At 38.9% G+C, this 144179-nt stretch overlaps 8 protein-coding genes and 1 pseudogene across 17 annotated transcripts in view; 5 read left to right on the top strand and 4 right to left on the bottom strand.

The window, feature by feature from the left end:
- Positions 1 to 9877: 9877 nt before the first annotated feature.
- On the top strand, positions 9878 to 16989 carry LOC121787411 (wings apart-like protein 2). 2 transcript variants are annotated; one of them, XM_042186122.1, is made up of 13 exons: positions 9878 to 11168; positions 12006 to 12105; positions 12201 to 12549; positions 13053 to 13165; positions 13649 to 13777; positions 13931 to 14024; positions 14222 to 14338; positions 14420 to 14805; positions 14966 to 15243; positions 15420 to 15570; positions 15954 to 16051; positions 16134 to 16215; positions 16688 to 16989. In XM_042186122.1, exons 1-13 carry the CDS (start codon positions 10045 to 10047, stop codon positions 16769 to 16771), a joined length of 3105 nt encoding a protein of 1034 aa, XP_042042056.1. In that variant the 5' UTR covers positions 9878 to 10044; the 3' UTR covers positions 16772 to 16989. The 2 variants fall into 2 exon arrangements, with proteins under 2 accessions (XP_042042056.1, XP_042042055.1); XM_042186121.1 differs by having other exon boundaries at positions 14222 to 14805.
- Positions 16990 to 43829: 26840 nt separating this feature from the next.
- On the top strand, positions 43830 to 51947 carry LOC121786660 (brefeldin A-inhibited guanine nucleotide-exchange protein 2-like). Its single transcript, XM_042185294.1, has 9 exons — positions 43830 to 44866; positions 46164 to 46487; positions 46674 to 47021; positions 47104 to 47377; positions 48816 to 49315; positions 49444 to 49765; positions 49899 to 50259; positions 50375 to 51030; positions 51119 to 51947. Exons 1-9 carry the CDS (start codon positions 43830 to 43832, stop codon positions 51716 to 51718), a joined length of 4422 nt encoding a protein of 1473 aa, XP_042041228.1. The 3' UTR covers positions 51719 to 51947.
- Positions 51948 to 52792: 845 nt separating this feature from the next.
- On the top strand, positions 52793 to 55026 carry LOC121786545 (actin-related protein 2/3 complex subunit 5A). The gene is made up of 4 exons (XM_042185186.1): positions 52793 to 52953; positions 53023 to 53095; positions 53186 to 53286; positions 54787 to 55026. The coding sequence occupies exons 1-4, from the start codon at positions 52865 to 52867 to the stop codon at positions 54920 to 54922; spliced, it is 399 nt and encodes a 132-aa protein (XP_042041120.1). The 5' UTR covers positions 52793 to 52864; the 3' UTR covers positions 54923 to 55026.
- Positions 55027 to 55322: 296 nt separating this feature from the next.
- Positions 55323 to 56423, bottom strand: LOC121786544. Its single transcript, XM_042185185.1, has 3 exons — positions 56172 to 56423; positions 55883 to 56082; positions 55323 to 55808 (listed from the first exon to the last, which is right to left on the bottom strand). Exons 1-3 carry the CDS (start codon positions 56259 to 56261, stop codon positions 55559 to 55561), a joined length of 540 nt encoding a protein of 179 aa, XP_042041119.1. The 5' UTR covers positions 56262 to 56423; the 3' UTR covers positions 55323 to 55558.
- Positions 56424 to 57539: 1116 nt separating this feature from the next.
- LOC121786659 lies at positions 57540 to 63503 on the bottom strand (annotated as a pseudogene).
- A 5011-nt stretch (positions 63504 to 68514) lies between these two features.
- Positions 68515 to 77272, bottom strand: LOC121787109 (helicase-like transcription factor CHR28). 9 transcript variants are annotated; one of them, XM_042185729.1, is made up of 11 exons: positions 76714 to 77272; positions 76176 to 76218; positions 74703 to 75910; positions 72805 to 72876; positions 72263 to 72340; positions 71292 to 72177; positions 70515 to 70645; positions 70203 to 70424; positions 69338 to 69940; positions 69042 to 69251; positions 68515 to 68952 (listed from the first exon to the last, which is right to left on the bottom strand). In XM_042185729.1, exons 1-11 carry the CDS (start codon positions 76828 to 76830, stop codon positions 68845 to 68847), a joined length of 3678 nt encoding a protein of 1225 aa, XP_042041663.1. In that variant the 5' UTR covers positions 76831 to 77272; the 3' UTR covers positions 68515 to 68844. The 9 variants fall into 9 exon arrangements, with proteins under 9 accessions (XP_042041663.1, XP_042041664.1, XP_042041666.1 ...); XM_042185730.1 differs by having other exon boundaries at positions 76738 to 77272; XM_042185732.1 differs by having other exon boundaries at positions 76172 to 76218; positions 76738 to 77271.
- Positions 77273 to 83758: 6486 nt separating this feature from the next.
- Positions 83759 to 86396, top strand: LOC121788058 (protein GID8 homolog). The gene is made up of 6 exons (XM_042186917.1): positions 83759 to 83907; positions 84437 to 84596; positions 84699 to 84805; positions 84954 to 85085; positions 85200 to 85356; positions 86111 to 86396. The coding sequence occupies exons 1-6, from the start codon at positions 83857 to 83859 to the stop codon at positions 86230 to 86232; spliced, it is 729 nt and encodes a 242-aa protein (XP_042042851.1). The 5' UTR covers positions 83759 to 83856; the 3' UTR covers positions 86233 to 86396.
- Positions 86397 to 112742: 26346 nt separating this feature from the next.
- LOC121787106 (CASP-like protein 1C1) lies at positions 112743 to 113660 on the bottom strand. Its single transcript, XM_042185723.1, has 3 exons — positions 113506 to 113660; positions 113331 to 113433; positions 112743 to 112973 (listed from the first exon to the last, which is right to left on the bottom strand). Exons 1-3 carry the CDS (start codon positions 113658 to 113660, stop codon positions 112743 to 112745), a joined length of 489 nt encoding a protein of 162 aa, XP_042041657.1.
- A 25668-nt stretch (positions 113661 to 139328) lies between these two features.
- Positions 139329 to 144179, top strand: part of LOC121787220 (DNA-directed RNA polymerase II subunit RPB2-like) — a 6723-nt gene continuing 1872 nt past the window's right edge. Inside the window, exons 1-17 of the mRNA XM_042185897.1 lie at positions 139329 to 139739; positions 140417 to 140638; positions 140721 to 141011; positions 141091 to 141288; positions 141686 to 141750; positions 141828 to 141914; positions 141999 to 142119; positions 142208 to 142252; positions 142348 to 142485; positions 142599 to 142671; positions 142781 to 142857; positions 142951 to 143058; positions 143155 to 143271; positions 143528 to 143683; positions 143785 to 143889; positions 143972 to 144097; positions 144169 to 144179. The exon at positions 144169 to 144179 is cut by the window's right edge and continues 67 nt beyond it. Coding sequence (XP_042041831.1) covers positions 139443 to 139739; positions 140417 to 140638; positions 140721 to 141011; positions 141091 to 141288; positions 141686 to 141750; positions 141828 to 141914; positions 141999 to 142119; positions 142208 to 142252; positions 142348 to 142485; positions 142599 to 142671; positions 142781 to 142857; positions 142951 to 143058; positions 143155 to 143271; positions 143528 to 143683; positions 143785 to 143889; positions 143972 to 144097; positions 144169 to 144179 — 2237 coding nt within the window. The 5' untranslated portion in view covers positions 139329 to 139442. The remainder of the gene's footprint in view (positions 139740 to 140416; positions 140639 to 140720; positions 141012 to 141090; positions 141289 to 141685; positions 141751 to 141827; positions 141915 to 141998; positions 142120 to 142207; positions 142253 to 142347; positions 142486 to 142598; positions 142672 to 142780; positions 142858 to 142950; positions 143059 to 143154; positions 143272 to 143527; positions 143684 to 143784; positions 143890 to 143971; positions 144098 to 144168) is intronic.

Below are 144179 nucleotides of genomic sequence, written 5' to 3'. Positions count from 1 at the left end.
CCCAAGTAATATAGTTACCCCTTTTTGATATTTTGTCAAATAGTAGAGAGTGTTGAATTGTTGTGAGAAATTCAATTGACCATCTCTCGTGCACTTTTTCCTTGTGTGTCAAGCTTTACTCCTAACATTGACCCTCTGTTGAGAAGTTATTTTATTTGGAATTTCTATGTTACTACTCTTCTCCATGTTTCAGAAGTTTCAATATTCATGTTGGCTTTATTGTGTGAAGCTTTTAAACTTTTTATTTGTAAAATGCATAACTTTTATGCTATGGTTCTCAACAAATTCAATCGACATAAATTAAATTGTTATCTCATATATATGACAAAGTTTTCACCATGGAATAATTAAGTATAAATTCAAGTTCATGATTTTCATAATATGGCTAGCAATTGCAAAAAAAACATCGATCTCAATATTCTGAAGGTAAACATGTAAGAAAAAAATAGAAAATCCATATTAATGCAAAAATAGGTTCACTTCAGCAAAATAGAAAAAACACGACAAACTGATGTTTAGTGCATCACACTCTTAAACTAACAAAAAAACACAAAATCCAAAAAACACAAAATCCATATTAAAAATGAACCCAAGAGCAAACTGCCATCTCCAGCTTCAAATGAACCCATTCCTCTCCAACTCTGTCATCACAAAAGTGCACCGAGCAACCTCCAGCAAACTCATGAAAAGGTCTAGGCGCTCAACCTTGTCAAGGATGATCCCTGCTGCGTCTATCTGCTGTTGCAATGTGAGTCCCGGAACGGCCCCAAGTTTCTCAAACACTTCTTTCTGTGATTTGCTTACGTCGAAATCATAGCTAATTTTATCAGTAAGCCTATCAAGTCTGAGGTTTGTATCCTCCTGCATCTTACTGAGCATTTCAATTAGTTCATTAGAATCAGTGGAGGCCTTGCGCTTCTTACCAGATTGTTTTCCCTGATTTGCTGCATTTGGGTTCGATAGTGATGGGTACCTCATTGAGAGGTGGTATTTCAAGGGTGGAGTAGTCTTTGAAGCCATTGACCTCGATACCATCTATTCCTGTGTCAACATGAGTCTGTCTGAAAAGATGGTCAAAAGCATCATTCGTGTCATGTGCTACATCTCCACTTGCACGATCTTTGTCGAAAACCATCTTCCAATCATTCCATAAAGGCCAAGACTTGTAACGCATGAAACGAGCATTGGGATCATTCTGGCCAGAAGCATTAAACACACATACTAAGTTAATCAACAATCAACACAAATTGAATTTTACAGAACAATCATAGCTTGACAAAATTTTAAAGCATCAAAATCTTGCTCGAGAAAATAGTAAAGACTGAAAGAAAACAAATTCATGTACCTTCACGATCTGGTCCTATTGATCGTTATCCACTTCTATTTTATAATCCCCATTCGAATTAAATCCCACTCCACTACGACCGAGTATGCTCCCAAGATAATGGTAGCTTTTTTTCCATTGAGTTATCTTTGATGTGACGTGTGGGTTCCCCTTCAAGTCAGAATGAAGAAACTCTTTTTTAATCGCTTCCTCAATTCGGCTCAAATATCCTAGCCGAAAACCATTATCGAATTTCCATCCAAGTGCAACGAGTTCCTTCAAGGCGTACATAAGTATTTCTTCCTCGCGAAATGACCAACTACGCCTAGTGCAAGCACTCTTAGACTTTGTCCCGCGCCCAACCGAACTCTTCTCAACTGATTAAAATGGTAAGGTGTGACTTTATGTGTGTATTGACATAGAATGTAAGGAATACAAGCTATAAGAATCAAAGCCAACCAACCTTGCGTCTCAGGGACAACTTCAAAAGAGTTCATTGATTCCAAGCCAACCATGCTAAATTTATTCCATGGAGTATATAACATGCAGAAATTAAAACTCAAGCAAAATAATCACACTAAACTCGGCACAACATAAATGAACAGCATATAGTAACAATTTAGTTATACTTTTAGCTATTAGAAATATCTAAACAAACCAACAAAATCACTATTGATGTGCATATTTACCAAGTCAGAGTGGATGGAGCCTCTTCTAGCTAAGAATTTTTTTTTACAAAACTCCCTAATCTTTTACACAAAGTAATAATAGTGATTTGGATCATTAATATCCCAAAAACAACTTTGACATCAATATATTCACACCAATTGCAGACACCACAAATAGCTACAATGAAGAGTGGTTAACAGTTATTTGACAAGTATATTTGCTTTATTTCTACCAGACTTAATACCTCGACAAAGCTTTGAGTATCCTCTGCGTAAAAGATTTCGATCTGTGACCGCCGGCCTAGTAACCTAGTTCAAAGTGTTGAAGGTGAGTTTCTCTTTGAGGCGCGAAAGAATTGCGTGAAACTGTTGTATAAATAACTAGGCATGTAGGTCAAATTGAGGACTAAATGGGGAAATGTGATTTTTTGTAAGGGTAGAAAGGTCACTATATAGCCAAATCTGCATGTAAAACCAAAGTATCAAACATGGAATTAATATTCTTCCTTTTTCAGACAATGGTATCAAACATGGAATTAATATTCTTCCTTTTTCAGACAATGGTATCAAGCACGCAAGATTTAGTAAATAATCTATGCATTTCATGGTCAAAGTCTGACTTATATTTCTAAAATATTCTAGATTATTATATTAAAATTGATTATCTAAAAGCCATCTTTTTTTACAAAATTAATATTAATAATTTTTATTCATTCGGTGATAATTTGAACCTCCAATTTATTGTATTGAATGAATGCGTTTTACCAGCTAGTCAACAGGTCAACTTGTATTTCTTTTTGTCATCTCAATTTTTCATGATGGCTTTCATTAGATTAGATAAAAATGTTTATTTTATTTATTCTCCATTTACGTACACTTGTAATGTCTGCTTTTATTATTACCTTTTTACGTTAAGACTTTGTTTTGAGAATGAGCGAGTGATTGATTGTGAATGAAAATATTGAATGCTTGAATTATTGTTGGTTAATAGTGTGGTGAAAATAGTTGAGGAGATTGACGTGAGATTCGTTGATGGGAAAATTTGGGCGTTCATTTACGAGTACTTGGAATAATACCAAAGTACTAAAATAAAACATCACAATTTAATCAACACTCTAAATCAAATATTTGGGCCTATCACTTTTATCTATCTTGTTCTAGCCATTTTATTTCTTTTAGATGGGACCAATTTTGAGAAGCCCAAAATTCCTTTCCATGACAATCTCAGTCAATTATCAATTGTTGGCTTTCGGGCATGTGTTGGTTATAGGAGAGATGTTGCTCGATTTATATTAGGTTTAAACAAGATAATCATAAAATGATATTATGCAAATTAGTTGGTCGGAGAGTCTATGATTATTGATTATGGATTGCGGCGTATGCGTCTAATTTTGTCAGATGGAACATGTTTGTGACTTGGAACATATGCAATAGCTTCCATTGTAATGTTCATAGGTTTTGATTTTAGACAAATTTGAAAACAGTTTTAAAATGCCTCTAGAAATGGATTTTTTTATTTGACAATGAAAATTATGGTACCGGAATTGTGTCATCACCTATTCGGTTGACAGCCAATCGGGTAGGGGGTATTACAAAACAGCCCCTACATTTATGCCTCTGTAATGTAGGGATGTGATGAATTCATAACCCATCCCTTAATTGCTAACTACAATTAATCTAAGATCATATGATTTTTTTATTTATAATATTAAAAAGACAATAGCAACTATCAAATTCAAGGTTTAGAAACATAATATCAATATAGTGTATGAAATACATCAACACGGAGACATGACAATGTCAACACAATTTCATATTGACATTATACAAGCATTATGTAGACATAATGTAAGTTGTATTGATATAAAACTACTTCTTTAAAAATACGAAAATTCAAGAATTGTTTTTCAAATTTTGACTTTGAAACATATGCATGTAGCATCTCGTTGGAATCGTTGTACAATTATCTTTAATTTGATATATGTTGTGTGAAAAAATAATTTAAATTGAGATAGTTATATGCAATTGCAGTTTTGAGATATTTTTTAAAAGTTAGTTATAAGTACTTTGTTGTTAATTGACATTTTTTGTTCAATGTATTGATACTTGTAGTTGAATGATCTTGGCCTTTGATTTTAAGATCTAATGCCTATCATTTAGTTTATTCAGCAATTTAACTATGAATTAGGAACATAACACAATCCCGGGCTATATTATAATGAGTAGTTTATCTATGTTTTTTCTTTGATATCCAAACAACTATAAAGTAAGTATTTTGAATCCAAATTAAAGTACTCCCTCCGTGAAATGTTGTCCAGTTATGCCATTTTGGTACGTTCATGAAAAAATTATCCATTTTGCTTTGTTCTATTTTTGGTAATGGACTCCACCATGGGCGGACGCAGTAAAGGGAAGGGGAGGGCTTAAGCCCTTCCCCAAATTCTTATTTTTATGTTTTCTCTATTTCTAAAATTTGCAATTATTTTTAAAATGGTTATTAGCCCTCACCAAATTTAGGTTATTGAAGAGTGAATCATCAGAAATTGAGTAAGAAGAGGGGCTGGACTGAATATTTGCAGCGGTAGAAAGAAAGAACAATGGCAGCGGTGTCTTGTTGGGGAAGAGACTTAATTTTAAAAAATTAAAATATAATATTATTTTATTAATAAAGCATCGGCTGCATTAAATGATTTCACTTATTAGCTTATTATTTTAAATTAAAAGTCCAACCCAAATTTCAAATGTATTTTTAATAAAACTGATGCTTTAAAAATTTCATCTGATTAAATTCATCTTTTTATTTAGGAGTGCACACTAATTTATGGAAACATTTTCTATTTCACTCTTACTTTTATAATTTATGAGTTCTATTATTTATTACTCTTTTCGTCCAATTTTAAGAGTTTCAGTCATTTTTACACACTCGTTTTACAAAAATGATAATCCTCTCAACATTATTTTCTCCCGTACTTTACCATTTCTCCACTTTAATTATTTATTGTCATTTTTTTATAAAATGAGTGCGCAAAAGTGACCGGAAACGGAGTGAGTATATTATTTTATATTTTTTTTCATTCTCTTACTTTATTAATTGTGTATTAAAATTTATGCAGTTCTCAAATTGCCTATTTTATTGTGGATGGAGAGAATATAGTATAGCCCCTACTAGCGAAAATTTCTGCGTCCGCCCCTGGACTCCACCTTCCACTAAATCTTTATATTCAAATTCTATTATAAAACTAGTTTATAAACGTGGGATCCCCATTCCATAAACTTTTTCAACTCACTTTTTTTCACATTTCTTAAAACTCGCGCCAAATCAAACTTGAACAATATTTCATGGACGGATGAAGTATTTATACTTTTCCATCTCTCATATCACGTCAATCTCAAGGTTTTTAGAGATTGGTTTGATTAGAGACAAGCGAATTATAAAAAAATATAAAAAAACATAGTAAAATCATGGAACACAAAATAAAATCTCTCAATTACTTCAACCATTAAATTGTCTCCTCTATTATGTGTTAATAAGTTTTCAACATTAAAATGTTAAAATAAAATTAAAAAAGATTATCATAATTATTAAAGGGGCCGTCAATTTAGATTTCCAGCAACGAATAAAATAAGTCTACATGTCTATAGATAAAGCCATAAATTAATTTGATGAAATCAAATTACTGACCATAATTATTAAACCGCATAATAAAAAGAGTTGTTCAGATCTTCCGAGTTATACAATTATTTTTTGCAATGCAGTTAAATGAAATCTCTATTTACTATACAACGGGGACGGTTAAATTATCAACTCAATAGTTAATTACTAACTATAATTAAATAATAGCCCTTAGATATTCAAATCAAGGCTTACATTATCAGCCCTGAAATATCAATATGATCAACAAAAACGTCAATAAGAGTATTAAAGTCAATTTACAATAAATTTGTTGTAACTAACTTTTGAAAAATATCACATAACTTTAAAAAGCATATAACTTTCTCGATTTAAATTATTTTTTCGCACAACATATATTAAATTAAAGATAATTTTCATAAGGATTCTAACAAGATCCCATTTGCATATGTTCCGATGTCAAAATTTGAAAAAAAATTCAAAAAATTTTAATTTTTTCGTACAACAACAAATGTCAATATAGTATAAAATATGTCAATATAATACATGTAGAATGTCATTCTCAAAGCAATGTGTTGACATAAGCGTGTTGACATTCTCAAAGCATTGTGTTGATATTTTCAAAACACTATATTGACATTTTCATCCAAAACCCTAATTTGATAGTTTTTTGTCTTTTTCAATTTAATTAATAAAAATAGAAATTACATGTGGCAAATTTTAGACCACTAAAATCTTATAGTCTTAAATTAGTTGTAGTTTTTTTTTCTTGTTAAAATATTCAACTATTTTTTCTTAAATTAGTTGTAATTAGCAACTAGAGAGTGAGTTAGCAATTAATCACTCCCCGCTATACAACACTCTATAAACATTATTATTGTACTGCCTATACAATTAAATAATTACGACACAATAAAATTGCACAACATTACACAACAAATTATGAAAAAAAACGTTTAAAATTCACATCTAACATTGAACGTGAAATATATATTACTCTGTATCTTATACTTATATTCTTGGGCAGGTATAAAATGTAACTTCCATGCTTATATAAATTCCAAATTATGATCTAAACTGTTAGAAAATGTCCACAGATAATAAAATAACATCAAATAAAATATGGCAACACAGTTTCAACACATTTTCAATACAGCATCAACAGTTGACATTGTGTTGACATTTTCTATTAATGTAAATTTTTTTGACATTTTCTAACAGTTCAAATCATAATTTAAAGTTTCTACCATATTTAGAGTTTGCATCATCTTATATATTTATATTTAATTACATATTAACTTGCAATATTTTATGCATAAGCGTATATATTCAATTTTATAATAATATTATTTAAAAATCAAAAAATATATAAAAAAAATTAAACTAAAGGTCCATTTTGATCCTTAACATATTGCGATTTTACGATTTTGGTCCAAAACATTATCTTTTGAATTATTCGGTCCCTCACAAATAAAAACAGGTCACATTTGGTCCGAATTTGACGGAACCCTTAAATATTAACGGTCAATGTGGATTTACCCGATTTTAACCCAATTAATCATTTTTAATTAATTCAAAAATGATAATAATTATTATAAATAAAAACTTTTATATTATAAATAAAAATATAAACCCCCCAGTATCTCCACTGCCAAGCTCCGCCGTACCATCACCTCGATTTCGTGGCACCCTCATTTCTCCTCGGACATGCCGGCTTCCGACTCCCGATGTTCTACCGCTGTTGCTCACCGTCAAGTCGTCGTCTCGCCTCCTCTCCCTCACCCTCGACCCCTCCATCGACCACCTCCCCCTCGCCCTCGCCGTCGTCCGCCACCCTGCGCTACGGCTGCCTCCCCCGCCGCAGTTCCACCTCATCCTCTCAAATCGTGGCTGCGGCAACACCGGAAAGCGTCATTGTCGCTAATTTTGTCGGAGATGAAATCGATCGGATACACCCCCGATTGCGGCACCTGCAATTACCTATTTCTGACTCTTTCGAAAATCGGTCAATTTAGGGAAGCGGTGGAGGTGTTGAAAGGAATGGGGAGGGCGGGATGAGTCCCCGATTGCGACAGCTACGGGGGATTGATTGCTGAGTTGAGCGAGGCGAGGAAGGTGGACGCCGTGGCCGAGGTGGTGAGGGAGATGATGTAAGGAGGGGGTGAGGCTGAGGGATGAGACGGTGACGACGGAAGGTGAGGCAGAGGGATGACGGAAGGTGGACCGAAGGTGATGGTACGACGGCGCTTGGCGGCAGAGATGCTGGGGGGTTTATATTTTTATTTAGACTAATGGCACATTTTGGTCCTTAACATATTGTGATTTTTAAATTTTGCTCCAAAATATTATCTTTTGAATTATTTGGTCCCTCACAAAAAACGGGTCACATTTGGTCCATTTTGGATGGTTCCGTCAAAAATTTGATGGAAATTCCAAATTTGGACAGAAATTCAAAATTTTGACGGAAACATGTCGGCTTCCGACTCCTGGGGTTCTGCCGCTGCTGCTCACCGTCAAGTCGTCGTCTCGCCTCCTCTCCCTCTCCCTCACCCTCGACCCCTCCATCGACCATCTCCCCCCCCTCGTCGTAGTCTAGGCACCCTCCGCTACGACCGCCTCCCCCCACTGCAGTTCCACCTCCTCCTCTCAAATCGTGGCTGCGGCAACACCGGAAGGCGTCGTCATCGCTAATTTTGCCGGAGATGAAATCGATCGGATACACCCCCGATTGCGGCACCTGCAATTACCTATTTCTGACTCTTTCGAAAATCGGTCAATTTGGGGAAGCGGTGGAGGTGTTGAAAGGAATGGGGAGGGCGGGATGAGTCCCCGATTGCGACAGCTACGGGGGATTGATTGCTGAGTTGAGCGAGGCGAGGAAGGTGGACGCCGTGGCCGAGGTGGTGAGGGAGATGATGTAAGGAGGGGGTGAGGCTGAGGGATGAGACGGTGACGACGGAAGGTGAGGCTGAGGGATGACGGAAGGTGGACCGAAGGTGATGGTACGACGGCGCTTGGCGGCAGAGATGCTGGGGGATTTATATTTTTATTTAGACTAAAGGCACATTTTGGTCCTTAACATATTGTGATTTTTAAATTTTGCTCCAAAATATTATCTTTTGAATTATTTGGTCCCTCACAAAAAATGGGTCACATTTGGTCCATTTTGGATGATTCCGTCAAAAATTTGATGGAAATTCCAAATTTGGACGGAAATTCAAAATTTTGACGGAAACATGTCGGCTTCCGACTCCTGGGGTTCTGCCGCTGCTGCTCACCGTCAAGTCGTCGTCTCGCCTCCTCTCCCTCTCCCTCACCCTCGACCCCTCCATCGACCATCTCCCCCTCCCCTCGTCGTAGTCTAGGCACCCTCCGCTACGACCGCCTCCCCCCACTGCAGTTCCACCTCCTCCTCTCAAATCGTGGCTGCGGCAACACAGGAAGGCGTCGTCATCGCTAATTTTGCCGGAGATGAAATCGATCGGATACACCCCCGATTGCGGCACCCGCAATTACTTATTTCTTCCTCTTTCGAAAATCGGTCAATTCGTCGTCTCGCCTCCTCTCCCTCTCCCTCACCCTCGACCCCTCCATCGACCACCTCCTCCTCGCCCTCGCCGTCGTCCAGGCACCCTCCGCTACGGCTGCCTCCCCCGCCGCAGTTCCACCTCCTTCTCTCAAATCGTGGCCGCGGCAACACCGGAAGGCGTCTACGGGGGATTGATTGCTGAGTTGAGCGAAACGAGGAAGGTGGACGCTGTGGCGGAGGTGGTGAGGGAGATGATGTAAGGAGGGGGTGAGGCTGAGGGATGAGACGGTGACGCCAGTGGGTGAGGCTGAGGGATGATGGAAGGTGGACGCTGTGGCGGAGGTGGTGAGGGAGGTTTGGGTTCAGGGTTTCCGTCAAATTTTTTACGGAACCATCCAAAATGGACCAAATGTGACCCATTTTTTTTTATGAGGGACCGAATAATTCAAAAGATAATGTTTTGGACCAAAATAAAAAAATCACAATATGTTAAGAACAAAAATGAGCCTTTTGTCAAAAAATTATTTAAATTTCTATCATCACAACAAATAAACTATAATACACTTTAAAATTGGAGAATATTTTTGTCAAAAAAAAAGAAAAAGAAAATAGTACCTAGCACGGAGTATAATGTGGTAATACTTTTTTGAGCATCACGATTAATATTTTTAAACAAAATTTCACTTCACTCTAATACTAATAATTTATTAAAGTGTAGTACAAAATTCAATCTTCAAAATTTCCCAAATTCATTCTGCAAAACTCCATCTCTCATCTCTCATTCAAAGTCTGTATAGCATATAGGGGCGTTGAATTCTCAATTTCACGGATTGATTATCGAATTGGCTTCACGAGGAGTGTTATTGATGATTGTCAAACCTCAGCTGACGGCATGAACCGGAAATTCTCAACGGCGAATAGCTCAAACGACGGCGTTTCTAATTCCTCGTCGCGCGAATTTAGGTTTTCGCGGCTGGAGCCTAGTCGCCGCCATTGGTCTGATCTGTGTAGCCTGAATTCGTCTCAAACGTCGAGGCGATTCTCGCTATCGAAGGATCGGGATGGGGGTTTTAGGAATTCGAAGACAGTGGAGGTGATTGATGTCGATTCGCAGCCCTATGCTTCATGCTCGACGCAAGGTTCGCAGGGGATTGAGGTTTTTGAATTTTCCGATGAGGTTTTCCAGGAACCGAAGAAGCTGAAGGAATCCGATTTTGATCCTTTCGAGTATAATTCCTCGGAGGAGTTAGAGGGAATTGTGGTTCCGCCGCGGAGAAAGGGCGGGGAGAGTGAGGTTTTTGATTTTTCGGAAGATGGTGGTTTCCCGAAATCGAAGAAGCTCAAGATTGCAAATTTTGATCCTTTCGATTATAATTCCTCTGAGGAGTTGGGGGAAGTTGCGGCTCTGCCGCAGAGAAAAGCTAGGGAGGTTGAGGGTTTTGATATTTCAGAAGATGTGGATTTCCAGAAATCAAAGAAGCTCGAGAAAGCTGATTACGATCCTTATGAGTATAATTCATCAGAGGAGCTGGAGGGAATCGTGGCTATGGTGCAGAGAGAGGTCACAGACATTGGGGTTTTTGATTTTTCCAAAGATGTGGATTTATTGAAAGGTAATAAGTGCACGGCTGTTGGTTCTGATGCATTTAGGCGAAGTTCATCACAGGATTTGGGGATTCCACAGTCGAGAAAACTAGGATTGAATGGGTTGAGCCGCGTGAGTCTTGCTGAAGTTTCTATGAAATCACAGAAGAAGGACCGGGGAAAAAATTGGGGTTTAGAGAAGAAAAAGAAGAAGAAGAAGGAACCATGTGAGTTGGACCCATGTTTTATAGAGCTTACTGATACATCCATGGAGATTCAAGAGTTCGCAGAGACTACTGAGCATAATGAGGTGAATTCTGCATTACACGGGTTAAGGAAGGGTCAAGTAGTGAAGATTCGGAGGGAAAGTCTTCTATCATTGTTATCAATCTGCGGAACATTGCAAAAGAGGCGGCTTTTGTGGGCTCATGGGTATTTAATTTTAATCTTCTGATTTTGGTCATTGTTGTCTTTACAAAGATACATGCATAGTAGTACATACTTTTAACTTTTCTCTTGACCTATTGTATGATTTGTTAGTTGGTACAAAAAATGTGCGGAGGGAGAATATGCATTTCATGATCCAGTTTAATATTTCTGATTTTCTACGGTGATGCCAGCGATTTCTCTGAGAATTCAGGAACTCCAATTGATTTGACAATTATGCATGTGGATATCATCTGTAAAAGTTTCTACTTTTGCATCTTAGTTTTTTTGCCACTTATTTTTCTTATAAAATGAAAATATAATTGACCAATGTATTTTTCCTATGAAACATGATTCTGAATGGAACTCCTTAGATGGAAATTATGTTTACTCTTCCCTTGTAAATAGATAGATCTTACATGGATAATGGAGATGTAGCAGACATTTCTTTTTTGTGCTAGACTGATGACTGAATGAGACAAGGAACTTCTGGTGAATCTATTGAATGTTTTCTACTGCATGTGATGGTATTCCTTTCTGTACTTGAGCTTCGGATTTTCTCGTAATTACATAGTAACAAAATGCCCCCACACATGTTGGCAGTAGGTTTAATGTTTCTTGAACAAGGAACAAAAGCATGCATATTTGTAATTTTAGTTGAGGATAAGAGGCTGAATTTTTTGACAACAATACGATACTTGTAAAATTAAGTGCTAGTCTGTTGCATACCCAGTTGAAGAATATATGTGGGTAGAGGGCTTAATATTTTCTCCTGTTTGAAGTTAATTGGTGATTTTAATCTATAGTTGTTTCTTCAATCTGTAACTGGTGACTCTCGTGTAGGATGGCCAGAAAAATAATTGATGCTATTCTTGGAATCAGTATTGATGATACGCCAAGCAACCTTGCCGCTGCTGCTCTATTTTACCTTTTGACTAGTGATGTGAGTGATCTCAACTATGCATTATGTTTTGATATCATATTGCATGCTCTTCAGCTCCCTCATAAATGCCAATTTTGAATTATCCCTTGTTTCAGGGTCAAGATGAACATCTTTTGTATTCACCAAGTAGCGTTCGCTTTTTGATAAAATTGTTGAAACCACTTTCACCTGCTGCTTCCAAGGAAAAGTCACAGCCTATTGGGAGCAAGCTCCTAGGCCTGTGCAAAAATGCTGGTTACTCACAAATTTCAGCCAAGGAAACAGATTCCACCTCTACCGAGGTTATGCTCATGGTTCGGGAGATCCTTGTTGATCGCAAGGAAATCCAGCCAGTAGATAGTATTGATGGAGAAAAGCAAGAGCCTGAGCTGAACCCTAAATGGATTAGTTTGCTTACAATTGAAAAAGCCTGCTCATCCAGTATTACTATTGAAGGTTTTGAAGGTTAGCTCTTTTGATAAATTTACATGCTATCATTTTGCTCCTAATGGAATGTGGAGATTTGTAGGCTGTTAGTTTTGAAGATGATATTTGTTTCAGAAATCTTCGCTGTAACGTTTGATAATTATGTAGTATTCAGCCCTCAGATATAATTCCATGTTTTCACTATCCTATTTTGTGTTTCTCATGCCTCCTTCGACCTTCTATTGTATGATTTATTTGAAACCTCATTTGTTGGAGTCGTGCATCAGTGAACTCCCTTTTACTCTTCGTATTTCTTTAGTTAAAAAATAATGTTACATTTTGCTTGCTTCAATCTTAGAAATAAATCCTTTGCTCAACAAACTAAATAAGTCTTTTTGAGCAATAGTCTAACACTTAAAAGCAGGGATGTTTCTATTTTATTTTTGATATTAATGATTTTGTAATGCTTTATTATTGTTATCCTGATATTTTGTTTACTCATTTGATTCTTTCTCTTGTTTTTTGGCATTCTTTGTTCTCAGACACTTCTAGAACTCTACAGAGACATAGGAGCAACTTCAAGAAGAAACTCAGAGAGTTTGGGGGGCTTGATGCAGTGTTTGAAGTGGCAAGGAAATGCCATTCTGTGATGGAGGTGTGAGCCTGTATGTCCTTCTTTGTTTGATTTTATAACCTTAAGCATGTATTTGTGTTCAGATGTCGTTTGTCGTTTGTCGTTCTAGTATTAAACAGTAGGTTTCCACTCTGAGAAAATAACCGTGGTAACAAGAATGAGGATTAGTGGACATTCTGTACTTCGCAATTGACTGTTACTATTGATTTGTTGATCTATGTCATATTTGAGCTTAAAGTTCTTCTGTGGCCTGTATTATGTATATTATTCATTTTGGGCCGTGTTAGTCTGATACATAAGACCAGCTTGCCCTAGGATGTGCTGTTTTTTCTTTGTTTTGGATGTATATTATGGCAGTGGAATCTATTCTTGTCATATCCTTTATGCTAACTTGTTATATCTTTTTTACGTTCTTCTAGTATGCTATATACCATATGATAAACATTGCTCTGTGCTCTTTTGCTCTTTTATTAAGGTCATTTCTGATGCTTATCACTTGTGCAGGAATGGTTAGAGAGAAGTCCATCATTTGCCCTGGAACCGAAAAACATTTCTGGGCTAGAAAGTCTAGTACTTCTTGTGAAATGTCTAAAAATCATGGAAAATGCTACATTCCTCAGCAATGATAATCAGGTATCAGGTTCCATACCTCTCCTTGTGTCGTACTTCAAACCTTCTATTTTTGTTTCAACTTTTTAAGTAAATTGATGTCGTGGACTCGTGGTTCCCCCTGCTGTATCGTCTGAACATCCGTATCTAAAATGGATTGTGCATTTCACTTTCCAGTGCCATTTGCTTGGGATGAAAGGAAGCTTTGGTGGCCAACAAGCTCCACGGTCTTTCACAAAGCTCATTCTGAGTGTCATTAAAATTCTCTCAGGTACTTTGTGCTGGTTCGGGTGGCCCTGAAATACACATTTTGTTACTTCCATTTCGATTTGGGTGACATGTGATACAGTTTCTTTTCATTATCTGGTTCTTATTTTGACCCTAAACCTATGTTGATGAAGCATTGATGTACAACTGAGACTTCTTTCTGACACCTGATAGTTATTTAATTGCCGTGTGCCTGTATAGGTGTTTCCCTGCTCCGAAGTTTTATTTCTTATGGAAGCAATCACTCAGGAGGCCATAGTAGCATGGAAGGGGCTTCTTATGAAAGCTTTGATCAGTGCGATCCACGCATGATATCTGGTGAGCCAAGGTCTACTTACTCGAGTGTGGAATCCTCTCACACTTCCTCACTAAAACGGAGAGTTGAATCTTCTCAAGCAGTATCACGCAGTGGAACATCTCGTAGTTTAAAGTATGCAACACATGTAAGCAAAGATGATTCGGGAGTGGAATCTGGTACTCGAAACAGAAAGACAAGATTTTCTAACTCTGGTGTTACAGAGGATAGTCCAGATCCTTTTGCCTTTCATAATGATGATTCTGAACCCTCAAGGTGGGAATCACGATCTGGAAGTATGAATAAGTCTTTGTCTCGAGATGGTAGGGCAACTACGATTGGATCTACAGATACAAGTGATTTTGTATCAGTAACCCAACAAGAATCAAACAATGTGGAATATCGTCATTCCCAGGAGACCTCTTGTTCTTCGATTGGTGATGATGATAAGTCCAACCTCTTGGCAGAATGTCTTCTCACTGCTATTAAGGTATTTGAATATTGTTGAAGTAGTGAATTTTTCTTTCTTCAGTTTCTGGTGACATGGTCTTATGTATATAACCGTTCCACTTTAGCTGATATTGATATGCTCTTCTCCCTGCATCAAACATATAATAGCAGTTGTGTGATGCATTATTATCATTTTTCAGGTTCTAATGAACTTATCCAATGACAACCCTGAGGGCTGTCGGCAAATTGCACGCTGTGGGGGTTTAGAAATATTGGCTTCTCTGATTGCTGGTCATTTTCCAGCATTCAGCCTTCCTTTGCCACGCTCAAGTCATGCAAGGAATGGCAGTCTTCCATCTAAATCAAACCTCACAATCTACCATTGCACCAATACACCTCTCACTGATCAAGAGCTAGATTTTCTTATCGCCATATTGGGGTTGCTTGTGAATTTGGTGGAGAAGGACGGTGGTATCAGGTATATTTTTTGTCACTTACACAGGTTTCTTTCATATAGATAAAATGTTTCATATCTTTACAAACTTTAGGAAACACTATTTTTGTGATTTCTTGTCCTTGTCTTTGGATCCTATTTTACCTCGTACAAATTGGAAATGAGAAAATCTACATTCATTCTGTTGCATTGCATTGCAGATCTCAGCTTGCCGCAGCTAGTGTTTCACTACCCCGCCTTGTAGGTCTGGATTTGAAGAAACAAAGTAATATAATTCCGATTCTGTGCTCAATCTTTTTGGCTAATCAAGGCACTGAGGAGGCTGCCGGAGAGGAAAAGTGTTTGTCCTGGGTGAGAAATTTGCTCTACATCTTTAAAGTTCACCTAATCCACTGTTTGAAACTTTTGATACGACATTTATGGTTCTATGGAAAGGTGAAAGTAGGATTCATGTTAACATATGAATGATTGGACATAATTATTCCGAATTCATAAGACTTCAATGAGTTGGTTTATTCCATTTTTATGATTTCACAACTCTACATCTCTAGATGGGAAGCATGCTATACAATTTCAAGATATACTTACCTTCATTCTGTGTATATTGTCTGTACCTCTTGTGAGAGAGATGCCCGTGAGAGTTTATATTTGAAGATTCATGTTTAGTCATCGTTCACATGCATAAATTATTGAATTGGTACATAATGCATTTCCTTTTCTTGCTTTTGTTGCAGGAGGATGAAGAATCCATATTACAAGGAGAAAAGGAAGCTGAGAAAATGATTGTAGAAGCTTACGCTGCTCTTCTTCTGGCTTTTCTTTCGATGGAAAGGTAGATATACTCTTGTGGCCCATATATTTTCTGTAACATCATAAACTGTTTTCTCACTAACTATTATGTTATGCATTACCAGCAAGAAAGTACGGAACACCATTGCAGAACGCCTTTCCAGTGGCAACTTGAAAGTTCTTGTTCCAGTGTTGGAGAGATTTGTGGTATGCATTTCTTTCATGAAACCTTCGCAAATGTTAGTTAATCATGGCACATGCAATCTTCTATTCTATTCAGTTACCAAAAACGAGCTTCATTGAAGAAGCATTGGTAGGCCAGTGTGTCAATCTTTCTGATTAGCAATGCTAGTTTCCTATTGGACGAGCCTTGCCCTTATAGAATACACCACCATTACTATTCATCTAGTTATTAAAGAGAGAGGGGTTTATGGGATTTCTAATCAGTTTCACGCTACACTCACGTTTCACCTCATAAATGTACACATGATTCGTATTGACAAATTGAAACATCATAGGGAAACCAAGGAGGTATAACTGACTTGAAGCTGTGAGCTACTCTTGCACGAACACAAAGTTTAACTATGAATCTAATGATCAATTTGTTTCGTTTAGTAGCACATTACCCTTGAAGCAGGTCTACATTGCATCCATTGATGAACTCTTCCGATTTCTGCAGGAATTCCATCTGACGCTTAATGTGATCTCGCCAGAGACACATTCTATTATTCTAAAAGTAATAGAATCATGTAAGATGCCATGAATGAGCAAATTATACGCACATGAAGAACCAAGAGCAGCAATATTAGGGCTCATTCACCACAGGTATGATTATCGAGCTGAGTACTGCCAAGTTCGAGCTTGATAGTAGTAATACCCAGTAACTTTAACTTGCTCTTCAATTTGTAAAAAAGTTTTGGTCCTCTTTTTGTTGTTGAAACGAATTGATAATCGATATTGAATCATAGTTTGTAGTGTAAATTGTTGTTTTTCTTCGTTATAAACCACAATGTAAGACCGTCTTACTGGGTTAAAATTTGTAAGGCGAGTCGATATTTTAGATCCAAATACATATTTAGTGGCATATTCATGTTGACCCGGTACTATAGAGTCGACCCGGGGAGAATGTGTTGCTAACACCGGAGACCGTACAACTCTTCCCCACCTCCTACCTGGTATAGTGATATGCTATTTGCTGTTGTTGCTTGAAAATAATTACTATTCCACCTTCTATCCCTCGGCTCCTCATTCGCTTAGAAACTCGAAAGCCTGCCCTCTAACTCGCCTCCTCCGCCTCTCCCTCGATTAGACTAACCCCCGCAGCACCAAACCTCCTCAATCTCCTAAAACAGCTCCACTGAAATATCCTTCCACTTTGTTATCCTCACACAACCACCACTCCTCATGCTCTCAGGCCAGCAACGCCGAAAACCATCAAGTTCTCCGAGCTCGAATTCAAACCCTATCTCTCTCTCTCATCCATTGTTTCATAAAAAGAACAATCACAGGATTAATTGGTACTCCCTCCGTTCCACAGTAATAGAGTCTTTTTGTGATTTTGGTGCGTTCCATAGTAATACAGTCATTTCCTTTTTAGCAAAAGTCAATATATTTTTCCACAACTACTTTATTTTCTCTTTATTCTTTCTTCATCTCTCTACCTTTTTCATTTTCCACTTTATTCTCCCTTTACTTAACTCATCTAACACAATTTTTTCTTAATCTCTGTGCCGAAAAGAAACGCCTTCAGAGAACGGAGGGAGTATTAGAAAATCAAAAGGGGAATCGGGGTTAGTGTGTGTGCGGAGAAAAATAAAGCAAATTACATACCTTTGAAAGTAGAATGATGTTTGAGAAATTAAGATAGTGCCATGTCAAAGCTTTAAATTTTTTAGAGAGCCTAGCTATGGAGAGCAGCATAAGGAAGACAGGGCGAGTGATTAGCCTTTTACCATGGTGCTTTATTGTGAGAATTCATTCGATAATGAATTTTTTAAGTGGGGTTAAAAACGTCATTCACTATAGCTTTTCTTGCAAATCCAGTGATGAACCAAATATTTTGTAGTCCACTTTCTCCCACCTAATTAATTAACTAAACAACACTAAAGTGGAAAGCAACCTGGCTCCAACTTATTTAAAAGCCCACTTTTAATATTATTGACTTACAAGGATATGCATGTAAGTTTTATGTAGTAATGCTAACATATTCAACTATAAAAAACTAGAAAAAATGGAAGACACAGAGTACAATAAAATAGGTAAGGGCACTATCTTTAACACAAGATTTATTTCCTTCCAAATCTACACCTAATCACAAATTTGTTACAAACAAAGTTAAATATGAATTTGAATTAGAATATGTGATCCATCTCGTAGTTATTGTCTCATAAATTTTTTATAAAGTACTAAAAAAGTATAGTAAGATCAAAATTAAGTGAATGTTGAAGAAATATAAATTAAGTTTGCACACAAATTGAACACTCAAACGTGAAAAACACATATATTCATCTTATACTCACTTAACATGACTTGCCTAATCACTCCGAGAGGCACACGATTCTTAAGGTCATGCAAGAAGAGAATATGTATCATGCTAATCTAAGTACAAATTGATTGGCAGTGGGTGTTCAATCTTTTTGTTTAGTTGAATTTGTGATGTTGAGCCCTTGCACATGACAATGACACTCCCAAGATTTGTTGTGGCTAAGTCTATGGAACAAAAATTGAGAAAAACAAGGCTGACAAGATAAAGACGATGAAGAAGTGTAGTGATGACAAAACTCATTTGGTACCTTGAAGCTTAAGTTCTTTGATGACCAAAACGCAGTCATTGTAGTAGAGAAACTCACTTACACGTTAGATGAGTGGTTAAAAAGAAAATTTATGCTCTCTCTGTCCCTCTATAAGTGGAACATTTCTAATTCGCCACATAATTTGATGTAGTGTTGTTTTATGAGTAAAATGGAGAGAATAAAGTAAGAGAGAGAAAAAAAGTAGAAAGAGTGATGTTCTATATTTAGAAATATGTTATTTAGAATGATACATATCAAGAAAAAAATGTGTCACTTAGAGTGAGACTGGAAGAAAATATTATTTTTTTGCATGATAAAAATATTGATTGGTCTCTATAATTTTTAATAGACTAAGTTCCATTAATATACATAATTATTTAATATTATATTCTTAAATATTTTTCTTAAAAATGGAAATAATTATATGTTACATACATTTCCTTAAATATTATAGTAGAGAGAGTAATTAGATTATATGATGTGAACTAATATGATTGTATGTTGTTTGATAATTATGGTGGAATATTATATGGGTATATAATTGGTAATATGGATATATTTATAAACTGTATTGGAATTATTTGGTGGAATATGATGTGGATATGGATTGGTGCAATGGATATGTTTTACATATGATGGAAATTGAAGCTAAATATATTAATATAACTGTCCCACATTGGTGTTCATAGATAACTGAAATCAGTATATATGTCTCATGGACCTTTCCTTCTATCACCAATTGACTTTAGGATGGAACTTATAGATTCCTATCATGGTATCAGAGCGGGTAACCGATTGTGGGCCAACTTTAAAATCCAACAGTATATCTGGGCTGAAATTGAAAAAATGACTAACCCAACAATATATCTAGGCTTAGAGTTTGGACTAGTGGTCCAACTGATAAAAAAAAATCTAACCAGTGGTCCTACCGATCTAAAATAAGTCCAATCCCTCCAAGGTTTATATTGAAGAGTTTGAGGGAGGGAGTTGGCAATTGAAACTAAATACTCCCTCCGTCCCCATATTTTGTCACAGTTTGACCGGACACGAGTTTTAAGAAATGTAATGGAAAGTGAGTTGAAAAAGTTGGTAGGATGTGGGTCCTACTTTTAATGTAATAGTTTTATAATAAAGTGTAAGTAGGAATAAGTTAGTGGAATGTGTGGTCCATTACCAAAAATGGTAAAAAGTGAAATGTGACAAATTTTGTGGGATGGTCGGAAATGGAAAAATGTGACAAAATTTCAGGGACAGAGGGAGTATATAAATATAACTATTACACATCGGTGCTCACAGAGAATTGAAATCTCTATATAAGTCTCATGGGCTATCCTCCTTTGACCTGGTTTAGGATGAAATCCATAGATTTCTATCAACTTTAGTTGCGAAGATGCACGAGGATGAACGTGAAAAATATTCGTGACAGGAGTAATATTTTTCAGGATTTGATGTTATTAAAAATATGCTCAAGAAAATAGAGAAAATAATTAATATCATCTTAATTGTCTCGTTTACCTATCCCCAATCCTGCTTTTCCAAAACATTGAACTCTTATTATGTAGGAAGACATGCATCCGCCACAAGTAATATGGAGAGATGTCATTGGAAGACTATCAATTAAAAGCATTATGAGGTGCTAGTGAGTTTGTAAGTCATGACATAATCTAATAGAAGGTGTGAGTTTGCCATATTGTATACTCCAAAACATGCATGTCTTTTTTTTAATCAAAGACATCCAGTGTGGGCGGGGGGTTTAGACAGACCCCAACCCGTGAATAAAATTAAAATGTAACGTTCCAAAATATGATCCAAGCCCAAAAGTGACTAGGATCCAATACAAGAACATGAAAAAACGAACTGAAGGCCCCACAGATCGGGATCCTCCATGCTATCCAAACTAAGCTAGAACCAAAATGGACATGTGGAAGAAGTTAATGCAAAATACCTAAAACTACCATAATAGTAAGATTGATCCACATCTCTGCGTCGGAAGCGGAAGTTAGGATATCCCAATTGGTCCATCCTAACAAGCGCCTTTAGGTACCGAGGCGCAAAAACTGAATCGTAGAAGGACAGGGCAGGGTTCTGGCCCCCCTCCCTGCAAGGCTATCGGCAGCACGGTTCCCTCTTCTGTATATGTGCGAGAATCGAACCTGCCGCTGAGAAGTTATACTCTGAATCAAAGCCATATGATGTCTAAGATCCGCAGAACTGAGCTGCCCATATGACAGTAAAGAAACCAGAGCCGCTGAGTCTAGCTCTATCCAGATATGTGAAGAAAACTCCATGGCCATCGAAAAACTCCGCCTTGAAGCTCGACGATGCAACAACAGGAGCATAGAAGGCCCGCAAAAGGCCACCATCAGATCCACCAACCAAACCTCCACCTCTGGCCTCTAGTGTCGATGTACAGAAGGCGCTATCAATGTTTAGCTTCACCCAAGGGGCATCAGGGGGATGCCAAAGGACCATGAGGGAACGCAGAACACGCTATCTGGGAGATAAAGGCATGAAGTCAACCGACGGCGGACGGCCCCTCCAGTGAGTCGGGGTGAGCCTGCCGGCCATAACAAAGGTATGCAAATGGAGGGTAACCTGCCAAATAACATGCGAGTGATGGAAAGGGCGCCCCCGCGATGCTTGCGGCCGTTCCTCTCCGTCCAAAGAAACCAAACAATCAAACAAGGAACTAAAAAACTAATATGCATTGCGGGAGTCCTAGTGAAGTCCTCCGCCAGTGACCTAGTCTAAGTGCAATATTAGTGCTCATGTGAATCGGTTTGTGCGAGGAGGGTAACCAGGCATCGAAATGCTCCCACACAGAAATCGCCGACTGACTGAAGAGAAAGACATGATTGAAGAACTCGACAGACGAAGACCGACAACACCACAACACCGACACCTAGATGCTAAGGCAACACCCCGTCCATGTAACTTCTCATCCACCGCCAGCCTACCAAACAACAGCCTCCAAAGGAACACGGAGATGGTGGGGGTCACACCTTCATTCCAAACCAACCCAAAAATCTCGTGCTTTAGCAGTCTCGTCTGGGTGCTCTCCCAGGCTGAGGTCACAGAAAACTTGCCATGGCTAGTCAGACTCCAGCGCCCCATATCCTTCGCCCCCAACTCGATCGGCGTGGCTCTGATCTGGTTGATCGTATCGAGAGGTATGCCAAACCTGAAAGACAAACTATGCAGCATATCCTCATCCCATGCATGCTCATGCCAATATGATGCAACAGCCTAGGATTGAGGAGGATCATATCCCAGGACGCACAGACTCCGGATGGGGCTAGCCCCAAGCTAGACATCATCCCAAAAACTGATCTTCTTCTCACCCAAAGACCAACGAACATAATCATGCATGAATGACCAAATACGATGAAGACGAAGCCAAGTAGGACTATCATGCGACCAACATGCATATGTATGCAAATGACAAGGGAGGATACTGTACTTCTGGGTCATGAACTGATCCTAGAGGGAGTCCTGAGCAAGAAGTCTCCACCACAGCTTTAATTCAGGGGTATGACATATACATTGAAACTTTAAATTTTGATCGATCACTTTTCTTCCATTAGTTTTTATATGAATATTTTTATTAATTATAAATTATTTACATAGATATAAATTTAATAATTACGTAATAAAAAAATACTAAATCTATTGAACATAAATTATTTGAATAATGTTAAACTATTTCTAAAAATAAAAAAATATAATCACTAAACAATTGATAAATTAGTTTTAAATCTTATATATAGGAATATAATAATGATTCAAGAAAAAATCAGTTCTTTCTAAAACAAAAGAAATTTTATCATAACTATAAATACTGCAAAGTCGCATATAGATAAAAATAATATTTAGAAAGTAGAATAAATTAAATACAAGAACACGAAAAGATTATGCGGCAGCCAAGATTCGAACCCTGATTGTTGTTGAAGAGAACGAACAACACTCTACCGCCGGACTACTTTAGCGTCCTTTGGAATAACATAATAATATATACTTAGAATATCAAGTTTTGGGGGTACAGTTGTACCCCTTGTAATACACTAGATCCGCCAGTGCTTGAACCCAAAAGTCACTGCCACCTCCCAGAATCGGGGAATGCACAAACCCCCCTCCTCAACCGGGAGACAGATCTGTCTCCATGAGTTCCAGTGCAGCTTCCTCTTCTCCCCACAGTGCCCTAGAAAAATCTAGCCAAAATCCGCTCCAGCTCATCAAGAAAGCCAATCAGCAAGATCATAACCTGTAGTACGTGCAAGGGGATGCCAGCTAGTGGCTCTTATTCAGAGCAAGACGTCATGTCTTTTGTTCATTGAGAGTGTGCAGTTTGCCATGAGGTCTACCAGTAAACATGCACAAACCGAACCGGGCAGCCGGTTCACAAACTGGAACCGGTGACGGCGGTTCGAACCGGATGGCGGGTCGGCAGTTCAAGCAGGTCGGTTCAGGATCAAAAAAATCGTGAACCGGAACCGGTGGTTCAAAACCGGAGGTTCACCGGTTCAAACCGGCGGTTCAGCGGTTCCAACGGTACGATTCCGGCTATGGTGTAGGTTTTCAGGCATGGTGTGCTGATAAACCGGTGGTTTACGTCAGAAACCGACAGTTTTCGGCAAAAACTGCCGGTTTCCGACGGTTCAAGTCCTTTTTCAGGTGGCAGCGTATAGGTGGCAGTGTATTGGCCTGAAAACCTGTCAGAAATCTCCGATTTTCTGCCAGAAACCGACGGTTTTTGGCAAAAACCGGTGGTTTACGTCAGAAACTGACGGTTTTGGTTTACGTCAGAAACCATTGGTTTTCGACGGTTCAGGACCTTTTTCAGGTGGCAGCGTATAGGTGGCAGTGTATAGGCCTGAAAACCTGTCAGAAACCGCCGGTTTTCGGCCAGAAACCGGCGGTTTCCGTCAGAAACCGTGGACTGAACCGCCGGTTCAGGCAATAAACCGGCCGAAATTTGAAATTTGAATTTTTTTTTTTATTTCTTCTAATTATACTCCTATAAATACTCCACTTCCCCCATCATTTTTACTCACCTCATTCTTGTGTTAACAAGGATTTCCTTCTTAATCTCAATTTATCTATTCTCTATCTTCATTATCTCTAATTACTCAAGTTGTTTACTACTATATTTGTTGTTGTGTCCGTAATTTACTATTTATTCAATACTCCATATTTCATACTACTTTCATTTTCCATTATGTCTTCTTCTCGTGGTGGATCGAGACGTGGTGATCGGGGCAAAGGAATTTCCCAAGATCAAAGTAGCCGTCCCCAAAAATCAAAGCGACCTAGTTGTCGAGAAGTTAAGGAAGAGGTTTTCCGAGTGGCGACTGAACGCATGCAAGTAAGTTCTAAAAAATAAAATTATTTTTACAATTCATAATTTCATAAGATTGAGTTTTTTAATTTTTTTTTGTGTTCCTAATTAAAACTTCAACTTATATAATATTTATAGATAGAAGAAGATCATAGGACCGCCATGCTACTCGCTCAAATGCATCAAGGTGGGGGGCAGTGGTAGTTCCGTGCAATAAGATGACTAGTACGACGTGGCTTTATCGTCAGACTCGGACAACAATGATGATAGATCTCATTCTCGTATTCAAACTGATTATGATCACCCCGACGCGCAATCCCAATTAACCGACCTATACAGCCACAACACCGGTGGAAGGTCGACCTCAGGTAGGGTAAGTGAGTTAGGTTTATATTTCGATTCACTCTTTTCCTTTGGTGATGAAGGTCCTACTCCTCCCGGCCAAATCGACGTCCTCGATTGGTGGGGAACACACGAGAGAGATTTTCCCATACTTGCGTCAATGGCCAAGGAGATTTTTTCGGTTCCGGCTTCCACTGTCGCCGTCGAGTCCGCTTTCAGTGTTGGATCACGTGTGTTGGATGAATCAAGAAGTAAGCTCTCCGCGAAAAATATGGAAGCCGTGATGTTACTTGATGATTGAGCCAAAGCTGACGTTACAGAACAAGAAAATGATTGGGATGATCGTCAGGAGGAATCACAAGAAGATTTCACTGGGGATGAATCGTAGGCCAACCGTCAACCGCCGCCGGCCAAGCCAAATAGGTAAGTAAGGTAAGAGAACTACGTGGGCTTTGATTCCCTAATGCAAATGAGCATTGGGGATACGTAGGTACCTCAACTTAAATTTTAAATTTAAGTTGAGCTCAAGTCCTTTTTCCTTAATTTCTTTTTTTTACATTTGTTTCTACTTTAAAAATATGCAAACACAATTAAATAATTGTATTTGTATATACTCTAGTCGGTGAACTAGATTTCTCTATAAGGCTAAATTCGGGAAACTTTTGACAATTCTACTATAATTGTTGATTGTTAGACTAAACTCAACATTTAAGGTTGAATTGCTAAAGGTGTCCTCAATTTAGTCATGTAGAAACATCTCCTTCGCCGACTAAGAGTATATATACGTATAAATTTATTGTTCAGAACTTTAAGTCTTTTTTGTAATTTGTAATTAGCTTCGTTGTACACAAGTACTCTCGTTGCATTTTAAATTTTTTGTTTAAGACTTCAAGACATCAAGTTTTTTGTGATCTGTAATTGTTGTAACTTGTAATCTCAATAAAATTGCAATTTTCATCGTGATTTTTTGAATTTTATTTACGCATATTTCATGGATAAATAAATAAGAAAATGAAAAAAAATTACCAACTGCCGAACCGGCCCGGAACCGGCGGTTTTTGGTCGGAAACCGGCGGTTCTGAACCGCCGGCCGAACCGGCGGTTTTTTGAATGGAAACCGGAACCGCCGGAACCCTTGGTGGGCCGGTTCAGGTTCATGAAAATGTTGAATCGTGAACCGCCGGTTCCGAACCGGAACTGGCAGTTTATTAACCGTGTGCATGCCTACCTACCAGCAACTTTTCTAATTCAGCTTGCCTCCTCCTCACAATCAATACCCGACTGACAATCATGCTTATCATAATGTTATACTCCATCCATCCCACCACAAGTGATGGAGTTCTTTTGGGCACGAGATTTAAGAAAATCATATTATATTGAATTAAAGTGAAGAGAAAAAAGTATGAGAAGTATGAGAGATAAAGAGAGAATAAAGTATGAGAGAGGGAATAAAAGTAAGAAAGAGCGAATAAAGTAGGAGAGAGTTGAAGTTTTGTTTTTTATTAAAAGGGAAATTGATCACTTGTGGTGGGACAACCCAAAATAGAAAGTTGATCACTTGTGGTGGGACGGAGGGAGTAAGATTTTATGTGACAATGAAGAATCTAGGTTTTGTTATTTATGCACTCTAGAAGGAGAATGATTGTGGAGAAAGTTTGCATCAACAACAACAACTAGATTGCATGATGTAGGACAATACGTAAGAACGGTGGCATAGACGGGAGTTAGACTGCAACATGATTATGCCATATTTTTAAACAGAAATAATCACTGGCTGAATTTTGAGTATATTTCTTGGTGTGTTGCTTTGATCTTGAAACCGAGCTCTTCACCAATTTTTCTCTTCCTCCCCTGACGATGATGTATATTCGAATGTATATTTCTGGATATCGGGTATGGAGATCCAACTATGTTTATGCAATATAGTAGATTGTAGATAGGCATGCACAAACCGACCCGGCCCGGCGGTTAACCGGCGGTTCGGAACCGCCGGTTCATGAACCGGAACCGGGCCTGGAACCGGCGGGTTGAACCGGCAGAAGGGTCGCAGGGTCATAAGGGCCGGTTCAGGTTTGGCAATATCTTGAACCGTGAACCGGCGGTTCGAACCGCCGGTTCAAAGGGTCGAACGGCGTAGGGTTCGTAGGGGTTCAAAGTAGGGATTGGTATGAACCGGCGGTTCACCGGTTTTGGGCGAAAACCGCCGGTTTGAACCGGCGGTTCCGACCGGTTTCTGCCGGTTCCGGAAGCTTTTCAGGCGTAGGGGCTAGGTGAGGTCAGAAACCGGCGGTTTGTGTCGGAAAACCGTGGACCAACCCGCCGGTTTTGTGGAAAAACCGCCGGTTTTGTGGTTGAACCGCCGGTTCAGGCGGTAAACCGGCGGTTCGGCCGAAAATTTGAAAATTTGAAATTTGAATTTTTTTTTATTTCTTCTAATTTTACTCCTATAAATACCCCACTTCTCCTTCATATTTCCTTACCCCATTCTTGTGTTAACAAGGATTTCATTCTCAATCTCCATTTCTCTATTCTCTCATCATTCTCTCTAATTGGGCAAGTTTAATTCTACACTTTCTGCTCACTACTATATTTGTTGTGCTCATAATTTACCACTTCTTTTATACTTTATACATATTTCATTCCAAGTCAATATTACTTTTCATTTATCAATATATTCAATATGTCTTCTTCTCGTGGTGGATCGGGACGTGGTGATCGGGGCAAGGGAATAGCCCAAGATCAAAGCGCTACGCGTCCCTCAAAATCTCGACGACCTAGTCGTCGAGATGTTATGGAAGAGGTTTCCCGATTGGCAGCCGAACGCATGCAAGTAAGTAATGAAAAATTTGTTTTCCAATTCACATGCACAAAATTTCATTAATTTTTTTTTTGCGTTCATACTTTTAACTTCTACGTACATAATATTTGTAGATGGAAGAAGATCATAGGACCGTCATGCTACTTGCTGAAATGCAACAAGGTGGGGGTAGGGGAGGTCGTTCCCAACAAGATGAGGAGTTCGACGTTACTATATCGTCGGACTCGGACAACAACGAGGATAGATCGCATTCTCGTATTCCTTCTAGCACCGGCGGAAATGAGGAGATGCCTCCCCCTGCACCCACTAACACGGCAAAAGCTTTGAAATCGGGCATTTTTATCAAACACTACAAGAAGGTAGCGGTGGTGATTCCAAGTTCTCACGATCCGAACTCTCAAGAAGAGACTTTGGACTTTCATGTTTACTGCAACTATTGCGATAAAGTGTACAAATGGTCCGCCGGTGGTGGATATGGCACCCTCCGTCGCCATTTAGTGGCAAAGCATCCGGTAGAATGCGGCACTGCCTCTACCCAAAGCCAACTAAACTTCCAACCCGCCGGCTCGGGTTCGTCAGGTGCGCCTCTATTTAAATATGATAAAAAGAATTTTGATGATACAATGACTAGATGGGCGGCTATGAAACATATGCCCTTTAATGTTTTTGATGACAAAAGTTTTGAGGTTACTATGCAAAGTGGGTTGAATGTAGCAATCAAAAGAATAGGTCGAATGACCGTGCAACGATCTACCGTTCGGCAATGCTTGGAGAAAAAGGTAGAATTATCACGTTATTTAGTTAACATGGGCCACAGGGTGAACATTTGCTCAGATGTTTGGACGGATTGTTTTAACCGTCATTCATACATGGGTATTACGGTTCACTTTGTGGACAACAGTTGGACTTTGAACAAACGTTTAATTGGTTTTAGAGAATTTGTCCACACACTGTACCCGAAATTGCTTCTTTGATTATACAAGTGTTGAATGAGTTTCAGTTATGCAACAAGATATTTTCTATTGGTTTTGATAATGCAACTGCCAACACCGCAAGTATTGCCGATTTGATTGCGGCTTGTACACCGGTAATTGGAGGTAAGTATTTTCATCAAAGATGCATTTGCCATATTTTAAATTTATGTGTACAGGATGCGCTTGAATTATGACAAAAGCATGTCTCTCCTATTAGAAATGCAGTTAGATTAATCCATCAAAAGCCAGCTATTGGCAAAGCATGGAAGAAATATTGCCATCAAAAGAATGTCAGGTACACGAATTTTACTATGGATGTGTCTCATAGATGGAATTCGACATATGATTGTCTGAATTCTACCTTGACACATAAAGATGCTTTATGTGATTTTTATAGAACTAACCCCTACCGTGATTTATATCTTTCGCATAGTTGTTGGGATAACAGTTTGGCTTTATTTAAATTGTTCAAATATTTCAAAAATGCTACTGTTGAATTGTCGGGTGTTTATTATTGCACTGCTGTTCGTGTTTTGGAGCATTGCATGTACATATCCCTTGGTTTTAAAACTGCAATGAAAAATGCTTCCCCTTCTCCCGAGTTAATGTGCGTTTTGTATTATATGATTGAAAAATGGCTCAAGTATTTCAGTGATATTCCTAACGTGTTTTTGATTGCAAAGGTATTGGATCCAAAATGGAAATTAGCAGGTACCTCTAGAATTTTAGATTTTTATTATAACAATTTGAGTTCAATTGATCTTGGTCCCCTTCAAGCAATCCAATCGGATACCAGTGACGAATTTGGAGTCGACCTCTCAGAAACCTTTCAAATAAACCTCCCGGACCGGTCAGTTGTGCAACAAAACCTCGAGTATAACTTGCGCTCTCTCTACACCGAATATGAAACCAAGTATAACACCACTCACCAAGTCAGAAGACCACATCCTCCACAACATAACTATGGCTTTGCATTTCAAGCCGATTATGATGACCCCGACGCGCAATCCCAACTAGCCGACCTATACAACTACAGCACCGGCGGAAGGTCCTCAGGTATGGTCAGTGAATTAGATTTATATTTTGAATCACTCTTTTCCTTTGGTGATGAAGGTCCTACTCCTCCCGCCCAAATCGACGTCCTCGATTGGTGGGGAACCCACGAGAAAGATTTTCCCATCCTTGCTTCAATGGCCAAGGAGATTTTTTCTGTTCCGGCTTCCACCGTCGCCGTCGAGTCCGCTTTTAGTGTTGGCTCGCGCGTTTTGGATGAATCAAGAAGTAAGCTCTCGGCGAAAAATATGGAAGCCGTGATGTTACTTGATAATTGGGCCAAAGCTGACGTCCGAGAACAAGAAAATGATTGGAATGATCGTCAAGAGGGATCACAAGATGAATTCACCGGGGATGAAGATTAGGCCAACCGTCAACCGCCGCCGGCCAAGCCAAATAGGTAAGTAAGGTAAGAGAACTACGTGGACTTTGATTCCCTAATGCAAATGAGCAATTGGGATACGTAGGCACCTCAACTTAAATTTTTTAATTTAAGTTGAGCTCAAGTCCTTTTTCTTTTATTTCTTTTTTTTCCCATTAATTCATACTTTAAAAATATGCAAATACAATTACATAATTGTATTTGTATATACTCTAGTCGATGAAGTATATTTCTCTATACGGCTAAATGAGGGAAACTTTTGACAATTCTACTATAATTGTTGATTGTTAGACGAAACTCAACATTTAAAGTTGAATTGCTAAAGGTGTCCTTAATTTAGTTATGTAGAAAGATCTTCTTCGCCGGTTAAGAGTATATATATAATACACTTATACGTTTAAGAACTTCAACGTCATTTCTTGTCATTTGTAATTAGTTCTTCACTAGTAGTCTCATTTGTATTTAAATTTTGTTTAAGACTTCAAGACCGCCATATGTTTTCAATTTGTAATTGTTGTAACTTGTAACGTGTAATTTGTAAACATGCAATTTCAATAAAATTGCAACTTTAGCCGTATTTTTTTCAATTTTATTTACTCACATTGCATACAAAAACAAACTTGAAAAGTATAATTTAATTTGATTAAAATTGAAAAGTTGAAAAATGCAAAAAAAAAAAAAAAAAAAATCGTCGAACCGCCGAACCGGCCCGGAACCGGCGGTTCAAGCCGAAAACCGGCGGTTTTGAACCTCCGCGTAACCCGCCGGTTTTTTGAACCAGAACCGGAACCGCCGGGAGCTAGGCGGGCCGGTTCAGGTTCGGCAATTTCTCGACCCTTGAACCGCCGGTTCGGGCCCGGAACCGGCGGTTTACGACCCTTGTGCATGCCTAATTGTAGACATGTTATTTGGAAGATGAACAACCATGGAAATGCAACTTCTTGTACAATGGAATATACCTTCGACCAACCACCACCACGCACACAAACAAGGAAGACCTGCAAAGATCTTCTGCAACAATAGGTTTGCAATTGCAATGTCCAGCACTGCAAAACGAAACACATTGCCAACAAATATCACTTTCTGCAAGAAGCAATTGACTTGAAGCATTGACGAGACTGAATAACAACTTGCATGCATATTCACAAATGCCCTTGCAAGACTAAAGTTTGAGACCCTACAAAAGCTGTTAGGAGTCAACCAAATGAACATTAAGGAGGATTGTTAAAATTATCGTACTTTCTACAAATACGAAGAGTATTCTATAAATAAATATTAAGTAGAAAATTCTAAAGACCTATTTAGAAACTCTCTTGTCATGACTCATTATTAAGATAATTGTGGAAGTTATAAATAAATGCGGTGGCTTCACTTACCAATTATAAATAGAGCAAGATGTACCATTTGCAAGTAAGTGTAAATAGAAGTTGTTATCTCTAAACTATTAATGTGGTGGCTTCACTTATCAATTATAAATAGAGCAACATGTATCATATGCAAGTAAATGTAAATAGAAGTTCCCATATCCAAACTATTAATTTTTTCTCACCACAACCTTTCCTAATATCACCATAGCCTGTGTTTCGTAGTAGTGTTGCGCCGTGTTACATGACCTCCTCTCTAAATGTAACTTTTCCAGTCATAACATAGATATGCATGGTTAAGCTGATGAAAGTGTAGCTTGAAATGTCCAATCAAAGCCTGACAGTTGCATCTCACCCATATGCTCCATCATTTTAAAACACACCGTTTGTGTTACATTATCTTCGGCATATTTGATGTGAAAAGATTTATTAACCATAAAAAAGAATACTAATGCATGTTGTTGGCCATAATCCAAATTGATAAGCAGTGCATCATCACTTTCTTCAAATGTTACTTTACCGTTTCCGACAAACTTGGGCATGGTAAAGACAATGTTTTCATCATCAGTTAATACACAAATGAGAAACAGAGTTTAACAATTAATTTATTCTATAACCAAGTATATAAAAAACACCAGCAACTAGTCAAGATAAAAAAAATATAACCTGGATGTAAGCAGTACACGCAATCAATAGTTGTAACTCCTTTGTCACAAGGACTATTAAAACAAGCATACCTCGTTCGAAACTGTCACCGATAATACACTATTTTTTAGCACTACAACTATTTGCAAGTATACAAGACAAAAATAGTATAGCTAAAGATCAGTACCGGGATATCGAACACAGAGAATATAATTGCAATTATCTACCATGTACTAAGCGTCAAATACTATCTCGAGAAACAAGAGTTTTGGTTTAACTAAGCGAAAACAAATAAAGTAAATAAAATAAAGCAAGTAAATTAGGTAAAATAGTAGAATTCTTAGGATAAAACTTTCACAATTATGGTTATGCAAATTCCAACAATAGCACAGTTCATACATTGATAAAACGAGTCACATAAGTTTTGCTCATACGGCACCAGCGTAGATTACACCACTAGGAGCGTCAATGCTAGATTCGTAACTCCCTAAAGCTCCTAAGACCCTTGAAAAGTCATCACTCTCAATTAACAGTGCCGTTTTAAGGGAAGCTAATTATAGTGTCAACTAAGTCATTCTAACTCGCCAACCTCCTCTCACGATTATGTACCAAGTCAATAGATCATCACCGAATGTGTCACTCAAACGTGAAGCAATTATCCAGAACTTAGAATAGAAACAAAGTATGAACAAAACGAGTATTAAATAAATATGAATTGTATAAACCAATAAAAGTTATTAATACATCCAAAGAATTCTTATAGTTTAGCTAGTCATAGAAAAATAGCAAAAACTACAAATTAAATAACAAAACATAAAGAAAAAGCAAACAAAACTCAAGGATGAATTGTTATACAATCTTTAGTTTCTATTGCCTTGCTCCAATCTCCAAGAATGGTGATGAAATGATGGATGGGGGATTTAGGGTTGGAGAATGGAGGGGGGAGCCATAGAGGCTCCCCTTTTGGGGCCTATGAATGGGGTGAATATTATGAATTAGGTTATGGGGTATATATAGACTTGGAAAATGATTTAAATTTGGTAAAAAGTTTCCTCCTAATAATAGTAAATATGGAATTTTCGTGCCCCATAGGTTAAGGAAAAGATTTGGCTTCATAAGGTAACGTCTTCTTTCCTTATTTGAATTTTCACCTAAATTCAGCACTTTGACAGCTTTGCGCGACTTTCGTAGAATTGCCATAACTTTCTCCAAAGAACTTCGATTGAGATCATCTTGGTACCAACGCAAAGCTCTTTCAAAAGACGAAGAGAATGGTATGTAGCACGCCCTTAGGGACATCAGAATCGCCGGAAAAATGAGTTTGAACACAGGCTGTCGTGCGCGACTGTGCCCAGCTGGCCGCTGGACAGCTCCAGAACAGTCTGGACTTGTTTCAGTGACCGCTGGCATGGGTCAAGCGGGCCGCTGGGTTGCGCTTCAGTTCCAGCTTCCGAATTTTGATCTTTTTATGCTCTTTTTCTGATCTATTTTGCACATTTCTCACAAAATACATCAAAATACCAAAATGGATAAAATATGCAAATAATGGACATGTAATGCAACTTTGACACTCAAAACGGACCAAATAATGGCCTTAAAATAGTGCAAAATCCGAGCGTATCAACCAACCCGAATATGTGCTCAAGGGCCTTCCCCAATTAAAGGACAATGTTTACATTTTTTTCAACTTTGGCTTGAATTGTGTACAGTGTACTCTGCATTTATATGGTTATAAAATTTGTTTTGGAGTAAATTTTTATATTTTTTGCTTTTTAGTTTTGTGAAGTATTGTCAACATTTGTATGTTTGAGATTTGAAATATAGAAGCATACCGTATCCTTCCGCTTTTTGGAGATGGTGAATTCAAAACGTGCGAATAGCACTCCGGACTATAGATTGCATGGTGTGAACGAAGACTACTCAAAGTTCAAAATATTTGGATGTGCTGCATTTGCTCATGTAAGGAAAAACAAGCCTGAGGCTATTGATTGTGGGGTATTGAGCCTGGAAATCAGAAAATCATAATTAGCAAAGATGTAGTGTTTGTTGAAGATCAGATGCCCTATTTAACTCAAGAAAGCAAGAATAAAGGTGATGAGGTGAATATTGATCTGTTTAAGGTGGAGCTTGGGAGTCCGAGTCAAGAACCTGTGGAGATTAGTGACTCATAGGAAGTAGAGCAACACTCATTTCAACGTATCTATTGCACCAATCCATATCCACATCATATTCCACCAAATAATTTCAATAAAATTAATAAATGTATTCATTGCACTAATCATATACTCATATCATATTCCACTATCAACAGGGGCGGACGCAGAAATGAACATTAGTAAGGGCTATATTTACAAAATGTAGTTTAAAAATATTTTTCAAAGTAATTTATATGATTAATAAGGGCTTTAATATAAAAATAAGTATAAAATAGGAAAAATTATAAAATTTATAAAGAAAAATATTAAAAAAATTAATTCATTAAGGGCTAAAGCCCCACCCTTTCTCTATGTGGGTCCGCCCATGACTATCAATAAGAGGATCTGTGACGGTCTTATCATGAATCTGAAATTATAGAGGAACCTTTGGGTCAAATTACAGAGGAACCTTTGGGTCATAGAGGGACATACGAGTTAAATTACAGAAGGACCTTAGGGTCATTGAAGAATCCCGGGTAGATACCAGGCTTGATCCGTCATATAATAATGAAAAGGAATAGAGAGGCATGCACATGTGGATACAAAAATGTTAATGACATTTATTGTTTCTGGATATATGTGTTGGTTAAAGAATATGTTTGATGTGTGAGGTGAAATTAACTATGGAATTTATATACATTGAGTTGTGGCTCATATAAATCTCTAATATTTTTCAGAATAAGATATCAGCGATGTTTTATTAGGGTCGGCGGCTTACGCATTTTGGCAACCTTTTCCTCATAATTTTGCATATAGATAAATGTATAAAATATATGCCATGTTTCTTTGACATAAATTGTGTATTGGGAAAGTAATCTGATTCTTAATTATTAAATTAATGGGTTTAGCGAAAATGTGAAAAGTAATATGATTTATAATTATTAAATTCATATGTTTGGTGTAATAATAAGAAAATAAGGAAATGAAATGAGTAATTTTAGGATTCTTTTTTCCTCTTCTAAACCCAGTTATTCTTTTTCCTATAAATTTTAAAAGCGGTTATCTTCCACCCTCAAATCCGTAGCCTCCCTCTCTCTAAAATCTCTCGCATCTCTCTTTCTCCCTCTCAAACTGTCGCCTCTCTCTCAGTATTGCAGTATTTTATTTCCTGCATCTCACTCTCACTCTTCTCTCTAAGTGAGAAAGACAATCACAAAAGAAAGAATTGATCTCCCCTTCAAGACAATGTTAAATCTTTCAATTAATTTTAATCATCTACGTATCCACATATTTCAATACATCATAGTCGCAATAATATTAATCCTCGATTTTTTTTGTTAAGGATGATAGTATAGTTTCTTGAATATATAAATTACTCCATTCGTCCCAAAAGAATATGCAGCATTTCCTTTTTCGCCCGTCCCCAAAGAGTATGAACATTTGAGGGGGACTCATTCTCCACTAACAATACTTAAAAAACTTTATCTATCTGTTTCTCTCTTACTTTATCAATAATGCATTAAAACCCTTGTTGAACCTAAAGTTCATACTCTTTGGGGACGGAGGGGTATTTATTTTTATAATTTTCTATTTCAAAATTATACATGGGGACGGAGGGGTATTTATTTTTATAATTTTCTATTTCAAAATTATACATTTACATATTCATCATATTAGTTCAAAATTTGAAAATTTTAATTTTAAAATCATGTCATGTTTCCAAACGCAATAATAATATTTCTCATCAATCATATTCTCTGTAATTATTTTATGAGGAATCATAAATCACAAATATCATAATCCTAGAAATCATTTTCCTTAACAACTTTACTCTACAGCCAAAAAAACATGCCCATAGAGTTATGGGTCTCATCCTAGTCCTAAATGTTCTAAAAATGTATTTGATAACCGTTGGCTTGACAACATTTTCCTCCTCATAATTTTGCATATAGATAAACATATAACATATAGAGTGGTGAGAGGATTTCAGTACAGTTCAGAATGTTTTGAAAGGTGTACCCAATAATGTTGGTTGATTTTTGAACTTATTTATTATGTACATTTTACGTGTTTGATATGTGTGTTAATTGTTTAAAAATTGGTATTATTTATCATAAGAATATACGCTAGAGGAGATGAGGTGTAACAATTAAATCCTAATACATGAAGTCTACGGTTCAGAATTTACAGAACAAATTCTTCAAAGAATCAATGTCTCGCTTACTTCTCCACGTGACGTTCTTCGCACTCGACCAAAAATTTTCTGGCTATTTCGCAAACCCAAGTTTTGATCTTTGTGTGGACAAAGCTAATCAAAACTCGAAAGGACAAGACTAGAAAGAAGACCAAGTTTTGCACAAAATGAAGAGAGAATTTCAGAAATCCCAATGTGGGAGTTTTCAACAATCCCTAGATGGAGGCTAGGGTTTCTCTGTTGTGTATTATTTGTTACGTTTGTCTCATATTATGTCTCCTTTATATTGAGTTATTTTGGGTCAGACTAGGTATCTAATTTATCAATTAAATTGTGCTCCAATTTATATTTAGTTATTTTGGGTAGACTTATGTCAAACCTTTTGGACTTTTATCAATTAAATTGGGTCTCAATTTAATTCAAGTTCACTATAACAAAATAATACTGACTGGCTGTCCAATCCTAAATTATGTGTAATCCGAACTCCCTCTTTAGTTAATATTATTTGTTGTATTTAAGATATAAATATTAATTAATTAATTTAAGTCTAGTATTTGAGGTTAATTAATTAACCTATTTTTCCAAGAATGATTCAGCTCAAAAACATTACTCCCTCCGTCCATAAAAAATAGGACACATTGTGAATGACACGAGTTTTAATGTGGAATTGGTAAAGTAAGAGAGAAAGGAAAAAAGTAAGAGGGAAGTAGTGTTAGTGGAATGTGAGGTCCATATTATTAGTAAGAGAGAAGGGAAAAAAGTGAGAGAAGAGAAAAAAAGTAAGAGATAAGTAGTGTTAGTGGAATGTGGAATCCATATTATTAGTAAGAGAGAAGGGGAAAAAGTAAGAGAGAAATTGTTGAAAAATTTTCTTTTTTAAATCTGCTCTATTTTTCTGGACAACCAAAAATGACAAATGTGCTCTATTTTTTGTAGACGGAGAGAGTATTTATTATCTACAGAATAAATTCCAAATTGCTAGTATTTTGAATGATAAAACTCTTTTCCGAATACCTCTTGTGGTATTATCATGATTCATACCGTATTTCATTGCAATAACAATTCTAGCATTGCTAAGTATCAATCAACACTACACAACTCATCAAGATTCCTGGAGAAATCTACATATTTTGATAAATCAATATAATGCATAGTTGGCATTGTATGCTCAAGGTTATATACAATTATTAAATAATAACAGTCGCTAAAACCTCGTCTTTTAGTAAATAAACAAGAAAACTTATCTCACCTTAGATACATTTAGTGTTATATCTCGTCAATGTCGTTAGTTTCTTAAGGTGAGGAAACGTTTAGAAAAACAATGTAATGGGTAGCCAAAGGAGAAAAAATTCAGTGGTCAAGGCATATCAAGTGACAGTGTGACATGATATGCCTCACCAATAAATTTTTGACATATGGATTTATAGAGCTCCATTAAATACATTCATTTCTTTATAAAAATAGAAATTATTGTGAAGTTTGCAAACTATCCAAAAAATGAGGATTTCCTATATTTTTATAATTTATATATAATATACTTACGTCTTTAATTAGAAGATGAATTTGACAATATAAATATACAAAATATTATGTACTTATAGTATTATATTTTGTGTTTAGAATTTATTCATTATATGTGAATGTGAAATGGTAAAATAAGAGTGAAACTCTATAATCCTTCATAATATCGTATAGTTAAAAGTAATGTCACTAAATTTTATTTATAACTTAATTATGGTTATATTTTTTATTTGTAATGATAACTTTAAAATTTGTTTTTTTTTTCTTGTCAAATGACCGAGTTATGTGAAATTATGTGAAATTATGAATGATTGTGTAATTTCATTCTTACAGTATTATTTTACCATTTTCACATATATGAATAATTATATTAAATATAAATATAGCTAATAATTGTAACTTGTAAGCAAAATGTTCTGAAATTATTTTTGTAATATGAAATCCCCGTCTGTCTAAAAACTAAACATAATAGAGTATATATTATTTCATGGTATATTTTATTTTATTAGATTCATTTTTTTTATTCATAATTAAAAGGACGAAACAATTTATATATTTGGTCACAAGAAATGTAAGTATATTATAAGTACCATATAAGTTATTATACGCCTGTAAATTCGGGTACCTGCGGGTACCCAAACCCGAAAATTCGGGTATTCAAAAATATCATACCCAATACCCGACCCATATACGAATTCGGATACCCTAATACCCGATGCGGGTACCCGAACCCAACTTATCGGGTACCCATAAACCCAGAATTATTATATTTTAAATTTATTCTTTTATATAAATTATATTGTGATGAGAATAGAAATTATTAAAAATTACATAATACTACTATTTATTGACTATTACTAAAAGTCTAAACTTCAATTCTAATGCTTTAGCTTTCTCTAGATTATGATTCTATGACCATATATATACTCCCTCCGTCCCAAGTTATTTGAGTCGTATTCCATTTTTGGATTGTCCCAAGTTACTTGTGTCATTTCTCTTTTTGGCTAAAAATAAAACGTCTAATCATACTTACTTTATTCTCTCTTCTACTTTATTTAACTCACTAAATACAACTTTCTTAAATCTCGTATAAAAAAAATGCCTCAAGTAACGTGGAACGGAGGGAGTATAATACATTGGACAAATAGACAAATAGTGTGGTCACCCCAACCATGAAGGAGGTGAAACAATAAATATGCAAACATGAAAACTGCAACAAAATAAAAACCAATCCGATCTAGCGCAAACGGCAACAGACAAACAACAAATAGAGTGCAGCGGCGTGAAGGGAACTTTGAAAAAGTGAGGCACACGAAAAATTCATAAATCTACATGTGATTAAATAAATTTACCCTACCGGCCATAGGCCCTATACTAAATAAAAAATATTTATCACAAATACATAATTAATCGGGTTTAATCGGGTATTAATCGGATACCGTAATATGGGTTTCGGGTACGCTAAACCCAAAAAATCCTAACATTAACTACCCAAACCCAAAATTTCAGGTTTCGGGTACCCAAAACCCATCGGATATTCGATCGGGATCAGGTATACCTGAAACCCGCAAACTAAATTTGCAGGCCTATAAGTTATGGAGTATTAAATATAGGGACTCCTAAACTTTTATAAAGAAATGAATGTATTTAATAGGGCCTCTATAAATTCATATGTCAAAGATTTATTGATGGGACATACCATGTCACACTGCTAACTTGGTATGCCTTGATCACTGAATTTTTCTCTATCCAAATACTATCTAGGTTGTGAAATTCTATTTTACATCTGCAAAGAACCGACTGAGTTATACTGTAATGATTTGTTCCACGATAAGTCTAATGTGTAGAAGAATTAGATTTGTTTGTTTTAGACATTAAATGCTAGTAAAACATGTAAGAGCATCATCATCCGTGCTCTTGCCAAAGAGCACGGATGCGGGCCCGGACCCACTTTTATTACGTTTTTACTCCCTGCTCTTAGGCAAGAGCACAACACCCACATCCATGCTCTTCCGCAAGGACATGCTCAAGGGTCCCACCATTCTATTATTCAATTTAAATAAAAACATTTCCACAATATTAGAATGCATTAAAAATACACGGAATACTATTACAAATTACTAAAAAATTTAAAATTACATAATTCAAATCCGAAAAATTAAAAATTACATAATTAAAATCCTAAAAATTTAAAATTACATAATTAAATTCATAAAATTAAAAACACCCACTACTCGTGGCCGAATTTCGCCCAAATGTGTTTGATTAGGTCTTCTTGTAGCTCAGTGTGGGTTCGAGTATCGCGCATTATGTGTCTTGTTTCGATCCTCTCGCCCACAATCGTATGCACACCTCGGCGTGGGGGATACCTCGCGGTTGAGCTTCCAGCTTCATCCTCGTCGTAAAAGTTGGCCGCCCTCGGTCCTTCGTCAGCTATAATCATGTTGTGCAAGATAATACATGTGTACATGATGTCGGCGATATTGTTAATGTACCACAGTCGAGACGGGGCCTTCACAATGTTGAATCGGCCTTGAAGGACCCCAAAAGCTCTTTCGACGTCTGTCCGAGCAGACTCTTGACGCTGCGCAAAAAGAACCCGTCTCGGGTCTTGCGGATTACTGAACGTCTTCACGAAAGTCGACCACCTTGGGTAGATACCATCGGCGAGATAGTAACCCATGTGGTATGCATTTCCGTTGACGGTGAAGTCGATCGCCGGTGCTACACCATTCAAAACATCATTGAAGAGTGGTGAAGAATAGAGCAAGTTCAAGTCGTTATTGGATCCGGCAACACCGAAATATGCATGCCAAATCCATAGGCGGTAGTCGGATACTGCTTCAAGGATAAGCGTTGGGCCGCCGCCTTTATGGCCGCTTAAGTATTGCCCCCTCCAAGCAGTCGGGCAATTCTTCCACTTTCAATGCATGCAGTCAATGCTGCCAAGCATACCGGGAAAATCGTGGACTGTTTCGTGAAGATTAAGCAACCGTTGACAATCATCGATGGTGGGTGCCCGAAGGAATTCCTCACCGAAAGCAGAACGAACGTCGTCGCAAAAAATCTTAAGGTATAGGATTCCAGTTGACTCACCCACATGCAAATACTCATCGAAGAGGTCAGCCGTTTGCCCAGTAGCAAGTTGTCGGATGGCACAAGTACACTTCTGCAACGCCGAGAGACTTTGACGAACGGTTACATCTCTACTTGATTGAAAGTATTCAACACGGGCGGATAATGTGTTGACAATACGCATAAACAACAGTTTTGACATGCGAAAACGGTGCCGGAAGTAATCCTCCGTAAACCGCGGCTGGTCGGAAAAATAGTCGGCAACGAGCCTTTCGTTGGCTCCCTCCCGGTCACGAGGGATGTAGCAGCGAATTGATCTAGTTGGTCGAGGAGGAGGGGCGGGGTAGTGGCGGTGACATAGGCTTCATAGGCGGCACGATATTGTTCATAGTATTCTTGTTCTTCGCGCTCCGCTTCCGCCATGATATCGGTGGAATCCATTTTTAGAGGGGGTTTGAGTGAGAGATGAAGATGTAGATGAGTTGTATGAAAAAAATATGAATGAGAGATGAATGGAAGATGATTTGATGTGAAAAATGGATGATGAATGTGTGTATTTATAGATGATTTTGGGAATAAAAAATTATAAAAAAATAAAAAAATTTCAAAAAAAAGGTAATAAAACGGCCTTATTTTTGGGAATCTGAAAATATATTTTTAAAATTTTTGGTATTATTTTCGATTTTTTATTTTAAAAAAAAAAGAAAAAATGAAATTGCCAACGGCATTGCCGTTGGCCAATCAGGAAACGCCACGTCAGCTGCTCGGTGGCACGGACGTGCCCGATGCATCGAGCAGCGCCGTGCCAGCGGTAAGAGCGCAGCGGCGAGCAGGGCGGTGCCGCGCCAGCAGCACGGACGCCGTCCGTCGGCGCGAGCACCGTTGCAGATGCTCTAACAAATGAATAAGCAAACCACATTGCGAGTTCTCATTATATAGGTAAAATGGGCGAGTTCTCATTATATAGGTAAAATGGATAAATACCTTTTACGTATACAAGCACTCGAAATAAGTTTTATAGTACTTGAACTCTAACAATCTCTCACTTATACTCAAAAAACATGTTTCAGGTATACTATGGCAAAATCTTCCCACTTATGAAAGCGAGTCTAGGTTTATGATCAATCTAACTCTCAATCCTTCAACGTGACGTTTAAGCATCTTGTTTGGTAATGCTTCTGTGAAAGGATCTGTCGAGTTATCTTCTAATGCGAGATTGACAATTTCTATATCTCTTCTTCATACTATATTACGAATGATGTGATATTTTCTCTTTATGTGTTTGCTTGCCTTACAACCTCAGGTTCCCTTAGGGATTATAAGGTTGTCGTTGAAGGATATGCATAAAAAAGTCAATTGGTTAGCACTAAAAAATGAAAATAATTTTTTGTGGTAGAAGAGCTGCATACTTAATTTTCCTTTAATTTGAATTTCATGTCAATGCCTCTAATAATTTTTCTTTTCCTTTAAAATTAAAGACATTTGAAGGTTGGAAATTTTTCTTTAGTGCTGACTTAATTATTTAAAAATCCAGACGTCACAAATTATATAAGACGTCAAACTCCTTACGTTTCTAAAATAGAGACACATACACATTAAGATTATCCATACTATATATTTAACTGTACTTATTTATTTTATGCATTTATGTTTTCTTAAGAATAAAGAATAAAAAAATTGTATGATTAAGTGATGATGTCTTGATTTCCTATAAGTATCAAAATTCATCAAAGGAAATAATTTTAATTTTTTGATAAAACTGAAAAAGAATTATATTGTATATATACTTTCTATCTTAGCAAAATCCATCAAAGTTTGCTAAATAGTACTGCAAATGTAATCCAAAGTCTTTTAAAATGTTGATACAATGAATCACAAAGACAGCGTAAACTTGATTTTGAAATGTTCTACATATACTTATTAAATTTCATGTTCATTTTTATGGTATTTTTGCGTTATGTAATAATAAAGTAATTTAAGACGTTTGAAGGTCAACAATTTGTGTAGCGATTAAGATTATTTAAAATTCCGGACATCACAAAATATGGAAGACACCAAATTCATTTGTTCCTCAAATTAAATACATACACATTAAGATTATTCTCATTTATCTTCAATTGTATGATTTCCATATATGTTTATGGGGCTACGTTAAAATGACAATACCTCTTAAAGTAACACCGTACCATCATTCCTAGCCAATTATTTGTACACGTGGACGAATAATCAGTTGCCATGTGGCAATCATAAAAATGCTCAAGGGTAAATTTTCTCGGCTAGCAATATCCAATATACTATATAACAATTTTTCTCGGCCAGCAATATCTAGCGTTTATACTATTGTTATGTAGCGTTTATAATATTGCTGGATACGTGATGTCACAGTGTCATTTTAAGAGGTGTTGTCATTTTAACACAAACGTATGTTTATGAATCTAATGTATACGATTTATTACTACTGATCTTATTTGATTAATGTATATTCAATATTGCATTGACTAACGAAATTTTATTATGTATTTACTCACTTATAAAAGCAATCTATAATGCAATTTAGGAAATTTATATACTATGACCTACAATTAAGGTAATTTATAAATACTAGTACTATATCTTTTTGAATTAGCATTTGCAGTAAAATCTTATTCATTTAAACTATTATATTTTTACTGTTTATACCTACTTATTTTTAAATAATGTCATTAAAAATTTTCGTTTAAAAATTTTCGTAACACATTTATTAATTTGAATATGACACGAGAACACGAAACTAACAATTTAACACCCATAAAATTAATGATTACTTTTTTGTAAGTCAGAGTTTATTTTAGTACTATTATTAATATTTAGAGTTTGAGAATTTAGATATTATTCTAAATTAGAGGCCATAGGCTATAAATTACAGATCACACAGCATTTAAATTACCGATTACACCCATATTAGAAGGATTTTGTAAATAAAAGCGATTTAAAGAAATCAAAACCGATTAATTACTTTACATATTCACAATTGAGATCACCGATTTACTCCATTTTTTTATTTATTTATACCTAAAAACGATAGTCACATTTCCAGATTATAATTAACAAAACCCATAGGGGCATTATCGTCAAAATCGCGCAGGGGCATTATAGTTTACACAACCGCATAGGGGCATTATCGTCAAATCTTCATCTTCAACCTCGGGGAAATGGCGGATTCCCGCCTAAACAAAGTGCTGATCCCCGCGCTCGAGAAGATCCAGAAAAATGCTTCGTGGCGCAAGCATTCCAAGCTCGGCGCAGAGTGCAAATCCGTTATCCAGCACCTTACCTCACCGAATCGGAGCCCTACCGCCGAGGCGTCTTTGCTGCAGGGCGTTGTTCTGGATTTTTCATTGTACGATTCCGAGATCGTGCTCAGTCCAATCATCAACGCGCTCTCCACGAGCTACCTCAAATTTTCGGAGCCTGCGCTTGACGCGGTCCAGAAATTGATCGCCCGCGGCTACTTGCACGGTGAAGCGGACCCCAGCGGCGGCGCGGAGGCGAAGTTGCTCTCGAAATTGATCGTCTCCGCCTGCAATTGCCGCGATTTGGGGGACGAGTATGCGGAGCTGTTGGTGATCAAGTCGCTTCTCTCAGCGGTCACGTCGGTTTCGCTGCGGCTGCACGGTGATTGCCTGCTGCAAGCGGTGAGGAGTTGTTATGAATTGTATTTGAATAGTAAGAATGGGGTGAATCAGACGACAGCCAAGGCGTCGTTGATTCAGATGCTGGTTATTGTGTTTAGGCGAATGGAAGCCGATTCTTCTACGGTTCAATTGCAGCCTGTTGTGGCCGCGGAGCTTATGATGCCAGCAGAGAAGGCGGATGTGGATGGGGAATTTGAGATGAAAACCTCAACTGTAGAGGGCACGAATCCGGCGGATTTGTTGGACTCAACGGATAAAGATATGCTGGACGCTAAGTATTGGGAGATCAGCATGTATAAGACGGCATTAGAGGGTAGGAAAGGAGAGTTGGCAGACGGTGAGGGAGAAAGGGATGATGATTTGGAGGTGCAGATCGGAAACAAGTTTAGGAGGGATGCCTTTTTGGTTTTCCGGGATTTGTGTAAGCTTTCTATGAAGACTCCACTCAGGGATGCTGCTGCGGATCCCCAAGCAATGAAGGGGAAGATTTTGGCATTGGAATTGCTCAAAATTTTACTGGAGAATTCTGGGGAAATATTTAGGACCAGTGAAAGGTATTTGATTATTGCATTGTTTCTTCCAAATTATTTAGTTTTACTCCACTTAGTTTATGTGTTTGCGTATAAATATGATGCCTAAGCATGAATATCTGGCTGACAAGATTAGTTGTAGTCTGTAGAACACTAGAGATGCTGTACACTATATAACTGGAGAGAGTGTTAAGCAACATTAATTGAAAATATTGAAATTGGAGAGTTTACCGTGCATTTAGCATTAAGATAAGATATGGATATTCTTTGTGCCAGGACTGCATCATCGAAGTATAGAAACTATGTTGATATGGAGTTGATTGCTAGAATAGCCTCACTCTTTTTTTTATCAGATAGGGTTTGCTTAAGTTGGAGGGTTCGTAATGTAAGTTTTCTCTAAATGACTAAAGGGGAAATTTCTTATGGAGTTAGCGCAGGTAATTTTCAGTTTGGAACTTATGACCAAACAGCTAAGTGACCCTAATGATAATACTAATATATCCCCATGTCATTAGAGGCTCATCTTATTTCCAGTCCTGTTTGTCTTCTAGGTGACACTTTTCTTTAAATTGTAGTAATAGAATTGGAAAGTAGTTTAAGAGGATCATATGATATATCCTTCCTTTGAAATCTGGGAATGGCATAAAAATGCAAGTGGCTAGTTGATTACTTTTTGCTTGTTGAAACTTCCAGTTTTTGCTGTCTAGCAAGCATTTTATGTTCATTTAGTTATATTGTAATATTAAATGGTTTGCCATGTATTTTTTACATTCTGCATCAGTTGTTTTAGATTTGACTTAGCCTGGTTTAGGTTCTCTGTCCTTAAACTAAAAGTGAACACTTCATAATGCGACCTTTATACAAGTTACTAATTCACTCCTAATGGGTATGGTGTCCCCATGCTATTGTCTTATCAACACCTATACTACTCAGCTCCTCAAGCAGAATTGTTGAGTTTGACAATTGCTCAAAAATATCTTAGTATTCTTTGAGTTGGATTCTGCTGGTGTAATTTGCATGGCGATGATATATAGTTCCTATACCAGTTTTGAACTCTCTCGCAGTTCTTCCACTTCCACCAAGCGCATCCATCTGCTGCTTGTTTCAATTTCATTTTCCAGTTTTCCCACTGCTGATATCTTCTTTCCAGATTTAGCTATTCCAAGTTCACATATATCTCTGTGTTCCTGTTCTTCATGCTGATTATTGTCTTTAGTCTTTGTATAGGTTGTTTGAGGACTCTCCCTTTTCCCTTTATAGCTGTTCTATCTTTCTCATTTTGAATGCAAAGCATCGCTAATTATTGTCATTTGTTAAACAGATTTTTAGATGCTATAAAGCAGTACCTATGTTTGTCACTATTGAAGAACAGTGCTTCAACTCATATGACCGTTTTCCAGCTCTCATGCTCCATATTTATGAGCTTGGTGTCGCATTTTAGAGCTGCATTGAAAGCAGATATCGGGGTATTTTTTCCTGTGATAGTCCTCCGAGTGTTAGAAAACGTTGTGCAACCCAATTTTCAGCAGAAGATGACAGTCCTTCACTTTCTGAAGAAGCTGTGTGTAGATTCACAGATCTTGATAGAAATATTCCTTAATTATGATTATGACTGTGATGTTAATGCTTCCAATATATTCACGAGGTAATGACTTGTCCTCTCTTTGTACTTTTCGTCCAACTTATATCTGATATTTTTGAGTCAATACATTTTTAATCTTTTGTCAAATAACTGCTGGGATTCTAAGTTACGCATTCAAAAGATATCATTGCTAAAATTCAACAATCATATGGTCTCTTGTTTCTCTTGTCTTTTCATTTTCTATTCCAGAATGGTCAATGGACTACTTAAAACTGCTCAGGGTGTTCCATCTGATGTTCCAAGCACAGTTCAGGCCCTGCAAGAGGCTAGTATGAAGCTAGAAGCTATGAAGTGCTTAGTTGCTATCCTACAATGCATGGGTAAATGGATGAACAAGCAATTGCAAATTGCAGATATTCAGTCATCAAAGAAACTAGATGCCGCAGACCATGGTTCTGATACTGGGAGTCCCCCTCGCCAAAATGACATTATAGATGAGCCAACTAAAGGATCGGACGCACAGTCTGAAGCCTCCAGTGAAGTTTCTGATGTTTCAACCCTGGAGCAGTGTCGTGCCGATAGAGCTCGCAAGTCAGAGTAAGCTCGATTTTGAAATCTTCTGCCTAGTGGAAAGGAATCTAGGACTTGTTTTGATCTTCATGTCGTTTGGAAATTGTAGGTCAATTTATTATTCCTCCATAAATACAGTGGTCCTCAAGTTCATGATTGAGGCATGTTGGGCTCCAATGTTGGCTGCCTTCAGTGTTCAACTTGACCAAAGTGACGATGAAATTGTGATAGCCCTCTGCTTAGAGGGCTTTCGTAGTGCAATCCATGTCACTGCAGGAATGTCCATGAAAACTCATAGAGATGCTTTTGTGACATCATTAGCCAAGTTTACTTCACTTCACTCACCTGCAGATATCAAAAAGAAAAACATTGATGCAATCAAGGTAAATTTAGTTCTTTGTGCTTGCTGTGTATGATTAATCTTATAATGATATGAGAAAGCCTTCCCATTATTTTTATGTTTTGAAATTTTTTTTGCTGTCATTACATTCTTCTCAGTGTAATTCGGTCTATTCTTGTCTTTTTGTAGGAATTATGTGCAACCATTATCTTTTAATCTATTTCCGTGTCCCTAACCTTCCCTTTCTTGTTTAGTACCCTACTCTAGGGGTGACGAAACGGGTTACCCGCGGGTACCCTTGTCGGGTACCCGTACCTGATTTCAGCCAAATTTGTTGTCCCAATACCCGCCCCACAACATATCGGGATTACCCGATACCCGTGTCGGGTATCCCGTACCCGACATTGCGGGTACCCGTACCCGATCCGAAACCCGTATGTTGAGTATGACCCTTCAATCATGCAGAAAGTGCTTCAAACCAAAGGCTGAGTTCATGAAACCAATTAATATTTATGCTTTGAGTTTTTTTTATGGAGTAGTACTTATCATCAATGCCAGTCATCTACTGTTGTATTTTATACAAGTCTATAATGCCAGAATGAATTTTGAGATTGTTGCCTCAAATCATATTTTTGTTGTTTAATTTGCTCTTCAATCTTCATGCAAAAATTCCAACTATCAACTATACACAGATGTGGTGATTTCTAGTCTCACTTAATATATAATTTGCACATTTCCAAACTTCAAATTCAAATTACAATGCAAATCAAAATTTACCGTATTAATTTTGATTGTAAGCTTTGAATAGGTTGAGGATAAAAATGAGGGACACTCTATAACTAGTTCTGGTGAGTTTTCAAATGTATGTTTGTTGGAATATAAAAATATTTCAAAAAACTCTTAGAACTTTTAGATTCTACAAAGTATTAAAAGATTGTATATAGCTAATACTAATAATATCGGATATTATCGGGACTAACGGGTATACCCGCGCGGGTAGCGGGTATACCCATTACCCGTAAAACTCTAAAACGCAGGTACCCAAAACCTGGCTGCGGGTATCGGGTCGAAATGGGAATTACCGATTACCCGCTACCCGTTTTGCCACCCCTGGCCTACTGTGTAATCTGTATTAAAATTGTTGTTTGTCTATTGATTCATTTATTTTTAGGGGGTTACTGGTAGTGTGTAGTTCATTATTCATGGTTACACCTTACATGGAGTAGAAGTTGGTAGTGTATAATTGAATTGTGCTTTTAATCCCGAGGTCCTTTCTCCTCTCTTTTTTTTATAAAAGATATTCTTAAATGTATTCTAATTTGGTTAGCTGCATATTATTTGTGGGTTGATAGCGCGTGATGTTCCTAACAACTTTTTAGTTCTGTTCTAAATCTAACTGAAATGATTAATGCTCGTTACTCATGTTCAGCAATTTTCAAGATTTTCTGACTACTCCGGTCCATCTGTTTACTTGTTAACAGGTTATAGTCGCCATAGCAGATGAGGATGGGAACTATATACAGGATGGCTGGGAACATATATTAACATGTGTTTCACGGTTTGAGCATTTGCACCTACGGGGTGCAGGTGCATCACCAGATGCTTCTTTCTTTGCAATCCATCTTAATGAATTAGACAAATCTAAACAAGGCAGATCAAATATTCTTCCTGTTTCCAAAAACACGGGAGCTGGGAATATTCAGAATGCAGCTTCTGCAATGAGGAGGGGTTCATATGATAGTGCTGGTATAGGTGGTAATGTTGCTGCAGGAATAACATCTGGACAGATGAACAACTTGTCCTCTAACTTCAACATGTTGGAGCAAGTTGGTGATGTTAACCGCATATTCATACAGAGCCAAAAACTAAATAGTGAGGCAATAGTTGATTTTGTCAAGGCTCTCTGCAAGGTATCTATGGGTGAACTACGATGTACATCTAATCCTCGGGTTTTCAGCCTCACTAAGATTGTTGAGATCGTGTAAGTTAATCGTCACTTGATCCTTTACTCTGTCAATGTTGACCGTGGAAAAACTTCAGTAAATTATTTTTACCATTTTTTGCTTATTTGGCCATGCAAGTGACTTCTATTTTTCCCCTTCTTAACAGGCACTACAACATGAACCGCATTAGGGCTGTGTGGTTTAAGATTTGGCAAGTACTATCTGATTTTTTTGTGACCGCTGGCTGTTCAGAAAATCTTTCTATTGCAATATTTGCAATAGACTCTTTGTGCCAGCTATCAATGAAAGTCTTGGAAAGAGAAGAATTGGCTAACTTTAACTTTCAGAATGAGTTCATGAAGCCTTTTACAATTGTAATGTGCAAGAGTAGTGCTGTTGAAATCCGAGAATTGATTATCAGATGTGTTTCTCAGGTGGTGTTATCCCAAGTGAATAATGTCAAATCGGGATGGAAGAGCATATTTATGGTACGGAACCTTTAATGTGGATACCAAAGTACTCGTCCCTTTCAATTTTTATGGCCTTGGGGAAATTATCTTTACGTGAAGCTTATGGCGATAAATTTCACATTCAACCCTCTGATTACATTCTTAATTGCAGGTCTTCACAACAGCTGCTTACGATGATCATAAGAACATTGTCCTCCTCTCATTCGAAATAATTAAGAAGATTGTTCGTGATTATTTCACATATATCATTGAAACTGAATCCACTACTTTTACGGACTGTGTAAATTGTCTAGTTGCATTCACCAATACTAGATTCAACAAAGAAGTTAGTCTTAATGCCATAGGTTTACTTCAGAACTGTGCTGAAAGACTTGCTGAAGGAGATCTAAGGAAGGAAGCTCCTGAAGTGGCTTCTCCACCTTCACCTCAAATTGGTAAAGAAAGAAAAAGTGACAATGGGGAACCTGCAAATAGGGTGGACCATCTCTATTTATGGCTTCCTTTGTTGGCAGGTAATGATGTTTTTTTGTATTTGAAGCTGATTTCAGCCAAGACGACTCTCTTTGCCTCTGCATATGCAGAGTATGATTAATTCAAGTAAAATAAAGTATCTTTCTCTCTCTCCAGGTTTATCTGAACTGAGCTTTGACCCCAGGCCTGAAATCAGGAAGAGTGCCTCACAAATACTATTTGGTACTTTGTGTAACTATGGGCATCACTTCTCCCTAGCCTTGTGGGAGAAGGTGTTTGAATCTGTCCTTTTTAGATTATTTGATGAGTCTGAAAACATAGACAACGGTGACATGGAGGAACACAATCAAGATTCATGGATGCATGAGATGTGCACGTTGGCTATGCAATTAGTCGTAGATCTTTTTGTTAATATCTATGATACGATCAATCCCCTTCTGAAGAAGGTGCTGATGCTAGTGGTCAGCTTTATCAAGCGTCCTCATCAAAGCCTTGTTATTATCGGTATTACTGGTTTCGCTCGCCTAATGAGCAGTGCTGGGGAGATGTTCTCTGAAGACAATTGGTTGGATGTGGTTTCGTTTCTCAAAGAAGCGTTAAATGAAACTTGTCCTGATTTTTCCTTAATCCTTGATGATGACAATAGCATAACAGAGCCCCAGGGAGTTGATGTGAATGAGAGCAGTCATGATGAATCTGCCGAGGCAGTCACCTCCAACGATGATCCAGTTAATAACTTGAGGAGTCGTCGTCTGAAATCAGTCATATCCGATATCAAGTGCCGATCTTCAATTCAGCTTTTACTATTACGGGTAGGTAATATCATAAGTTTTGTTTGTATGTTTGTAGCCCATTCCGGTTATTTAAGTCTGACAATAACTCTCACATGGAATATGGCAGGCTACAGTGGATATCTACAATATGCACAGGGCTCGATTATCGTATAAAAACATTTTTATCCTTTTCGACGTGGTGCATGCTGTGGCATCTCATGCTCGCAACATAAATAGCAATGGAGTGCTACGTCAAAAGCTCGTGGAACTCGGGTCCATGATGCAAATGGATGATCCTCCTCTGCTTAGCCTCGAGACCGAGTCTTACAAGCTTTGCCTCAAATTTCTGCAGAATCTTGCAGTTGATAGACCTCTTAGTTATGAGGAGTCGGAAGTGGAGTCTTATCTTGTCAACCTCTGCCAAGAGGTCTTGCAGTTCTACATCGTAGTTGCCTGCTCGGGACTTCTTCCCGACAGGCAACCACGCTGGACGATACCACCGGGATCTGGAAGACGAACAGAACTGGCTGCACGAGCACCTCTTATCGTTGCTACTCTACAGGCTGTAGGTGCCTTAGGAGAATCCTCATTCCAAAAGAACTTGTGTTGCTTCTTTCCATTGCTTTCGAGCTTGATAGGTTGTGAACACTTTTCAAATGAGGTCCAAATCGTGCTGAGTGATGTGCTTCACTCATCAGTGGGTCCAATTCTCCTACGTTCGTGTTGACCTCTGACCCACACCATTTTTTCAGTTGTATGATAATTCTTTTTATTACAGAAGTATAGGCAATTAGTGTGTATTAATTATATTAAAGTTGATAACTTGATATTTGAGCTTTTGAGAAGTGTGTCGGTTGAATTTGGGCTAGATTTCGAGAAGAAAAGGGAAATGTCATTATGCTATAAATCTATTTTGTGAACATCCAATTTGGAGTAGGCGGATTTTTATGTGGAAAAGGCAGAAAGTGGAAAGCTTATTGAAATGTCCCTCAATCAGCATCTCTCTTTTTCAATTTTTGATACGATAATTGACTTAATTTTAGACGTAATGTGCAATATTAGTTCTGGTCTGAACAATAACTTTTTAATTATTTTAGTTCTATCTTACAAAATTAATTTATTTCATACTTTTAGAACATTTTCGTCCTATTTCACTATATATATATGGTCAACTATTCACTAATTTCACTTCAACTCCTTAACTTTATTTTTCTTTATTTTACTAAATTTATTAAAATTTGTACCGTTTTCAATATTTTTATTTTTTAGAAGAGAGTGAGTACTATTTTCTACATTGTTAGACTATCTTATACTCTCAAATTCAAAATAAAGTAATAGTACTTCGTTCGTTTCATAGTAGCGAAAGTATTTCTTTTTTACATGAAAATTAAGAAAAAAATGTGTTAATTGAATTAAGTAAAAGGAAGAATAAAGTAGGAAATAAGATAAATAGATGAAGAGAGCATAAAGTAAGAAAGAGTAATATAAGTAAAAAGAAATGCGTTGACTTTTACTAAGAAAATGAAATGACTCCTCTAAAACGTACTAAAATGGTAAAATGAAATGACCGCTATGGAATGAAGGGAGTAAGTAATAAGCTCAAATAGTGCTCCAAAATATATTCCATTTTTTATTTTGAGTAAAATATACAATGGAATTTTGTGTAAAATATACCCATTTTTAAATTTACATTAAAACAAATCTAAATTACTTTTATAAATTTTGTTTCTTTTAAATTTAAATTTTATAAAAAATAGTTGAAATACTAAAATGGATTTACCCCGTAATTAGTTGGAATTGGAAATGCTCAAACCCCCAACTTCATCCCTCAAGTCTAAAGCAGCAGCTGAAAATTTTAATCGAAATCTAAAGAATGGCAGAATTTGTGGAAGCAGATAATGCAGAAGCCATTTTCACACGAATCGAGCACAAATCGAGCAAGATCGAGAGCCTACTCAAACAGTAGGGCAAAATCTTATACAAAATTGCTCTCGCATTTGGTGGTTTTGTGAATAATGGTTTCAATTTCAGGTATAAACCGGTTGAAGCTTTGAAGACAGCTCTTGAAGGTTCGCCCCCCGTCACCAAAGACGAGCGTTGCAAGGTAAGAATTAATTAATCATTTTATTTCAGTACAGTTTTTGTGTGATTTCATTAATTGAGCTAAAATTAGTGTTGATTTTGTCTTTTGAAGTCTGCGAATTGGATTGTGGTGCATAGGGCGATAATGGCGATAAAAGATATCGATAGTTTGTTCTCAGCTCTTGATCTGGAGTACTACGATGTTCTGATGAAGTAAGTCTAAACCCCCTAATTATGTGTTTGTCTTGCTATTTTTTTTCTTATGGTGTTTTGTTTGTGAAATAATTGTATCTTCGTTGATTTTGCATCATAGTTTATCCAAATTACCATTCATGGATAGTTGTTGTAGATGGTATTCCTATTGAGATTTTTCCATGGGGAGTTTGATCTTCCTGTTTTGCTTATTCAAAAATAGTTTAGCAATATGAGGTGCTGTTCTAAATTTGATATTTCAGATCTTCTGATGGTTGTGGATTTTATCATGGGTCACATTGTGTGATGGAAGCTGCTGGCTTTACCTATGAAATGAATTTCTCTTTATTGCTTGTGTAAATGGTAGTTGCTGGATTTACCCAGAAATGATCAACAAATATCTGTTTAGTTTAGAATTCTGGATGATTGGGAGAATTGGTAAAAAATGGTTAAAACTATTATTTGGGAAAGAACAATAACGTTAGATGTTAAATCGTGTCTGGATAAGTTATTGGGCTTGCTGAAAGGTTAAAACATCAAGGGATCGAATTGGAACTGGTGCATATCCTAATAGCTATTGTAATTGGACTTAATATGATATGACTTTGCAACAACTGCAAACATGAGAAGATAAGGCGAAGTAGTTTATTTCATTTACAGATCCTGTGGACACAATATCATCTAGAAATGTAGCAGAATTCATGAAACAGGCTTAACTTGAAGTCTTGCCGTCTTGGAAAAGTGACGTATTCTCCATCATGTCAGGGAGCAACTTATAACAACTGATTCATATAGATAGTCCTATAAGAAATACAAATGCTGAGCGTCTAGTAAATGATTTAACCTAATCTGTGGTATTGTTTAAATATTTAGTTCATGGAAAGGTTTCAAGACTTCTTACTATTGTGCTCAGATTTCAACTCAAGAGTTGAGCCCAGTGTAAACCACCCTGAAGCATCCTATGGACTCCTTAAGAATATTTTCATGTGACTCTAGTGAAGAAGGTTGCCCTTTAGCCGTCATAGTAGAAACCATTGCAATTGTCATTATGATCCATCCTAGGGTGTTTGTGAATTGGAAAACACATTTGGAAGGAAGTGTGAGGATGTTGAAAAAAGAACTCTTCCAAGTCTAGATAATGTAAGTATTGGAGTAGCTGAAAGAAGCTAACTTAGAAGGTCAATTTTTGTATTGTTTTTAAGAAGAGACTAATTTAGTATGTAGGCTGCTGCATATATAAAATAAGCACAAAAAAGAACCATCTTGTAGGGGCTATCGTCAAAGGTGCATATACTGAATGTAGAAGTCATGGAATGTATGCCTCTACTCAGAGTGGGATGTCTAAATGTTATAATTGTGTTTTCTGTTCCTGAACATGGTCATGTGATGAATCTTTGGAACATTTCTTCCTTAAGATAATCTCTATAGTCATCCAAGTTTCTCTGTTGCATAGGTATCATCAATCTTATTATACACAATCATCAATCTTATTCTAAACAAATCCATCTATGTGATTAATAGGTACTTATATAGAGGTTTATCTACTGGAGATCGTCCTACGTGTGACCAATGCCTAAAAATTCATGAAAAACTTACAGAAAGAGCGGGATTGGGATGCATACTACGATGCCTGGCCGACAAAGTCAACACTGTTTAATTGTAATTTGTTCGTGTCTCTGCACTTGTGTACAGGATTATCAACAATATGTATCCATGAATAACCCTTGTTTTGATGCAAATCATGAGTTATTCTTTGCCCAATTTGTTTCATTATGTGATGATGATAAACAACTTTCAAATTAAAACATCGTTTGATATAATCCAATGCTTAGACAATCCTAAATCAAGACTTGAAGTTGCTTTGGAGGAAAGAATTGTGATGATTTAGAAAATCATCTTTCTGTACCATTGTTCTTGTCTGGTTGTATATATTACTCCCTCCGTCTCATTAGTGTTGGGGCATTTCTTTTGGACACGTTTACATGTGTTTTTTCTTATTATGGGCACTCTTTTATTCATATATAATTGCCAATTCTAGTTGTAAGAGCTCACAAATCTAAAAGGCATAAAAAAACAGAAAACATACAATTCAGCAGTCAATAACACTACAAAATTACATTTTCAACTCTATAACATGAATGTTGTGCTTACAAAACAAGCCACTACCCAAAACAAAGACCTACAAAGTTCTTGTATATGCCACAAAACATACATTGTCTGTGCAAATCTCAATTCAACACTGCAAATTTATTCAGATATGCTTGTCTAAACAAGAGGAACGAAAACCTCTCCTCTATCCCATCCTTATTCCGGTGTCCCCTCTCATAGGGAGAGATACGTCACCGGTTTTGGAATAGGTCATGTAGAAAAGTTCAGAGAGTATGGCGGTGAAGAATATGAATGCCGCCCCTGCTCCAAACACTCCCTTCCTCAACGTCTCACACGAGGGAGGAGTTTCCGACAAGTACGTCCTGTATTTGGTGTGGTACGCGTTTCTTACCGAGCCAGCTAACAAGCACACCTCAGCAATGAAGAATGCCACCCTGCATCAAGAGCAGCCGGTGGAATTTAGGGAAACACACTTTTTTCGAGTGAGTAATGAATATATGAAATATACCAGCAGGAGATGAACAACAAAATCGCCCAAACCCTAGAACGACCGGGTTGGAGAGCCCTCCCACCGCATAAACACCTACTCGCAGCCATGATAATTAGTTGGCTAACCATAAGGAACAAGAACGAGCCCACTCCAAGGCCGGTTGCTATGTCCGAATCATAAACACAAAACTCCACGTTCGCCTCAGTTGCAACGCTTGCCTGAAGAGACGGTGGATGTTAGTCCGAAGAACTTACAATAAAAATTAATAATAAGATTTCCCTTATAATAGCAAGATTGAAAGACTGACAGATGATCTGCGGTGCTCGGCTGCAACGGCAAGCGAAAAAGCAATCAAATCGAACACGAAAACTGTCACCAACAGAATCTTGGAGGCCATTGCTATGCAGATCAAGATGAAGGCTGATTTTTCTAGTAAGAAAGAGAAAGATAAAAAGTTTTTTGGGGCTTGTGTAGATATGTTCTTGATATATAGTTGGATTGCTATCTATATAGTGTGTGTGTGAAGAAAGCAAAGAGGTGAAATGGCCCTTTCTCTCCCATTCACTTTAGCTCACATGCAACATGCTACCTTCACCTCTCTTCTCACACACATACACACATTTTTTGTAGTATTTTTTATAAAGTTTGTGTGATTCGAAAAATGGGGAGCGTTGGATAGGCATCTTGCCTTTAATATCAAGAATACTCAAACGAAAATGGACCTTTAACCCACCAAAAGTAACCATCTCTCTCTCTCTCTCATCAACAAAGAGTGGGTGAAATTGTGAAGATAGGTACGTGCTTTTATGTTTCTTTTAGTAAATAATTTTAATTTAAGATTATGATTAGGTAATAATAAAATAAATTATCTTAATTCTACTTATAGTGACATTGTAAGTTTTTTTCTTTCATCAATCTTTAGTTTTCATCATTTAAGTCATCAAACTCCAAAAATATAGAATATGTGATGGTTTTTTCATTCGTGGTCACTGGTCAGGCTGGATGAACTTTCACATTAATGGATCAGTATTGGATATACTAATTTACGTATAGGAAATTGGTCAGAAAAATCATAAAGTTTCATAAAAAATTTGATATTTGACACAACCTTTAAAATTGGTGTTAAAAACCACCAACTTTTCGAATTGTGTGACTTTCCATATTAAAATTTCTGACATAAATTTTGCCTATATGAAATGTCAAAAAACATGTGCAATAGTCGAAGCTATTTCCATTATGTTGGGAAGATAAAACTGATGATAATATGGAAAAACCTATTTGTAATAATCGAAGCTATTTCCCTGATGGGAAGATGAAACTGATGATAATATGGATGCTATAGAATTAGTGTCAGCATTCCACGTAGGCAAAACTTATGCCGGAAACTTTAGTATGGAAAATCCACATAATTCGAAAAGTTGTTGACTTTAAGACCACTTTTAAAGGTTGTGAGAAATATCAGATTTATGTGAAAGTCGATTGTTTTACAGACCAATTTCCATTTACATATAAACAACTTTAAAATCCATGGAACAAAAATAAACTTGCTCAAAATTTGAGGGTTTTTAGAATGATAGCATGAAATTAAGCATGAGAAATAAAATCATAAATCAAGACGTGGATGATGAAATTGGACATAAGAAGACATTATGAAGAGAGAAATCTAAGAAAAGCTTTAAGCCTCTTTATCCGACTCCAATGTAGCTCCCATCAACTCTTGCTCGCTGAAGAGGTCCTTTTGAACGACAAGTGTATCGACTTCCTGGGATGAAATAACATCATCGATTCGCTTTATCATCAGCAATGGCATCAACCTCAGCTTCATCCAATGCTTGCTCCTCTTCCTTAGGTGGTGGGACGAAAATCGGTATTTTACCCCTTTGCCAATCGTGGAGGATCATCTTCGCAGCAGTCGTGTAATCAGGCTCGCCCCCCTAATTATCGAAAGAAAAACGGCCTCATGAGTTTGTATTTGCACAATGCAGAAGACATAGTATCTTTCTTGAAAAATCAGGCTCCCTCCGTCAGCTAACAGGTGTCCCGGTTCATTTTTACACTACATCTTATAAACAACAGAAGAGTGGCTTACATTCTTTGTACGCAAAGTGTTGATAACAGACGACTTTCCAACGTTGGGATATCCAACAGATATAGCTTGCTTGTCACTTTTAAAACGAGAGAACTGTCTTAAAACAGCCAGAAGAGAACCCTGACGATAACGAAAAGTACCAGAAACAGACATCAGATATAACTGAGTCGATCAATAAATAAATGTTACTTGCCATTTTATTCATTTTTAGCAAAGAATCCTAAACATTGAATTCCATATGGAGGCCAATTATCCAAAAAGTTCGAAAGCAGTCTGACATTATCAATGTCGAGATTTCCACCGACTAGGGATGTCAATGCAACCAAAAACCAGTGGGATGAAGTTAATTAGTACCTTTCCAAATGGCTTGTTCACACTTGCATGAAAAGCAAGAGTAGGGTATTCCTTCGACAGCACCCGAAGCCATCCTTTCGTTACCCAGGCAGGAACTAAATCACACTGTAGAAGGAAGAAGGCGGGGAATTAAATTAAATCAGTAAGAGGATGGTGCTCATTAAGGATTTAAGACCAATTCTCTAAAACATATGCAAGTATTGACACAGACCTTATTTAGTAGAAGAACCATATGTTTATGCTTGCAATTCTCCTTCTAATGCTTCTCTAAATGGTAGCACCGTGTACCTTGTGGCTCCCTGGCATCTAATACCTGCCCTAGAACTAGACGTCTCCAAACCGAACCGGCCCGGATGAACCGGCCCGGAACCGTCGCCGGCGGTTCCGAACCGGAACCGGAACCGTCACCGGCGGTTCGAACCGGCACCGGAACCGCCGGAACCGCCGGGCCGGTTCCGGTTCCTCATTTTATGCAAACCGTAACCGGCGGGTCGGAACCGGCGGTTCCGGCGAAACCGGCGGTTCCGAACCGGCGGTTCGGCGGTTTCCGACACAATTTCAGGCCTACTCCCTAGCCTTTTCACAATTTCAGGGTTAAACCGGCGGTTCCGGGCCTAAACCGGCGGTTTCCCACCGCAATTTTCAAAATTTGAAAATTCAAATGGTCCGTAAACCGCCGGTTCCACCGAAAACCGGCGGTTTCGGCGGCGAACCGGCGGTTTCGGCGTTATTTTTCAAAATTTGATTTTTTTTTAAAATTTTTAATCACAATTTTCCCCTATAAATACCCCCTCCTCTTCCATTTCTACTCACCCCATTCTTGTGTTAATAAGAATTTCTCTCTCAATCTCAATTTCTCTATTCTCCATCCTCATTCTCTCAAGTTGTGTACGTTGTTTGCGCTCATAATTTACTCACGTTGTTCTTGTTCACGTTATCATATAGTCATATTCACATAAACACTACTATCTATTCTCTACTTCCAATTTCCATAATATCATGTCTTCATCTCGTCGTGGTGGTGATCGGGGCAAGGGCATTGCTCAAGATCAAAGTGACTCTCGGCGTCGTCGTGCCCCTTCTAGAGCACAAGTTGCGGAGGAGGTGGGAAGGCGAGCCGCTCTTCGATTACAAGTAAGTTCTAAACTTCTAAATTAAATGTTTTACTATGTTAATATGTTATAATAAGTTTTAATATGTTAGTAGTTTTTTAATATGTTTTATTATGTTATATGATATAAGTTTTAATATGTTAGTAAGTTTTAATATGTTTTAATATGTTATATGATAAGTCTTTAATTTGAGAGCACCATTTGGTATACTTGCTCGGAAAAAGATTATGTACTAAACTTCTAAACTTTGGCTTCTTCCAAGTTGATGACCCCGACACCCAATCCCAATTGGCGGACCTATACGCCTTCAGCAGCGGAGGAAGGACGGCACATTCGGTAAGTGAGTTAGATTTATATTTAGACTCACACTTTTCATTCAATGAGGAAGAAGGAGGTCCCGTTCCCCAACAAATCGACGTCCTAGATTGGTGGTCTTCACACGAGAAAGATTTTCCCATCCTTGCATCAATGGCCAAGGAGATCTTTTCGGTTCCGGCTTCCACTGTCGCCGTCGAGTCCACCTTTAGTGTTGGAGGCAACGTCTTGGACGACCGAAGAAGTAGGCTCACCGGACAAAACATGGAAGCCACCATGTTACTTGATGATTGGTGCTCCGCCGAAATTAGAGACCAAAAACCGGATTGGGACAAACTAGTAGTACAACCCGACCAAGACTACTTCCCCGACGAAGAAGAGTAGGCGCCAATACTTCCGATCAAGCCAAATAGGTAAGCAAGGTAAGAGAACTACGTGGACTTTGATTCCAAAATGCAATTGAGCATTGAGGATACGTAGGCATCTCAACTTATATTTCAACTTAAATTTTAAATTTAAGTTTAAATTTAAGTTGAGCTCAAGTCCTTTTCCTTTATTTCTTTTTTCTCCCCTTTATTTCGAATATGTAATTTTGTAAATTGTAATGAAGACTTTAAGTCTTTTGTAATTTATAATTTTGAAGTTGTAATTTCTAATTTTTATGTTGTAATTTGTAAATTTTAACTTGTAATTTGTAATTTTAAAGTTGTAATTTGTAATTTTGAAGTTGTAATTTGTATCAATAAAATTACATTTGTACATCGCTTCATTCTAATGTTATTTACGCAAGTTTTTTTACATTTTAAACTTGAATTACAATTTACAAAATGCAAAAAAAAAAAAAAAAATCGGATAAATTGCCGAACCGCCGAACCGGCCCGCAACCGGGTAACAACCGACGGTTAGGCCGGTTCAAGTGAACTGGCGGTTCACGGTTCATAAACCGGAACCGTGCGGTCTTCGACGGGTCGGTTCCGGTTCCAACAAATCTTGAACCGGAACCGCCAGTTCCGAACCGTGAACCGGCGGTTCACGAACCGTGGTGACGTCTACCTAGAACGTCAATAGTTGCCAACCAAATTTACAATCCAATAAAGTTCATGACTTTTCGTACAACAGGAAAAACCAAACTATTTTGAAAGTTTATGATCCCTTATTTAAAATCTACCTGGATAACAACATCCGAGGAATCAAACACTTTGTAGAGCTCTCCCCGTATACACTTGCTCTGACCTTTCTCTAACATTGTGTGGCGTACAACGTCCCTGAACCCATCTCCGTCCCCTTCGGTAGAGGTACTAGCACCATGTTTTTCTCCAAATGCATCTACAAGAAATTATTAGAAGGTGATGATAAAAAAAAGGAGGGGTGAATCATAGACACCGACAAATAGAAAAATATCATATGCAGTACCTAATATCTCGGCCCTCCTGATTAATGATTCATAATCAGATGCCAACAGTTTAGGCTTCTTCCTCTTTGTCTTTGAACCAAAAGTATTCAGTAAAAGGTTGTGTGTCAAGGAGGTGGACACTTGATTGCTTCAAACACATTCAGAGTAACAAAATGAGAGATAAGCATTCAGCCAAAAAGTAAGATATAAGCAAGATGAGGTGCGTTATAATGCCTTAAATTGCTAACTTGCTAACTCATCAACGAATTGTATTAAAAATGTCAATACAACCACATTAAAATATTAACACAAATTTGTGTTAACATTTTAAATATCAATGTCAACGCAGTAAATTAAAATATCAACTAAGTTTATGTTGACATTTCAATGTGATCGTATTGACATTTTTAATACACTGCATTGATGAGTTTGCAAAGTTAGCAACAGATCACACCCCTAAGCAAGACTGTATCTTCTATATAGAAGCCTAGGTTGTCCTCATCAAATCACAATATTCATGTGTAGTACTTCAAACCTTTTGACGATCGTTCAAGAGGGACATAGGTAGGTAGCTTCCTTCCCTTTATTAGAACATCATATCCACTTGCAAGACGGGACTCAAGCTCCTCACGGAAGTATTCAAGCTCTTTCTGGCCCACAACGCGTGTGTTTCCTACCAATGTGAGCAACCAAAAGCGTTAACGCAAGTCTGTTCTCCTTCAAACCCGACTAAGTCAGCATAACGCAAGTATAAGGTGGTGTTCGGTTTCCTAGATAAAATAATACCAAGACATAATCTAGGATTGAGTTGTGAGATTATTTTAGTCATAAGGGGTTTATTCATCTAGGATTGAGTTGTGGGATTCAACATCATAAACCAAACTAACTACATATTTAATCCGTGATACAATCTTGTATAATAACTCCACACGGCAAGATATTGTATCCCTAACTGAGCAATCGGAACAAATACTCGGGCAATCTCGCGGTCCTTCAGTCGAGACTAGCAACAAAGCGTTCTACCATTGGCATTGCAAGGCTGCAATCACCATTCTCGTACTACTTAGTAACATAATGATATGGCTAAACACCTATGTTTTTTTGTCAAAAATTAACAATCAAAACTCCATATAAAACCGTGACTAGACATCAATTAACATGTTAATCGAACACAAGAGCAGAAAATGACAAAGAATCAATCCATACGTGCATGCGATTTAAGAAATATTGTGTAAGGTGGGTTAAGTAAATGAAAAGATGAGATAATAAGGTAAAAAAGATAGAATAAAGTAAGAGAAATGGAATAAAGTAAGAAATGATTGAAGTTTTGTTTTTAGCTAAAAAATGAAATTAATCACTTGTGGTGGGACAACTCAAAATAGAAAGTTGATCAATTGTGGTGAGACGGTGGGAGTGCGTTACTTTTACTAAAAAGAAAAATGCCTCAACTATTATGGAATGTACTAAAATGGCAAAACAACTCCAGTATGAAACGGAAGGAGTAGAAATTGAACAAAAAATAACGCACCGATCGAAGAAGCCACGATGAGGCATAATCCGCGTAGACGGCAATTTTTTCGACTGCAGATCATGCTTGCCATGGTGGATCTTGAGGCGCGTGTGTTGTACATGGAGGCGCACTGTGGCAGCGTCTTCTTCGCCATGGTGGATAGGTTAATTCGTAGTAAAAAAATGATATCGCCGCCGCGAATTTATATGAGAGGAATGACGGAAGCCTCGGGCCGCGGCGGCGAACTGTTTAGGGCCCACTTACATGCACACACGCAAAAAATAAAAATATATATTTTTATTGATTTAAATTTCTTTTTCTAACTTCGATTGTTGTTAAACTTTGTTTTTGGTCTAGTAACTAAAAGAATAATACTGTTATATAGTAATTATTTTAATTTATATGCTATATATTAGTGTTGTTCATATAGTTAATCGGTTAATCCTCCTATAATTTGTACACTGTTTAATGATAACAAAATTAAAATTATGATTACCTGTTTTATGTATTTATATTTTTTTGTGTATTCAAAGAGAAAAAGGTAATCTCCTAATATCTTAAAATGGGTGATAGTGATTATTTTTCTACATTACGTGTGAGATAATTTTGATTTTAATTATGGACGAGATTAGATTAGGGCCATTAGATCTAGTTTTTATTATGAGATTCATTGATGGGTAAATTATTTCGGAGCGGATCTGCTTATTCACATAATACACCATTTCATACTACACTAATAAAATAATGACATATGGATATTTATTAAATTAACAAAATAAAAGACTAAAACATTAATTATCATCCTACATATCCTCATACACCAACTTACTCAAACCAATAACAGATAATAACACTTCCAATTCCATCTTGTTGATTTTTATCTCTTCGTATAAATACAAGGGTTAGACATATAAGCTTATATGAAATATGCTAAGGCAACATGTTTTGGAACTCGCAAAATGGCCGCTCCTTAATTCAGTCTGCCTCTCTTTCTCAAGTCTGTCTAACTCCTCCCGCCGCTTCTGCAAACATACATAAACACAACTAAGCCTCAAAAGAGCTCTTCATATGCTTAAGCATGTATTTGGTTGACGATATAGCTCAACTCACCGAGGCAATTAAAATACCTGCACATGAGGGTTATATGTGTGTAAGGTGTAATTTTTATAAAAGTGTGTATTTGGAGTCTGAATAAGTCATCATAGTGGCAATTAAAATATCTGCACAATCTAACAGAACAGGTATTTTAGAAAATCAAGAACGAACAAAATTTAGGAAACTTATGCATCAACAAAACTATGAGATCCAAGCACCGCTGTAGAAGTGTCTCAATCAAAACTCCAGTAGAACAACTCTGTGCTACACTAAATTTTACATTGGCAATACTCAATGCATTCAGTTATAGAAAAATAGTTTCAAGGCATCTTAATGAACATCAATACATGACCACCATAAATATACCTTCATCAAGCCATATATAAGTAGTAGCCAGAGGCGCTCTTCTTAGGCGAGGACATAACTTGAGAGCAATAAAATTCATTATATTTGTCCAGATAGTCCAAAGTAAGTAGTGACAATAAATGCGGAGTAAATTTTCTTTATGCCTTAGTTGCTCAAACTTGGGGACTATTCCTAGAAACCGAATGCCTAAAGGAATAGATGTCTTTAATATACATTTGTAGTTTGAGAGACGAGAATAATAAACAGTTCACAATCAGAAAAACAACAAATAAAATTAGTCTACTTTGAGAGTTTTTATACTCAGAACCTTGCAGACGGCAAGGAAAACTGATTACCTCACAGATTTCGTAAGGAAAATTGAGTTGTACTTAGGGATGTCAATGTAGCCCGTAACCCGTGGGCTGGCCCGAATAGCCCGCCAAATTTATAGGGTTAGGGTTAGAAATTTCTAGCCCGATAAAATCAAAACCCGATTAGCCCGCACCCGATTAACCCGCAACCCATTAGGGCCAGACCCGAAAACCCGATGGGCTGGCCCAAAAACCCGATAAAATTTCTATTATTCTATTTTTTTACTCATAATTCGACATTTTATTGATTAATTTTAACTAAAAAAATAACTTTCAATTTTATATTAAATATACAAATTATATATTCAATCTTTATTAATATTATAATTGATAGATAAATTAAAAACATCAAATTCACAAAAAAAATATTTAAATTTCTAAAACATGCATTAAAATTCTACGAAATATCTCAAATATTAGTATTTGATCATGTTTATGATTGAGTTTAAGCATATATCTCAAATATATCATAATTAAATGTTTTACATTGTATGAATATTAGTAGTTTTAATCATTATTTATTGGATTGATCGCATGTTAATAAAATATTAATTCGACATTTTATTGATTAATTTTAACTAAAAACATAACTTTCAGTTTTATATTAAATATACAAATTATATTTGAATTTTTATTAATATAATAATTGATAAATAAATTAAAAACTTCAAATTCACAAAAAAATATTTAAATTTCTAAAACATGGATTAAAATTCTACGAAATATCTCAAATATTAGTATTTGATCATGTTTATGATTAAGTTTAAGCATATATCTCAAATATATCATAACTAAATGTTTTACATTGTATGAATATTAGTAATTTTAATCATTATTTATTGGATTGATCGCACGTTAATATTATCGGTAGCAACCCGATTAACCCGCTGGACTGGCCCGAAACCCGAGCTTTTAGGGTTAGGGCTGAGCTTTTATAACCCGAAAGAAATCACAACCCGATTAGCCCGCACCCAATTGACCCGCAACCCGAGTAGGGTTGGCCCGAAACCCGACGGGCCGACCCGATTGACATCCCTAGTTGTACTTATACGAAGAAATAAAAATCAACAAGATGGAATTGGAAGTGTTATTATCTGTTATTGGTTTGAGTAAGTTGGTGTATGAGGATATGTAGGATGATAATTAATGTTTTAGTCTTTTATTTTGTTAATTTAATAAATATCCATATGTCATTATTTTATTAGTGTAGTATGAAATGATGTATTATGTGAATGAGCAGATCCGCTCCGAAATTATTCTGGTCTTCATTACAAGCTCATTTTACTACATTGTAGTAGGTCTATTAGTTCATTCTGGTATGCAGTACCTTAGAACTACAATATGTTTTTACTTACTTCCAGTAAGTTTTGAAATGATTCAACACATGCTTCATTCGAATTCATTGAACTGAGTTTTTACTTTATTCACTTTAAAAAATACAATATTCCAGTAGGTTTATTACTTCATTCAAAAACGTTATTACTTCATTGGACAAAGTTTTTACTTCTTTCCAGTAGAACTTGAAATGCTTCGTCGTGGCGGCAGTGACAAACATTGAAGAGAGAAAGAACGGTACGCGACGGCGAAACCGCATATATGTACTGGAATGAAGTAATAATTATATCGGAATGAAGTTACATCCTCCTAATATGTTATAACTTATTTGCCCTGGACTGAAGTAAAATAGGCTCGTGATGAAGACAAAAATAATCTATACATTTGCGCATCTCATCCATAAAAAACTAGATCTAAAAACCCTGATTTGGTATAGTTCTACAGTTCTGCAATAAGAAGTATAATGAGACTCATATTGTATATTATATGCGTGTATATATTGTACTCCCTCTGTCCCATAATAGATGGCACACTTGGGAAGTGACACGAGATTTTAGGAGATGCTATTTTATGTGTTAGGTGGAGAGAGAAAATAGTATATTTATATTAATGTGATAGGGAACTTTTTTCCAAAAAAAGGAAATATAACATCTTTTGTGGGACAAACTAAAAAGAAAAGTGTGACATCTATTATGGGGCGGAGGGAGTACTATTTATTATACATGGAATGTGAGAAACTTTCTATTAAATTAATACTACCTCTATTGCTCCCTCTACATTATTTTATCTCTTATTTTACTTTTTCACCACTTTAACTATTTATTACTATTATTTTTGCAAAACACATACAAAAATGAAACGTCTCGCTTAGACTGGGATGGATGGAGTAGTATGTTGTTATATTTAGTGAGTTTCCATTGTAAGATAGTAATAATATGCCAACTCTAAATATTGTACAAACTCCAAACTATATCTGGACTGTTAGAAAATATCAACTGATGACAAAATAACATCAACAGAAAATGTCAACAGAGTATCAACACGATGTCAACCATTGACAATGTTTTGACAATTTTTGGGGATGTTATTTTGTCATCGGTTGATATTTTCTAATGGTTCAAATATAGTTTGGAGTTTGTACAATATTAAGAGTTTGCATTTAATTACATCATTTCCATTGTATATATATATCTATAAGGTAGTGATAAAATGCAAAGTCTGTATATTGTACAAACTCCAAACTCATCAACACAGTGTCAACATAGTGTAAAATTTCATGATTTTGATGTCAAGACAGTGTCAACACAATGTCAACACAACATCAACTATTGACACTGTGTTGACATTTTTTTTCTATTATTTTGTCATCTGTTGACATTTTCTAATGGTCCAGATCATAGTTTGGAGTTTGCATTTGATTACATCCCATGAAAATGATGTAATTAGGGTTTAGTGATAAAATGCAAACTCTATATAGTACTATACAAACTCCAAACTCGTCGACACAATATCAACACCGTATAAATTTCAAGATTTTGATGTCAACACATTATCAACACAATGTCAACACAACATTAACCGTTGACATTGTGTTGACATTTTTTGTATGTCAATACAATGTCAACACAATATCAACCGTTGACACTGCGTTGACAATTTTTTGTTATTATTATTTTATCATCTATTGACATTTTCTAATAATGCAGATTATAGTTTAGAGTTGTACAACATTTAGAGTTTGTATTTATTAAATCCCTATTATTTCTAGTACGTTTAATTTTAATAAAAGTACGAAAGGATAAAAAAATGTGATTACAAGGATCATTTAGGATATTTTTGAAGTTCAAAAGTAAGTGAAACGAAATTGTTATTTACAAAATTACCCTCGATGGCACGAGGCATTTCTGTTCAAAAGCATCAAAGTCTTGATTTATAACCCAAGGATTTAAAGTTGTTGCATATCCAAAGGAAGAGATCGATAAAGCTGCTCCATATCCATGCTCTATATCCAAAGGAAGAGATCGATAAAGCTGCTAACGATGGACAAGTCTTATGCCACTCGACCACACTCCTTGGGTTCAGAAAACTTTTTTATTAGTTCACTCTTAATAACAAAAATTTACCTAAGAAAAAAGCCGTTCCAATAACTTTTCTCAAATTTTTATTCCATTTTCACACTTATCACCCTCAATTCGATATTATAATCTTGGGGTGCGTAACATAGCGCTATTCATTTGGGTGCGCTTCAATCTTCCTTAAGAAAGTTTAGCATTTTCCTCTATTTTTTGCATGCTAAATTTTTGTTTATAGTAATAAGTACTTTGGAATTTTTTTATAAAAATTTTCTATATCTTAGATTCTTGGTGTAGGAAATTTTCTTTGTTGATTAAATTTCTTCAAGTTGTTGAGCGTTTATTTAAATTTCTTCTAAGTCTTGTATTGCTCTAGAAATTTGTGCTAGATGTGTTTAACCTTGGTTTGTGTTGTTATTTTTCTCAATAATTGTAAATCCACGAGGGTTAATCTGGTAAATTCTGATTCATAATTCGTGAGAAAAGAGAGCCTCCAATTCAATGGGAACGAACGTGTGTAGATCGAAATAGTAGGAGCATGTGACATAATTTTTCGACCGGATCGCGCGCAATGAGACAACCGCAAGGGACGTGCGGTCCGTGCACCTTAGTTCACGTCCCAGAATGACAATACCCGAAAAGTCGATCGACGATCATAGTGATATCAAGTTCATCTTGGGTAATAGGGAAAAAGCATCCCAAAATATCCAGTACAAGGAGCAAAAATGAGTATATTTCCCACCCTACAAGGAAGAAGAAGAGCCACTGACTGACATGTACTCCTACAATAGATATGCATCTAATTAAGCTAGAGTAGTATTTCATATACATAGTGAACTCTCAAAAGCAAAATCACTGGGCCAAAAATCAGATCATCTCAATCCTGGGAAAATCTTTCAAAAAATTCAGATCTTCATTACCACTTTAGCTGTCGTTAGCCGATAAAGAATGCAGAAAGAATACGAGTCGAGCCAACCTCAGTAACATCCCTAATCTCCCCTGAACAGATACTTCAGATCTTCCACTGTGAGTCGACTCTGTCTCGTGCCTGTTTCGCCCTCTCCATACGCATTTGCCACCATCCTCCTCTTCCTTTGCTGGAGAACACCAAAATATTTGCATAAAACAAATGAAGAGTTAGTATCGAACATATAATTCAAAACAAAATCTTGAAAAGAAAATGTACCTGTAGGGCCAAAATGCGATCTTCCACTGTGTCCTTAACAGTCAGCCGATAAACTGAAACAGGGCGCTTCTGCCCGATACGATGCGCTCTGTCTATAGCTTGATCTTCAGTAGTCGGGTTCCACCACAGGTCCAGAAGGAGCACATTACAAGCTGCCACCATGTTCAGCCCGAGACTCGCTGCTTTCAGAGACATGATCATAACAGAAACCTGAAATGAAGAAGCTTTATTTACACCATTGAAATCAAGATGACACGAGGCGGATCAATTATCAGGCTGCCAATAATCATACAAACCTCGGGAAGAAGATTGAAATCTTTAACGGCTCTGTCTCTAGCACCAATAGGCATTGTACCATCAAGTCTACGGTACTGAATGTTATTACTTTTTAAACACGATTCTAGCAAATTCAACATCCCAGTCCACTGAGAGAACACGATGGCTTTCTGCCCCTCAGCCTCGACCGAATTGTTCGGGTCTCTATGTACGCTCAATGTTCTGCTATCATCCCCAGAATCAGTACGCGAATTTTCTGAGTCATAGCCTCCTCCGATATTATCTGAGGAACTCGTTTTTGTGGCACGATCATGTGCTTTAGAGAGGGACAACAAAATGTCGAGAGCAGCCCTGATTTTGGAAGAACCTTGAGGACTTCTTAATATCTGAGGTTCGGAAGAGTCCGCGACTCCGGAACCAGGGCAGTCGGCAGTACTTTCTGTACTCAGTTGACCAAACGTAGCAGTCCGTAGTGTGATTATAGAAAATATCTTAGACATATTAAGAGGCTTTTTGCATTTCTTGGCCGGACACTCGGTGTCGTCACCTGATATACGCTCCGATATGCACTGATTGCAAAAGACGTGTCCGCATACAGTTACAGCAGCATCCTCTGGGGGATCCTGTAAAGAGTAAAGTTTTAAGCTCAACTTCAAACATTAGGAATTATGAGAAGCGGAGTAGTCTACAAATAACATAAAAAATATATATAGACCCATTCAAAAGAAGATAGTCGGACCAAAAACTTAACTAGTGCATTTACAATGGAAACCATGAAGAACAAAAGGAAAGCAAGAAAAAGTAAACAACTTTTTAATAGAGAAATGACCAGAACCTCTAATGAGAAAGATTCGATAACAAAATGATCCACAAAAAATTGCTTACATTGCAAATTCCACAGATTGCCAAAGAACCTTCCAAACAATTTAGAAGGAAACTTTGTTCTTCCGGAGAAAGCTTCTTTACAGTCTCAATTGATGAAGTATTTTTTGCATTAGAACTGTAGCCTTTAACAAGAAGAGGGTGATCACAAGCTTGTCGAAGTCGTAGAAGCATTAATAATATGTTGACATAATTCTGTTTCACAGTTCCAGCTGCTTGATATTCCTATTATATGCATAGAAAAAGAGGTTAATATCCCAGATCAACTTAACATATATGTGTAACTAGAGGTCTGATTGAAGTGAAAAAACATACTGCAAACTGAGCACGCGAATCAGCCTCGAGGCTGCAGTAGAAATCACGCTCCTCCTTAGAAAATTCGACCTTTTTCAGTTCAATAGTTTTTGGCGGGAGATCAATAATCGGTTCCCCATCAAGAAGAGTACCTGGATAAAAAAAAATCCATCCAAATAATATCAACCTCTAGAAGGATGCCATCCAGTTAAAGATAGTTCATAATTGCAGAGCCAAGCAGGACCTTCAAACTGAAGAACTGATTTCCCAGCCATTAATATGTATCACCAAATAAAGCTAGCACGGTTTCCAAATATTAAATGAAAATAGATGTGTTTAATCAAGCTCAGGATATCGTGGACTTAAAACCTATCCTATAGGTTAACAAGTAGGGTGTACATTTGCTTTGAGGTGTAATGAAAATGAGGGATACAACATGTTCTCCCTTTAATCCATTCCTTTTCCATCTTTATCCATAAAAAAGATATCACCCTTTCTTATTCATCCTTTTCACTTCAAAGTCCAAAGAGAGAAATATTATCACACCAATAGCGCATGATTATCCCCCATTGGAGTGAAAGGATGGATAAGAAAGGGTGAAATCCTTTTTCGTAGATAAATTTAGAAAAGAGAAGAGGAATTTTTAAGGGAGAGAATTTTCTTATCCCTCATTTTCCTTATACCTCAAAGTAAATGCACCCATAAAGTATAGTCTATACTATGGAGGAAGACAAGCAATTTTTTATCACCGCAGACAGCTTAACTTACAGTAAAACCAGATCCAAAGATAACTTTTACCTTTCGTTCGACGCAACATTATAGTCTTCAGCACCGCTTGTAACTTTTTGTAACCATCCCTCGGATTCTTACTGATTGGCTCCTTTAGTTGCTCACAGAAAGTCCTAAAGACAGCATACGGATCATGTCTAAGAAATCTGAAATAGCTATAAAGATCATCTATTGCATTCTGGATAGGAGTCCCTGATAAGCACCATCTTCTTTTAGCACGAAGACCCCAGCAAGCCCTAGCTGCTTGAGTTCGATGATTCTTAATACTCTGAGCCTCATCCAGTACAACCCTAAACCATCCAACCTGGGCAAGAGGTCCAGATGCATTTTCAAGCAATTCATTGTCGATTCCTCGACACTTCTTGCTCTTAGAGGATTTCTTGTCAGGAAGCTTCCTTTTTCCACCAGATGAGTAGTCTTTATATGACGAGGAACCTATGATGTCATCATGTTCATTAACAACAGGCTGTTTTGGCACCTCCATGCTCACAATTGCATATGTTGTAACCACCACATCGTATTTGGCCAGCTCAAGTGGATCCTTTGTACGATTGCTTCCATAATATACTAGAACAGAGAGATCAGCTTCTTTAGTTACTTTGTTGTGCAACTCTTCAGACCACTGTCGGAGAACACTCGTTGGACAAACAATAAGGGTTCCACCAGAAGGCCTGCCCTTTGCTTGCACAGGTATCTTGCAGTTGATAGGATTTCCACTAACCATGATATGCTCAGCTCCTTCGGTAGCAAGGCTCTTTCCAAGAACGCCATCATCATCATCATCCAAATCAAACATTTCAGTCACACTTTGTTTTACATTAGTTTTAGAAGCTTTGGATAAAGGGGCCCTCTCCTTTAGAATGAGTGCAATTGTCGATATCGTCTTTCCAAGTCCCTGCCAAAATCGAAATATAAGAATGGTTTCGTGGAGATTACCACGGGATATAAAGAAAGTATATAAGTAACAACACCAAAGGAACCTGATCATCGGCAAGAATCCCACCAGAGCAACACGCACTCCTTGTTTCCTTCTTAGCCATCCAAGATAAAGCAATACGCTGCAAGGAAACTCAAATAGAATCAGTAGTAATTTAATGTACAATTAAAGAGATGCGGTAGTATTTTAAGTTTTTAACAACAGGAGATATTTATGGTCATCCCTATCTTTGGCAGTCTAAAAATCGAGATAGTTCTACCACAAAGAGTCAAATTTCTAATCAAATTCCTGACAGCCAGACAATTACAAAGTGATGGGTCTTAACTACAGCAACATTTGGTGAAATGAATATTTTTTTTATCAACACTATTCTTAAATGGATATAAACTAAGAATTTGCACCAGACTATCTTGAGGTTGAAGACATAATGGAAATACATAAACAACACGAAAGTATCCACTATAAGGATACCCACACAACACTATTTCTACATGCAGCTTTTTCCTTGACCAAAAATACTAAACAACCAAATTAACATCAAATATACATGAAATTTTGTGTTTTAAATGAAGTGAACATATGCACCTGGTGTTTCAGCAGGGACACAGATAAAGCGCCATCTGGGGGACGGGCTTCTAATTTTGGCTGTGAAAGATCCTGAAATGGAAGAAAATTTTGTATAAGTATTTTCTCAAACTACACAAAATCAAACCCTCTCAAAGAATGGCCCATGTTATTTTTCAGGTACAGCAAGTTCACACCTCAGTGTCAAAACATGAAACTGCAACCAATAAAATACTATCACACCAGGAAATTAAACGCTGATTATTCAGAAAGCCAATAATGTAAAAATAATGTCAGTACAAAATGGAAGGTTGACAGAGCAAGTATGGGAAAAATGAAATCCCTTGTAATATAGGAATACTGTACTGAAAAATCTGCAGCAATTCTATTTTCCCTTTTTCAACTGAAAAAGGCTATCCAATTGAGGGCTTATGGGCACAAATTTTCTATATAAAATACAAGAGGATTTGGCACTATGTATCTAACACAATGGGTCCATGCAATATTTTACTATAACAACGAATTTTCATGCTTTATACCCATTAAGTTCTGTACGAGAAAAATACAGCAACACCTCAGCTTAGATACATACCCCAATCCAAATAATAGCAATCAATACCAACAACTACAAGCTTGATAAAGTTCAAAACTTTTAGAAGAAGATACTAACTTAGATCTTCTTTTATAACCACATTCTATGGTTGAAGTCACCAAAAGCTAAATAACACATCAAAATTGCTTTGTTTAGTTCAAATGTGAGGTAGTCGAAGAATATGATTGTTACTCTGGACAAAATAGCTAGTCTAACGGTGTATTTCATAACATGTTATACTATGTTCCGGTAAAAGGAAAGTAAAGATATACTTCCTCTGTCTACGAAAAAATATATACTCCCTCCATCCCAAATTAATTGAGGCGTATCTTTTTGGCACCGAATTTGGAAAGTGATGTTTAGTTAGTAAAGTTAAGAGAGATAAAGTAGGAAAAGAATAAAGGTATATCAATGAAGAGAGAATAAAGTAGGAGCGAGAATAAATCAATACAATAAGAGAGATTAAAAGTGTTGATTTTTGCCAAAAGAGGAAATGACACATTCAGCTTAGGAGGTCTCAAAAATGAATACAGATCAATTCACTTGGGATGGAGGGAGTAACATTTGACCGGAACTGGTATTTAAGAATATGGGATGATGTTGGTGGATGTGTATTTAGAATAGAAGGGTCTCGCTATGTAGACAAGTGTGGTTTTTTATGAATAAGAGATGTTTGTAAAGTGAAAATATAAAGTAGTAAAGTGTTTGGTCATGTCCTAAAATGAAAATAATATATATACTTTTTGTGGACGCAAAATGAGACAAATGCTATATAGTTTCTAAGGACGGAGGGACTATATGAATTAGAAGCCACATAACGATGGCAACAACGAACTCAGAATAGACAAAATGTTAATTCAGCTGTAGATCTGAGAGACCGAAAAAAATAAAATGTTCATTCAGTTGTAAATCTAAGACCATCCACTAATAACTACTACCTCCGTCCCATATTAAGTGTCACATTTTGCCATTTCAGTCCGTCCCACGATAAGAGTCACATTTCACTTTTACCATAAATGGTAAGTAGACCCCACATTCCACCAACCAATTCTACTCACATTTTATGATAAAACTAATATATATAAGTGGGACACATAGTCCACTAACCCACTTTTCTTTACATTTCTTAAAATCCGTGCCCACACTAAATGTGACACTTAATTAGTGTGACACTTAATGCGGGATGGAGGGAGTATATCTCTTGATGCTTTAAATTATAACTACAATATAGATATAGTAGAACTAGTGGTTAGGTACAGAAAAAGAAAAGGGTATAACAACTTAATGTAAGCTTGCAGAGACAGCACAAGGCTGATTAGAGATTCACCTGCACTGCAACTCGGAAAATTACTCTTTCGTCAGTTGGTTTCCGCCTTGAATGTGTTTTTACCATTTGGGTGCAGGGGCTCCTAGACGTCATAACCTGTTTAGTGTCGACCAATCTTTCATTCATCGCAACATGATTTGGACGTGCTGGAGCACTCATATCCTCAAGAACATACAAACCAGAACCATCATCAGCATTGCTTTGATCAGATGTCTTACTCTGAACCCCTTGGTAATTGCCTTTTGAAATATGACAGTCGTGGGACTTTGGCACCTCCTTTTCCATCTTTATGATATTAGTAGCTGAGTTGACTGATGGGCACGCCATAACTCCAGGATGCTCTGAAACCTCCAGACCAGGTTTCTGATTTTTAGCAACAGCGGGAGAACTTTTAACAGAAGTAGCACCAGACATGCCAGGAGAAGGGTGAGTTCTCCTTGACTGAAAAAGCTCCTCTTCTGTTTTAACCTTTGAATTGATACCATAATTCATACTTGATGACCACTCAGTGCCTTGGCCCCCATTACTGACATAATTGACTACTTCAGAAGCTCTGGCAACGATATTAGAAGGCTCTTTGGTCTCGTTTCCACTGGCAGGCATATCTTGGTATTTTATCTGAAAATGGCTCAACTCGCAGAAATCTGAAGAATCATGGTTATGAATAGCATTACGGAAACTATTGCAGGAAGATGTTCCAGTGTAGTTGGGTGTTTCAACCGGAGCTAAGTCAGTTCCTTTTTCATCAGAAACAATATAAGGACTATTCAAATCAAATTGTTCTCTGTGACTTGGTGTCTCGAATGGAGCTTCCTCGGAATTGTTGTAGTAATAAGGTGAGGAATTGTGAAAACCACCATGCATATCCATATAGGAAAATTTATCATCATTACTAATCTGGGATGATGAAGGCTCAAGCTTTTCAGAATAACGTAAGCTGGAATTCCAATCATGTTTCACTAAACTGTTGGAAGGTTCCCACCTAGATTCTGAGGGCACAATCTTGTCTTCTGCCCACAGCATCACAGGCACATCGAAATAGCCATTGCCTTGACTAAACTGGGGTGAAGGTCCAAGCATTTCACCATCAGGATTGCAGCGATTCCAAGCAGATTCCACAAAACCATCAGAAAGCCCCCTTTTAGATTCCACGGCTTCAGAGTTATGCATGTCATTAACCCAGAACATGTCTTCAGGAGTTTGCATTCCTATCAAAGTAACACTTGATAAATTGACTAGGATGAAATGTGGTACATGAATATAGAATTTTTAACCTTATTGACAAAAATACGCAAGTAGAACCAAAGGAAACTGTTACTCCCTTTAATGAGGAATACTAATATAGTAATATTTCATATTGGAAGTTAATAAAATATATGACTGCCTCCAAACCACACCCATTAAAAATATGAAGGCAAAACCAAATATTACTTCGAATAAAGAGATGCAGAAGAGAAAAATATTCTTACCAACCTGTAAGGTCATTAACACGAGATAAACTAGCCAACCTATTATCCTGCAAATCGTAAGGAACATTGTTAAAATCGAAACAACATTCTATGTTCAAATAAGATCACGTGATTGACATGCCAGTGCGAAAACCAACAGAACGGCAGGGAGTCATAATGCAAGGAAAAACAGATGTTAAAATGATGGGAAACAATGCAGAAAAGCCATTTGAGACAGTTTTGCGAACACTATCCCAACAGGCAAACAAATGCCCCAATTCAGTCGGAAAATCTCGCCACTAGATCTTGCAAATGGTACACTGTTCAGCTTGGATTGAACACAATACAATGGTCTTTTATGAACTCAGGAAACAAGAAATCCTGCAACATCATTCACAAAATTGCACCAAAACCAAACTTCACATTTCACAACAAGTTCCAAATCAAGCCATTCACTGACACCAAATCACAAACCCCAAAACCCCTCAATTTTACAGCTACATTAGATTTCAGCAAAATTCCACCAATAAAATCAAAGGTGAAAAAATGAAGACAGAATTAACCAGTGGAGGATTAGAGGGCTCTTCCATGATTCTCCAAAGAGTATCAATTTCTATTAAATCAAACTCGTCCCCAATTTCCTCCTTCTCCGGCGATCCCCCTTCTGCCTCCACCATCATCACCTCAAACTCACCGCCACTACAATAAACTTTCTTCTCTAGAGAAAAAAAAACAGCCCAATTTCCACCAAAAACGCGGAATTAGGAAGTGTTGGTACAAAATTGAAGAGAGGAGAAATTGTAACTGACAATCAATTCGAAAAGGGGATCGATCGATGAAGCGCGGTCATAATTGGAAGAGGAAAAGATTAGGAAAGTGGAGAGAAGAAAATCAAGTCATGTTCAATTTGAACTGCATTTCTTCGAGGAAGACTGCATTGTGAGTAAATATAAAATCATGATTTCTCTCTGCAACTGTACATTCATCTGTAGATTCTTTATCTCTGCGGGCTAAATTCTGCTTTGACAGCATTCTATCATATCAGTGAGATTCTTTCTACTATCAGTGAGATTGTTTCTTGGTTGGAAAACTTTCTTTTAAGATCCAAGTTTGCTTTAAAACGCATGAATTTAATGATACGTATTAAAAAGTGAAAGACGCATGAGACTCATATATCTCGTAAGCTTGCTTTAGAAAAGAAGCGGGAAGCTAATAAATCTCTCACAAAGTGGAATTTCCCAGAGTAGAATGGGAAACTACTCTTGAATTGTGTACTGATTATGACAAAGTGAAAAATAGTATTCCCTTCGTCTAAGATAGTGAAATCATTTTTTAATAAAAAAATTATTATTTTTTCATACTTTATCCTCTCTTACTTTACTTTCTCCACTTTAACTTTTAACACATTAATTTCTTAAATTCCGTGTCAAAAAAATATCTCAATTCCCTTGGAATGGAGGAAGTATGTGAATTAATACTCCCTCCGTCCCGGGCTACTCGCTCATTTCCTTTTGGCTCGGAGATTAAGGAATGAGTGTATAGGAAAGTCAAAAATGACGGCTGTAGGTGAAATTTTTTACTAAAAATGGAAAGAGTGCAAGTAACTTGGGACGCCCAAAAAGGAAATAAGTGCGAGTAGTGCGGGACGGAGGGAATATTTTAATTTTGCAACATTTTTTTACCTCTCGGTTTGCTATTGTCGTATGAAATCTTTGCCAACTGAATATAAGTTACCTGATATTTTGTAGTGTCAAAATCAAATTTTGATTTAGAGCAACCACAATATAGGATAAACGGGCGGACGAACGCCCGGCTAGTGGCTCGGGGTCCCGTTCGTCCGCTATTGGAGTCGGCGAAAGCGGGACGGACAAACGAGTAGGACAAGCGGTCGTCCGCGGGGGGTCGTTCGTTAGCCGATCGCTCGTCCGCTATTGTGGCGACACGACGGACGAGCGATCGGCTAACGCTATTTTTCATTTTTTTAACTCTATATATATATGTCTCGTTGCACTTTATTTCATTCGCACCACTTGTATTAACGAGTTTCTCTTCTTTCTCTTTACATTTCTCTGTGGATCAAAAAATGGCTAGTGGTTGGGCTACTAACGAATCGCGACGAATTAACGAATAATTGCGAGCCTATACGTCCGCGGAGATAAATCGGTAGGTGAACTAGCACTTGCGCTAGCAGCTACAACAGCAACAACAGCCGGCGGTCCCTCGCCCTATCCATCATCGAACCATAGTGCCCCGCGATCACATCGGTATCCACCAACAACGACTACTTTGCCGAGGAGCCGCGGTTTGGTGAGACCTTTTCCCGCGTCGTTTTAGGATGCACCGCCCGCTATTTATGAGTATCGTGAACGCATTAGAGCGTTGGTACAAGTATTTCCGATTTAGGGAGGATGCGAGTGGTAGGCCCGGTCACTCGCCTATACAGAAATGCACTGCTGCAATCTGGCAGTTGGACTACGAAGGCGTGGCCTACATGTTCGACGAGTACCTCCACATTGGTGAGACGACTACTCGCGAGTGTCTGCAGCTTTTTTGTCTGGGCGTCATTCACATATTCGGGGAGAGGTATCTTCGAAAGCCTACCCCCAAAAACTGACAGGCTCTGATGGATATGCACGGGACGGTGCATGGGTTTCCCGGAATGTTGGCAACATAGATTGTATGCATTGGAAATGGAAGAACTGCCCCACCGCTAATCGGGTTATTCTTTTATCGTGCTAGAAATTTCCAACTCTAACCCTCTAAATTTAGCAGCTATTCGGACTAGCTCACGGGATGGAGACTACACTGACATCCCTGCTTAAGACTATAACTTCACACGCTTCTAGTTGTAATGTTTCATATATAAGTTATGCTCTTCCAAGTTAAAAAGACATCTAGATCTATATAAATATAAATATGAAAGGACACTTTTGGAAAAAACTGCAAAAATGTCATTCATGGTTTATGAGGGAACATTATTTTATAAATATCATAAAACATTATTGCAATTTTCAAATAAATATTATAAAATATTCGCTATAGATGAATCTGATATTTAAATGGCAGAACCCTAAAGAAGAGTTTATTCTAATGGAACTGAACCCTAAAGAAACCATATTTTTCAATGTGTGATTTAAATGACAGAATTCCAAAAAGGTTAATTTGAAGGAACTGAACCCTAAAGAAACATTATGCATTCTTACAAAATATACCGTTTCAGATAAATGTGGATGTTCTTAAACGGTGGATTCAATTTAATTAGTAAAAAATTAATTGGGGGAGGCCATATCCAAAATCTTCCATAGATCTCTAACTGGGCTCAATATGTGACTTAATATAAATAGGAGAATAAATGAGATAAAAATACAATTAATTCTTGCACAAAATTTCGTCCCTTTCCTAATACCTATAGGGGATGAAAATTTCTCCTCGGCTGAGATAGAATTTTTGTCTTCTTTATTTAAGTCCTAGTATTCTGGTGAGATCAACCCACATTGATATCAGCATACAGTCCGGGAACCAGTCAGGAGATCCGTGGTCTAGTACTCAACATCTTCACGTGGAGAAGGCGCTAGCCATCTTCGATTCTTTGGAGAATCCCCAAAATAAAATGGCTTTGGAGAATCCCCAAAATAAAATGGCTAATCCGTAGAAAGCATGTTTTAGGTTTCAATTACGCCAAAGCATGATTTAATTCAAGTTATTAGCATGATACATGAGATAATTGTGTGAATAGAATTTGTCTAAATAATTTGCTAAATAGATCAAAATTATTATGTAATTGATTAATGTACGCTTCCGCTGCCAATCCCTTCAATATCCTAGTCCGATACAATCTCCAATGATTTTGCTAAGATACATCCGTTGAATTTCTAAATAACTTGATGTCATCTGGTAATCATAATCATGAATTTCTAAATTTGTTAATATCACTAGAATACTAATACCGATTACTCATATCCTATTGAAATTAAAATGGTAATACAAATTACTTATATCCTACATGATGTTATAATGGTCTACTTAAACCAACCCTCATGTGAGATATACTATATAACAATAAGTTCTGATTTTAATATTTTTTTATATTTGTATACAAATATATTAATACCAGAATATTAATACAGATTACTTATATCCTACATTATGTTTTTATGGGCAACTTAAACCAACCCTCAAGTGAGATATTGTTGATTCTTTATAGAATCTGAAACGTTGGGAAGTTAAAGAGGTTTTTTATGACTAGAATACTACTCTCCCGTCCCGACTAACATGACACATTTGTTAGCTGGTATGGACTTTTAGGAGTTGTTTGTTAATGTAGTTAATTGGAGAGAGAAAGAGTGGGTGTAAATATTAAACGGAGAATGGAAGAAAGTTGAATATTTAATTGGAAAGAGAAACCAAGTAAATATGTTATCTTAATTGTGACAAAATAAAAAGAAAAGTGTGTCATCTTAGTTGAAATGAAGGGAGTAATACAAATTACTTTTGCTCATTGTAGTTGTCTTTACCATTCAATTTATTATTTAAGTCTTTGAAGGAAACCAAGTAAAGTTCCTTTTCCTCTTTGTCTTTGGAGTATGGTTGAGTATCTCCTTATGATTCTACATTTATCTTAAGATTGGATTATTTGAAGATTCATCAGTTGTCTTATGATTTTGTGGATGTCTTCTTTTATTCTTTGTATTAGTTTAGTTTAATATCCGTTTTAGGTTTTGTTTGTTAGTTGTAATAAGTGTTAGTATTAGCATATGAAGCTGTGAGTAGTTTTATGGACTTGGACATTTAATAACTCTTATTACCTAGAATAAGAATTAAGTTTCACCTCCATAGTACTATGTTATGAAAAAAGTTAGATTATGTTGTTATGTTTAAGACCATAATCATTTTATGTTCCAATTCTAATCTTTTAAAAAAAATTATTAGGTTTTCTAACAAAAACCAGCCCACTCCATAAATAAAAGATAAGAATGACATAGATCAGGATTTTTACAAATAAAAGCAACTGCAACCATCTTATTCCATAAATAAAACAGGTTAACAAATAGTTTTATCAATAATGATACATAAAAAGATGCATTAGATCACCAACATGTTTTCCATTCCAGGGGAACAACTAATATATTCCAGTTTCCTTATAAAACCATAAGGATCCAATTGAAACAGGAAAAAAGAAAGATGCATTATATCACCAACACCATTCAAGAGGAACATCTAATATGTTTCAGTTTCCTAATAAAACCATCAAAATCTAAATAAAACAGAACTAGAATCAATAATTTTTTTCTCAATTTGCTTAAGTTGTGTTTTTTATGTTTCTTATTTTTAGCAACTATTTAGATCTATACATGAAACCATTTCTAATGTCTTCTAATGATGTACTACAAGTCTAGGATAACATATTGTTTATCAGTTGTATTATGTCCTAAGATTAATCACTTTTTGCAGCCATAATTGTTCAAGTTAATGAAATGAGGAAATTAAAGAATTCTACTACCAAAAATATTTTGTAGCTTATGAAGAGCTAATTCATCAATAAGGTGAGTTCTAACATACCTTATGTTGTATTTTTTGTAAAAAGTCATTTTAATCTTTAATTGCGAAGTTTATTGAGAAGCAACTATATGTCCATGACACAATTTTGGCTTCTGTTAATTCAAATTTAGGAGGAATGTATTTCATTTATGGTTATGGTGGTACTCTGAAAACTTTTATATGGAAGTCATTATCTGCTGGAATTCGATGAAAAGGTGAAATTGTTTTGAATGTTGTTTCTAGTGGTATAGCTTCTCTCTTATTGCTTGGTGGTAGAACAGCTCATTCTCGGTTTAAAGTTTCTGTTAATGTCAATGAGGATTCTACTTGTATACAAAAACCTTGAAGTACATCTTGTTAAGTTGATTGTTAAAGCATAGCTTATTATATGAGATGAATCTCCTATGGTTTCCGCCTTGAAATATGACAGTCATGGGACTTGGCACCTCTTTTTCCATCTTTATGATATTAGTTGCTAAGATGACTGATGGGCACGACATAACTCCAGGATGCTCTGATAGTATATCTTAGTCCGATACAATCTCCAATGATTTTGCTAAGATACATCAGTTGAATTTCTAAATAACTTGATGTCATCTGGCTTTCATAATCATGAATTGCTTTTGAAGGTTGGTGGTTCTTGTGATATCGTTAAGGAACGCTGATCATTCGAATGGATTGTGTAATGGTAATAGGTTAATAATTACACATCTCGGTGATCATGTTTTTGAGGAGAAAGTTTTAAGTGGTCACAGTGTTGGTCATAAAGTTTTGATTCATATGATGTCTTTAACACCTTCTGATATGAAGTTGTCATTCAAGTTTCAGCAACGTCAGTTCCCTTTGATCGTATCGTATGCACTGACTATTAACAAAAGTCAAGATCAATCACTTGCTAATGTTGAATTATATTTGAAGAAATGTGTTTATGTCATGGACAATTGTATGTTGTTGTATCAAGAGTTACAAGTCATGAATGATTGAAGATTTTAGTTTGTAATGATGAAATTGATGGTGTAGACAATGATACTACTCTTAATGTTGTGTACAAGAAGGTTTTCCAAAATTTATGAACTTTAGTTTCTTTATTTTAGTTATTTCAAACAGTATTGAGTTTTTATGTCTCTTTTGCTCATTGCAGTTGCCTATACCTTTCATTAAGAAGTTATTACCTTATTTTGTCGTATTTTATTTTTTCATTCGTTCTTCTTATTTGTTCCTAAAAAATGTTAGGGTCGTACATCACACGGGGGTGGATGTTGGTTGGATATTAAGCAAATACTACTCTCTCCGTTCCCTCATAGTTGAGGCCGAACATTTCAACATGGAGTGTAATGAATGTTTAGTGTGTTAAGTAGACCGATAAAAAGTAAGGGAGAAAAAAAGTAGAAAGAATAGAATATAAAGTGAATAAAATAAAAGAGAGTAAAATAGTAAGAGAGAGTAAAGTAAAAGTGAGAAAAAGTGTAACATTATATTATGTATGGTAATGACTCAATTATGAGAAAATTTCTCAAAATAAAAAATGACTCAACTAGGAACGAGAGAGTACCATAATAAGCGTACATTCAGAAACACAAACTAGGCGTACATTAACAAAAAAAAAACTAAGATATGCACAGTAAATAAAACTCGATAAATCAACAAAAAATCATTCATTAAATAATTGGAAAACTTAAGCAAACCACCCTACTATAACTTTGATGAACCCATATTAGTCTTGCTCTTTAATACTTCCCATGTCCCACTCTAAATAGTTTATCTAATATTGCTTTGTGAGTAAAATATAAATAATAAAGTAAAAGAGAGTAACAAAAGTAGCAAAAATTATACATCCAAAAAGAAAAATGTGTCAAAAGGTGAGACAGAGAGAATAATAATAATAATAATAATAATAATAATAATAATAATATAGTATCACACAAAAACCACTCTAGATACCCGTACCAGATATTTATCAGTAATTTAGTGGCTTGTTTATGGCATTTTATCAACTTTTCTAAACAAATACTGTAATTAACATTAACAGTAACAGTAACAGTAACAGTAACAGTGAGTGGAATGGTTTTTGTTACGAAGGTAATTTGGCGAAAAAATTAGGGTTACTGTACCCTATCTTTTTTACTAATGGCAGCTGAAGGCGTGGACAGCGCTGGTGTTTAATACTGATGTCATTGTTTTGGATTGTCATTCGCGAACTCGCTGAAATCCAAGCTATGGTAAATAAACTCTCTCTCCCCTCGCCCAAGAAAAGTGATTTATCTCGAATTGTTGAAGATTCGCTTTTCGGTATCAGTATTTGGGTTTAATCTGTGCCCCTTGTTCATCACAATTGTTCCTTTGGATTCATATGATGTTCGATTTAATCAACAGGGCATGATGCGGGTGTTTGCAAATTGATTTTGAGTGGCATTTCTTATTCAATTTTAGTTTTAATTTTGGGAATTTTATTGCACTGTTTTTATAAAGATTCGGTTCAACTAGGTTTCTTTGTGGAAAATATTTGCTTTTTCTTATTTAAGAATGTGAAGAAATAGCCTCTTTTAGGGATTGGATTATGGTTGGTTTTGTGTATTATGATGAATGTGTTAAATTGAATTTAACCTGCAACTTGGAAATCCACCTCATGAACTTGTTAGTTCATCATTTCTGTAATTAATGGGCTTTTAATTTGTTTGCTCCTATGCTGTTACATAAACTTGTTTGTTCCAATGCCTTTTACTTGTCTAATTGTTTTGCACTGTGCAGGCTACCTCGAAGAAAGTTATAACCAGAGTAGAATGGGAGAAAAAACTTAATGATGTTAAAGTTAGAAGAGATGATATGAATAAATTGGTTATGAACTTTCTTGTTACTGAGGGTTATGTGGAAGTTGCTGAAAAATTTCGACTTGAATCTGGGACAGAGCGTATCCTCTTTGAAATTTTCAGTGCCCAATTTTCTTTATCTCTGTGTTTACATGATTTGTCTGTAGTTTTAAGAATATATGGATTTCCTTATTAGTAAATAGCGGAGATAGATCTTGCAACAATTACTGATCGTATGGCAGTTAAGAAAGCTGTGCAGAGTGGTAATGTGGAGGATGCTATCGAGAAGGTTAACGATTTGAACCCTGAGGTGCGAATATTTTTTCTTTGTTCTCTCCTTCGTGTGAAAATAGAACTAGAGGACGATAGTGACATTTATCGCTATAAGCTATCTTATAATATTACAATCTTGGTTTGCTTTAATATCTTGTAGATAAAATTGATTGTTTTTCTTGCAGATATTGGATACAAATCCCCTCCTCTTTTTTCATCTCCAACAGCAGCGAATGATAGAGTTAATCAGGAATGGGAAGGTTGAGGCAGCTTTAGAATTTGCGCAAGAGGAACTTGCCCCCAGAGGAGAGGAAAATGTACTTATTTAATTGGTTTAAAACTTTGTATAACCTTATTCTGTTTTTTATTCTTTCCTTGCACAGGAATCATACATTTTACATTGATTTAAATTTAAATATCTGTAATTGCAGCAAAGCTTTTTGGAGGAGTTGGAAAGGACCGTTGCATTGCTTGCTTTTGAAGATGTGGCCAACTGTCCTGTTAGTGAGCTGCTCGATATATCCCAACGGCTGAAGACTGCCACTGAGGTCAATGCAGCTATTCTTACCAGTCAAAGTCACGAAAAAGGTTAGTTCTTCGGCTGCATGCAGTTACAAGTAGAAGATGTATGATATTTTCTACTATGTCAAATCTAGTTCATAATAACTCCATATTATTACCAAGTCTTTCTGAGGTGGGACCCATTTTCCACTAACGCACTTTCCTTTCTATCTCTCTCTTACTTTACCAATTTTGCATTGAAACTTGTGCCGTTTCAATAGTTCCTATTTTAGGGGACGGAGGGAGTACTATTAATTATGCTGGATATTCTACTAATGTTGATTGCTTGCACACTTTCAGTGTTGGGATGATGATAGCTGTTCATTTAAAATACTACCTTGTCGGAATGCATCTCAACTTTGACTAGTTAGTAATTTAAGCTCATATTTTAATTATCACTACGGTCTTTTTATGTTCTTTTTTGCAACTATCAGATTCTGATATGAAAGTTGGTCCTGCATTAAACTGAAATGCAGCTTGCCTATGCTTTTTGCCTTTTTCTGATGAAACTTTGCTAACACTAGTTCAGCTGAGTTGAGGAAAAAGTATTATGCTTGCTTTCAGCTTTTTTATACGTTCAAAGAAATTTTAAATTTGAAACCTCGCAAAATACATTATTTTGTCTTTGTGCATATCTTTCCAGCTTATAATGTTTACTTATCGTTGTCTTGCTTTTTGGAGGAAAGTTTGTTTTTCCATTTTGAGGAAGTGATGTTATTGAGTGGATATGATAGTGCATAAAATTGCAAAGTCTAACCAGTGTTGCACGATGATTCTACAGATCCAAAGCTGCCGAGCTTATTGAAAATGTTGATATGGGTGCAAAACCAGCTAGACAAGAAAGCCTCGTATCCTCGAATAAACGACATATCTACTGCAGCTTTGGAAGACTCAGTTGTTTGATGTACATTTGGTGTGGTTACATGGAAGCGGTGAGGTTATTTCATAGGAATGAATGGATGATTGTGTGCTCATTTGCTCATGTATATTCTACTGTGATTTCTTGTATTAACTTCACCCTCTTTGTTCTCAAAGCAATATATGTAATGTTACATTTGCCCCTTCAATTTAGTTATCTCACTTAGTGTGGTTAGAGCATTCACATTCGTGCTCTTCTCCAAGAGCACGGATGTGGGCTCGGACACAGTTATATTCATTTTTTATTTTTTGCTCTTCGCAAGAGCACAACAGTCACATCTGTGCTCTTTCGCAACACATGCTTTTATACTATTTATGTAGTGTTGTTTTGTGAGTTAAGGAAGAGTGAGTAAAATAAGAGAGAAGAAAAAGTAGAGAGAATATTATTTTTATTTTTAGAAATGTTTTATTTTTAATGGGACAGAGGGGTATCTTTCGAAGCGAGGGACGAAGGGAATACATGTCGGATAAATTATTTATTTGAGCATAGTGTAGGCGGGGACAGTTACAAGCTGTAAGAATGATAAAAATATTCTCCCTCTATCCACCGAAAAATAGTTTCATGAATGAACAACAATAAAAAATTTACTACGAGTTAATTCATTACTAGTAATTAGTTGAGCATCATTAATTGAACACTATAATTTATTATAATTTCAACTGGTAGTCCAAAATCAAATTCATTCGCATGGTCACATCTCACATGTTTTCAATGGGATCATGTTATTTACCACATCGTCACATTAATTGAACATCATTGGACACTACTCGATCCTCCCGTTCTTAAAAATTTATCACCATTTAATTTGAGATAAATTTTAAGAAATGTAATAAAAAATAAGTTGAAAAAGTAGTGAAACATGAATTCTATTTTCATATATTAATTTAATAATTACTCATTTTATTAACTTTGACGAAAATTTATATGAGATCTTGATATGACAAATAATTTGATTCAATTAATGTGAATGTATTGTGTAAATGATGGGGGATAAGAGTGTCCACTATAATACCGGCGTGGCTATAGCCCCGGCGGGGGCGACGGCGGGGCGGTCCATAGTGTGTGCGACGTCAGCCCCGCGCGGACGAAAAAAACGGGGCGGATGGGCATTCGGCGAGAAATGTGCGAGGACGCGCCGGGCGCCCCCTTCCGATTTTTTTTTTCGAAAATTAACCCTATAAATACCACTCCTCCACCACCCATTTTACACCCTTTTCACACACTCTCCATTCATTCACTATCTACACTTTCACTATCTAAAAATGCACGGTGGAGACGACGAATCACCCGGCTCGCACGAATCGAGATATGGCGGCAATCCTTCACAGCCGTCGGGATATGGTGGCTACCCTTCTCAGCCGTCGGGATATGGAGGGCTATCCTTCTCAGCCGTCGGGATATGGCGGCTCTCCATCCCAGCCATGGAGTTGGAGTCAATCTCCCCCGCCGTGGGCATCGAGTCCAACTCCTCCTCCTTCTCAGCCGTGGAGGTCTTCTCCCACGCCCCAACCTTTTCAGCGGAATCTGAGTCGCTCGGCGTTTGGAGATTACAGACCTAACCTCGATGCGCTTAACCAGGCGCGTCCGGAGACCCCTTTCCAATCCAGCCAATCTCCTTTCACCGAAGCAGATCAAGACGCACTGGATACCATGATGGGTCTGCTCAGTTCCGGCGTACCGGATACGGCAGGTGGAAGCAATGGCAGTGGCAGCGACGGCGGCTCGGGCAGCCGCGTCTGGAGGGGCGGCGGCGATGGCAGTGGCGCCGGAAGCCGGACACAAACGGGGCACGCACTACACCAAAGCGGAGTCCTTTGCTGTGGCGAGGACGTGGGATGCCGTCACATCGGACCCCATAGTGGGCACCGATCAGACCGAGGGGAGCTTTTGGAAGCGCGTCCTGTTGGCATACAACGAGTTCAAACCTCGAGGCGCCAAACGGCGTGACGGAGAACATGTCCGCAAAAGGTGGTCTAGGATTCTGCCGGCCACCAAGCGGTTCACGGGCATATACCAGAACAACCTGCTCGATCCTAAGAGTGGCCGAAGCGAAGCCGACGTGAAGGCACTGTCCATGGGCCAATACAACACGGAGGGCTGGCCGAAGTTCACAATGTGGGAGGAGTATCAAGTTCTCGAGCACTGTCTGAAATTCAAGGCCATCTATGCGTAAGAGCAGGCTGGAGCTCCTGGGCCGAAGCGTACTAGACACAACATTGTCGGGGACTACAGCAACGGCTCGCAATCATTCGACCTGAACGACGAGCAAGCGGAACAGCCCTCCGCTACACACTCTAGGCGCGCACGCCCTCCGGGACAACAAACCTCTATCCGACGCACTAGAGAGACTGGAATTTCCTCCCGCCGATCGTCGGCCGCGTCTGGATCGCGCACCCCGCAGCCCGCCCCTATACCGCCGCACAGGTCCCTGTTGCCAGCGAGGTCTTGAAGGAGAACCTAGATGTGCAGTTGATGCACCAACTGCATGAAGTCTGCAGCAAATACGAGGCTGCAACCGACCCGTTCATCAAGGATATATGCTTGAAACTCATAAGTCGGATCCAGCGCCGTCTACGCTTGGCTGATGAGGGTCCTGGGGCAGGGGCGGACAGCGGCAGCGAGGGAGACGGAGAAGAAGAGGAGGAATCCGACTCCACCACCGATTAGACGGTGGCGACATTTTTATTTGTATTTTGTTTTAAATGTTCGTTGTATAATTTTACCGTTTCAAATACAACGAATATTCGCTCCCAATTACCTCGTTTTATAATTATTTAAATTCTGATGATTTTAAAACTAAAGGAAAAAATTTAAATGAAAATTGATTATAAAATTTCGGGTCTATTGGAAGTGTCTGCCTATAGTGGCGGAAACCTTTTTTTTGTCGCGGACAAAAAAACTGAGGCTATGGACAAAAAAGATGGCGGGGCTATTGGGGACGTGTACGCCTTATAGTGGACACTCTAAAGTAAAGTAAAACTAAAAAAAAGAGAAGGGGCACATCCAAAAAACGTAAAAAAAAAACAATTTCAGGAAGTTGAATCAAGAAATTAAAAAAAAAGAGAAGGGGCACATCCATAAGTAAAAAAATAAGAACAACTTTAGGAAGTTGAATCAAAATCCAGAACATGTCCCGAAAACAAGAACAAGCCTCATCCTTCATTCATCTTCTTCTACAGCAGCGAACCTACCACTGCTACATCCTGATTTTCTTCTCCGGTTACGACCGCTACTTCTTGAACCTCTACTGCAGCTACGACCGCTCTGCTATGTTGGATTTGATGTGTTGCGCTGAGCAAACTACAATATCTCCTGCGGCCCAATTATTAGCACTAACAAGCGCTCTCCACCCTCTTTTCAGATATAATAAATGATCGCACGACGTCCTCTTTTCAGATATAATAAATGATCGCACGACGTACTTTCTTTACTCGTTCTGCACCAACATACGAGATTTGGAGCTTCTTCCATGCTTCTTTGGCGGTGCTTGCACTCGAGATCTTCTCGAAATCGTCGTACTAGAGCTTGGTAGATGAGATAGAGAGCCTTCTTGTCTCTCTTTCTCACATCTCGCAATCTATGGGATAGACCGGTCTCATCTTGCGGCTCCTCGTAACCACTATCCACGATCGCAAGACGTACTTTCTTTACTCGTTCTGCACCAACATACGAGATTTGGAGCTTCTTCCACGCTTCTTTGGTGGTGCTTGCACTCGAGATCTTCTCGAAATCGTGTCCTAGAGCTTGGTAGATGAGAGATAGAGAGCCTTCTTGTCTCTCTTTCTTGTCTCTCTTTCTCACATCTCGCAATCTATGGGATAGACCGGTCTCATCTTGCGGCTCCTCGTAGCCACTCTCCACGATCTCCCAAACGTCGCTGGAGAGGTGATGTGGGGAAACTAGAAACTCTTTATTTATCAAACTTTCTCAACTTATTCCAAATGATACAACTCTCCTCTATTTATCGGCATCTCTTAGTAATTCTATAATTCTCTAATCCACATCCCTTAGTAATTCTATAATTCTTTACTCCACTCTTTAATATTCTATTTCTAGATATTTACTAGATAATATCTAGATCTATATCTAGATATTTATCATATCTACATAATTCTACTACAAAAATCAAGTTTAATTATTTTTATTATTTTTTCCATTCCAACAGTGCGTTTGTAAATCATGGCAAAGTCTCATAGAAGGGTGCAGCTTTGCAACATCTTATACTTCGAAACCATGGCAGGCTTACGTTAATCGGTTCTCGGGCTACACAGTCTGCAATGACCTCCGCGGACCACTTTGCTGCAGGTTCGACTTGCCTCATGCTCGTAATTTTATTGTGATTGATTCAACTAACAGTTTGCTTTTGTTAAGGGATGGATGCTGAAGTTCGAGGGATGTGCTGCTGTGTGTAGCAAAAGTCCTATGAATCCACTAGATCACTTGGTCTAGGAACTCAAGTCGTTGGGCACACTACACTCCCCTTCAAAGATCCCTCAACCCGAATACTATGATTTAGTATAGAGAAGCAGGGGTCGATCCCACGAAGATGAACACGTAAGAAAGCATTTATAAACTATGGACAAGGGCAGCTGCTGCCACGCAAACTGGGTTGAGGTTTAACTACGACTAGACCTAGGCAAGAAATGTACACACTAGACCCAGGAAACTGTAAACATGCTGAGATCAAAACATCATCAAGACTACAGGATATTAAATTTACTTCCTAGACCGTGTAAATGGCTACCTAATAAAAGCAGACAGAAAGCATATAACAGTGGGGACCATAATTCCAGAATTAGCAAGTACGGCAGAAAAGCTGCAAATAACAAACTGAAACTCTAACTAACAACGACGTGCATTCTTTTAACTGAATCAAACACGAAGATGGAGAAAACAGAGCACGTACCTAGATTCGAACAGAATATAAAAGTTGGGTCGTCGGAAACTTGCAACAACCGGAAATAACAATGATCTACATATACTAGACAGTATGAAATGAAAACACGAAGGCTAGGCATAAATTTAAACCAACTCTGCTCAGATTCACGTCGGATGCTTAATCCACTCCGGATCCAAGTGATCCGATCCAAACAACAACCTCAATCAACTCCATAACTTTCGATCCAACAGATCTAAACCGATCAACACCGAATTCAAACGATTCCACTCAACTCAGCTACAATACCAAATTCAAACCTCCGATTCAACCACCAACAAACTCTGATCAACCCGATCAAGCCATTACTCTGCACAGATTCAGAGAACAATTGCGAAACGCATCCAACACAAGAAAACTAACTCAAACTCCGGAAAATCACAGAAGTGAAATCAGAGATCAACATCAACGACAAGACAGAAAATTAAACTTGCATTAAACACAGAAATATTTGGTAAAAACAGAGGGCCGAGCTTCGAACAGCGAAGCTCGGTGAAATCCACAAAATACGAGAAAAATAAAATGGAACTTGTTTCTTCGCCCTCGGCAGGACGGTGTTACAACCTAACTGAAATACGAGAAAGCGAAAAGTGAACCCAAAACGCAAACCACCCGAATTTCCCTCTAAAGAACCCAAGTGTATAAAAGAAAAGTGAGCTACGAGCCACAGACTGTTAATGAGGCCTCCACCGAGAAGGTCCCTCCAGAATGCATGCTTCCTTCTTTATATAGGCGCGGACTTAATCTTCTAGAACCTTCGTAGAAATCTCCATTCTACCCTTCGGCTCCGAGATTTCCTCCGTCTTGCAATTTTCCTCCATAATCCTCATTTCTTCGCCAGTTTCCTCGGACATGTGATTGTCCTCTTCTTTTCCTGGACCTGGCGAAATCCTTCTACATACCTCGCTTAAAACGTGTGTTAGACCCAGTAAATCCTCGAATTTATCCCCTAGACCTATGCATGAAATTAGCCTTATCAAACTGTTCACACTTAAACCATGCTTGTCCTCAAGCATAAAAGACAAGAAAAAGAAATAAGGCGAATTTCAATGCATGGTTCCCAAGAATGACTCCACAAACAAAGCACTGACTCCTAGACCTAGACAACTACAGACTTACAAAAGAAAACAACACATAAAGAAAAACAAAACACAACAGATAAGCATGAACTAGTTTCAACTTTTAGGCGACCGTCCCCACAAGCTTAAGTTCTATCTGATCGTCTATAGTCTTCAAATCCTCCCCATTCCTTCTTCTACCTAAATGGTCTGTCAGTTCGTCAAGATAGCCCATTGATTCCCCAGCAGTTAGGTTCGCTCGATCACTCATTCCTCACCAGGGATGTTAGGATCGAAACGCTCCAAAGTTAAAGTTACACCACTGATGCGTCGGGTTATGAGAGTTTCTCCTTCCTACTACTCCTTCTCCTTATTGATTTTCTGGGTCAGGTTGCGATTGCTTTATGCCCTTATTTTTTTCTTCTTTTTTTTTCTTCTTTTTTTCCTATATATCCCTTTTTCCCCTGGACTTCGTCCAGCTTATACCACCAGTTCCTGGACTTCGTCCAGCTTATACCTCCATAACCCATTTTTTCTCCTTTATACTCTACTTCCTAAGCATCAAGTGGCAGCCCATTTTTACATGTTAGCTCAAAGTGTATAGGCTTATAACTCACATTTATATAGTGGGGCTTCACAACTAGGTCAGCTAAGGCGTCCTCTATCGTCCTTACTTCATTCAGACCGCTTTTAGTTCATTAAGGAAAAATGTATCAAAGTTGACATGTATCCTATCTTCAATCGCCCTCACTAAGGGAATCTTGCCTTATTATCTCACTAGCTCATGCAACACACAAAAACGCTAGACCTAGAGACTCTAAGACTCCTATTTACAAAAACAAATACTGCACTTACTCCCTCCCCCTCCCACTTCACTCAAGCTTGTCCCCAAGCTGTCCTAGTGAAGTGGGGAAATAGAGAAGTATGAACAGCACAAAACAGACCAAACAACACAAAAGAAACAAACAACGCGCATAAAACAAAACAAACTTCTCACACTTAGACCGTACAACTTGCTAAATGGGAGAAGGCGCAACAAACAAACCAAAGCATGCAAAAACAGAACAACCCCTTCTCACACTTAGACCAAGGATTGGGCTAAGTGTGGGAAGGTGCAACATATATATGCAAAATAGAGCATGCTGGTCACAGACAAACATAAACATAAAAGGAAGAAGAAAAGAAAAAAACAGAAATTGAAAAGTTACTTGGTTTAGGGGGAATCAATTTGGGGTCTGGCCCCCGCGGGAGCCAAACTTGGGCGGGGCAGATGGTTGGGTCACTCTAGCTTTCTTCTTCGCCGGTGAGTCCGGCACCTATTTCTCTGTCTCACTTGGTCTGGGGATTGTTTTCTTCACAGCCAAGGTTTTAGCCGCGGACGGGGCAGTCAGAGGCTTCATCGGCTGGGAAGACTTCTGGAGAGATAGACTTCCTTGCTCTGGCGATTTAGAAGCGCTGCCAGGGCCAGGAAGCAACTTCGGTGCCTCGGGGAACCTCTCTTTAAACCACTTCGCCATCATCAGCATCAGCGAGACGCCCTCTGCTATCCTCTCAGTGTGCTTAGACGACGTTGCCACAAGATCAGTAATACGGCCCGTGAGGGCCACGATCTCCTCTCTGACTTTCCCGACTTCCATTCTTACCTCGGTTACCTCCTTCCTCACTCCTGCGACTTCTTTTTTTACTCCTGCAACTTCTTTCCGTACGTCCTTAACATCGACACTGTCCTTTTCATTACCCTGTAGGGCCACAATCTATTCTCTAACCATCTTGATTTCTGATCTCATCCATCCCATATCCTTTCTCATCTCTTCAACTTCAACCTTGGCTCCTGCCTCCACACTTTCTGGGTCCTGCTTCACCTGGACTTCCGACCTCATAATAACAGACCTCCTTCCCATGCATATATAAAAGCCCCTTGTTAAAAAAGTAATCGATATTAAAGACTTCCGGGGGCAAGCACATCTCCACATCACGGCAAGATTTGGCTATCTTTAGTATCACGTTGGTTTGCAGATAGGCCCCTAGGAGATGGCATGTATACATGTGTCTGGAAGGGGTGGCGACCATCTGATGGCAAGCCTGGGCTAGCCAATAGCCCAAGTGTACAAAGACTCCCTTGGCCATACACCAAGTAAAGTAGAGATCAGTCGTGGTCAGAGCAGCGTTTGCAGTACCCATCAGATTATAACTTATGAAGGTCTGAGCGAATCGCAGGATCCGGTTCTCTATGTGCGAGGCTTTCGAACAACTCGTTTTAAACTGACCCACCTTGGAGTGAGTTATGAACTCCCAAGCACTTTGTGGTTTGAAACCTGGGGTAAACTTAGGCGGACCCACCATCCTGTCATTCCACAAGCCATCATCATCCTGTGTGCGCGATAACAACCCCATGCGGAGCGACCACTCTCGGATGCTCATCACGTGCTCCTTATTGAAAAGGCGGAAGGTAATAGAGTCGGCATCCATATCGGTTGTAGACTTCAAGCGAAAGGTCGAGAAAAACTCACGAACTAATGTTGTTGGGACCTCAAAAGAGCTGTGTTTCAGCAACCAGTCGAAACCGATCGCGTCGATGTACTCCCGGAATTCAACGTTGGAAGTAATTTTCTTCAGCTCCGCGGGATCATATCTCTTTCCGGACTTCGCATACTTGCCCTGGGCACTCTTCTCTTTAAACGTTGCTGCACGCTTGGGATCAGTGAACTTCCTCATTGCATCCAGTAATTCCTTGGTCAACCAGACTTCTGTAGGCTCGAAATTGAGCTCTTCTTCAAGTTCCTCTTCGGAGTCGCTAGATCCAGCAGGGCTATCAGACTCGGCAGCATATGGGACCTTTGCGGGTGGAGGAAGAGAGTTTTCAACAGATTTTCCTTTCGATCTCTTGGTCAAGGAAGGAGCGGCCTGCTTTCCCTTCCTTTTCCTTTCAGCCGCCTGGCGGCGTTCTTCCTCATCACTCTCCCCACCACTGGGTCTAGGAGAGTTGTCCTGCTCACAAGCTGCGGTCTCTGGACCCAGCGCTTCTCGTTCCGTCTGCTGGACGGAGTCATCAATTTCATCAATCAAGCTCCGACGAGCTTGTCTCCGGGATTCCCTTGCATTTACCGGAGAAATCATCCCCTCCGGGACATCAGTCAAATCCACGACTAGATTTACCCTGTCGTCGACGGGTTCCTCTACGTCTTCGGTAACGAGGGCTTCTCCCTCCTCAGACAGCAAAGGGGTTTCCCCTGTGATATAAACAGGGGTTTCCACCCCAACCAAATCTTGTCCATTGTGGGTCTCAGTCCCCACAACCTTTTCAAGGGTCCTCCCCTCATCATCGTTTTCAACAGAGACTTGGGCCTCATCGCCCCCATCTTTTCCTAAGGTTTCCCCCTCCATAGCTTTCTCGAAAATTAGGGCCTCGTCGCCCTCATCCCTCTCCGAAATTCTCCCACAATTACCAGGGGTTTCCCCTTAAGATTACTAGTAGACAAAACAGCCACACTTCCAGACACAACACAGGTTTCTTTCTCACCGACATCAATAGCAGCAAGAACAGGGGCTTCCCCCTCAGATACACCAACAGCAGTAATGGCAGAGGTTTCCCTCTCAGAAACATGGTCTAACCTTGGTTCACTGACCGCCAAAAGCTCCAAACCCGCAGCCAGATCCGCCTCCTCCTCAGGTACTTTTGTGGCGGTTGTTCCTGCTACACTGGTGGCTGGTTCGGCCATCGAATGTACGGCCTCCAGTTGGGGTTTTGCAGTCTCTGAAACTTGTGGTGGCGGTGGTGCAGTGGTTGTTGCGGCCGGTGTGGTCTTCCCCATCATAGTGGTGAACATGGCGAACGCCTTCATCGCCTCCTCTGCCCCCCCAAGTTTCTGCAATAGATCGGCCATGAACGACGCTGCGTTAGATTCTGCAGATCCAGAGGTGCTTCCTGTGTTTTGTGTGTTCTCCATGGCGGAATCTGTAGAATTCACAAGAACTTGGAAGAAAAATTTGTTGATTAGGGTTAGAGAGAGAATTTGAGAGAGGAAATTTGGGGATTTTTTGTGGAGAGAGTGAGTATGATATGGAAAATAAAAGAGAAAGCACGGTTATAGCTTGTAGGTATGGGAGGACGGTTTTGCAGGCGGTTGCAGGCGTGACGCGAGCGACCGTACGCCTCCCCATAAAGTTACCTTTTGAAATTCGCACCGGTGCCAATTCCCTCCAAAATTTTACTCCTCAACTCCCTGCCCCATGTGAATACTCTGCAATATCACACTTAGAAAAACATCAAACTAAAAATGAAACGCCAGATTCTCAGGTCAAGGATATGACAGTATGAAGAAAAATTCCCTAAGGAGCCTGAGATTTCAAAAATATTTTTGGAAGATTATTTTTTCTGATTTGTTTGGATTTTCTTGATTTAAGGAAAGCAATTAAATATTTACACTTTCTTTCAAGTATTCTTGAGATTCCTTGGGTCAGGGCATGGATAAAAAAACTTCTCAATTTACTTGACCCGGATTTCTTCAAGAACACTTCCTTCCTAGACCGGTTAGGCGATATCAGAGAGTGCGCGTAGAGGCACTTCATCCACTACACACAGCTCCGAGTTATCCCGAAATACCTTCACACGATGACCGTTGACGAGGAAAGGCACAGAATTCGAGGCACCTCCTTGGATCTCTACTGCTCCATTTACGCGAAGGCCAATGATAGTATATGGTCCGATCCACTTGGACTTTAGCTTTCCAGGCATTAGCTTAAGCCTGGACTGGAACAGGAGAACTTTCTGCCCAACTTGTAGTTCCTTGGTCCGGAGATTCTTATCATGCCAGAGCTTGGTCTTTTCCTTGTACCACATCGCGGACTCGTAAGACTCAATCCTCAATTCTTCCAACTCCTGGAGCTGCAATTTCTTCTCTTCCTCACAAACTCGAGGATTCATGTTAATCTCCTTGACCGCCCAGTATGCCTTGTGCTCCAGTCCCACTGGCAAGTGGCACATCTTTCCGAACACTAACCTGTACGGAGACATCCCAATGCGCGTCTTATATGCTGTCCTGTAAGCCCATAATGCGTCGTCAAGCCCCTTACTCCAGTCTTTCCTTGACGGATTCACCGTCTTCTCTAGTATTGCTTTGATCTCCCTATTTGATATTTTCGCCTGGCCGTTAGACTGAGGATGATATGGTGTGGACAACCTGTGGTGGACTCCATATTTTTTCATCAAAGCTTCAATCGTTCGGTTCCGGAAGTGAGTTCCTTGATCCGAAATAACAGCCCTAGGCACTCCATACCTACCAAAAATATTAGACTTAAGGAATTTGGCCACCTCACCGGCTTCACAAGAGGTAGTAGCCTTGGCCTCTATCCATTTCGAAACATAATCCACCGCCACAATTATGTATGCCTTCCCATATGAAGGTGGAAATGGACCCATGAAGTCCATTCCCCAGACGTCGAAAATCTCACAAACGATCACAGGGACTTGCGGCATTTCATCTCTTTTGGAGATTTCCCTAGTCTGTTGACACCTTTCACAATTCTGACAGAATTCGAACTCATCCTTATGCAATGTAGGCCAGTAAAACCCGCTGTCTAACACTTTCCTCGCGGTCTTCCTCGGTCCAAAGTGACCTCCACACGCTAGAGCGTGGCAATGATTCAGCACATCCCTTTGTTCCCACTCTGGAATACATCTCCTAATTACTTGGTCAGCTCCCATCCTCCATAGATACGGGTCGTCCCAAAAATAGTACTTGGCTTCGCTTTTCAATTTCATCTTCTGGGCCTGAGAAATTTCTTGGGAACTAGGCACTTCTCTGGTAACCAAGTAATTTGCTAAGTCTGCGAACCACGACTCAGCGTTTATCTGGCATTTTCCTTTTTCAGCATCTCATGGACCCGTCACTGCCATTATCTCTTCCCAACTGATAGGTCTAGGCGAACCTTCCAGATAATACAAATGTTCCTCGAGGAATGCATCTGGTATTGCTTCCTCGGTCTCCCCTTGGAAAATTCGACTCAAGTGGTCAGCCACCTTGTTCTCTGTTCCCTTCTTGTCCTTGACCCCCCAATCAAATTCTTGTAACAGTAACACCCAACGGATTAATCTGGGTTTGGACTCCTTCTTCGCCAGCAGACACTTAATAGCTGCGTGATCCGTGAAAACTATCGCCTTAGACCCCAGCAAGTACGGGCGAAACTTCTCAAATGAGTATACTACCGCCAGCATTTCCTTTTCAGTGGTGTCGTAGTTCTTCTGGGCTTGATTGAGCATTTTCGAAGCATAAAAGATCACATAGCTTTTCCCATCGATTCTTTGACCTAGCACTGCCCCTACTGCATAATCACTCGCGTCGCACATTATTTCAAAGGGTAGATTTCAGTCGGGCGCTCTAATAATGGGAGCAGATACTAGTGTATCCTTCAACAGCTGAAAAGCCTTTTTGCACTCCTCATCGAAAACAAAATCAACATCGTTATGCAACAAGTGAGTGAGTGGCTGAGCAATCTTTACGAAATCCTTTATGAACCTCCTATAGAATCCAGCATGCCCTAGGAATCCTCTTACTTCTTTCTGATTTGTCGGGTAAGACAGCTTTGAGATCACATCAATCTTTGCTTGGTCTACCTGTATACCTCTTTCTGATACCACGTGCCCTAGGACAATTCCTTCTGGGACCATAAAGTGATATTTCTCGAAATTCAAAACCAAATGCTTTTCCTGCCACCTCTTCAACACTATATCCAAACTTGCCAAACATGAGTCAAATGAATTCCCGTACACAGTGAAGTCGTCCATAAAAATCTCAATGCAATCCTCTAGGAGATCCGAGAAGATACTCATCATACACCGCTGAAAAGTGCTTGGCGCATTGCACAGACCAAACGACATCCTTCTGTAAGCATACGTTCCGAAGGGACACGTGAAAGTAGTCTTCTCCTGGTCTTCGGGATCCACATAGAATTGAAAGTATCCACTGTACCCGTCAAGGAAACAAAAGCATTGCTTGCCCGCCAACCTCTCCAGCATCTGGTCGATGAAAGGCAGAGGGAAATTGTCTTTCTTGGTCGCTTCATTTAACTTCCTATAGTCAATGCACATCCTCCACCCAGTAACTATTCGAGTGGGCACCAACTCATTCTTGTCGTTCTTGACCACCTGTATTCCTGACTTCTTTGGTACCATATGCACTGGACTCACCCATTCACTGTCTGGTATGGAATAAATGATTCGTAGGGAGAGTAGCTTCAACACTTCCTTCAGCACCTCCTCCCTCATGTTAGGATTCAATTTGCGTTGAGGATCTCTGCAGGCTTTTGCTCCCTCTTCTAGCCGAATGTGATGCATGCACAGATCTGGACTGATTCCTACCAAGTCAGAGAGTGTCCACCCAATAGCCTTCTTGTTCCTCTGAATTACCTTCAGCAGTTCCTCTTCTTGTCCCTCGGTCAAGCTGCTGTTAATAATCACAGGGAAAGTTTTATTCTCCTCTAGATACGCATACTTGAGACCCGGTGGAAGTGTTTTGAGTTCTTTCTTGGGAACATCTTTTTCCTGGGGTAAGGATTTTTCTCTGTCGACTCAGTTGTTATTCCCTTCGTACACTTAGTCGAACTTTCCATGCTCGCCACATAAGGTGTCTTTCTTGATCTAGCTAGCTCCGGGTTCGTGCAGAATTCCAGAATTGCTTCGGCTAGCTCCTCATCTGATAACTCACTCGTGTTCATAGCTTGACACATCTCAGAATTCGCAATCTGCTCCTGCATTAATTCGGTCTCAAGATATTCCTGGACCAATGGGTTAATAACATCTATAGCATGCAAATTTTCAACGTCAAGAGGTTTCTTCATTGCCTCATCTATGCTGAATGTATATTTCTCCCCATTGTAATCAAGGCAAATGGTGCCATAAAAGACATCAATAATAGTCTTAGCGGTACGTAGGAAAGGTCTCCCTAAAAGTACTTCGCCAGACTCTGCAAACTCATTATCGCTCATCCTTATCACATGAAAATCAGCTGGGCACAAGAAATCATGTACTCTGACTATCACATTCTCAAGCACTCCTTCAGGGCAGATACACGACCTATCCGCTAGCTGGATCAATACTTTCGTATCTACCATACTTACTCCTACCAGTTTCTTGTAAATGGAAAGCGGTAAAACATTTATCGAAGCCCCTAAATCACACATAACATGCTCAATTTTTACATCACCAATAGAGATGGGCAAAGTAAACATACCTGGATCATTGCATTTCGAAGGCATCCTCCGCTTCTGAATTACCGCGGAAACATTCTCGCCTATCAGAAATTTTCCACTAGGTCTCGTCTTACCAGCTATAAATTCCTTGATGAACTTGCTAAACACTGGCAATTTCAGAGCCTGTAAAAATGGTAGATTAATTTCCAACTTCCCAAAAATATCCATGAAATCTACCGGCTCTTTTTTTTTTCTTGGCCTCCCCCCCGGCTTGGGAAGGGTTTCAGTCGCTTCCCCGCTCCTGTGGAACTTTCAGCTGAGAACTCTCCAGTTTCCTTTCCTATTGCCTCACTTCCCAACTCCAGCTCTAGATCAAGGAAGAATGGTTCAATTGGTCTTGGCAAGGGTTTCTCCAAATCTCATGCCCTGAGTTCATCTCTAATCATGGGATTGTTTGCAGTCAAGTTCCTTGGTCTAGAGGTTATACCCCATGTCTCCTTGCCCTCGGTGGGATCTTTGACTTTCTTCGGTCTCATTGCTGGGCCTTCGTACCCCTTCCCAGACCTCAAGGTAATTTGGCTAATATTGGCCCTGTCAGCGGTTTTACTGAGGCAAGAATTTTACCCTCATTACCTTTCATGTCACTCAAGGAAGTAGCAATCTGTGACAACTGTCTTGCTAACATATCCATTGCCGCCTTTTGTTCTTGCTGAGCATTCTGAAGCTTGTGAACTACGTCATTATTCGACTGAAAGTTGTTCTGCATGTGCTGCTGAGAACTGATGAGTTCGTGCACCATTTCATCAAGATTCCTTGGTGGCTTAGAACTCGGCTGACTGGGGCCGGTTCCTCCATTTTGGTTTGCTCCACTTCCTTGGGTCGGGCCAATATTTCCTTGACCCCCTGAATTATTGTTGAACTGATTTCCTTGACTTGGGTAGGTAGTTTGGAAATTCCTTTGGTGTGGTGGCACATAAGAGTTCCCCTTATGGTTTTGATTCCTATTTCCCCAGTTCGAGTGATCTCCCTGGTTCCGATTGTTCCAATTGCCTTGCCCTTCATGATTCCTCCAGTTGCCCTGCCTCTCGGGCTGAGGTGCAAACTGTATACTCTGTTGTGGTGCTGGCTGGCTCTGTTCGTTATCAGACCATTTAAAATTTGGATGATTCCTCCAGGGTGCATCTCTTTGTCTCCCGGGGTTCCAACTTCCATCGGGATTCCAACTCCCCATCGCATTCACCTGGGCTTGGTAGTCTCCTTCCTGGGATTCGTAATATTGTTGAAATTGGGACTCTCCTGGACCAGGCGGTTTCTCCTTCTCCGGTGGCGCTGGCGAATTAGTTTTCTCGATAGTATTCAAAAGAGCCTTCTCGAGACTATCTATCCTTGCCTCCACCTTATCATCATCTTGTTCTCTCAGTGCATTCGCAGAACCTCTTCTCACAACATTCCTTTGACTATTATATGCCTTCTTTGCATCTATCAATTTCCCCAAAATCTCTCGTGCCTCACTTCCTCTCTTCCGTGTAAAATTCCCTCCGCTGGAGGAATTCATCAAGTCCTTCGACTCAGGAGTCGCTCCTTCATAAAACAAAGAATAGGTCTCTGCCTCTATCATCCGGTGATTCGGGCATGCGTCCAGCAATCCTTTGAACCTTGCCCAGTATTGGCTCAATGACTCGTCATAGTCCTGTTTGCACTCCACTATCTCGTTCTTCAGAGCATTCGTCTTGTTGGATGGAAAGAAATAATCTAAAAACTCCAATTTAAAGTCTCTCCAAGTGCGGATAGAATCCAGGGGTAACCGTAATAACCATGTGTTGGCCTCCCCCTTCAGAGTGAAAGGAATTGCGCGCAAACGGTAGTCCTCCTCCGTCGCATCATTTGGCCTCTTTTGGATGCTGCACAATTTACTGAATTCATTTAGAAACTCGTACGGGTACTCACTTCTTCGCCCAGAAAATATCGGTAAGATGCCGAGCACATTCGTCTTGATCTCAATGGACCTCTGACGTGGGTTCGTCACTATGGCATGTGCTGGCTCTCCATTTAAATGGGCAGTTAGTGACCCTATCTTTGGATCTGGGTCTACTACGTGTGTCATGACTACTTCCTCTGTTTCCCCTGTTTCTGACTCTGTCTCTGACTCTGGTGGTGACTCCGGATCTTCACGTCCTGACGACGTCCAATATTCGTCGCTAGTAAATCCACTCGGAAACGGATCTCCTGTGGTGAACCCTGATCTGGTGGTTACTGTGGAGGCGGTGTCCTTGACCTGCCAAATGAATTGACCTTGCTCCCACCCAGACGAGTTACTCCAGTGGGTAGACCGTGAGCCTATGCTCATAAACTACAAATAAAAGGAAAGAAAATAAATCAAAACTATATACGCCAAAGACTCTAAACACTAACACAAACTACGCCATCCATCCCCGGCAACGGCGCCATTTGAAGTTCAGGGGCTGTGCTGCTGTGTGTAGCAAAAGTCCTATGAATCCACTAGATCACTTGGTCTAGGAACTCAAGTCGTTGGGCACACTACACTCCCCTTCAAAGATCCCTCAACCCGAATACTATGATTTAGTATAGAGAAGCAGGGGTCGATCCCACGAAGATGGACACGTAAGAAAGCATTTAAAAACTCTGGACAAGGGCGGCTGCTGCCACGCAAACTGGGTTGAGGTTTAACTACGACTAGACCTAGGCAAGAAATGTACACACTAGACCTAGGAAACTATAAACATGCTGAGATCAAAACATCATCAAGACTACGGGATATTAAATTTACTTCCTAGACCGTGTAAATGGCTACCTAATAAAAGCAGACAGAAAGCATATAACAGTGGGGACCATAATTCCAGAATTAGCAAGTACGGCAGAAAAGATGCAAATAACAAACTGAAACTCTAACTAACAACGACGTGCATTCTTTTAACTGAATCAAATACGATGATGGAGAAAACAGAGCACGTACCTAGATTCGAACAGAATATAAAAGTTGGGTCGTCGGAAACTTGCAACAACCAGAAATAACAATGATCTACATATACTAGACGGAATGAAATGAAAACACGAAGGCTAGGCATAAATTTAAACCAACTCTGCTCAGATTCACGTCGGATGCTTAATCCACTCCGGATCCAAGTGATCCGATCCAAACAACAACCTCAATCAACTCCATAACTTCCGATCTAACAGATCTAAACCGATCAACACCGAATTCAAACGATTCCACTCAACTCAGCTACAATACCAAATTCAAACCTCCGATTCAACCACCAACAAACTTTGATCAACCCGATCCAGCCATTACTCTGCACAGATTCAGAGAACAATTGCGAAACGCATCCAACACAAGTAAACTAACTCAAACTCCAGAAAATCACAGAAGTGAAATCAGAGATCAACATCAACGACATGACAGAAAATTAAACTTGCATTAAACACAGAAATATTCGGTAAAAACAGAGGGCCGAGCTTCTAACAGCGAAGCTCGGTGAAATCCACAAAATACAAGAAAAATAAAATGGAACTTGTTTCTTCGCCCTTGACAGGACGGTGTTACAACCCAACTGAAATACGAGAAAGCGAAAAGTGAACCCAAAACGCAAACCACCCAAATTTCCCTCTAAAGAACCCAAGTGTATAAAAGAAAAGTGAGCTACGAGCCACAGACTGTTAATGAGGCCTCCACCGAGAAGGTCCCTCCAGAATGCATGCTTCCTTCTTTATATAGGCGCGGACTAGAACCTTCGTAGAAATCTCCATTCTACCCTTCGGCTCCGAGATTTCCTCCGTCTTGCAATTTTTCTCCATAATGCTCACTTCTTCGCCAATTTCCTCGGACATGTGATTGTCCTCTTCTTTTCCTGGACCTGACGAAATCCTTCTACATACCTGGCTTAAAACGTGTGTTAGACCTAGTAAATCCTCGAATTTATCCTCTAAGACCTATGCATGAAATTAACCTTATCAGATGCGTTAATATTCTTTTCCTATGCACTCCAATGACTCGTGAATATGTTAAGCTTCCTCCACTACTTGCTCGTAGTTGGTTTTATGGATTTGGAGTGAGCAAATTAGCTGGGCAATATAAGATTTCATGTGCTGATCAATTTTGATCTTATTATATGTATATCATGGAGAAGCACCGCAGCACCACCTTGCAATATAGTGTCAAGTGATTATGTTGTATTTTTTAGGGGAAATTTTCATTAGTTGGAATATGATTTCAAAAAGAATATATTTGTTGGTTGCTTTGATAAATATTTATCATTTATATGATAAATGCGCTTTAGAGTGAAGTATTTATGATGCATGTCTTATAGTTCGCTATTTTATCATTTTAGTGAAGTAAAATGTGATCAGACTGATCTATTAAATACTATGAGTTAACTGTTTATGATGTATGCCGTGCTCTATTTTATTATTTTAGTGAAGTAAAATGTGCTCAGAATAAAATGTTTAATACTTAGAGTGAAGTATTTATGATGTATGCATCATTTCAATGAAGTAAAATGTGCTTAGAATGAAAAGTATGCAAATAGAAGATTATGATATTTTCTACTATGTCAAATCTGGTTCATAATAACACCCTATTATTACCAAGTCTTTACAGTAAGTTTTCAGAGGTTCGGTGTCTTGACTCTTGACATTAAACTGTCTGTATGCATGATGTGGAGCAGTATATACTCCTTAATTATCTTATAGTATTCAATTTCTCAAATTTAACTAGAGCGCTGGAAAAATATAGATGAGACTGAATAGGACCTGGGCTAAAAATAAATGAGAACAAGTGCAAGTTCTTATAATTAATAGAACCCCTATGTTCTAATGTAATTTTTCTTCTTAGTATTTCTTGATTTCTTCATTAGCAGCTTCTTGTGCTTTCATCTACTGGGGAAGTTCTTTGCTCCTAACTATGATTACATTGTATCTGCAACCAGAGATTCTCAAGATTTATAGATTTTTGTCATCTGGATTTAGATTTTATTTTTATTAATAATTGCTTCAGTTCTTACATACTATTAATTGTGCTGCACATTCTACTAATGTTGATTGCTTGCACAGTTTCGGTTTTGGGATGATGATAGCTGTTCATTTGTAATACGACCTTGTCGGAATGCATCTCAACTTTAGCAAGTGTTGCAAATCCATATCTAATTTTTTGATTTGTTGCAATTGGGATCGTCTCCAAATTAAACTGATTTGTTAGAGTTTCAATTTCAAAAAATTCTTTACCAATTTTGCATAAAACCTCGGTCGTCTTCAAAGTCTCTGGTGAGGGGATGGAGGGAGTAATATGCATACGTACCCTTTTGTGTGCACATTTATTTTGTTAGTGGAGAGGAGTGGGACTTCCGCTTAGGACTTTTTTTCTCAAAAGAGGTGAATACAAAGAATTATGTTCCGTGATTGGGAGACTTTTTTTTACGTCACTAAAATTCTAAATTGTTTGATTGCTCAACTGTGACGATGGAAGGACTTATGATCTTGTTAATCAATCGATCCGAGTTCGATTCCTATTTTACCACCTTTTTGTTTGAAGTATTTATAAAAAGAGGGAACATCATTTTTGGTCCACGAACTTTGTCAAAGTATCATTTTAGGTCCGTGAACTTTGAAAATATCATTTGAGGTCCGTAAAAAGAATAAAGATCTTTTTATAAATATCTGTACAATATATTTTTGATAAATTTTCTACATATAATTTGACCTTCAATATTATCATTTAATTTTGTGACATGCAAGAAAAGATCTTTATTCAATTTTTTATTATTAAAGAAAAGTTCTTTATTCAATTTAAAAAATTTAATATAAAAAATTGAAGAAATAATTTTACTTGCATGTCACAAAATTAAGTGATAATATTTAAGGTCAAATTATATTTAGAAAATTTGTCAAAAATATATTGTAAAGATATTTATAAAAAATTATGAGCATATGATAAATTTATTAAAAATATATACACTTTAAGGTATTGAGGGTATTTTCGTCCAAAAAAACTTAGAAATAGTAAAAAGTACCTCAAATGATACTAACTCAAAGTTCACGGACCTAAAATGATACTTTGGCAAAATTCGTGGACCAAAAATGATGTTCCTTCTTATTAAAAACAACTTGAAAAGGCTATTAAGAGTATTCGCACCCAAGCCAACACAATTTGTAAGAACTTGAGTCCACCATCTTCCCTATTTGACCAATCGAATTACGTAAATTTTAAGTGATGCGTCTTTAATTGAGACTTGAAACTGAAACGAGTCTCTCAAGTTGCGAGACGCAAAAATAAAATGCGTCTTTCCCATTCTCGAAAGTTAAAAAAAAAAGAGTCCCCTGTCCCCCAAACATGGAATATTTTCCCTATTTTCATGTAGTTTGAGAAATTTCCCCCTGCTTAGGTTTGGATATATTGTTTCTTAGGTTATGTTAGTTGATAGTTTACTCAATGATTTGTTGCTTTAGTTGTTGGTCTTAACGATGGTAATCGAGATAGTTGGAAGGGCTACGCATATTAGAGCTTTTGGGAGAAGATAATTTGTATTTATTTTTGTGTGTACGATACAATAGTTCTTCTCCTTTATATAGGGAGGAATACAATGTATTTTAGGTAATGTATAAATCTATTCTAAGACAATGTATTTCATATCAATTGTGTATCAATTCCTCCTTAATGAGTCCCTGATTTGGCTCCTCTAATTTTAGGTAGGTTTGACAGTTGGCACTATGGATTTGCTACGTAGCAATTTTGACACTTTCAGTGAGAGCAATTTGTGTTGGATGTTTGATAAATACATTCCACATCAATACATCATACAGACCACAAAAACCAAGTGGTTTCACATTTTAGGTAGGGTTGACACTCCCCCTCAAGTTGAGCAATGGTATCTCCGATGCTTAACTTGCTCAATATTTCTTTGAAGATCTTAGGGTGAACTGCCTTGGTTAATATGTTTGTCAGTTGCTCTTCTGAATGGACAAAAGGAAATTCAATAATGCCTCCTTCCAGTTTTTCTTTGATGAAATGTTGGTCAACTTCCACATGTTTTGTTATGTCGTGTTGCACCGGATTTTCTGAGATGCTAATGGCGGTCTTGTTGTCACAGAACAACTGACTCTTTCGAGTAGGTGAGAAGCCAATTTCTGTGAGTAATCTTCTTAGCCATAGGATTTCCATGAGTCCACTTTTCATTCCTTGGAACTCGGCTTCAGCGCTAGATAGAGCTACAACTTTTTGCTTCTTGCTTCTCCAAGTAACCAAGTTTCCCCTGATGAATGTAAAGTAACCTCCTGTAGATTTCCTATCCACTGGATTGCTTGCCCAATCAGCATCTGTGTATCCGTCAATCTCAATGTCCCCTCTCTTTGCTAGGAAAATTCCATAGCCTACAGTGCCTTTCAAATAACGCACGATCCTCAAAGCGGCCTCTATGTGATTAGCTTGAGGTCGGTGCATGAACTGGCTCACAATACCCACGGCATACGCAATGTCGGGTCTCGTATGTGAGATATATAAGCTTTCCGACAAGACGTTGATACCTTTCTCTGTCTGCTAGTTCTGCTCCTTTCTCTATTTTCAGGCCATGGTTTGGAACCATTGGAGTGTCTGCGGGCTTGCAGTCGAGGAGACCTGTTTCTGCCAACAGGTCTAAGACGTACTTCTTCTGTCTTAGGAATATTCTGTGTCGAGATCTCATCACTTCTATCCCCAAGAAGTATTTCAGTGGGCCTAGGTCCTTCATCTCGAATTCTCTGAACAGATTTTCCTTCAACCTCTGGATTTTCTCTACATCATCTCTAGTGATAATCATGTCATCAACGTAGATAACCAGACATGTTACCTTGTTGTCTCTCCTTTTTGTGAAGAGCGTGTGATCGGAATGACTTTGTTGGAATCCATGTTTGATCATAGCCTGACAGAATCTTCCGAACCAGATCCGTGGAGACTGCTTCAAACCATACAGAGTTTTCCGTAACCGGCAAACTTCTCCTCCTTCAAATTCTTCGGAGAAACCTGGTGGGACATCCATGTATACTTCCGTGTTTCGTTCTAGCTCTCCATGTAGGAAGGCGTTAGTCACGTCGAATTAGTGCAATGCCCAGTCATTGCACGCTGCTACAGATAGTAGTGTTCGCACGTTTTCCATTTTAGCAACTGAGGAGAATGTTTCTTCATAATCTACTCCATATACCTGGGTGTATCCCTTTGCCACAAGTCTCTCCTTGTACCTCTCGATTGAACCATATGCTCTCCTTTTTATGATGAATATCCACCGGCATCCAACTGGCTTCTTTCCCTTTGGTAGCGTACATTTCTCCCATGTGTCATTCTTTACTAGGGCGTCTATCTCCTTCTTCATGGCTTCTCACCAGTGCTTATGTTTGCTAGCCTCCTCAAAGGATTGAGGGATGTCTTCTTCCTCATGTAGGGCAGCCTCGAAAGCCTTGGCCATTTCTGATAGATGACTGTGAGCAATATTGGATACTGCATATTTTGCCTTTTTTCCTCTCCAATCTGGTGAGTATCGTCGCAAAGGGATTCCTCTTGTTCTTCTTGGAGGCAACTCGTATGTGTCTCTTGTGTCTGCACTTCTTCCACTAACTCTGCATTCCTCATTAGTGCCCCTATAAAGATTAGTGCATTCCGAGGGTGTATTATCAAAATCTGAACTGTTTACCTCAGGAATCGTTGTTTCCAATATCTTGAAGCCAATCTAGGAGGTCGTTGTTTGAACTATCGTCTGAAGTATGTGTCTCCCCTGACTACTGGATTGACTGTAGAAATATTCTCCTTCCACGAAATCACAATTCATGGTGGTGTGGATTCTACGAGTTTTTGGGTCATAGCAGCGATAGCCTTTCTGATTTTTTCCATAGCCAAGGAAGACACATTTGAGGGCGCAGGGATCAAATTTGATACGTTCGTGTTTAGGAATGTGAACAAAGACCGAGCAACCGAAAACTCTAGTTTCAAGAGACAAGGATGGTGGAACTTTGAAATGCTGAGAGAAGGTGTCCAAGGGAGTTTTAAAGCTAAGTATGCCGGTAGGGAGGCGATTTATGAGGTATACGGCGGTAGCTATAGCTTCTGGCCAAAAAGATTTGGGTACTTTGGATTCAATTAATAGAGCTCGGGTAATTTCGAGGATGTACCGGTTTTTCCTTTCAGCTACCCCATTTTATTCTGGATTGTACACACACGAGGTTTGGTGGACTAGCCCCCTTATCCTAAAAAACTCTTGCATTTTATTGTTGACAAATTCTCCCTCATTGTCTGATCTAAAGATCTGAATGGTGTGATTATACTGAGTTTGAATAAGGTTATAGAAATCTACGAACTTATCAAACACTTCATGTTTATTTTTCAAAAAATAGATCCAGGTCATGCGGGAGTAATCGTCAATAAAAAGCACAAAATAACAAAAACCTTGGCCCCAAGTGATAGGATCAGGGCCCCAAACATCAGAATGTACTAAAGCAAAAGGAGTTTTTGCTCTTGTATTGTTTAACTTGAAAGAATGTTTATGATTTTTGGCCAACACACAAGTATCACAATGAAAGGAGTTCAAAGATCTAGCTAATTCAGGAAAAAGAAGACGAAAATATCCTAAAGATGGGTGCCCTAACCGATGCCAAAGCCAAGCCTGTCTGTCGGTCCGGGAGTCAGCATCATTGCAGCACTCTGTTGGGCTATCTCGTCCACATAGTACAGTCCGCTTCGCTCATTGCCACGCCCAACTATCATCCTCGTCTTGATATCCTGTAACATGCAAAATTGAGGTTGCATTAGTAATTTACAGTTTAGTTCTTTAGTCACGTGACTAATTGATAACAATTTATGAGCTAAGGACGGAACGAAAAGGCAATTAGAGAGGCAAAGAGTGGGGCGAAATGTTAATTGTGCCCGCCCCCATCACGCATGCTAGGTCGCCACTGGCGGTTTGGACATAGGATTTTTTTGAGGTGGTAATGGATACAAAGTCTGAGACTTCAAATGAAATTGTATCTGTCGCACCACAGTCAAATATCCAGTGCGGGTCTTTTGGGCCGGAAGTGGAGGTAGAAGAACAGGCTAAGGCGTCAAAGGGGTTCTCACATGGTATGTTTGGCTGATATTGGACGAGTATTGAAGGCTGGGGGGTAATTTGTAAGGTTTTGGCAAGTGAGGTGTCAGATTGAAATTTAACTGAAGTTTGGGGTGGATTCTGGGAGGAATGTATCTGATGGGGTGAATCTGATATTTAAGGAATATATGGGGTGGATTTTGGGAGATAGGTTTAGGATGGGGTTGGGCTGGGATTTAGGACTTCTTTGGGGTGGGTTTGTGATTATGGAAAGATGGCCGTATAAATTGGCCTTTTTGGAAACCCTAGCCGCTCCCCCCTTTGGTCTGTGGGAACCCTAGCTTTCCTGACAGCTCTTTCCTCGCCGCCACTGCCAGCGGGGCCTCCGATTTGTGATGTGTTACCTTCTGACCACGTCCTTGCTATGGTGACTGATGTAATCGGGGGTTTTGCTTCGGTTCTGCTCTCGCCGCCGCTTGTGCCGCTTGCATTGACTCCACTGCCGCTGCCGCCCGCTGGATTCTCGGTGTAGGCGGCACGTTCGAGAGCAACGGCTGCTGAGGCTCTCCCGCCTCCTCTGCCTCCGCCGTTTTGGCCTGCATTCCGGACTTGTCTCGCTCGTTTCATCTCTTCCCACCACTCCGGGAATCCATGGATGTGGAAACACGTATCCCTAGTGTGTTTCTTCCATCCACAATGGTTGCATACTAATTTGCTCTTGTCTTCTTCTTTTTGATGGTTGGGATTGCTCGGCGGTTGGTTGTATTGAGGTGTGGATGTTCGACTTCGGTCGAATACTGCAAGGCCTACGCCGACTCTGGTATCTGGGGTGAGGAGTTTCTCGTTGACAGACTCCCGTCTTACTAATCCGTACGCTTTCCTTGCTGACGAAATTGGATCCATATTGAGGATCTCCCTCTTGACTTTGCTGTATCTGTGGTCGTCTAGTGCCCAGATAAACTGGTACAACCTATGCCTCTGTGTGTGTTGATTGTATTTCTCGATGCTTGACGGAGTGTCCATCGGGTTTGGATCTCTGGTGTCGATTGATATCCACAGATCTTGAAGTTTCTGCCATAGATTCTCTAGTGTTAGATCTCTTGTTTGATGTTGTACGCTTGTCTGTGCAGGTCTAAAATCTGGAACTGGTCGGCATCGCTTCCATACATTGTGGCTAGACTATCCCATAAGTCAAATGTCGTTTCGTATTGGGAGACCTCGTTTATGAGGTTGGCGTCGATGTTGCTTATAATCCAGTTGAATCAACAATCATCCCGCTGTTGCCATCGATTGTAGTTCGGGTCTGTTGGTGGAGGAGGGTCTGTAACTCCGTTTATGTGAGAGGCCAGACCCTTTCCCCGAATTCCCCTTCTCATTAACTTCGCCCACAGGGGGTAGTTATCTCCATTGAGTTTCTCTGCTAGACGCACTTCGCCTAGGGATTCAATGGATGAAGGCTGTTGGTTTTGGTTTTTCTGAGACATGCTTAGTCTCATGAACTCAGCGAACTGTTCGGCTGAGAGGGTTATCGGTTGGTTGGTTTTTGGTGGGTTATCAGATTCGGAATCTGACATTGTTTTTGGATGTGTTTTGCAGGTTTCAAAAGGTCGGGGAAGGTACTTGAGACGGTGATGAAATTTTTCTGAGTCTCAATCCCGAGTATACCTGCTCTGATACCATCTTAACGATGGTAATCGAGAGAGTTGGAAAGGCTACGCATATTAGAGCTTTTGGGAGAAGATAATTTGTATTTAATTTTGTGTGTACGATACAATAGTTCTTCTCCTTTGTATAGGGAGGAATATAATGTATTTTAGGTAATGTATAAATCTATTCTAAGACAATGTATTCCATATCAATTGTATATCAATTCCTCCTTAATGAGTCCCTGATTTGGCTCCTCTAATTTTAGGTAGGTTTGACAGTTGGCACTATGGATTTGCTACGTAGCAATTTTGACACTTTCAGTGAGAGCAATTTGTGTTGGATGTTTGATAAATACATTCCACATCAATACATCATACAGACTACAAAAACCAAGTGGTTTCACATATTGTAATACTTATAAAAGAGGGCTTGTAATATAGTACTACTAGTATGTATTCCCCATTGTGAAAGTTATGAAATTGAATGAATATTTAGCTAAAATGAAATTTTAACAGAATTCTCTATGAAAAATACAAAGAAACTAGTACTACATATTTCTCTCCCTGTTCTTAGCGACTGCTGAAAACGCAATCATGGACTCGTCTCTACGCCCGGGGGGCAAAGAGGTTCATGACGCTGTGGAGTGAGTAGAGAACGACGAGGAAGTAGGCTATGGCGGCTATAAAACCGGCAGCGATGGCTCCAGTGACGTGATCGCAGAACTTAGGAACTTGTCCACAGATAGGTAGCCAGCCTGCATGAGTGTTTCCTTTCTTCCCCACTAGCCCTATCGCGACACATGCTGATATGCTCGAATCGAGCAGCAAGGCAACAACCTGTTGGTTTATTCAGACATAATCGAGAAATATGAGTGAGAAATAATATGATTTGTTTTCAATGTGTTGTTTCAAATATGAGTATAGGGATAAGCTGATAACTATCTTAAATTGATAACTGATAACAATTTCAACAACCTAAGTTATTAATTGATGTCAACACAAACATTTGTATGTTAATAAATGTAGTTGACATATATGTATGTCAATTAAATTTTGTTGAGAATGGGTTTGTATTGACATCTATAACGTAGGTTATTGACATAGTTGTCAGTTATCAATTTAAGATAGTTATCATCCTAACAGGACCGTATGAGCATATATCCCATCTTATTTTTCACTAGATATCATTCTTACCAGATCAAGGACCAAGATCATGTGACCACATGAATTCTTGGAAGGGATAAACAGCAATATGAGTGTGTAGCCACTTGCAATTGCATTAACCAACACAAAATATCTGCACAAAATCATAAACCATGAGATACTAATACAACAGTGTAGCGTCTACGTTGATTGACCAGGGACTTACTTGAACGTCGGGATGTTCGAGTATTTGGCGCTAATACTCATGCCGAAGACTTGAGCTGAGTCGTGGCTCGTGACCATGACCACTATTGCACAAACACTTGCTCCCAAGGCGATGAGCCTTAGTAGAAGCATGGGGATTCTCTTGTATAAACTCATGATTTTTTGTGAAATTTGATTGAGATTTTGGATGAGTTTCTGGGAAATAAAAAGTGACTAATTAAAGAGTGATTGGGAAACATGATTGTGTTAGATGAGTGATGGGGTACGTACTAAACAAGCCCAATAGCAGTGACGGCCCATCAGCCCAAAGACCAAGGAAGAGTATCAGTTCGGCATTACCAAAGAGTTCGGCCCTAGCCTACAGCTCGGTAAAAGCCGACCAATCAGTTCGGCATTACCAAAGAGTTCGGCCCAGCCTACAGCTCGGTAAAAGCCGACCAATCAAGCTCTACTCTCAGATCGGCAAAAGCTGCTCGGCAATAGTTCAGCAGTTCGGTCTCAGTATTCGACCGAACTGGGAGATAGTGGACTCATGCAGAACCTCCACGACCTCCACTACACGATCTATTTAGTAGTGGACCCATGCAGGATCTCATGACCTCCACGACATCCACGATCTAATTAGTGATGATGTAAGCCACGACCTAATTAGAGATGATGTAAGCCACGACCTAGTTAGTGGTGATGCAAGCCACGATCTTAGTTCAAGGTATAAATAGAACTTAGATCAGATAGGAAAGGGCTCTCGAGAGATAAAATATCAAATAGCAAGTCTGTATTGTAAGCTGTAGAAAACAGATCAAGCAATACAATTCTGCCCTCTTTTCTTCCCGTGGACGTAGATTTACCTTAGTAAATCGAACCACGTAAATCTCTGTGTCGTGATCTGTATTTTCCTGCATTCATCACCATCAAAAATTCGCCCAACCATCACTGGCGCCGTCTGTGGGAAACAGAGAACCAAATTTGTGATAAAGCGAATTTTTGACCCTTTTTCCACCCCAAAAAAATGCATACCAGATCACATACTACCCGTAATACCGTTCGTGAAAACCATGAGGAAGCTAGTCCAGCCCGCAGGTCCGGAAAACAGCCTCGGGAGACATCTACTTCCAGTTTTCACGATGAAGGAACAAGCCGCTCAAAAGGTCCACACACCGAGTCTTCCCAGCAGCCTGATTTGAATGAGGCTGTCAAGCTGTTCTTGGCTGAGAAGCAGGATGAGTTCTTAGCCTTCCTGCAAAAGAGCCAAGAACCGAAGACGAAAACGGTGGATTCTCCTTCCTCATCCAGACATGAAAGTCACTACCGCAGTAGTGCCGTGTCTTCCAGGAAGAAGAATCCTCAACCCCGACATGTTCCTGTTCCTCCTCGGTACCGGAATCACAGGAGAACTCCATCTCCTCCATACCGAAGAGATGTCGGGTTCGCCATGTACGGAGCATTGAAGACTCCGTTCTCGGACGATATCACCCGAACTCCCTTGCCACAGAACTACCGAACTCCGTCGATGACTTATGACGGGTTAGTGAATCCTCATGACTTCCTGGGACGCTATCAGTATAACATGGTGAACCAGGGTCTCAATGAGGTCCATATGTGCAAGCTGTTTCCCGAGCTGCTTATCGGGAACGCAAGAAGGTGGTTCGATAGCCTCCCCCAAGGCAGCATTAGATCTTACCGAGATCTAATGGATGCTTTCCACAGGAGGTTCTTTCAGAAAGCGGAAGCCCGAATCACTTCGGCTCAGCTGCTTTCTATACGTCAAGGTCGCGACGAAAAGATCAGCGACTTTATGACGAGATTCCACCAGGAATGCCTACAAGTAGATGATCTCAATGATCTACTTGTCATTTCGGCATTCCAAAATGGAATCCTGCCCGGAGCTCTCTACAGAAAGCTCGTGGAATGCAGTCCGCAAACAGCTCAAGAGATGTGGGACATTGCGGACCAGTTTTCTCGTGCCGATGAGGCAGACCGTCGAAAACGGTCTTTAGACAGCTCATCTAGAGAAGACAAAAAGAAGCCCGATCATAGCGATCAGAGGCTTCCTCGCCGAACTCCTTCCCCACTAAAGGAGGGATAGCGGTCATCCGAGGTGATCAAAAAAGAGCAAGAGTGTTTGCAGATTGCGCTTAAAAGTGCCGAGCAATCAGATCGGCACCATCAAGCATAGCAATCACAACAGCCGGAGTCAGAGGCAGGCGAAATGACCGAAGTCACACCGGAGCCGAACTCGATGGTGTACGGCACTGAAGCCGTGATTCCGGTTGAGAACGGCATACCCAGTCCCCGAACTCTTAATTTCTCGGCAGAAATGAATGATGACGGACTGAAAGCCGAACTAGATCTGGCCGAAGAAAGAAGAGAATTGGCCTGCATAAAAACAGCCAAGTACAAGGAGCAAGTAGCCCGGTATTATAACCAAAGGGTGAAAAAGCTGCAATTTCAAGTGGGAGATCTTGTCTTGAGAAACAACGAAGTAAGCCGAGCAGAAAAGCTGGGCAAGCTCGAACCCACATGGGAAGGTCCATATCGGGTGTCAGAAGTCCTCGGCAAAGGGTCTTACAAATTGACTCACATGTCAGGAGAACAAGTACCCCGAACATGGCACATTTCCAACCTCAAGAAGTTCCATTTGTAAGAGACAGTCCGGTCAGTCCGTCTTGTGTCTAGTTCGGTCCTAGAGGTATGTGTTTTCTTTGTTTTTTTTACTTTGTCTATGTGCTTTTTGTTTGTCTATGTGCGTCTCGTTCGTTTATGTGCGTCTTGCTTGTCTAGGTGTGTTTTGTCTGTCTATGTGCGTGTCGTCTCTTACAAATGTTACTGAGGTATCTTGTTCTTCAAAGGCTGATCCCCTTTTTAGAACATATATAAGCCAACGATTGTGAGTCCAAGCTTCTAAGGAGGATACAAGACCACAATTCAGCTTAAAAAACAAGCAGTTCGTCTGAAACGAACTGCAACAATAAGCCAACGATTGTGAGTCCAAGCTTCTAAGGAGGATACAAGACCACAATTCGGCTTAAGAAACAAGCAGTTCGTCTGAAACGAACTGCAACAAAGGGAAAGTCCGATCCACGCGATAAAACTCGCCGAATTAGGACAAGGGAAAGTCCGATCCACGCGATAAAACTCGCCAAATTAGGACAAGGGAAAGTCCGATCCGAGCGATAAAACTCGCCAAATTAGGACACAAGCTTACTCCGGTCAAAGAAATTTACTTCATAAGACCAAAGACGAGTCCGGTCAAAGAAGTTTACTTCATAAGACCAAAGACGAGTCCGGTCAAAGAAGTTTATTTCATAAGACCGAGGACTAAGTCCGGTCAAAGAAGTTTACTTCATAAGACCAAAGACGAGTCCGGTCAAAGAAGCTTACTTCATAAGACCGACGACGAGTCCGGTCGAAGAAGTTTACTTCATAAGACCGAGGACGAGCACGATGAAATTTTTTCGCTGAGCTGTAAATACGCAGTGATAGAAGCGAAATGAAGATTTCATTTATTAAAACTTGTTCGGCATACAATTCTGCTGCCCTACGAGAAGGCGTTACGCCATTACAAAGGACTATTCTACTGTCCCTGGTTGCTAAAGTTGAGCCATCTATTCACAAAATCCTCGTGAAGCCGAGTTCGGGCGTTCTCGGCAGCTGAAGAATAAGCAGGTCGACGAGATGCTCTAATCGACCTACCGCCTCTTCCCTGAGCCCGAGAAGCTCTAGCACCTCGGCGGCGAAGAGTCTCTTCACGAAGCATTTGTTGATCTTGCTCACTCATAATCACAGCTCCTCTACGAACTTCAGTCCGTCCTTGTCTTGACGTTTCCGGTTGCTCCTGAGTCCGTTCTCGTCTTGACGTTTCCGGCTGTTCCTGAGTTCGTTGCTGACTTGGAGTAAGGTTTTGAGCAAGTGAATCAGGGGTTTGAGCTGGAGTGTGACCATCTGTTGACGGGAAATGCCTAAGGAATCTCTCGATTGAGGGACGCCGGGAAAGAATGATGTCGTACCGAGAAGCCCAGCGCCGCAATGATTTCACGACTTGTTGGCAAGCCGAGCTCTCCAGCGCATTGTTCCTCCGGAGTACATGATATTCCTCCCACAGTTCGTCAACTCGTTCCTGAACTTCAGAGATGGTCATTCCCCCGCGCCTGCAGATGAAATCCTCATACGCAGTCCTCTCAGCGACGGCGGTATTCAGCTCGGCCTCCAGATCTTTCTTTTCGGACTCTAAGTCCTTATTGTCGGCCTCCAGCTTCACTGAACGAGCCAAGAGTTCGTCATTCTTCACCTGGTCAGCTATGGCTCTTTTCTCAGCTTCGTCTAAAGCCGAAGAGTACAGCCGCTTCCAGTGAAGTACCTCCAGCTCCTTAAGAGTTCAGAATATAAAGCAGCTATGTCAGTTCGGCATTTCAGATTACTGAGCAGGTAGTAAACCACAACAGGAGTAAAAGAGAGTACGAAAGGCTATACGAAGACACAAGAGCAGAAAGAAGAATTTTTTCATTCATAAGAAAAAATTTTTTCTACACAAGGGCTTCAAGGCCGTTTTACAAGAAGGAAGAAACTAAACTAAGAGAAGGGAGACGAAATCATACTCCGCCAGCTTCGTCTCCGCCTTCTCGGTGAGGTTCAGCTTCCTTCTCCTTGTCTGCTTCAGCTTCAGCCTCGGCCTCCCTGCTCTCCCCAGCCTGCTCGGCGCCACCGTAGCCGATCTGCTGCGCCTCCTGCTCGGCCTGCTCATCGCCGGTCTGCTGCTCATGCTGCTCGGTCTCACCCTCTCCATGGAAAATTGGAGCGGGTGAAACTGACCCTATGGAGGCAAAGATAGCCTCCATGTTCTCATCGCGGTCAGCTCGGCAACTACGAACTTGGTCTGCAGAAAGCAGGACTGAGGACGAAGCAAGCTCCTCAAGCACCGGCAGACTCTGAAGCCGAGCTGCTATCTCTCGGCCGTACAGCGGCAGGATGACTTCGGGACCCTGCTCGGCTTTATCGGTCATCAGTTTCAGCAGATCACCGACAAAGGCTGAAAATTGGTTGCTCAGAAAGAGTTTCTCCACGAAAGCACGGAGAGCCTCTCCTTGGGCAACCACGGCGGCAGCATCCCTCCGTTTCGTCTGCTCTCGCTGGATGACGAGCTGGTTTTTGGCAAACTGAGCTTCATCCTGGGCCGAAATCCTAGCAGCTCTGGCTTTCTCAAAGTTTGCCTCAGCCTGCTCGGCCCGGTGACAAGCAGCCGCCAACTTCCTCTGCATCTCAGCATAGTCGTTGGACGCTTTGGAGAGTTCGACGGCGACGAGCTTGGAGAGCATATCGTTCCTCTGAAAATGGAAAAAGCAAAAAGTCAACAGAGGGGCTACAAAAAATACAGAGAAAAAAAGCAAGGCCAGAAAATCAAGAAGAAAGTTCACCTCGGCGAAGTCCGTGGGCCATAAAAATGGCTCACAGATATGCTCCGAAGGAGGCGCCAAGATCACGTCTTTCTCTGGCGCTCTTGGGGGCTTCTGGGTCTTCCCCTTCCTACTTGCCGAAGTCGACTCCGGCTTCTTTGGATCCGAAGAGGTCTTTTGCCTCTTCGGATTCTTCTCGGCATCAGGCGCCGAGCTGGTAGCCTTCTCTTTCTCCGGCTCCTTAAGCTCGGAGGATTTGCGGCTAATCTTATTCAGCATGAACACTGCCAAAAAGCAAGAAAACAAGGTTAGTTTTCGTCGTCAAAGCAGTAATGCATAAAAAAGAAATCCTCACCCTCAGCCTCTTCGTCCGAAGACGAGGAGTCGAACAAGAAGTTGCCCTTGACGAGCTCAGACTCCGAGTACTGCTTCCTAATCATGGGAATCTTATTGAGCTCGGCCTCGAGCTCGTCCAACGGTTCTACCCGAGGGTGAGGAATAACGGACTTCGGCCCTCTCCAGGAAAAGTCCGAAGCCGAAGTCCTATTATAAAAAAAGAAGCGATTTTGCCATTTCGGCCATTTGGTTTTACAAAAGGCTCTAAAGGGCTGTAAAGGGATCAAGTAAAACCAAGATCCCTTCCTCTTAAACTGGAAGAAATTAAGGATTGCCCTCAGAGACAGATCCTTGTCTATCCTACGCAGTTCGGCAGCAAAGGCCGATAAGTGCCTCCAAGAGTTCGGAGTCACCTGACCTAAAGGGAGTTGAAAAAAATCTAGCAGCTCTACAAAGGCAGGGGGAAGAGGGAAACGAAGCCCGCATTCCAAGCCGGCTTCATAAACGGTGGCGTAACCCTCCGGCGGCGAGTCAGCCCTATGAAGGTCGTCGGGAATCGCAACCTTTCCCCCAGGAAAAAAATATTTTTCGTGTAAGGATATCACAGTATCCTTACTCAAGATGCTGTGAAAATACTCTACGGTCTTCTCCCCGGATTCTTTCCGGCTAGAAGACCCCTTACCCCCCTTTCCTACCGCTACCTGACTCAGAAGACGAAGAAGAAGACATAGTTCTTACTCTTTGAAAGTCTGAAGAAATTCTGAAGAAATTCTTGAAAGCGGAAGAAAATTTTTTCGCAAAAGAGAGAGAATGCAGAAGAAGCAATAGCAAAAGTGTTCAACTGATGAAGAAAGGACGTATTTATCAGATTCGGAGAAGATTTCAAAATCATCGCACCGTTTCGAATCCCACCTTTTCAGGATTCAACGGCCGGATTTTACTGTCGCATTTAATGCAGTCACGCGCAAGGCACGTCCCCTAACGTCAGCCTCCCCACCTTTATCCAGAATGCCGAAGTGACTCGCTTCGCCGAAGTGATTCACTTCGCTTTTCGGGGGGGGTAGTGATGGGGTACGTACTAAACAAGCCCAATAGCAGTGACGGCCCATCAGCCCAAAGACCAAGGAAGAGTATCAGTTCGGCATTACCAAAGAGTTCGGCCCTAGCCTACAGCTCGGTAAAAGCCGACCAATCAGTTCGGCATTACCAAAGAGTTCGGCCCAGCCTACAGCTCGGTAAAAGCCGACCAATCAAGCTCTACTCTCAGATCGGCAAAAGCTGCTCGGCAATAGTTCAGCAGTTCGGTCTCAGTATTCGACCGAACTGGGAGATAGTGGACTCATGCAGAACCTCCACGACCTCCACTACACGATCTATTTAGTAGTGGACCCATGCAGGATCTCATGACCTCCACGACATCCACGATCTAATTAGTGATGATGTAAGCCACGACCTAATTAGAGATGATGTAAGCCACGACCTAGTTAGTGGTGATGCAAGCCACGATCTTAGTTCAAGGTATAAATAGAACTTAGATCAGATAGGAAAGGGCTCTCGAGAGATAAAATATCAAATAGCAAGTCTGTATTGTAAGCTGTAGAAAACAGATCAAGCAATACAATTCTGCCCTCTTTTCTTCCCGTGGACGTAGATTTACCTCAGTAAATCGAACCACGTAAATCTCTGTGTCGTGATCTGTATTTTCCTGCATTTATCACCATCAAAAATTCGCCCAACCATCAATGAGGTTTGTCTTTGTTCCCATGTTCTTGGTAACCTACTGATAATATAATTTGTGAACTCTACCAACTACCAATTCCTATTTTCTTTTTTAACACAAAATTGCAGCAAAAGTAGGTAGCCTATATGGTAATTTGTTCTATTTTGTTTGATTTACCTGTCTTGATTAAAATGGTTTTAATTTTGGGGTGTAGTTTATTTATGATGCTAATGTGGGTGTGGCCACTTATATTTTATAGTTGAACTAACTAACATGTTCTGTATGTACTGTTCCAACCAGAACCAATTACTTGCACAATATTTTTTTCAAATAAATATATTTTGTTATATATTTGTAATTTCACTAAAATCAATCTGTTTCAGAAACATTTATTTATTAGAAAACGATTCTGGATCTAATTGGATGCGATGACAACTAATTAAGGTGGTGTTCAATTTGTTAGATAAGAAAATAATAAAATTAATTACTATTGGGATGATAATAATAAAAACTAATTACTCTTGGAACGTAATGCTTGAGAATTGGTTCATGGGTAATGAGGAAAAATTTCCTAATCTAAGAATACCATATGGCAATCCTATTTAGTGTATATGTCGTACCAATAAATTTTTGAAAAATTGAAATATACGTGACTCGAATTCCAACTAGATATGGAAACAATATGAATATAACAACACACAATTAAATTTTATGGAAAGTTTAAGCACATTCCATGTGTAATAGAAAAATACATAGTATTTAATATTCTATATATTTTAAATATTTAATGGTCTTTTACAATTATTGTCAATCACACGTAAATATAGAAAAATGACCAAGTCACCCATTTTAAGAGTTTAGGATTTATTATTTTCCCCAAATATATATAAATATATATAAAAAAATCTAGAAAAATAAAAGTGTGATTATAACTTTAGTTTTGTTAGCGAAAACTATAAATTAAAATAACAATATGAATGATTATATATGTACGTAGAAATTAAACTAACAATATCAATAAATATATATAGTGTAGTTCTTGTTTTATTTTATCATTGCACAGCAATTATATGAGGAGGTGGATGATGGATCCCCTGCTGTGGTGGAAAGACAGCAGGGGCTGCTGTGCCTTCAAACGACGGCGTTTTCATTTAATTAATGCTGCCTTTACCTTTTGAATCAAGCTACACTTGAAGCGGTAGAATCTATAATTATATGTTCTCAATGGTTTAATTTTATAATGTATTAGTATAAGAACTATTCGAGGAATGATATCGAGGAATGAGATGATACACACAAGAACCTTATGTGATCCCGATCTTGTTTAACGCGCATTTAACGTTGTTCGTTTCGATTTATATATTTAGTTTGATTCCAACACATTAAAAAATGTTATTGAAGTTTTTAATTCCACAAAATTCATAAAAATCAAAGCTCGATTTGCTCATTTTTTCTATAACTTCAAATAAATTAATAAACAAGCAAATCGGAATTTGATTTTTATGAATTTTGTGAAATTTAAAACTTCAATAACATTTTTTAATGTATTAAAATCAAACTAAATATATAAATCGAAACGAAGTAGTGCTCACATAAAGAGCTCACAAAATATATGTAACATATCATTTCTCAGAACTATTCTATTGTCCACATCGTCACTGATGTAATTATAATCATTTAATAATCTGCTAATTAGTGATTTTTAGTAGTAATAGAAATTGTACTACTCCTATCGTTTAAAATTATTTTAACTAGTATAGTTGCAAGTAAATGTAATACTCCTAGTAGATTATCTAATATTTTAAATTTTAAATTATAAATAGAGCTTATTAATTGCAATAGGGAGTTTTTATTTCAAACTCCAGCCATCCCAATATGTATCTCACTTTGACCCGACACAGATTTTATCGACACAGATTTTATGAAATGTAAAGGAAACTGGATTAAAAAAGTTAGTGTCAATGGTACGTGGATTGTACTTTTATATACTCTCTCCGTCTCACTGAAGATGACTCACTTTTTTTTGGTAGTCTCAACTAAAATGACTCATTCCTAAAAATAGAAATTGAGAACATTTTTTTTCTATTTTATTTCCCCTCTTTTACTTTATTCTCTCCATTCAATACACAAAATTAATTTGCATAATGTATCGTGTCACTCAAGGAAATGGTCATCTTCTATCGGAGAGAGAAATGCATTAGTGGAATATATGGTCCATTATCAAAAATAGTAAAAGTGAAATTAACAATTAATAACGGATGAACCAAATGAAAAATTGGAACACATAATGGGAACGAAGAAACTAGTTTTTAACTATAAATTTATCAAATTTGAAAACTCATCTAATATTCAAATTCAGGTATAATTGTTATTCCCTCTGCCCCTGAAAAGTATGACTATTTGTTTGGCACGAGTTTTAATGCATAATTGGTAAAATAAGAGAGAGATAGATAGAAAAAGTTTTTAAAATATTGTTAATTGAGAATGAGTCTCATCTTAGGAGAGAGAAAATAGTTTTCAAAATAGAATGTTCATACTTTTTAGAAACCGACTAAAAAGGAAAAAGTTCATCGTTTAAGGAGTGTTAAATTATAATTTTTCGTTGAATTTTGGCCATGCAACTAAATATAAAATTGATCTAACATTAATTTATTATAATTTTAGTCGTTAAATTAAATTTAAATAACCATGCAACTAAATATAAAATGTGAAATTTAGTTAGTAAAATAACTAATCCAAAATTTTAAATGAGTTGTTCAATTAATTAATCATGACGGAGTATTAAATTTAAATCATTATTCAACATGAATCACTATAAAATATTGGAGTATTATGGATTGGGGAGAGCAGCCGGCGGGCGAGAGCTGGAAGCATTTTGAATTGATGGAAAAGATTAAGGTTTGTAAAAGTTGAGAAGGTAAAGGCTGGAGTAATTAAATGGAAACGCCGTCATTTTGAGGCACAGCAGAGGCTGCTGTGTTCCCACCATAGCAGGGGATCCACTCCCATATGATTATTATACATGAGAATCTCATTGATATGTTGAGGGATAAGACCATCCACAACGGGACTCGCCGGCGTCTCGCGTCTCGTCTCAGCGAGACGAGACCCCGGCGAGACGCGTTGCAGCCTCCATCTCGTCCCGTCTCGTCCCGCGTCTCGTCGCGCGTCTCGACTCGCCGAGCCAGGAGACGAGCTGGCTCGCCACGCGCCTAGGCGACGTGGCGCAGCCCGGCGTCGTGCGTGACGCCCACTCGCCGGCCCGCGAGTGGGCGTCGTCACGTGCTGACGCAATAAATATTTTTTTTAAAAAAAAATTCGAATTTAAATAAAAAAAAAAAAATTTGTAACGGTATTATTACCGTTTTTTTGTTTTTTTTTATATTTTTTTTGTTTTTTATTAAATTTTTTACTCTATAAATACTCCTAAACCCATCCTCATTTACACACAACTACACATCTATTCTTCATATCATCTAAATTTTCTCTCAAATTTTCGCTGAAATTTTCATAACCCAACTCAAGATGTCCGGCGACGGCGAGGGCAACTATGGCGGCTCCGGCTCCGGCGGGTGGGATCTCAACTCATTCGGCGATTGGGAGAACATGATCAACACATTGGGCGGTGGAGGTTCGTCAACGCCGGGGACCCAGGGTTCGGCGACGCCGGGGGGGTACCAACCACCCAATTTTGACCTTGATGCATATGTTCGTCCCAACGTCCCGCGGTTTTCGCAGGGATTATCCCAGATCCGGGAGGATTTTCCAGTTGATCCCACGCCGGGAGTAGGCCGAGGCGGTGGAGGTGGGCGAGGCGGTGGAGGTGGCCGAGGCAGTGTACAACCCCAGACGGGCGAGGACGAGGAGGAAGAAGAGGAAGAGGAAGAGGATCTTGGCCGACATCCGTACAACAACCTCGAAACGATGGCGGTGTACAACGCCTGGATCACGGTCTCGTACGATCCCATCGTCGGGAATCAACAAACCCGGAAGTGTTTCTGGGAAAAGGTTGTCGAGGTCTACCACCAAATAAAGCCGAACCGCTCCCGCAAGCGCACAGTTAAAATGATCCGCTGTCACTTTGACCGAGTCGACCGACAGGTCAAAAAATTCTGCGGCATCTACTCGGCGGAAGAGGCGCGCTACCAAAGCGGCGCCACGGCCACCGACATTTTGACGTCCGCTTTGCGCGCCTACTACCAGGACGAGGGACATCAATTCAGATTTGTTGATGTTTGGCGCGCCGTCAAGGACGAGGAACGATGGGCCGGCGGTTTCCGCTCCAGCTCGGGCTCAAACTCGAAGCGCACGAAGCATACGGCGAGTGGCCAATACTCGTCTAGTGCTGGTGCGTCTGGTGGTGACACTGCTGAAGGCATCAGCCAACATGATGCTGAATCCCAGGAGTTTGCGGGTACGGTCGGCGATGCAGGAGGATCCGCGAGTAGGCGCCGTCGGCCGCAAGGGACGAAGGCGGCGAAAGCGGCTAGAGCAAGGAAGGGCCGAGGCGAATCAAGCCAGCCGGCCTCAGGATCGGGCTCGCGAGGAGGCTCGGACACACTTATGGTGGCGTACATGACCGCCACAATGGCGGACACTTCCCGCTTCTCGCACTCCCAATACGCGGCCTGGTGGAACGGAATTGTGCATATGGCAGCACAACTTGGCCTTCCGACTCCCCCTCAACCTCGACCGCCTCCGGAGGATGATTAGCCCTTCCGATTATTTTTTTTTTATTTTGTGTGTTTTTTTATTTTGTGTGTTTTTTTTATTTTGTGTGTTTTTTTAGTTTGTGTGTTTTTTTATTTTGTGTGTTTTTTTATTTTGTTTTAATTTTAATAAAGTGTGTTTGTTTAAATTGAATTGGGTTTTAAAAAAAAATTATAAATTAAATTGAATGAATAGTAATTAAGAGACGGTATAAAGACGGTTAAGAGACGGAGCGTTGCAGGTTCCGTCTCTTAGTTAAGAGATGGAGGCAAAAAGGACAGTGGGGCCCTCAAATAGTGCCCAAATAGTAGTTAAGAGACGGTTTAAGAGACGGTATAGAGACAGCGTTGTGGATGGCCTAAACTGTGAGAATTGGTGAGCGACTCTGACGTGGCAATCAATTTTCTCTCATCGCTTTCTAATTTCCTATCTCCACTCTCCTCTCTCCTCTCTCATCGTCTCCTCTCCCTCTCTCCTATGCAATTTCCTCCCTCCTTCTCTTTCATAAAGTAAAATCATTTTTTTTTATGCTAACAAACTAAAAATTGTTTAATGAGTGTAATATATGAAATTAACAAAAGATGATTATTAGTACTCTTTTTTTTCAAAAACATGCTAAATATAATGTAAAAGTAAAACGTATACCATGTATTTATGTTCTCTTTCAATTGCAAAATTGCAAATTTACAAAATATAGTAAATTCAGATAATTTTGTCAATCATAGGTAAATTTAGGATCGCGTGCTATTATAGATGAAGTTAGATATTTTTTATTCCATTTTCCATCAATGAAAGAAATAAAAATCTTCAGAATTTTCCACTAAACCTAAAACTTAAGTAAATGTTTGAGTTCATTTGTTGACTTTGGACTTACATCATTTTTCATTATTCTTTAATTTTATCTAGAAGTGCATAACTAGATGAATGACCACTATTATTATTTTTGTTGTTAGTAGATGATGACACAGTATTTTATATTGTATATTTAAGATTAGAAATATGAACTAACTAACAAATTTTAAAAATCTTCTAATTGTTCATTATTGAGTTTTGAATATCAAAACATGAGTAATTCTATACTACAAGATAAACTTCACAAATATTGCATTAATTAAAAAAACTATTAGTAGTTAATTTCTTTATTATATTAAAAAATTAATTATAAGATATGACTTTGCTTGGCTTGTCCCAGGCTATGCCTTACTGGATTTCGGATGGGCCTAGGCCAAGCTTAAGGTTTACAAATTGGCCTAATCAGATCCCACTTTACCAATGAGTCCAGGCCAGACCCGCTCTATTTTATTGATGGGTCAATCTTGGCCTTACCTCAACCTAATTGACATGTATTACGCTAATATGAACTCAGTTGACCACTGAGTATGACCTGTGGCTCTAATTCGTTACCTTCTCATTTCTTTACCTTTTTAAAAGTCTTTTAGCTATCAAAACTTACTCCCTCCGTCCCCAAAGAATATGCATTTTGGGGTCGGCACGAGTTTTAATGTAAAATTGGTGAAGTAAGAGAGATGTAGAGAGAAAAAGTAAATAAAGTATTATTAGTGGAGAATGAGTCTCACCTCATTAGATAGAAAACACTTTCCAAAATTATAAAGTGCATATTCTTGTGGAATGGACTAAAAATGAAAGATTGCATATTCTTGAGGGACGGAGGAAGCATTAAACAAGTTAGAATACCAAAGTATACCATATATGCAATCTAAGTATAATTTACATGTTATACATTCAAAATGAGTCATATTTAAGTCTTAAAAACATTGAAGTTACGTACTATCAACAATGAGATAAGTCTTAGTTGCTATTTTATGAAAGATAAAATCTCGGAATATTGTTATTTCCTAATATTTTTAGATAACATTGAACATATGATATTGATTATATAATGCTTTAATTTATCAATAGGTGCGAGTTTTTCGTAGCCCAAATTGAACCTTGTATCTTAAGCAATGGTAATTATTATGTATCGATGTGAAAACTGTTATTGCATCGATACATGTGACACCAAAACTATTTTAATAAATCCTCAAGTGTAGTCCATAAAAATGTTAACATAAAAAATAAAATAAGTTTTGTGAATTGGATCACTCTTCGTACAAGATGTTATTAATTAAAAGTCAGTAGCAGATTTAAATTAATTAATGAATATGTAAATCTTAAACACTAAATATAATTAAATGAAATAGGAAGTCGGGATTACTCGTGCTTTTAGTCTAGGACGGATGATCAAGTCCTATTGGTATAATCGTAATTTTCCCACACCAAAGATTATACTTGGAGTTGAGACACGTACTAGAAGATTTACTATAAAGTACGAAGAAACGCCACACAAGAAGTCACAAGCCATTGCCAATTCTTTGGAGAATAAAAAACACAAGTTATCTTCTTCTCAGGCTCAAATTATAGTCCACTCAACCTCTTGGGATCCTTGTCGCGTGACGACGAAGAAGAAGGAACCAATCCGACTACCAACTAAAAAAAATATTATTTGGAGCAAACAAAAGGAGTGGCACGTCTCTTCGTCGACATTTCCCCACTCGCTTATTAACAACATGGTCAGAGTTTTCTTGGAGAAGATCATAAATGCGTACACAAACAATTTTGCGGAACGTAGATCGAGCGACGTAAGCTAGGATGATCATTAAAAAGAGGCTCTTCGAGCCTTTTATAAAGAAGATAAAAGCACTTTAAGTACGAGACATGCTATACATTAATAAGGACCTCCAGAAGTTCACCGACAAAAAGTGGAGTTTGAAATTGATCTGATAAGAACAAAAGCCTCCATCTTCAGACAATACTTAATTAAGGCCACAGGCAACGCGGTACGTACTTAATTAAGGCCACCCGCAACGCGTTACGCGGGTGGCCCAAATTTCGTTACTCCGTGACAAAACGGTGGCGGGACGCGTTACAGCGTCCTGTCCCGTCACCATCCCGCCGGATCGTGAAGGGGTTGCGGCGGAAGCGTGCGTTCTAACGGATCACATAAAAACTGATCTATTTAACAGATTATTTAGATAAACTCTATTCGCGTAATTATCACATGTATCATGCTTATAACTTGAATTTAAACATGTTTCAGCATAAATAATACTTAAAACATGCTTGCTACGAAGTAAGCCAACTTACCTTGCTGATTCACTTAAGAATCGAAGATGGCTTGCGTCTACTCCACGTGAAGATCTTGAGTAGTCGACCTCAGATCTTCTGACTGGTATCCCGGACTGTAAACTGATATTTGTGTGGGCAAATATCACCAGAATACTAGGACTTAAATAAAGAATACAGAATCCTGCTCACGGAGGGAGAACAAATTGTTCCTCTCCTTGGAATAAGGGGGACGAAATTTTTTTAAGAAAAACAAGTGTCTTTTCTGTCTCCTTTATTCTCCTATTTACATTAAGTCACATATTGGGTCCAGTCAGGGATCTAATGAAGAATTTGGATATGACCTCCCCCAATTAGCTTTTTACTAATTAAATTGAACCCACAATTTAATATAAGCTTATATTGGAATATTACAGTCAGCCACTATAGAGGTAATATTGCACTGCCCATCGAAATCCGAAATTACAAGTATTCCGAGTTTCCATTTGTGTGCAATTTATTTCTCGCGCTTAAGATAGAAACATCCATTAATTAATCAATGTCTGCTATGGACTTAATTAATTAACATATTATATACTCCAAGAGTGGACTTAGCAAGAAACGCTTATTTATTATTCATAGAGTAATCAAACTTCAACTAGCTAGGTTCTGAATAATAAAACCTTGTTTCGAGCTCCTCTTGTGGATGTTATCAAACGAGACTCACCTCGCGCACGATTCAATATAATAGCAATCCTAGCACCGCTAGATATTAATCGCCACTACCCAAGATAGCAGGATCGTTGGGTTACGAAAAACCCGCACCTATTGGTAAGTCAAAGTAGTAGATAATCAATATCGTATGCTCAATGCTAACGTACATTGATTAAGAAATTAATTATCAAGACCTCGTCTTTCAGTAGATAGCATAAAGACTCGTCTTGTCGTTTAGATCCAATTCAGTGCTATAGCACACCAACGTCATCTTATTTCAATAAGGCTTAGAAATATGCAGACTGACATTGCAACCTTTCACGATAGGTAGTCTAGGCCTATCTAGGTTGTGAAATTCTTATTTTTCTTTGTTCAGAACTGACCATGTTACCTTAAAGTGGACGACGCCCACAACCAGTCTACTAATACAAAGACTTAGACTTTGTTACGTTCACTTATACATTTAACTATGCAATAAACATCCATTAAATGTAAAACATAATAACATTATGATAAAAATAATCTGTTGCATTCATTGGAAAAGAATATATAGAGTTTTACAGTATTCAATCACTCGAAAGGTGATTTCTAGTATACAAAACCCTAACTGTCTCCCACTTATACTCAAAACAGCTTTCGAGTATACAAAATGGTAGTGCACACGTCATAAATTTCTTCCACTTATACTGAAAGCGAGTTGAGGTCTTGAATGAGTCGAACTCCCATCCCTTTAACGTGGCATTCGAACGATTTCACCGCCATGCCTTTGTAAAAGGATCAGCCAGGTTGTTCTCTGACGCAATCTTGACCACTTGTATGTCTCCTCTCTGCACTATATCTCTAATGATATGATACTTTCGATCTATATGTTTGCTCGCTTTGTGAGCTCTTGGTTCTTTCGAGTTTGCCACAGCACCAGAATAGTCACAATAAATAGTGATGCTCTTGGGCAGATTCGAAACCACACCTAAATCCATAAGGAAGTTCTTGAACCATACTGCCTCTTTTGCAGCCTCCGAAGCGGCCACATACTCGGCTTCCATGGTCGAGTCCGCGATGCATTTCTGCTTCACATTCTTCCAAATTACGGCTCCACCTCCTAAGGTGAACACATATTCTGAAGTAGATTTTCTCGAGTCCTGATCAGCTTGAAAGTCTGAGTCAGTATATCCCAAAGAACAGAGCTTGGCTGCTTTGTAAACTAGAGCATAGTCCTTAGTCCGTTTAAGGTACTTGAGTATGTTCTTTACGGCAGTCCAATGTCCTTGGCCCGGATTCGATTGATATCTTTCCACCATGCCAACAGCAAAGCAAATATCAGGTCTCGTACAAAGCATAGCATACATGAGACTTCCAACTGCCGAAGCATATGGAATCCTTCTCATTTCTTGTATCTCAGACGACGTTTTGGGGCACATCTATTGAGATAGATGGATGCCATGTCTAAAAGGTAAGAAACCTTTCTTGGCTTCCTGCATGCTAAAGCGACTAAGTACTGTGTTGATGTAAGGTTCTTGAGATAAGCACAATATCTTATTTTCTCGATTCTGAAGAACCTTGATACCGAGGATGTGTCCCGCGTCTCCCATATCCTTCATCTCGAACTGGTTTGACAACCAAGTTCTTACTGATGACAACATCTTTTTATTGTTTCCAATTAGAAGAATGTCATCTGCATATAAAACTAAGAACACAACATTCTCCTTTTCAATCTTCTTATAAAAGCAGCTTTCATTTGGGCACTTTTCGAATCCAAACTTGCGAACAGTTTGATCGAAACACTAGTTCCATGATCTAGATGCTTGCTTAAGGCCATAAATACCCTTCTTAAGCTTCCAAACCATGTGTTCCTTGCCCTTTATGGCATATCCCTCGGGTTGTTCCATGTAGATGGTCTCCTCAAGACTGCCGTTGAGGAAAGCAGTCTTAACGTCCATCTGCCATACATCCCAATCCATATAAGCTGCTATAGACAATAGTATTCGGATCGATTTGAGCATGGCCACGGGGGAGAAAGTCTCGTCGTAATCGACACCTTCCTTTTGGGTATACCCCTTGGCCACTAGTCTTGCCTTAAAGACTTTAACTCGTCCATCGGGTCCGCGTTTACGTTTGTATATCCACTTGCTCCCAATGGCAGTACAGCCTTCGGGTAGGACGGACAAATAGTAGACGTCTTTGTCTATCATAGATTGTAGTTCCGAATCCATTTCTTTCACTCATTCACAATGATCGACATCTGCCAGCGCCTCTATAAAGTTACAGAGATCTAATACATTATTGTTCGAGGAGTAATCCATAGATTCCCCCAAACCAATGTATCTATCGGGCTCATGAGAGACCCCTTCCCACTGCGGCGCGACACTACAATGCTTGGAGTAGAAGTTGAAGTTTCTGGAATTGTTTGTACAGTAGGTACGAGTTCTTGGTTAATGGAACTTGTGACTGAAGTTAGCTCATCTAGAGCCACTTCACTACTGGGTTTATGATTCATTACATAGTCTTCTTCTAAGAATGTCGCGTGAGTACTCACAATGACTTTCTTGTCTCGGAGACTAAAGAATTCATAAGCTTTCGATCCTCTAGGGTACCCTATAAACAAACATACCTCCGTCCTTGATCCTAGCTTAGTTGGATCCTTTTCCAATACATGAGTCGGGCAACCCCAAATCTTGAGATGTGCTAGATTGGGCTTGCGCACAGTCCACAACTCATAAGGAGTAGTAGGCACGGATTTTGACTGTAAGTTGTCTAAAATATGGCTTGCAGAAAGCAAGGCATGTCCCCAAAACGAAATAGGTAGCCGTGCATAACTCATCATCGACCAGACCATGTTTAACAAGGTCTTGTTCCTTCTTTCAGCCACGCCGTTCTGCTGGGGCGTGCCCGACGCAGTCAGTTGGGATTCAATTCCCGACTCTGATAAGTAGTTCAAAAACTCGGCACTGAGGTACTCGCCTCCGTGATCAGATCGCAGGCATTTGATACTCTTTCCATGATACGTCTCCACATAAGCCTTAAAGTGTTTGAACTTGTCAAAGGATTCTGATTTGTGGCGAATCAAATAGACATATCCAATTCTCGAGAAGTCATCAATAAATGTGATGAAATATCGAAAACCACCTCTTGCTTCTGTTGACATTGGTCCACATACATCGGTATGAACGAGCTCAAGTACTTCCTTCGTCCTATTGCCCTTAACCTGAAAAGGCCTCCTGGTCATCTTGCCTTCTAAGCATGACTCACACTTATGAAAAAGTTCCTCCTCTAGACCTTTAATAAGATCTTGTTCCACAAGAGAATGAATCCTCCTTTCATTGGCATGACCAAGTCTAAGGTGCTATAAGTACGCTTCGTTCATTGAACTTGAAGGTTCTTTTTGTTTCTTTGAAATTTTCGATGTTGTATTGAGTTCTGATTTGCGATTATTAAATTGTGTAGACGTGATCGTGTACAGATTATTTTCCATGATACCACGACAGATATAAGAACCATCTTTCTTAATAACGCAATTGTCATTAAAAGAAATCGAATATCCATCAAAAACCAATTTAGAAACCGAAATTAAATTTCTTCTAAAAGAATGTATCAACAAAACATTCTTCAAAATCAAAATTCTATCACTACTAAAACGCAAATAAATGTCTCCCACTGCAACGGCCGCCATTTTTGTAGCGTCGCCCACCTGGACTTCAATCTCACGATCATGTAGCCGTCTTGTCACCTGCATTAAGTCAGGATCAAAACAAATATGATCAATGGCTCCTGTGTCAATAACCCAAGTGCAAGTAGATGTCGAAGTCAAACAAGACTCGACTACTAGAGCTTGGTGCATACCTATAGCCTTGCCCCTTTTAGGACAGTCTGGTTTCCAATGCCCCTTCTCACCACACTTGAAACACTTCACCGTGGGCTTCTTGTTTGCCCTCTTCTTCTTCTTCTTCTTCTTCTTCTTCTTCTTCTTCTTCTTCTTTCCATTAGCCATCTTGGCCGCTCTTGAGTTCGGTGCCGCCTTCTTTCCTACGCCAGGCTTAAAGCCAGATGAACGAGGCGCCAAAGTCATCATGGCCGCCTTAGCTTGAACCATAAGGTCCTCTGCCGACTGAAGTTCAGTCAACAGCTTCGCCAAGGTGTAATTCCTTTTGTTCATCTCGAAATTGAGCTTGAACTGCTGGAAGCTAGGGGGAAGACTTTGAAGGATGATTGTTACTTGGGACTCGGGATCGATCGTCCCTCCCAAAACCTCAATTTGGTTGAGGTGGCCCATAATCTCGAGGACATGGTCCCTCACTGACGAGCCTTCCTTCATTGTCTTCGACATGATACTCCGAAAGGCTTGAAACTTAGCCATTCGATTCTGAGTACCAAAAAGATTCTTGAGATTCTGCATGATCTCGACGGTCGTTTCCATGGCAGAATGCTGATGCTTGAGTACTTAAGACATAGAAGCCAACATGTAGCACTTAGCCTTCTCATTCGCCTTATGCCACCGTCTGTGTGCATCTCTGACTCCTGCCACAGCATTAGCCGGCGGCACTGGAGGTCGCGGGGTTGTGAGTACAAAGCTGTACTCTTCTGCTGTAAGAACGATGTCCAAGTTTTGTTTCCATTCTATGTAATTTTGGCCCTCGAGTTTATTTTCTTTAAGAGTTGCAGAAAGAGGATTGAATGACATCTTGATGATTTGATTTGCACTGCAAAACATAGTATTTACTATTTGTCATAAACTTATGTAAGAAGTTTGATTAGATTAACCATAAAACTTTTCAAAATCTTACAACTGTAAAATTAAAATTTTGTACCCCCTTAAGAGGTCAATATGCATTAAAATTCTACAATTTTACTGGTCACAACACCGACGAATAGTCCAGAGACCACATAATGGCATGGCCGCCTAATGTTGCATAAGCAAGACCACCGAATTTAGCATTACAGAGTCTCATTTCTACAACACACTCCCATAACAATGTTCATGTGCTGCTAACAAGATCAAGCTATCTCATAAATCCTGTGTGAACTTTTGAATCTCACAGTTTCTTAGGATTATTGTCCCCATATAATGGGTGACGATAATATTGGAAACCATATCCTAGTTCATACTATTTATCTTTGAGAAGTCCGCCCTCATGAACTTGCTATTTCGTAGGATTATTGTCCCCACATAATGGGTGGCGATAATATTGGAAATAAGCTTCATAAATTGCAGTCCAATTAATTGAGACCATATACAAACATTAAAACCGTAATTATAGCTTAGATATTTTGGTTATGATTTTTCTTTTAATTATCCTTAGCCTTGAGGCAGATTAAGGCTTAATTAAATTCTGTTAGCATTTAATTTGCTGGATAATTAAATCTTTTATTTACTTTGGTATCTTCCTTTAGGAAACCATTATTCTAGAATTTAATTCTTATCCATGTCTACTATAAAATATATCTAAAATAAACAAGTTATTTAATTCTTAATAAGACACGAAAAATTAAATTCAAATTATTTCCGTGTTCAAGATTAGGAAGAGAAATTTTTATTATTTAATGTATTGTTACATATCTATCATAATTAGGATTCTAGATATATAAATATTAGGAAACTATTAAATTATTCTTGTCCATATCATCTAGGAATCAAAATAATATTATTTATTTCCATAGATATGGATAATAATATAAATATTCCTAAAATCTAGGGAAATCTTCCCAAAATATATTATTTCCATTAAATAATAATATTTTAATGATATCTTTCAATTAAAAAATCAAATAATCATTAAAATAATCTTTCATCGTTATCTCATCGCACGAGGTTCGCACGAACGATGAACGACGAAGATCCGACTAGTTCGTCGTCGGATCATGACGGATACGCCGTCATGGCCAGTAGCGCACATGTGGCGCATGCGTCTCGGCCATTTGGCTCGTCAGGTGTCGCAGACTCTCGGCCAGGAGCATGCGCGGCTCCTCTCCGCCACATCGATCTTCCGTCTCGGCGCCGTGATTCCTCTGGTGGCGTGAGCTCTCGGCCAGCAGCGTGCGCGGTGGTGCGCCTACTCTCGGCCAGCTCCGACCACCCGTCTCAACCTTCCGCTCCCACTACTCCGGCACACGTCGCGCCTGGTGGCACGTCCGTCTCGATCAGGAATTAGGGCTACGTCACGGGTTCTTCTGCCTGGTGGCTCGCGGTGTCTCAGCGACTCTCGGTCAAACCATCACGCCGCGCCTGCCACCTAGCGTCGACCTTGGTGCGGGGGCCGCCTAGGGTTTGGTCTCGGTCGGCGGCGCGCACGAGCCCTTGCTCGTCTGCGTGTCACCCCGCGACCGTGAACCCTTGGCTCCCACTCAATCAACAACCCTTTCTCGATCTCGCGTGATGCGATCCGTCTCGGCGCGAGCGCCGACGGATCGCACGTCTCGTACGATCGAAAAATTCAAGTTTCTTGATTCAATAGTGCTTGAGTTCATCATGCATAATAAATAAACAAAACACCAAGAACATGCTTCGTAATCAAATAACACATGCATACATGAATTTCGTGAAATTTAAATCCAAATAATTAGAGCCAAAGACTAGCTCTGATACCAATTGAAGGGGTTGGCAGCGGAAGCGTGCGTTCTAACGGATCACATAAAAACTGATCTATTTAACAGATTATTTAGATAAACTCTATTCGCGTAATTATCACATGTATCATGCTTATAACTTGAATTTAAACATGCTTCAGCATAAATAATACTTAAAACATGCTTGCTACGAAGTAAGCCAACTTACCTTGCTGATTCACTTAAGAATCGAAGATGGCTTGCGTCTACTCCACGTGAAGATCTTGAGTAGTCGACCTCAGATCTTCTGACTGGTATCCCGGACTGTAAACTGATATTTGTGTGGGCAAATATCACCAGAATACTAGGACTTAAATAAAGAATACAGAATCCTGCTCACGGAGGGAGAACAAAAATTGTTCCCTCCTTGGAATAAGGGGGACGAAAATTTTTTAAGAAAAACAAGTGTCTTTTCTGTCTCCTTTATTCTCCTATTTACATTAAGTCACATATTGGGTCCAGTCAGGGATCTAATGAAGAATTTGGATATGACCTCCCCCAATTAGCTTTTTACTAATTAAATTGAACCCACAATTTAATATAAGCTTATATTGGAATATTACAGTCAGCCACTATAGAGGTAATATTGCACTGCCCATCGAAATCCGAAATTACAAGTATTCCGGGTTTCCATTTGTGTGCAATTTATTTCTCGCGCTTAAGATAGAAACATCCATTAATTAATCAATGTCTGCTATGGACTTAATTAATTAACAAATTATATACTCCAAGAGTGGACTTAGCAAGAAACGCTTATTTATTATTCATAGAGTAATTAAACTTCAACTAGCTAGGTTCTGAATAATAAAACCTTGTTTCGAGCTCCTCTTGTGGATGTTATCAAACGAGACTCACCTCGCGCACGATTCAATATAATAGCAATCCTAGCACCGCTAGATATTAATCGCCACTACCCAAGATAGCAGGATCATTGGGTTACGAAAAACCCGCACCTATTGGTAAGTCAAAGTAGTAGATAATCAATATCGTATGCTCAATGCTAACGTACATTGATTAAGAAATTAATTATCAAGACCTCGTCTTTCAGTAGATAGCATAAAGACTCGTCTTGTCGTTTAGATCCAATTCAGTGCTATAGCACACCAATGTCATCTTATTTCAATAAGGCTTAGAAATATGCAGACTGACATTGCAACCTTTCACGATAGGTAGTCTAGGCCTATCTAGGTTGTGAAATTCTTATTTTTCTTTGTTCAGAACTGACCATGTTACCTTAAAGTGGACGACGCCCACAACCAGTCTACTAATACAAAGACTTAGACTTTGTTACGTTCACTTATACATTTAACTATGCAATAAACATCCATTAAATGTAAAACATAATAACATTATGATAAAAATAATCTGTTGCATTCATTGGAAAAGAATATATAGAGTTTTACAGTATTCAATCACTCGAAATGTGATTTCTAGTATACAAAACCGCTATTTCTCCACATCGCAAATACATTGACGGCCCGGGAAGAGTTCTTCCAACAAAGGTTCGACGCCGTCGGCCGTCCCAGCTATACGACGTTGCAGAAATGTACTGCAGCAATCCGTCAGCTTGCGACTGGACAAACGACGGATGTGTTCAATGAATACCTCTACATTGGAGAAAGCACTGGGAGAATGTGCTTGCTCCAATTCTGCAAAGGCGTCCGGGCAGCCTTCACCGAAAAATTTCTCCGGAAGCCAAGCATGACAGATTGCCATTTCCTGCTCCGCCTTCACGAAGAAGTGCACGGATTCCCCGGGATGCTTGACAGCGTCGATTGCATGCACTGACAATGGAAGAATTGCCCGGTGGCGTGGAGGAGGTCGTACACGAGCGGCCACAAAGGCACCCACCCCACCATTATACTCGAGGCCGTTGCCGACTACCGGCTATGGATCTGGCATGCGTACTTCGGGGTCCCCGCTCGAACAACGACATAAACGTGCTCCACCAATCCGACCTCTTCGCCGAAGTTTTGGATGGTAAAGCGTCGGCCATCAACTTCACTGCTAACAACCGGCGCTATAAAATGAGGTACTATCTTGCCGACGGCATCTACCCGAAGTGGCCAACCTTCGTGAAGACGTGCACCAGGCATGTGAACGCAGAGCAGGCGTTTTTTGCGCAGAAGCAGAAGGCTGCTCGGAAGGATGTGGAGCGGGCGTTCGGGGTTCTCCAAGCGCGCTTCAACATTATCAAAGCCCCGGCTCGTACGTGGTTCATGGAGAGCATGGTCGACATCATGTATACGTGCATAATCTTGCACAACATGATTGTCCAAGACGAAGGACCCGAGGCGGGAAATTGGTTCGACCCTGAAGCCCCCGGAAGCTCTACCGCAAGTAGTCCGCCACGCAGTGAAGTGCATCTGTTTATACAAGAATGGTTGTCTATTCGGGCAAGGACACGTGACTCTTCCGCCCATGCCTAACTCCAAGATGATCTAATGGAGCACATTTGGGCAAAATTTTGCGGAAGAGATTATTAAATTATGTATTTTTAATTTTTTAGGAAATTATTAAATTATTTTTTTTTTACGAATTTTATGGTGTAAGTTTATTTTACTTAATGAAGTGTGTTTTTATTAATTTAATTTGGTTGGAAATAAAAATAAAAAATGAAATTGAATGAATAGTAATTTAAGGGAAGGTTAAGGGACGAAGGGTTGCAGGTTCCGTCCCTTGGTTAAGAGATGGAGTAAAAAGGTACAGTGGGGCCCATAAATAGTAATTTAAGGGACGGTTAAGGGACGGATACAGCGTTGCGGATGACCTAACAAGCAGGGACGCCGATTGCGTCAATTTTCATCCCGATGTAGATGAGAGGTTTCATACTGAGTCGATGTCGGGCAGGAGCCTACCGATGGGTCATGAAGCCATGAAGTAGAAATGTGAACGGGAAGATGACGTTGACGAGAAGCCGTGGAAGCGCGAGTGAAGAGCATTTGAGTGAGTTGTCTGAGAGTGAAGAAATGATGATCAACTTTTACTACAAAATATTGTTTAACGACATATAGAATATAACAAAGACCTAATATTACAAGTACGAAAACTTTATCAAACAATTTATTCAGAAATTAGAATTTAAGTGATTTGTAATTTTGCTAGTGAGATTCTTGAATTTTTTAAAATTAGGATTCAATTAATTGAATTTTGTTGAGTGGACTGTAAACAGGGTTTAGTTATCTTTTTGACATCAGTTCACCGCACTAAGAGTCTACACCTATAAAAGGGCCGCCTCGCTCGAAATTCTTTCTATTTGAAACTGCTTCACTTTTCCCCCAAATCGGAGGGGGTTTACCAGCTTGACTTCAATTGGACTTCCACAATCCGAAAACTCGAGGATTAAACGGTTGAAATCACTCGGCAAAAATGTATATGGATGATGAGTACGAGCAGGGCGACAACGGCGAGGAGCATGGGTACAACAATGGCGAGGACTACGACGACGGCGAGGGCGACGGCGACGGCGAGGAGGATATCACGCAGGAGGATGCCTGGGCGGTGATCAGCGCTTACTTTGAGGAGAAAGGTCTGGTGCGGCAGCAGCTCGACTCATTCGACGAGTTCATCCAGAACACGATGCAGGAGATTGTCGACGAGTCGGCCGATATCGAGATCCGTCCTGAGTCGCAGCACAACCCTGGCCACCAGCCGGACTTCGCCGAGGTTGTTTTCTTCGCTGATTTTGCGTTTGTGAGGAAATTGTTAGGTTTTAGCGGATGAGAGCGAGTGTTTCAGTGGTTAGGGCTTAGCTGAGTTTTAATTGGTGGTTGTGTGGTAATGCGATTTGAGAGAGGTTATTCGTGAGTTGAATCAAGGTGGAAGTAAGAGGTTTAAAGCAGATTTGGATTGGTTGTTTGATTGTGAGAACTCTATGGAGATTCGAGCGCCTTTAACTTTGAAATTTCTAGATCTGGATTTAGAAACAAAAGAGTACAGAAGGACATTGAGGCCTAGCTATGAGACTGTTTTTTGGATTTTGGTTGTTTGAGTAGGTTTTTGTTGTGAGTTCTGAATTCCTGATTGATTCTATTCTTTCTATAAGCTTTAGATACTGAATCTTGTTTTGTTGCTGGAATTAGACAAGCGGAAAGGGTTCCTTTAACAAAATTTAGAGATATATTGGGGGAATTGATAGAGCAATGATCCGTGGACTTACTGTAAACTGTCAGTTTGTAGATTGAATTGATGGAATGTAGCTTTCTTTGTAATTTGGGAGAAACTTGGTGAATTTGTTTAGTTTCGACTTTCGAGCATCATTTTGCATTTTGCTTACACTTAGAGGAACTTTTGTGATTTCCAGAATTAGGAACTAATGTATGTTATTTTATCTGCTAATGCAGACTATATACAAGATCAGTTTCGGTCAGATTTACCTCAGTAAACCGATGATGACGGAATCTGATGGAGAAACAGCTACCTTGTTTCCCAAGGCTGCAAGGCTTAGGAATTTGACGTATTCAGCCCCATTGTATGTTGATGTGACCAAGAAAGTCATAAAGAAAGGTCATGATGGGGAGGAAGTTACTGAGACTCAGGATTTCACAAAAGTTTTTATTGGGAAGGTACATTTTGTGGTGTTGATTGGTGCTTTATGATCTTGTAAAAATGCCTTTGTAACACCATGGTTTTTGCCTGCCTGTATAGGTTCCTATAATGCTGAGGTCAAGTTATTGCACATTATATCAGAATTCTGAGAAAGATTTGACAGAACTTGGGGAGTGCCCATATGATCAAGGTGGTTATTTCATCATCAATGGTAGTGAAAAGGTGTTGATTGCTCAGGAGAAGATGAGCACTAATCACGTCTATGTATTTAAAAAGAGGCAACCAAACAAATATGCCTATGTGGCTGAAGTTAGGTCCATGGCAGAGACACAAAACAGACCACCTAGTACCATGTTCGTCCGGATGCTTTCTCGAACTAGTGCCAAAGGGGTAATAGCATTTCTAATGAAGCATTAGTTTTCATATTATTAACACAGTTTTTATGAGTCTAATGCTTTTCTACTTGCAGGGTTCGTCAGGCCAATATATACGTGCTACCCTCCCATACATACGAACTGAGATTCCTATCATTATTGTGTTTCGAGCACTAGGATTTGTTGCCGACAAAGATATATTAGAGCATATCTGCTACAATTTTCAAGATACTCAAATGATGGAACTGCTTCGGCCTTCCTTAGAAGAAGCATTTGTTATCCAGAACCAACAGGTACTCGTCATGCATTGTTGCATCAGCTGCTCTTTTCTGCATCTAGTCTATGTGGGTGCTTCATATCTGGTCATTGTATAGAATAGATTTTCTCCTCTAGTTGAATTCTTGAAGGTTTTTAGGGTTCTCTCCTTTTGGGTAGGGGGAACATGAATGCATTGGAATGTTAAGTACTGACAGTTTTGGGTAACCTGACATTCAAGTTGAACTCTTCTGCAAAGCTTTGATATCTATCTGCAGCTCAGTCCGTTTTCTTTCATTTGTCATTCTTTCTGGCATTGCAGAACTTTATTAGTTTACAGCATCCGATTGTTGCACAGTGATGCTTTACCTAGTATAAGCCTCAACCTTTTCCTTTGTTATGGTTGTAATAATCCAACCTTTTAAAAATATGCAGGTTGCTCTTGACTACATTGGGAAAAGAGGGGCCACTGTTGGTGTCACCAAAGAGAAAAGAATCAAGTTTGTGTTGCTGACATTGTTACACATTACCTTATTGTTTTATTTTCATCTGATCTATATATCCAATTGTTATGCAGGTATGCCAAAGAGATTCTTCAGAAAGAAATGCTTCCTCATGTTGGTGTTGGGGAGTATTGTGAGACAAAAAAAGCTTATTACTTTGGGTAAGGAGTTATTCTTTTGTAAGTTTCTTTTTACATGTTTGTGCTTGCTGCTCCTGAACCAGTATCAATTCCTGTTCTCTCCAGGTATATCATCCATCGGCTTCTTTTATGTGCATTAGGCCGAAGAGCAGAGGATGACAGAGACCACTATGGCAATAAAAGACTAGATCTTGCTGGTCCTTTGTTGGGAGGCCTCTTCCGAATGGTTTCTTTTTTATATACATTTTATTGCAGTCTTTTAACCTTAGAAATGAGGTGTTGATGTGAAGTTTGATCTTCTCTCTACGGTGCAGCTATTCAGAAAGTTGACCAGGGATGTGAGGTCCTACGTCCAGAAGGTTTATTCACCTTCTAGATTCTCTTTGTTACTTGGATAGCATGCAAATGCAATTTATGTTTCAATATATATTTATATGTTTCTGTACAATGACAGTGTGTAGACAATGGCAAGGACGTGAATTTACAATTTGCAATAAAAGCCAAAACCATTACTAGTGGCTTGAAATACTCACTTGCTACTGGTAACTGGGGCCAAGCAAATGCAGCTGGTACAAGAGCTGGAGTATCTCAGGTTGAATGGCGTACTTGTCATTTGTTCAGGCCATTTTTTAAACATCCATTTAGTTTTCTGTGGTCCAAATCCAGTGCTAAGGTGGATGAGTTATTTTGACTGAAATGTCGCAGGTGTTAAATCGCTTGACTTATGCCTCTACCTTGTCACATCTGCGAAGGCTTAACTCTCCTATAGGCCGTGAAGGTAACTGGCCTAATCTTGGTTCATTTTAAAATGCTTTGGTGGTGATTTCTATTTTGTTGTTCCTTTTATTTTACTATTACCTATATATCTCTTTTGTTTATCTTTTTAGGGAAACTGGCCAAACCAAGGCAGTTGCATAACTCTCAGTGGGGAATGATGTGTCCTGCAGAAACACCTGAAGGACAGGTAAGTGTGCATTGTGCATAGGTATTAGTTGGGAAATCTAGTTCTTTTGAGGTTTCCTTCTGATTCTACCTTTTCTTTGGCCTCTTCTACCAGGCATGCGGGTTGGTGAAGAACCTTGCGTTGATGGTTTATATTACAGTTGGCTCAGCAGCTTATCCGATTTTAGAATTTTTGGAGGAATGGGGAACTGAGAATTTTGAGGTGCTGCATGCAATGTGCCATTATGAAGCTGAATTTCTGATATGATGTACATGTTGAATATATCTCTAATCACTATATGTAACTTTTATGTTTCAGGAAATATCTCCTGCAGTCATTCCTCAAGCCACTAAGATCTTTGTAAATGGTTGTTGGGTTGGTATTCATCGCAACCCTGATATGTTGGTCTCTACACTAAGACGCTTGAGGAGACGTGTAAGTATTCCTTTCATACTTCTGTTTTTCGTCAACGTCTTCTGTTCTTAGGCTCCAGACTTGTAAAGCGTGATGAAGAATTCTGGCTTCCACTTTTTTGATGGTGGTGTATTTTCTAACATAATGTCATCATCACACCCGAGTAGTTCACTAGATTTGTTCTTGTTTCACATGTGAATGATTTCTGCAATGTATTGTATAGTGTTATTTGCAATATGCCAGCTAATGGAGGTTGACGTTATTGTTCTGCTTACAGGTCGATGTCAACACAGAAGTTGGAGTGGTCCGAGATATTCGTTTGAAAGAACTAAGGATATACACTGATTATGGTCGCTGCAGTCGTCCCTTATTTATTGTGGAAAAGCAAAGACTTCTTATAAAAAAGAAGGATATTCTGGCCTTGCAACAGAGAGTATGTCTGACAGTCTTTTTATGGGCTGTTTGTCATCTGAAAATTTTCTATTGTGTTCTATATTTGTGGGCTGTTTGTCACATCATGCACTTTGATCCCAGGAATCTCCTGATGATGGTGGTTGGCATGACCTAGTCTCAAAGGGCTTCATAGAATACATAGATACAGAAGAAGAGGAAACAACTATGATTTCTATGACAATACACGTGAGCAATTATCAAGCAAGCCAGATTCCATACAAATAGATTGTCATTCACAAGACAATGAAATTTTTGTTTCTTTTCTTAGGATCTTGTTCAAGCGAGGGAAAGACCGCAGGAGGCTTATTCAGATACTTATACACACTGTGAAATTCATCCATCCTTGATACTAGGTGTTTGTGCTTCAATTATTCCCTTCCCGGATCACAACCAGGTAAATATTGAGGCAATCTTATCACATCTGTAGATGTTCTTCAGTTGGCTGATCTGTTTTCTCTTTCCCAGTCTCCACGTAA

The sequence above is a fragment of the Salvia splendens genome, chromosome 22 (assembly GCF_004379255.2).
Source record: "Salvia splendens isolate huo1 chromosome 22, SspV2, whole genome shotgun sequence".
Lineage (NCBI taxonomy): Eukaryota > Viridiplantae > Streptophyta > Magnoliopsida > Lamiales > Lamiaceae > Salvia > Salvia splendens.
This window is presented reverse-complemented; position numbering and strand designations above follow the sequence as displayed.

Bases quoted from the DNA above. Each gene is read 5' to 3' on its own strand.
- LOC121787411 (XM_042186121.1), top strand. From the start codon at position 10,045: ATGAACCGGAAATTCTCAACGGCGAATAGCTCAAACGACGGCGTTTCT. The intron at 13,166-13,648 runs GTGTGAGCCTGT...TCACTTGTGCAG, and splicing joins AATGCCATTCTGTGATGGAG to GAATGGTTAGAGAGAAGTCC. The intron at 14,806-14,965 runs GTATTTGAATAT...ATCATTTTTCAG, and splicing joins GTCTTCTCACTGCTATTAAG to GTTCTAATGAACTTATCCAA.
- LOC121786660 (XM_042185294.1), top strand. From the start codon at position 43,830: ATGGCGGATTCCCGCCTAAACAAAGTGCTGATCCCCGCGCTCGAGAAG. The intron at 44,867-46,163 runs GTATTTGATTAT...TTTGTTAAACAG, and splicing joins ATATTTAGGACCAGTGAAAG to ATTTTTAGATGCTATAAAGC. The intron at 47,378-48,815 runs GTAAATTTAGTT...ACTTGTTAACAG, and splicing joins AAAACATTGATGCAATCAAG to GTTATAGTCGCCATAGCAGA.
- LOC121786545 (XM_042185186.1), top strand. From the start codon at position 52,865: ATGGCAGAATTTGTGGAAGCAGATAATGCAGAAGCCATTTTCACACGA. The intron at 53,096-53,185 runs GTAAGAATTAAT...TGTCTTTTGAAG, and splicing joins CCAAAGACGAGCGTTGCAAG to TCTGCGAATTGGATTGTGGT. The intron at 53,287-54,786 runs GTAAGTCTAAAC...TGTGATTAATAG, and splicing joins TACTACGATGTTCTGATGAA to GTACTTATATAGAGGTTTAT.
- LOC121786544 (XM_042185185.1), bottom strand. From the start codon at position 56,261: ATGGCCTCCAAGATTCTGTTGGTGACAGTTTTCGTGTTCGATTTGATT. The intron at 56,083-56,171 runs GTCAGTCTTTCA...CCGTCTCTTCAG, and splicing joins CCGAGCACCGCAGATCATCT to GCAAGCGTTGCAACTGAGGC. The intron at 55,809-55,882 runs GTATATTTCATA...CTCTTGATGCAG, and splicing joins TTGTTGTTCATCTCCTGCTG to GGTGGCATTCTTCATTGCTG.
- LOC121787109 (XM_042185729.1), bottom strand. From the start codon at position 76,830: ATGATGGTGGAGGCAGAAGGGGGATCGCCGGAGAAGGAGGAAATTGGG. The intron at 75,911-76,175 runs GTTGGTAAGAAT...TTACTTTGATAG, and splicing joins TCGTGTTAATGACCTTACAG to GAATGCAAACTCCTGAAGAC. The intron at 70,425-70,514 runs GTATGTTTTTTC...TGCATATAATAG, and splicing joins ATTCGCGTGCTCAGTTTGCA to GAATATCAAGCAGCTGGAAC.
- LOC121788058 (XM_042186917.1), top strand. From the start codon at position 83,857: ATGTCATTGTTTTGGATTGTCATTCGCGAACTCGCTGAAATCCAAGCT. The intron at 83,908-84,436 runs GTAAATAAACTC...TGCACTGTGCAG, and splicing joins TCGCTGAAATCCAAGCTATG to GCTACCTCGAAGAAAGTTAT. The intron at 85,357-86,110 runs GTTAGTTCTTCG...ATGATTCTACAG, and splicing joins CAGTCAAAGTCACGAAAAAG to ATCCAAAGCTGCCGAGCTTA.
- LOC121787106 (XM_042185723.1), bottom strand. From the start codon at position 113,660: ATGAGTTTATACAAGAGAATCCCCATGCTTCTACTAAGGCTCATCGCC. The intron at 113,434-113,505 runs GTAAGTCCCTGG...GATTTTGTGCAG, and splicing joins TCGAACATCCCGACGTTCAA to ATATTTTGTGTTGGTTAATG. The intron at 112,974-113,330 runs GTAAGAATGATA...ATAAACCAACAG, and splicing joins TGATCTTGGTCCTTGATCTG to GTTGTTGCCTTGCTGCTCGA.